This window comes from Canis aureus, chromosome 35, assembly GCF_053574225.1.
Source record: "Canis aureus isolate CA01 chromosome 35, VMU_Caureus_v.1.0, whole genome shotgun sequence".
NCBI lineage: Eukaryota > Metazoa > Chordata > Mammalia > Carnivora > Canidae > Canis > Canis aureus.
Genome location: NC_135645.1, coordinates 5,144,659 through 5,287,427, shown reverse-complemented (window position 1 = coordinate 5,287,427; position 142,769 = coordinate 5,144,659). Strand labels below are relative to the sequence as shown.

General features: G+C 48.0%; 1 protein-coding gene across 1 annotated transcript; it reads left to right on the top strand.

The window, feature by feature from the left end:
• Positions 1 to 28,860: 28,860 nt before the first annotated feature.
• PDIA5 (protein disulfide isomerase family A member 5) lies at positions 28,861 to 123,450 on the top strand. The gene is made up of 17 exons (XM_077884244.1): positions 28,861 to 28,990; positions 48,839 to 48,965; positions 51,901 to 51,988; positions 62,031 to 62,114; positions 62,381 to 62,426; positions 66,484 to 66,576; positions 71,043 to 71,103; positions 79,540 to 79,607; positions 87,857 to 87,948; positions 88,045 to 88,116; positions 94,616 to 94,752; positions 107,662 to 107,732; positions 108,268 to 108,428; positions 111,637 to 111,767; positions 116,191 to 116,261; positions 122,679 to 122,813; positions 123,218 to 123,450. The coding sequence occupies exons 1-17, from the start codon at positions 28,949 to 28,951 to the stop codon at positions 123,296 to 123,298; spliced, it is 1,560 nt and encodes a 519-aa protein (XP_077740370.1). The 5' UTR covers positions 28,861 to 28,948; the 3' UTR covers positions 123,299 to 123,450.
• Positions 123,451 to 142,769: the final 19,319 nt, after the last annotated feature.

Here is a 142,769-nt window from a genome sequence, read left to right as displayed (position 1 = left end):
AACGGGTTTGGCTTGAGTGAAGGGGCCATGGTAGGAAGTGAGGGGGGTTTATCTGGACACACAAGACTGGGTGAGGTTATCAAGAGCACCCAGATGGAGCTGAGGGGCTAAAATTAGTCCAAGAGCCACAGAATGTGGTAGCTCTTCTAGTCCATCCCTTTCCTTTATAGGATGAAAAGCGAGGAAGTCGCTCGCCTGGGGTCCCACAATGTGTTGACAGCAGAGCAGAGAGGAGAATCCTGAGGCCTTTCTACCTCACCGCGTGGTGCACTGGATCTGGGAAAGACTTTGGAGAAAGATCATTATGAAATCAATGACCTTTAGCAGGTGTCTTGTCTCCCCTGGGCCTCTGTGAAAGAACATAACCCTCGCCAGGCCTGGGGTGACAGCAGAAACTTGGCACAAGTCACAAAGCTGTATTTCTCGGACTCCTCGCCCATCCTCCTGCTGGAATGGTAGCTTTCCCCAAATGCCTCCCACTTGGTCCTCGCACCCTCCAGCCTAGATCTCAGCCAAGTTCTGGGCCCAGGGTGGCTTGGCGGCTCTTGCTATGTCCCTCCTCCTTGCTTTGGTTGTTTGGGTTAATGTCCCCACCTTCTACTGGTGTCCCATCTGAGTGCCCTCTTGGTGTCCGATAGCATCTACAAGTCCAATCCTGGTGTTTGTGTAGAGAACATTGTCACACAGGGTGCAGAAAGCATTGGGTTTCCTCTTGCTGTACCCCCCCTTCATTGTTTTTCAAAAATGGAAACAAAATAATTTTTGGTGTTTATTTACTTCCTACGCAGCTGTCATATCTTGAGATTGGGGTCTGGGCAACAGGACAATCTGAATGGCTCAGTCCCTGCTTGCTCTCAGAATCCACCCTCTCCTCCAAAACTGGCTCATTGCCCTTCAATTTCTCACAATCGTATCCCTGGTGCCCAGCACATTGTAGGGGCTCAACAAATATTTGTCAAATGAATTAGTGTGCAAATTTCTCTTCCAGTGGATTCTCTCTTTAAACTTAGAAAATTAATTTTTTTTTCCCAGGAGGTTCAAACCAGCCCATGCATACTTGTTCACCTCATTCTCTCTTCAGACCCCAGATGGGCTTGTCTGAACCTTAGGGTAAATGTGGCTTAGGCTTCTGCTAGGACCCTATGAATCCAAGATGCATGCAATGAGATAATGTAGATAAACGTGTTCAGCATAGAGCCTGGGATATTGTAGATAATTCAACATTGTTATTCCTTTTCTTTCTTTTGCCTAACTAGGATCACTGACTCAGAAGGGGGAAAAAACATCAAAGGCTTCACACAAAGAAATTGATTCAAAATGAAAGCAATTTGGAATCAGGAAAATTAGGGTGCATCCACATGTGACATAATGTGGGTAGTTCTACTCACTGAACCTTAAAAGGGCTACATGGATTTTATTTATTACAATTTTACTTTAGATGCTTATCTAGTTCCAAAGAGGATTGAAGGCAAGCAAAAAAAAGTTGGAAAACAAACACGTATCTAAGGAGGAAAAGAAGAATGAATATGTGGACTGGTTGGGTGGGATTATGTAATGAAAGGATGGAGATAGTGACGCTGGGGACAGAGTGACACGTCCCCGGGGCAGGGCCCGATGGCTGGGCCGAGATGGTTGTTGGTGGATGAACCCGTCATAGGAGAGTGTTTTAGGGGGTGACACTATAGAGATACATCTGTGGGAGTCCTGGGTGAGGGAAGTGCTCAGTGTTTCTTTGGTCAACCTAAGAATGAAGTAGAAATCTAGCTAAAATGTGACCAAATAAAGGATGTTGATCTATTTGAACTTGGAAATAAAAAAATAGGACTGCTTGGAAGATAGTATGTGTGGATGCAACAGAGCAATATTTGAGAGGTTAACCACTGTGCTCTTTTCTCCTCTTTTTCCTCTTCTCCATCTCATTCTGGCCTCAAGGCAAGAGAAGAGAAAGCCCCCTGAATTTTCTGGACCTTGGGAATGATGTGAGAGGGCATGTCTAGTTCTTGGGGGGTGGGGGGGCAGTGAGTTAATTGAGAGAGCACCAGAGAGAAAGCTGGAACCCTGGGAGGGATGTCTCAGGATGAAGAGACAGGCACCAGAGGGATGAGATCTGGACAGTCCCACAGCGAAGCTGCTGAGGATGTGACCACAAGTCAGGGAGCCCCAGTCCCGGGACAGAGGAGTCTCCATCCAAAAGAGGATCAAATTTTACCCCAGGAAAGCCCAACCATAAGGGCCTTGGAAGCTGCAGACAGAAGCCACCATCCACCTCACAACCCCACCAAAGGAGGAGCTTTTGCAGAACCCCATCTTCTTACAGGAACCCAATACCAACCCCAAGGAGAAAGGGGAAATCATCTTAAATTGACAAAATGTCAAATAAAAAATGGCCTGGAAATACTGAATTTTATTGAGTTTACTTGAAAGTGACTAGAATACATTTCTTGCCTCAAGCAGAATGAGAGCAGAAGTTAGCCTGAGTTCTAAGCAAATGAAGTTGCCTGTTTGCACACCCTAATCTGCGGATGTGAAATTTGTACCCGCTGTTTTGGTTTTTATTGTTACTGTTGCTACAGTAATACTTCAGGTAACCAGAGAGCAGCCTTATAGGCTTTAAACTTCAGGCAGAGCCCCAAAGTGGAGATTAAAGCTATTTCTTTTATTTTTAAAGATTTTTAATTTATTTATTCATGAGAGACACAGAGAGAGAGGCAGAGACACAGGCAGAGGGAGAAGCAGGCTCCATGCGGGGAGCCCGACGTGGAACTTGATCCCGGATCCTGGGATCATGCCCTGAGCTGAAGGCAGATGCTCAACTGCTGAGCCACCCAGGCATCCCAGTTAAAGATCTTTCTAATGACAAATGTCCCTGGATGCGGAGTGACAACTAAATGGTAAAAGTAGGAAAGGGCTGAAGAGCTCACTAAGAGATGGTTGATCTGTATGCCAGAAGCCTTCACTGTCTCTTCTCTTTTCCACCACTTCTTAGTTGTATGACCTTGGACAAGTCATCTAACCTCTCTAAGACCAAGAACTGCAGTGGGAGAAGTGTGAGCACACTGTAGTGTGTGCTTTCCCTGCCAGATCATGACTGCAGGTCCCACTGGGTTGCATTTGCCTCTCGGCCCCTGATCCAGTGCTCAGCACGGCTAAATGCTCGCTGTATGTGGGTTGAACTGAACTAAACAGGTTGACCCCAGCTAGTAAGGTCAGCATGCTCCTTGGGAAAATTAAGAAAACAAGAAGAGGAATAAGGAGAGGAAGGAGAAGAAAAAGAGCCAGAAGCAGAGCAGAATGAACAGAGCAAGAAACAGTGGAAAAGTCAAGCAGGAGCACTCCAGAGCCAGACCCACTAGCTGTGTGACCTTGGCCGAGGTCACTCATCATGCTGGACCTCATCTGCCAAATGGGAATGATAATATTATCTACTAAAATAAAAATAAAATAAAATAAAATAAAATAAAATAAAATAAAATAAAATATTTTTTAAGGGGGGGTTGGCACCTGGGTGGCTCAGTTGGTCAAGCATCTGACTCTTAGTTTTGGCTCAGGTCATGATCTCAAGGTCATGAGATTGAACCCCAGGTCAGTCTCCTTGTTCTCTCCTTGCTCCCCATTTTCTCTCCTTCTGACCCTTCCCCCTGCACATACACACACACACAAACTCTCTCTGTCTCTCTCTCTCTCTCAAAAAAAAAAAAAAAAAAAAAAGAATCTTTAAATAATAGTACTGGGACACCTGGGTGGCTCAGTGGTTGAGCATCTGCCTTTGGCTCAGGGTTTGATCCTGGGGTCCCTGGATTGAGTCCTGCATCTGGCTCCCTGCTTGGAGCCTGCTTCTCCCTCTGCCTGTGTCTCTGCCTCTCTCTCTGTGTCTCTCATGAAAATAAATAAAATCTTGGGATGCCTGGGTGGCTCAGTGGTTGGGCGTCAGCCTTTGGCTCGGGGTGGTGGGGGTGGGTGATCCTGGAGTCCCAGGATCGAGTTCCACATTGGGCTCCCTGCATGGAGCCTGCCTCTCCCTCCGCCTGTGCCTGTGCCTCTCTCTCTCTCTCTCGTGAATAAATAAATAAAATCTTCAAACAAATAAATAAAACCTTTAAAAAAATAATAGTACCTATTGCATAGGGTCCATGTGAGGATTGCATGAGTTAGCATAAGCAAAGTAACTGGTGCATGATAAGAGCTCTGTTAATTATTTTGATTATTAGACACACCCATGGGGCATATGAAAAATGGGTACTTGTTAATAATTAAAGAAATGCAAAAGAAAACAAAATACCGTTGTCACCTGTTGGCAAAGCTTATTTTAAAAAAGCCTAATTCTTGAACCCTTCACATTCTATGAAGATATAAATGAAGTCCGGGGGATGGTGATGGAGGAAGAAAGAATTATTTTAAGAGAATTTCCTAGAGAGTGTTGTGCAGAGAATCACACACACATACACACACACACACACACACACACGCACCCCGTCAGGGGTAGGAAGCCAGTGCCTAGCCATCAACTCAAGCCTGGTGAAGGGGATTTCAACAGGGCAGCTCCGAAAACTAGACATGTGGCTCCTACGGTTGGAGGATGGGAGTACAGGAGGCTGGTATGTGTTCCTATGAGCCTAGAGGGCAAGCCAGGTGGATGGACTGTTTGGGAGGCTGAGGGCAGGAGAGTCACAGTCAGAGACACAGCAGGGAAGCCTCCAGAAGACACATGAAAGTGCCCATAGGAGAGTCAGCTTTCGCCACTCCCCGTGCTGTGAGGCGCACCAGGCCATTTCATGACAGGACCAGTTAAAGAGAGACTTTTCCTCCTTCCCACTCCCTCGTCTTCTGCTGTGCCCATGGAGGGATGAGAAGCAGCAGGTAGTGAGAAGGAGAGAACACAGGCTGACCACTCTCATCGCCCCAGGCAGACAGCCTGCCTACCACTGGTCCCAGTTGGCCAATGGGGGAGAAGTCTTCTCTCTGAATGCAGATTAAAGTGCTAATAGCATTAACATTCTGTTACTGAATTTAAGACTGTGTTTGCACCTTCCAGTGATCACAGGCTGCTTGGCTATTTAAAAATGAGTAAAGTTTGTCCATTCAGGGACAGAAAGTCGATTTCCTCCGCAAAGCAAGGATTAAAGAGACATGGGAAGCAAGAAGAGTCGCTTTGTTATTACAACCTATGAATCCTTTTTACTGATTGTGTATTGTTTTCAGGCGGGGATGCCCTGTCCAAGTGGACAGCTATATAGCCTGGACTATCCTGCCTGATTTCCCTGGGGGGGAAGGACTTCCTCCAGGTGGTAGTTTGGGTAGACCTGTTAATAATCCAGGCGCCCCCTTGCTCTGGCTCAGAGAAGGGCACGGACCCAAACTAAGTCCATTGGACCTTCTCTCCAGACTCTTGGACCTTCGAAGGCAGGACTGGCATGTTAGAGTTACTTCCTCCCTGCCATTCTGACTATTGCCTCTACCCAGATCTCTGGAAATTTCCCTCACTCTATGGGCCACCCCATGTCTTTCATTTTTTGAAATTTAATGTAATTTTTAAAATATCTTTCATAGAAATTTCTTTTCCACATGAATTAGTCATTGCTAATTTGTACTGCTTGCAATGGAAAGATCCTAAGTGTCAAACCGGAGAGAAACCATGTGTGCCAGAACAGAGATGGTGACGTGATGAGCGTCCTCCTTTGAGGAGGATTCCCAGGTTCTTCCAATGAAAATGTCACAGAGCACATCTCTGCTTTTGTGGAACGTGGCAGGTAGGTAGGTAGGTAGGTAGGTAGGTAGCCAGACGTGTACATAGATATGGATAAAATTTGTATTTCATATATCATAGAGCCATCTCTCTAGGCCAGTGCTAATGGAAGTGACGTATGGATTTGAACGAGCAAGTGTGGTTGGCAGAGTCATGTATTTTCTGAAGAGCTGCTTTGGCATTTCAAAATGAGGCACATAATTAGAAGGTTATACCAAGTTAGTGAAAAGCAATCACTTCGTCATGAAGCTATAGACCAATTTTGTGGCTTTTTTCAAGAAACTGTTTTCTGAATACTGTCTCTCTTGAGCAGTTTTATAGTGTTTCTGAAACTGGTTTGTTATTACGTGAGGCTTAATGATTTCTATCCTAGTAGGTGTCAGTGAATCAAATGTCCTGAGGTTTAAGCAGATGAAATAGATTAAAATTAAGAAATGTATGTCGAGGCCTGTAGCAGACATTGCTGGTGCCCTGCTTAATAGCCATCCTCCTACCATCACCTCTTCCCTAACAGAATATGTGTACTGTTCAGATGTCAGGGAGTCATGTATTTCAGGGATATGCCACCCCAGTCCCAATCCAACAGGTCATCTTAGTCCTTCAAAATAATTCTCTTTATTTTGCTAGCGATGGGCTTTGAAAAGGACATGTGACTGAACTGTGTCCAGTGGGATATTAGCATCCATTTGCTGGATAGCACATTTCAAGAAAGACTGCTTAGTCTTAAACAAAGGCACCAGAAAGAGATTAGCTGCTCTTCGGCCTCTGGAGGGTGGTGTGTGAGGACGTGACGCCCAGAGATTGTGCAGCTACCCTGTGCCCATGAGGAAAGCTAACTAATATGCTTGGATAACAGGAAAGGTAGACAGGACGTGGATCACCAATAATGTTAAATCAATTAATTGACCGACTCTAAAATGGTCTTACCTTTAGACTTCTGAGAATTAATGGTAAATCTTTTTTTTCCCCCCCGGTCATTTGGAGTTGTTTTTCTGTATTTGGAAGTCTTGCTCCTCAAGGAGCGTTATCTCCTTTATAATGTCTCCTTTATAATGTCTTTTAAAATTTTTGCAATTTCTGTCAAAGATATTTTTCCTTACTGGTACTAACAGTCTTTGAACTTTATATGAAAGATTACTTGAGAACCACAGAATTCCCTAGGTAAGCAAAGCTATCCTATTACTAGATAATTATAAAATGCTCCCTGAGGTTATGGTCTGATAACATTTTTACCAGCTTCTTGCTCTCCCCTGTCACCCTTCCCGCTCCATGCAACTTCCCTGATCTGGCCCATGGACCAGGGGATATGCTGAATATGAAATATTATTACAAAACAAATGTCATGAGCAAGCTGCTTTATCATGTAGACACTATAGAGGATTTCTTCCGCCTTGTGACAATATTAAAGATATGGCTTTCATATTGCTTGTGCCTGAGAGTCTGTCAGAACTCAAACATTAAAAAGAACTTGAGGAAATCATGATCAGTGGCATATTTGGAGAAAAGTGTCACCTGACGAGAAAGAGGATGATAATATCAATGATATTTTGAATAAATTGGTGTCAAAGCACTCTTGCACAACTTCTCGGCAATGGCAAAATATAATCTTGCTTCACATCCAAACACAAACCTCCCACACATGAAGGCGTCCTGGGTCCCAGTGCAGTTCAGAAGGTAGAGATATGGGATGACTGATATGGTTTCCATGGCTGCCAGGAGGTTCAAAGACACATTGGCCACAGCGAAGAGGGGAAAGCTATTCTGGAGGACCAAGCAATCAGTGGGGAGGAGGCAGCTCTGGCCTTTGATTCGCTAATTAATTTTGCAGAAAGGCAACTTGCAGTACATTGCCCCCAAGAATAGGCAGGATGCAACCTTCACCTAGCTTTATGAGAGAGAAGCAAATAGCCAAGAAGCAAGCTGACTTTGGGATTTTCCAGGAGAGCAATTTGCAGGGTTTCCCGGGGTCAGTGATCATTTAGCCCCATGGCCATCCTGTCTGCCACGATTACCGCAGTGCAAAGTGATGGCCAGCATTTGAGAGGCTGAAGGGAGACTGCGTGGCGTGAGGGGGACACCCCAGGCTTTGATGCCACCTACCTCCTACCACTCCCTGCTCCAGCCCCCACCCATCTCCAGCTGTGTGACCTCTGGCAAACTCTTGATCTTTTTTTAACCTGATTTTTTTCCTCTGGTAAAGTACCCATCACAGCCTCCCCTGCCCCAAAATTTTACTATAAAGATTAAAGGAGATAATATGAATGTAGTGGATGCCTATTGTTTTGTAAATCCATAATCCTTTGGCTTGGGAAACTCCCCTCCACCTACCAGGTTTTCAGAGCGTTTGTCATATTGGTACCAGGACTCCTGTGTCATGGCCACGATTGACTGGCCCGAGACACACACGAACCCAACTGAAGTTGAGGAACTGAAACAACGCAGAAAGACTAATCTGCTTCTGAAACCGAGAATCAATAAACTGAAAAGGAGGTGACCCTATTCTGCGGAGCAGAAAAAACATGGTCAGCAATGAGAGAGAAGAAGGAAGGAGAAGTGTAAAGATAAGCAGACATGAGAAGGGTGAATTTCCCATGCTCCCTCCAACCTCCCCCCACTCCGCCACCCCCCCAGAGCCGGACTCCAGCCTGGTCCCCGTCAACTCCTGGTGCTCAGATTGCAATCAGAGACCCCATAAATGCCTCTGATCATCCTTATTTTTGCCTAGTTTAGCAACAGTCATTTTCTGCTAGTAGCAATGGAGCGTGTTATACAACAGTGGGTTCTCCCTCACTCAACAGATACGTCTCTGTGCCCACTCCACGCTGGGCACGTCTTTAGGGATGGGATATACAGTCCCAAACTTCACAGAACTCACGGTTCAGTGGGGAATATGGCCATCACAGATAATCACCCCAACAGATATATGATATACTTCTTGGTGTTTATCCCTTGTGTTGGGAGAAAAAGGCTAAATTATGCCCCATATGGGACACTCGTAAGATGGAGAAACATCATAATGGGGTTATGGGTCAAGTCCTGGCACTTCAACAGTTAAACATCAGTCATGTGGAAAATGTACTAATCCTAACAGCTTATCCCCTCCTGCCGGATGAGTGAGGCCTCCCGTTTCCCATCATCACCTTTATTGCTCTCTTTAAATCCTGGGGTTTCAATTTCCCTTCCCATCAGAATGATTCTGCTTTTAACAACCCCAGACCTCTCTCCCTGTTATTCTGTAGCCCCGGGCTGGTGCATCCACATCCTATAAGAGAGCCATCTCTCCCGAGCAGAGGGCTGCGCAGACCCAAGGAGCTGTGTTGTCACTGATTTATGACTCCCCGTCCTCTGCCTGTTGAGGGAAATCACTTTATCAAGATGAAAAGTCAGGGGTGGGGGTGGAGCACGATTTCCTTTTTGGCTCCATGCACTCCTGCATATTCCAGAAGTACTTATATTTACAAGTCGTCAGGACTATGTGTGAGTGATGTGGAGGGAAATCACCAAATATGGAAGAGAGGTGTGGGATTTGCCTTACATTTATTCAGTTATGCTTTTAAGGATTTCAACGGGGGTGGGGTGGGGGACAACGGACGGTTCTGAATGTAGCAATACGGAGCAAAGGCATTTGGTCTGCAGACATTTTAGGGGAGGGACTTTCCTGCCCCTTAGTCTCCAGTTCTGAATGCACCTGTGGCTCATTAGCATCATCAGCATGGTCACAATTCAGCACGAGACCAGGTTTTTGTGCATCCTCCTAGTTACACTCACTGTTTCACAGATGAGAAAACTGAGGTTCAGAATGGAGGAATGATTCGCTCAAGGTCATACTGTAAAATGCGGGCAGGGACTGAAAACCAGATCCTTTGACTTCTGACCCATTATTGTCAAGACTCTTGTGCTGCGTGAAGCTCTGGGTGTTGTTCAGTGGCCTCGGCACGGTGTGTAGTGACTGTTCCCAGTCCCAGACAGACAAGTGAAAATACACGTGAGGCAAAATTCTCTTACTGTTTGCCTTCATTGAAGTAGTAATGCAATCACATTATAAAATCTTGGGGAGTAGGGAAGAGAAAAAATTATCCTATCATCATCATCATCATGCTAACATAGTCTATGTTAGCATTTTGTTCTTTTGCTTTCTAATTTGTTTCCTTTACATTTAGTTTTCCCTGCATGCGTTTGTGAATATAACGTATCCGCACGGTCCTGGTCCTGCATTTTCATTTAACTTTACAGCACAAGCGTTTTCATGTTATTGCTTTGTCTTCATAGCTGTAATTTTAATGATTACTTTATATTTTACCAAATAGATGTGCCACTGTTTACTCACCCATTAGACATTTAGGTTTCTCCAGTTTTCCAATAATATAAATAATCCTGCAATGAGCATCTTACAGCATTCCACATCCCCACCCCACCCCCGTGCCATATTTATGTTATTTCTGTAGGATAGTTTCCAAAAGTGGAATAACTAGGCCAATGATTCTAAACAGTTTTAGGGCTCTTGATACATATTACCAAATTGCCCCCTAAAATCTTCTTACCAATTTACATGAACAATTATGAAGAGGAGTCCAAAAAAGTGACCAAATAAAAACGTAGCAAAGGATTAAAGGAGAACCACTTCATGTATGCATCATGTGTGCACGCTGGGTAAGTGCGTTCTGAGTTGTAGGCTGTGGGACAATCCTCTCCTTCATAGGGTTGAAGGAGAGGAAGAAAGCAAAGGCCCTGAGGCTTGTCATGCTGTTATCATCTCCAGGCTCCTGGCTGTAGTTCTTGTGGCCGTACCATAGAATCACCTAAAATACTTACCAAACTGCTAATGCCCTGGGCTGGTCCCCAGAGATTCTGGTTTAACTGACCTGGGGTGTGGTCCAGCTCTGAGATTGTGGAAGCTTCCTAGATGATTATAACGGGCCAGCAGGCTCCCCTGCATGGACTCAGAGGCAGGCAGGGAGGCAGAAGAGGTCAACAGAAGCAAAGACCCTGAGTGATGTCCCCAGACACTTCCTTCTCTGCTTCCTGTGCCCTGGGGAGGCCTCAACCATGGGTGCCAAGAAGTCTCCCACGGCTCCTCCCATCCTGAGGCCGGATGTGTCTGCCCCATCCAGCTCTCACGCCCTGACTTTAGAGGCCCAGAGATTCCAGTGATTAAGAAATACAGAAAAGCACAATGTCAGGGACAGTTTGGGGAGTCTCCCAACTGCCAGCCTTGGATGGGAATGTCCAACTTTGAGCAACTGGTGAACACAGCATAGTACATTCACATCGTGGAGTGTTAGTTAACCATGAAAAGCCTTTATTTGCGCTAAAACAAAATGTTCCTCAAAATACTCAATGAAAGGGACACCTGGGTGGCTCAGCAGTTGAGCATCTGCCTTTGGCTCAGAGCGTGATCCCGGGGTCCCGGGATAGGGTCCCATGTCAGCCTACCTGTATGGAGCCTGCTTCTCCCTCTGCTTATGTCTCTCTCTCTCTCTTTGTGCGTCTCTCTGGAATAAATAAATAAATTCTTTAAAAAAACAAAACAAAAAAACCCCCACCAAAAATATTGAATGAAAAAAGCCAGGTTTAGAAGGGATGTATGGAACATTCTGATTTGAAGATTAAAAAGAACCTACTGAATGCAAATTCACTTGTATGTGCACAGAAGGTGTCTGAAGAGCTACATAAGAAATGAGTAGGAGGGGTGCCTGGGTGGCTCAGTGGTCTGGGCCATCGACTCTTGATTTCAGCTCAGGTTGTGATCTTGGGATGGTGAGATCAAGCCCGGTGTCGGGCTCTGCGATGAGCTAAGAGTTTGCTTGAAATTCTCTTTCTCCCTCTCTCTGACCCTCCCCCTGTTCTCTCTCTCTCTCTCTCTCAAATAAATAAAATAAAATCTTTTTAAAAAAAGAAATGAAGTGCAGTGGTGGTCTTGGAGGGGAGCAGAGGCGTAGGATGACTGAAGGGGAGTTGAGTTATTCATGTTAGGTCCTTCTCTCCTGCTTACATTGTGTGTCTCAAGCATGTCTTAGTTTTTTCTTTTAAGCATGTGTTACTTTTAATTGTATATTTAAGAAAATATTAGGGACACCTGGTGGCTCAGCGTTTGAGCATCTGCCTTCGGCTCAGGGCGTGATCCTGGAGCCCCTGGATCGAGTCCCACATCGGGCTCCCGGCATGGAGCCTGCTTCTCCCTCTGCCTGTGTCTCTGCCTCTCTGTCTGTGTGTCTCATGAATGAATAAAAAAATAAAATAAAATAAAATAAAATAAAATAAAATAAAATAAAATAAAATAATATTATAAGGTTTTCCAATAACAAAGGGGCAGGAAAAAGTTGATAGTAATGATAATCTTGTATGTTCTTCAAAGCAGCACATTTCGGCTCTAGAAGCGCTACCAGTATCTCTTTTGCATGAGTTGGGTCAGTATTTTTCCTGTTTTAAAGTCAACGAAACTGAAGCTCAAAGAAGTAAAGAACTAGCAAGAGCATTGGGGCCACTAAGAGGTAGAGTTCAAGGCTCCAGACTTCCAGCTTCTGACCCCAACATCCTCTTTACAGTTCCATAGTTCAGAAATAAATTCCAGGGGAGCAGGATTCTGAGGTCCCAGAAAACACAAATCTGCATTTGCCATAGCTTCTCCTGCCCCGGCCCCATACACGGTGGAGCCCCAGGGAGCATCAGAGGGGGCCAAGGGCCGGGCCCCCAGAGGAGGCGGAGGATGAAGGAGAGCCTCCCACCAGGAGGTCGAGGGGAGACCTAGGGCAAGCAGGGCCCAGCCCCGGGGCTCTCCTGTGGTAGCTCCTTGCCTCCAGGTGCGGGGCTGCTCCAGGGGAGAGGCAGCCTGAGGCCCAGCTGGAGGGAGGTGCGTTGGGGGGAGAGGAGGAAACTCGAGCATTGACAAGGGAAAATGCAATACTGGGCCCGAAGCTCACCGGTAGCTCTTCAGGCAGCCAAGGCCTGGCTCCCAGCCCAACCCTGTCAAACCTGGCCGGAAACGGTTAACCATCAATCACCACTGAGTCATCAATCCCCCCAGGCCCGGGGCAGAGCCGCCCAGAGTAGGAGAGACAGAGAGAGACAGAGAGACAAGCAAGAGAAACGAAAATAGCTCAAGCTCTGTCAGGGCTCCATAAAACACTACACCTGCAGAATCTTTTTATTTTTATTTTATTTTTAAAGATTTTATTTATTTGTCCATGAGAGACCCAGAGAGAGAGGCAGAGGCACAGGCAGAGGGAGAAGCAGGCTCCACGTAGGGGGCCCGATGCGGGACTCGATCCCAGGACCTCGGGGTCATGCTCTGACCCAAAGGCAGCCGCTCAACCGCTGAGCTCCCCAGGCGTCCCACCCGCAGGATCTTTTAAGGGTGGTTTGTGCACCTGGCTTCCATGCCTGGTTCTCGCATCTCCCCACTACACCTGGAGTGCTGGGGGGGGCACGCGGCCTGAGGCCCCTGATGCTCCGAGGGAGCCTGAAACAGAGTCTCCTTCACAGCCCTCAGGTGAACCACCCTGCAGACACCTTCACTTCAGATTTCCACACTCAGGAGCTGAGACAACAAATTCCTGTTCAAGCCCCCCGTTGGTGGTAGCCCTGTTACAGCAGTCACAGAATACTCCCCTCCAAAGCCTGTGGTTCAGAGGGAAGTTTACGCTTCTCCTTTCAGCTCCTGCTCCCTCCTCAAGGCTGTGGCTGGAAGCCCTAAGTACTTTGTGGCAGGCACTGTTGGAAACACCCTAAATGTAATCTTAATAACAATCTGTGAGGTGGGCCTATGTTATTCCTGTTTTACAGACAAGGAAACTGAGGCATGGAGACCATAAGTGCCAAGGGTCACGCTGCTCCTTAACCGCAGAGTCAGGATCTGAAGTCAGGCAGTCTGGCTCCTGCCTCTGTGCTCTATCCTCTTCCCTTGTCTGGCACCCCTCCCACCCGGCCCGGGAGTGACAAGACATGCCCCCAACTAGATCAATTCGAGTACGCTCTAAGGATTTTCTCAAATTGGATTTTGTGGAGAAGAACCACCTTCTCAGGAGCCAAGATTTATCAGGTGCCATTCATTAGTGTCCTCTAGCATGTGGAAGGAGTGGGACCCGCATTAAGGAAAGGACCCGTGTTGGCAGAGATGAGAGGTGGAGAGATGCATGACATCCAGTCCCCGTTACCCTCTGTCCGGGAGGCCTAACCTCAGTCCTGGCCGTCCCGAAGCTTGTTTATCAGAGCCACACATTATGCTTTAGTCCAAGCCAGGTATGTTGGGTGTCCCTGCTTTGCAAGCAGAAGACCCCTGACTAGCACACCTGCAGATTGGAACCCCGGGACTGAGAGACTCCCCTCGCACTGGGGAGCAATTTCTTGAGCGGATAAAAATCAACCTTGGCTCCTGTGAGGCAGCGACCCTGTGCAAGGGGCTGAGTATACCAGAGAGAGCCCGGTCTGCAGGGGAGACAGAGAAACAGATGCAGAGAGAGGCAGAGAGGGGATGGGGAGAGAACCCCGTGGAGTCCCGAGAGTGTTCCAGGTGTGAGGTTTGGCTGCATTCCTGCCCTTGGGTTCCAGGAGGTCTCCCCTTCTCCGAGGAAGCAGCTCCTGCTCTCGGGATAAGCTGTCACACAGTGGTTTCAGGAGGCTGCATGCAAAGAATCATAAATAATACACATGCCGTAGGAACTCAATACTTGGACTATAATAGAAGGTCTTTACGTGAGGAGTGAGTAGGATGGGGCCTATTCCTTAGGAATCCCACTTGGAAGCGTGTGTGTGGGAGCGATTATTTGGGGGGAGCAAGGAGAAGCAGGGGCAGCAGTCGAGGGGTGTCTGCAGAGGCCGGCATGGGAGGTGAGCTGGGCCCAGGTGACCGGAGAGACGTGGCGGGGATGCCAAGGGAAAGGACACAGTGGCCCTCAGCAACCTAGGAGGAGTGAGGGTAAAGGAGAAGGAATGTCAAAGAGGACAGGGAATTGGAGCCTGGTTTCCAGGAGGAAGGATGGTGCCATCGATAGGAAGAGGGGGCCAGGCCAGAAGACCAGCAGGCTCTCGCACCCTGATGAGCTGAGCTTCCGGGGAGAGCTAACTGAGCCACTGAGCAAAAAGAGGTGTGTGTCCTGGCATTTGGGAGAGGGGTGGGCGGTAGAAGCAGAGACTCTCAGGGTCACCTTCAGCTGAGAACTGAAGGCGGTAGAGGGGCCAAGGCAGCTTAAAGGAGGGCCTCCTGAAGAAAGGACAGAGATGGCACCTGGCTCAGGAAGCCAGAGAACGAGGAGCAGGGCAGGCACACAGCAGAGGGCTCTCCGGTGCGTGGCACGGAAACCTGTGGACAGGCCATAAAAGGGCAGTTCTCAGGGGCGGGAAACCAGGTGCTCTAACTCACTGGAAAAGAGGGCATGGGAACCCCCAGGGAGCAGTGAGGCGATGATGAGGGTTGAAGACAGATGGCGGGGAGAGGCTGGCTGAGAGTAAGGTAGTGGCACAGCAGCCTGCAATGGCTTTTGCCCTCTCCGGAGTGCTGGGGATGATTTTACAACTGGGAAAGTATCTGGACAGTTTGCTTGAGTGAGAAAGGTGAAGCCTTCGGGTTATAACCTGGACGTGCCTCCGAGGTCATGAGAAACCTGAGCCTGGACTATCCTGCCTGATAAAGGGGGAGGCGAGAGCCAGGGGCTGGGATTGGGGTAGAGGAAGAAGATGTGAGGAAGTGGTACCGGCCAGTGCTCTTGCCTGCAAACAACCGAAATGGACCCTAGATAACTTAACCCAGAGAAAATAATTTATGGGAAGGTTTTTCGGTGGCTTACAGGATCCAGAAGCACATTAGCTAGGTATGCTACATGACAAAATGATCTCAAAAAAGTTGGAGGCTAAAACCAATGCACATTTATTATCTCATAATTACTGGAGTCAGGGATTCAGGGGCAGCTTAGTTGGGTGGTTCAGGTTTGGGGTCTTTCAGTAGGTCGTAGTCAAGATGTTGGGGGCGGGGGTCTTCTGTCATCTGAAATTTGACTGGAGCTGGAGAAGCTGCTTCCAAGTTGGCTCACTCACTTGAATGTTGGCAGGAAACTCCAGTACTTCATTGGCTATTGGCAGGAGGCTCTTTTCCCTTGCATATGAGTCTCTCCATAAGGCTGCCTGAGTGTCCCTATGACAGGGCAGCTGGCCTCTTCCAGAGTGAGTGATCTAAGGGAGGGCGTGAGGACGGAGCTGCAACGCCTTTGATGACCTACTCTTGCAGGTCGCACATTGTCACTTCCACCATATTCTATTCACGAGAAACGAGTCAGGAAATCTAGCCCATCCTCAACGGGAGGGGAGTTAAGCCCCAGCACTTGAAGAGAGGAGTATCAAGGAATCTGTCGACATATTTTTAAGTGAAACCTTTCCAGGAAAGCTGGAGAACCAGACTTGAAAAACAGGCTGGAAGGGGCGCCGCAAATGGAGTCCTCAGATGACCCAGACTTCTGCCTGGCTTACTACAAATTTGGGGGTTCCCACAATTCCTCTCAGGTTTTATAACTTGCTAGAATGACACACGGAACACAGGAAAACACTTTATTTATGTTTACTGGCTTATTAGATAGGATACCACTCAGAAACAGCCAAGTGCAGCCCGGGGGCTCAGTGGTTTAGCGCCGCCGTCAGGCCAGGGCCTGATCCTGGAGACCCAGGATCGAGTTCCACGTCGGGCTCCCTGCGTGGAGCCTGCTTCTCCCTCTACCTGGGTCTCTGCCTCTCTCTCTGTGTCTCTCATGAATAAATAAATAAAATCTTAAAAAAAAAAAAAAGAAACAGCCAAGTGAGCAAGGAATGTGGGGGGAGGGCACATAGAGCTTCCATGTCTTCTCCAGGTGCACCACCTTCCCAGAACATCAATGGGTTCACCCACCCAGAAGGCCTTCCAAATGTCATTGTTCGGGAGTGTTTATTATAGCTCAATCTCCAGCTCCCTACACCTCCCTGGAGGTTAGGGTGGTAGCTGTAAGTTCCCACCCTCTAGTCAGCTGTTGGGCCTTTTTGGTGACAGGTCCCATCCAGAAGCTATCTAGAGGACCCACCCTGAGTCACATCGAAGCATAAACTCAGGTATAGTCAAAGGAGGTTCTTATAAATAACAAAAGACACTCCTGTCACCACTTGAGAAATCTGAAGGGTTTCAGAAGCTCTGTTCCAGGAACCAGAAACAGAGATTTTCTTTTTCTTTCTTTCTTTTTTTTTTTTTTAAATTTATTTATTTATGATAGTCACAGAGAGAGAGAGAGAGAGAGGCAGAGACACAGGCAGAGGGAGAAGCAGGCTCCATGCACCAGGAGCCCGATGTGGGATTCGATCCCGGGTCTTCTCCAGGATCGCGCCCTGGGCCAAAGGCAGGCGCCAAACCGCTGCGCCACCCAGGGATCCCTCTTTCTTTCTCTTTCTTTCTTTCTTTCTTTCTTTCTTTCTTTCTTTCTTTCTTTCCTTCCTTCCTTCCTTCCTTCCTTCCTTCCTTCCTTCCTTCCTTCTTTCTTTCTTTCTTTCTTTCTTTCTTTCTTTCTTTCTTTCTTTCTCTCTCTCTCTCTCTCTCTCTCTCTCTCTCTCTCTCTTTCTTTCTTTCTTTCTTTCTTTCTTTCTTTCTTTCTTTCTTTCTTTCTCTCTTCCTTCTTTCTGGCTTGAACCCAGACCCTGAGATCAAGACCTGGGCTGAGATCAAGAGTCAGATGCTTAACCGACTGAGCCACTCAGGTGACCCAAAACATATTTTGATTATTCCATAGCTCCAGAGAGAGAGGATGCAGTGGCATGGTGATGGGGGAAGGGAGGGGGCCTGAGGAGAAACCCTAGCCAGTGAGGAGTTCCTTGGGACAGACGCCACAGGCTTTTATTATTTATTCCATAGAGGTCGTTTGCCATTTGCAACATTGCCTGTGAGTTGCATAATGCAACCCTCCTCCATAATCAGTAAAGCCTCCAATAAAACGCTGCTGTATCCTTGTGTTTACGCTTGCCTCAGAGAATGGGAGGAAAAAGGGCTACATCATGTTTGTGCCAAGACAGGGAGGAGAGAAACCAAAGCGTCAGTGAGATCCAAATGCTTCAGTGGAGACCAGATTTGAGTTCTCATCCCTGAGACTTCTCAGAATCCCATCATTGATTGTCCCCAAAACCTCCAGAGGTACCTGGTGGAGGAAGGACTTGGGTTTTCCACTGTATGTGGGATGAGGTTTTGAATCATTCACATCTAACTATTAACAGAAGGGGGACCCCCACAAGGTAGAGGATATGAGGACATCCTGGCTTTGGACACTGAGCTTTAAATGTAAACTTGAAGTCTTCAGTCATGTGAATACCGTTGTTAAGGAAGAAAATGATATCATCTAAGGTCAACTCTGGATTTAGTTTTAGTGAGCCAGAGATTTTTTTCTTAAATGGGCTAGAGCCTGAGGCCCTGTAGGTGAAGTCAGTTAGAGAGCTAAGTTCTAAGAAAGAAGCAAAAACCAAAGAGGTCAGGGACATCACTCTCTAGGACATCTTCTGACAAGGACAAAGGAGTCGGGGTGCCCAATTTCAGGTGCTATGATCTCACCCAGGGTCCAGGCTTCTAAAAAGGCCTAAAAGCACAGGCCAGAGGATAACTTGGGAAGAATGACTGTTCATACCAAAGGCCAAGAGGTCAGCTTGAGGGGCCGCAGGTTGAGGCAGCAGCCTGCTCCCATAGCCAAGAGAGGCAGGTGGAAAGGAGGGTGAGGCAAGCAGAGGAGAGGGATCAATCTCCGAGTGGGCAAGCAGAAAGTGTGCTCTCACTCACTTGAGAACTGGGCTTTTTAATGTGATGTTTTCTTAATGAAATGTCAGAGGGAGACCCTGCAAATGAGTCTACGATGAATGTTCAATCAATGTTCAATAATGAATTACTAATTATTATTCAATGAACAACCACACTCTTTTCAGGCCTGCCATGGAAACGAGGGGCTGACCGATACCCTGAAGCGGTCCCCGGTACACCCCTGTTTTTGGAAGGACATACTCGAACCCAGACCTGTGAGGATTCTTTTCCAGTCTTGAAATGACTTGATTGGCCTGGAACCCAGACCTGAGAGGATTCCTCTCCGGTCTTGAAATCACTTGATCGGCCTGTTCTGCTGTTTGTTCAAATTAATGTTGAGAAGGTTTCCTTTTCTGTGTTGTCAAGCCCTTTTGCTAAACTACACTACAAACATTTAATGAGCTCCTGCTAAGTGCCAGGGACTGGCCTGACCACTGGGGACAAAGGTAAACAAGGTAAACCAGATGTAGTCTTTGTGCTTAAGAGTTTACATCTAATATGCATGGATGTGTTGAGGTTTAGGCATCAGGGTGGTTGAGAAACGGGACACTGTAAGAAACTATAATACATTGTAAAAGGCCTATCAAATAAGAGATAAAGATTCATACAGTAGAAATGCTAGCTAGACATTTTGCATATGTAATCTCAAGTAATCCTCAATCCTCAATATGGCCCTGCCTCTACCTTTTGGCTGTTAGGCAACTTTTTCTTTTCTTTTCTTTTTTTTTTTTTTTTTTTTTAAGATTTTATTTATTCATTCATGAGAGGCAGAGTTCCTTCCTTTTTAAGGTGGGTCAGACTCCATTGTATATATTGTTGGGTCTTGAGCGGGGTTCAGGGCACTTACTCTTCTGCACCATTGGGTCTTGAGGCGGGTTTAGGGCACTTACTCTTCTGCACAGTCAAAAATCCACATATAGGGGCACCTGGATGGCCCAGTCAGTTAAGCATCTGGCTCTTGATTTTGGCTCAGGTCATGATCTCAGTGTCTTGGGATGGAGCCCTGCATCGAACTCTGTGCTCAGCATGGAGTCTACTTGTCCTTCTCCCTCTGTTACTCCCTGTGTGCTCTCTCTCTCTCTCTTCAAATAAATAAATGGAATCTTTATGAAGGAAAAAAAAAGAAAATCCACATATAACTTTCAACTCCAGAGAAACATAATTATTAATAGACTACTGTTGCCTGGAAGCCTTACCAATACATAAATGGTCAGTGAACACTTTACTTTGTACGTTATATGTACCATATTCTGAATTCTTACAATAAAGTAAGCTAGAGAAAAGAAAATGTTATTAAGAAAATCATGAGAAAGCACATTTATAGTATTTTCCTGTAAAAAATCTGCATGTGAATGGACCCTCGCAGTTCAAACTGGTGCTGTTCAAGGATCGACTCTATATCCCACATTTCATTTATCCGTTCATCTGTTGATGGAGACTTGGGTTGCCTCCACCTTTTGGCTCTTGTGCTGCTATGAACACCTGTGTACAAATATCCCTGAGACCCTACTTCAATTTTTTTGGGTATATACCCAGAAGTAGAATTGCTAGATCATATGGTAATTCTATTTTTAATTTTTGAGGAATCACCATACTATTTTATATAGCTGCTGCAACATTTTACATTCCTACCAACAGAGTACAAGGATTCCAAAACCTCCACATCCTTGCCAACACCTGTTATTTTTGTTGTGTGTGTGTGTGTGTGTGTGTTTTAATAGAGTAGCATCCAAATGGGTGAGATAGTATAGTAGCTCACTGTAGTTTTGATTTACATTAGTGATGTTGAGCACATTTTCATGAGCTTGTTGGCCATTTGTATACCTTCTTTGGAGAAATGTCTCTTCAAGTTCTTTGCCTATTTTTTTTTTAATTGTTTGTTTTGCTGTAATCAAGTTGTAGGAATTCTTTATACGTTCTGGATATTTACTTCTCTCAAAAGAAATATTCAGAAGGCTTTATTTGGTATGTATATTTTATTGAGCAAGAAACAAACTTCAAAAACAAGGGCTTCAAACCCAAAGTGGTTAGGAGCTAGCTGTTAGCAGTTACAGTTCAATTTATAAAGCCTGAATGAGGGAGCACTTTCTTTTCTATTGTGATTGATTACTAGAATCTTATATTCCTGCTCATGGCATCAGCTTGCTTATTTGTGTAGCTGGTTGGCCAGGAAGCTAGATCACGGTGATCTGAAGAAAGCTTAAGTTTTTTTTTTTTGAAAGCTTAAGTTTTAAGGTCAGAGTCAGCATTTGGGGAAAATCAGGCCAGTTTTAAGTTTTGGCTATGTGACTATGAGTGATGGGTCTAGGGGTACATTTAAGCCGTGGCCTCTATTTTAGTTTTTAATTAATGCCTTCTTGCATATAAGATTTGCAAATATTTTCTCCCGTTTTGCGGGTTGCCTTTACCCTCTGTTAATTGCGTCCTTTGATGCAAAATTAAAGCTTTAAATTTTAATGTTGTCCAATTTATTTATTTTTCCTTTTGTTACTTGTGCTTTTGGTTTCACATTTAAGAAATCGTTACCAAATCCAAAGTCAGGAAGCTTTCCCCATATATTTTCTTCTGAGAGTTTTATGGTTTTAGTTCTTACATGTAGGTCTCTGATCCGTTTTGAGTTAATTTTTGTATATGGTATAAGGCTCCAACTTCATACTTTTGTGTACATATATCTGGTTTTCCCAACACCATTTGTTGAAGTGACTATCCTCCATTTTTAACCATTTTTAAGTATACAGTTCAGCCGTAGTAAGCACATTCACATCATAGGGTAAATAAACATCATTGTTATCCATCTCCAGAACTTTTTCATCATCTGACTGAAATTCCATACCCATTACACAAAACTCCTCATTTCCCTCTCCCCTCAGCCCCTGGAAATTACTGTTCTACTTTTTCTGTCCATGAATTTGTCATAGTCCATGCTCTTAAGGACCATATTCCAACAGGAAATTGTGGGAGAACAGAGAAGGGACACTTAGGCCCAGACTGGTGGGGGTATTGGTGGAGGGCTGGGTAGTGTCCCAAGAGGTGTTTGGAGGAGGGGATGCCCAACGTGGGTACCAGTCGAGCAGGGGAGCATGGGTGGAGCCGCACACCAGCAGATATGATGAGCAGAGGTGAGGGCTGGTAAACAGCACCAGATGCTCTGGGCACTAGGAGACGTCATGTTCAATCTCTTTTTGGTGGGACTAGCTGCTCACCCAGATGTGGGGATTACTGAATGATTTCCCAGCTAACTCTTCTTTAGAAGTCCCCTTCTTTTCACCTTTCCTTTTCAGAGCTGACTTTTCCCCCCTCCATCTCATTCCTCCTCTTTTTTTGTTTTTAATTGTAAACTTATCGAAATATAATAACATATGCATAGCATCATCCATGAATGCACCTGCTAAATTTTCACCAAGTTAGCATACTCAGGTACCCCGTACTCAGACAAAGTCACAGAACCCAGCACTCCAAGAGACCCCTTCTGGGGATTCCCCACACCCTTCCCTCAGTGGTAACCACTGCCTTGACTTCTCACAAAATAGGATAACTTTTGCCCTTTCTACACCTTATATAAGTGGTATTATATAGAATATACTTCTGTGTCTGGCTTTTTGGGCTCAACATTCCTCCTATTTTGTTCTGGCCAATTCTCATCCATTCTCAAGTGTCAGAAAACGGTCACTGTGCTAGTCTTCATCCCAACCGAGGTGATGGAGAAGAACTGGCTACACACATAGAAGGTGGCATCACAATTCACAATAAGCCACAGAATAAGAAGTTTCTCTGGCCTGGCCCCATGGGGCTGCTGCTGGGAAATGGATGACGCCCACTGAGGGCTGTAATGGAGGAGGGACAGCACTTGCCCTGTGCTAGTCTCCTAATATTTCAAGGAGAGCAGAGCTTAGAATTGTTAAACATTCCCAGAAGGGCCATAAATCTCATTTTAGTTAGTTTCAATTGCAGAATGAAATGGCCTGTTTTCTTGGCAATTTTTATTTTCCCCTCTCAGTCCTTTGGCCTCTGGTTCTCTGGCTCACAGGCTCATGACTTCCTTCCTTCCTTCCTTCCTTCCTTCCTTCCTTCCTTCCTTCCTTCCTTCCTTCCTTCCTTCCTTCCTTCCTTCCTCTCCTGGATGCTTTCCTCTTTTGGCAGTTACATTTCTATAGAGTTCAGCCATCCTCTCGACCCAGGAGCTTCTAGACAGCCCTGGCCTCTGGAGATACAAGACTTACAGGGGATAATGAAGATTAGCAGATTCACCCTACCCCTCCTTTTTTTTTTTTTTTAATTTTAAAAAATTGAGCATGATTTACACAAAGCCTATAAATCTTAGCATAGAGCTCAAATAATTCAGCTCAATTAATAAATTAATTTTTACATATGCAGGCTGTTATATGACTATAATTTAATCACAATACAGAACATTTCTGGCACGCAGAGGTTTGCTCATATTTTTTTTCCCCCAGTTGATCGTTTTCTTCTCCTCCTTCCTCTCCAACCCTACCCTACATTGGTGATTCCTGTTTTCCTTCTACCACCATAGATCACAGTTGCCTGTTCTTGAACTTTTTTTTTTTAATTAAAAAAAGACTTTATTTACTTAACAGAGAGGGTGCAAGTGAGCATAAGCAGGGGGAGAGGCAGAAACAGGCTCCCCACTGAGCAGGGAGCCCAACACGGGGCTCGATCCCAGCACCCTGGGATCATGACCTGAGCCAAAGGCAGATGCTTAACCAACTGAGCCACCCAGGCGCTCCTGAATTTCTGATAAATGGAATCATACAGTATGTGCTTTTTGTGTGGCTACTTTCACTCAAGATTATGGTTTTGAGATTCAGTCATGTTGTATATCTGTAGGTTGTTCTTTTTTATTGCGGAATATGTTATTATTTATCTATATTTCAAGGACATTTGGACTATTTCCAGTTTTACCTACATATTAGTTTGTCAGAGTTGCCATAACAGAGTACCACAGACCAGGTGCTTAAACAACAGAAATTTGCTTTCTCAAGATTCTGGAGGCTAGAAGTCCAAGATTAAGGTATCAGTTGGGCTGGCTTCCTTTTTGAGTCGGAGAAGAACTTAAAAAATAATTTTTATTGAAGTATAGACGTACAAGGCTATATTAATTTCAGGTGATTCCACAATTCTATCCATTACATAATGCTCATCATGATAAGGGTAGTTACCATCTGTCACCATACAAAGTTATCACAATATTATTGACTATATTTCCAATGCTGTACTGTTCATTTTCATGCCTTACTTATTTTATAGTTGGAAGTTTGGACCTTTTAATCCCTTTCATCTGTTTCTCCTATATTCTCTATGCTATACTTTTTATCCCTGTTACTTACTTGTTTTATAATTGGAAGTTTGTACCTCTTAATCCCTTTCACCTATATTGCTCCACCGCTTTGGCAACCACTGGATTATTCCTGTATTTATGTTCTATGTATTTATGGTTTTATTCATTTGTTTTATTGTTTTGTTTTTTTTATGTTCCACATGTAAGTGAAATCATATGGTATTTGTCTCTTTTTGTCTGGCTTATTTCACTTAACATAATACTCTCAAGGTCCAGTTATGTCACAGATGGCAAGATCTCATCCTTTTGTATGGCTGAGTAATATTCCATTGTATATTTTGTATATATGTATAGATATAGCACATCTTTATCCATTCATCTATCAGTGGGCATTTAGACTGCTTCTATATCTTGGCTATTATAAATAATGCTGCCCTAGACTTAGGGGGACATATATCTTCTCGAATTAGTGTTTTCATTTTCTTTGGGTAAATACCCACCAACAGAATTACTGGATTGTGTGGTAGCTCCGTTTTAATTTTTGGAAGACCCTTCAAACTGTTTTCCATAGTACACAATTTACATTCTCACCAACAGTGCACGAGGGTTCCCTTTTCTTTTAATTATTTTTAAAGATTTTGTTTATTTATTCATGAGAGACACGAGAGAGAGAGGCAGAGACACAGGCAGAAGGGGATATAGGCAGAAGTCGGCTCCCTGCAAGGAGCCCCATGCGGGACTCGATCCCAGGACCCCAGGATCACGACCCAAGGGAAAGGCAGACGCTAACCACTGAGCAACCCAGGTGCCCCATAAGGGTTCCTTTTCTTTTCTTTTTTTTCTTTTCTTTTCTTTTCTTTTCTTTTTTCTCTTCTTTTCTTTTTTCTTTTCTTTTCTTTCTTTTCTTTTCTTTTCTTTTCTTTCTTTTCTTTTCTTTTCTTTCTTTTCCTTTCTTTTCTTTCTCTCTTTCTTTCTTTCTTTCTTCTTTCTTTCTTTCTTTCTTTTCCTTTTCTTCACAGAGTTGGTTTCTCCTGAGGACTTCTCTTACTGGCTTGTAGATGGCTGTCTGTCTTCACATAGTCTTCCCTTCTGTATGTCCTACTGTCTTTTTTTAAAAAAAGATTTTTTTTCTTTATTCACGAGAGACACAGAAAGAGAGGTAGAGACACAGGCAGAGGGAGAAGCAGACTCCCCACAGGGAGCCCGATGTGGGAAGCGATCCCAGGACCCCGGGATGACGACCTGAGCCGAAAGCAGACACTCAACCACTGAGCCACCCAGGTGCCCTTGTCCCTCTTTTTTATAAGAACATCAGCCATAGTGGGTAAGGGTCCACCCAACGAACTCATTTAACCTTAATTACTTCTTTAAAGGCCTTCTTTCCAAATAGTCACATTCAATATATGAACTTTGGGGGACACAATTTAGCCCACAATAGCTGCTTTAACTGCTATGACCATTTTGGTGCACATTTTGTACTGTTGCCCAAAATGATTGAACCAGTTTTTTTTCACTCCTGTTAGCAACGTAGGAGAGTACAGTTGTTCTAATATCCTAACCAGCCCCTTCATCGTGTAGATGAGAAACAGAGACCCATAGAGTTGAAAGGCCCACTTCCCCCACATACAGATCATGGGTTTGAGGTTGCAGAGCAGAGCACTCAGAGGAAGCCCTGTCCCCAATCTGCTTCAGGATTTTTTGAAATTCCCCAACATATCACCTCATTTAATCATTCACTCATCAAGAACTCTGAGAAACACCAGAAGCTCAGGTTCTGTGCTAGGCTCTGAAGGCTGCCTTGAGCCTCAGTGGCAAACAAGAGAGATATGAAACTTATATTTCAGTTGTAGCAATAGACAATGTGACTAAGTACCTGATTGTGGTGAGTGCTGGGCAAGGGATGACCAGAACCGGAGCTAGAGTGTAGGGGCTTGGGAGTGGGGAGGGTAAAATCTCCTATAGATGGATGATTCCAAGGGCCTCTCTGAAGGGAGAGCCTTCAGGATTTGAAGGAGCCAATCAGACCGAAGATCAGGGAAAGTGTTGAAGCAAAGTGAATAGGAAGATTATCAGCCCTGAAGTGGGAACAGCTCTTGGAGGTGGGAGATGGGCAGGAAAATGGTGGTCTGTGTAACTGGAGTCCAGTGCAAAAGGGCAGAGGAGAGGCAGGAGTGAGGTCTAGAGGGCTGAGCCCAGACCATGCAGGGCTGACAGGTCTTGAGGAGGAGCATGAATTTCATTCTCAGGGCACTGGGAAGCCACTGGAGGGTTTCAGGCCAGTGACAGGCAAACTCCACCTGACATTAACCCGTGCATTATAAAGGGGGAACAAGGAGGAAGAAGCAGGAAAGGCATCAGGAGCTTCTAACCTTGCTTAGGTGAGACATGTCGGTGACTCAGACTCAGGAGATTGCAGAAGAGATAGATTGTGGCGGTAGAGACGATGGGACGTGGTGATGGGTTGGATAGGCCCGTTCAGAAGCGACGGTCAGTCAAGGATGACTTCTAAGTTTTGAGCTTTGAATCTCCAGACAGTGAGCAAACATCTTTCACCTATAACCCACTAAGCCCCGTCTGTGCACGTCCTTGTCCATCTCACTACTGTATATCTTGAGCCTCAGGATGTAATAGGTGTTCAATAAACATTTTTGAATGAGTAACTGCATGCAAGAATGTTTTAGCACACGGAATGAGTTCAATTTGAAGTTTTTATTGCCATAAAATTCACATAACATAAAAGTAACCATTTTAGAATGGACAATGGCATTTTAGTACATTCCCAATGTTGTCCAACCATTACCTCTTTCTAAGATATTTTTATCCTCCCCACAGGAGATCCTGTACCCACTGAGCATTCACCCCACAAATCCTCCTCCCCACCAGCCCCAGCCAACTACTAATCTGCTCGCTGTTCCTATGGGTTTACCTATTTCTGGATATTTTGTATAAATGTAATCATACATTATGCAATCTTTTGTGTCTGGCTTTTTTTTTTTTTTTTAAGATTTTATTTACTTATTCGTGAGAGACACAGAGAAAGAGGCAAAGACAGAGGCAGAGGGAGAAGCAGGCTTCTCGCAGGGAGGCAGATGCAGGACTCAATCCCAGGACCCCAGGATCACATCCTGAGCCACAGGCAGACGCTCAACCGCTGAGCCACCCGGATGCCCCGATGTCTGGCTTCTTTCTTAGCGTGATATTTCAATAGGTAATATTTTCTAGGTTTATCCATATTATAGCACATTTCAGTACTTCCTTTTTATGCCTGAATAATATTCACTACACAGATGTGTCATATTTTGTTAACTATCAATCCCTCAATGGATACTTGTGTTCTTTCCAAGTCTTGGCTATTGTGAAAAACTGGGCTAGGAACATTTGTGTACAAACATTTGCTTGAATAACTACCTCCAGTTCTTTCAGGCATATGCTTGGGAGTTATAAGCATTGCTATATCATATGAGAATCGCTAGGTCATATGGTAATCCGTGTTTAACTTTTTGAGGAACTGCCGAACTATTTTCCAATAAATAGCTCAGTAAACTTTTTCTGAATGAACCGAAGGCAAGGTTTCCCTACCCTCCACGAGCAGCACTGGACTCTGCCTTTTGCACACTGTGTGATCCTGGGGACCCAGGATCGAGTCCCACGTCCGGCTCCCTGCATGGAGCCTGCTTCTCCCTCTGCCTCTCTCTCTCTCTCATGAGTAAATAAATAAAATCTTAAAAAAAAAAATCGCTAGGTCATATAGTAATCCATGTTTAACTTTTTGAGGAACTGCCAAACTGTTTTCCAATAAAGAGCTCAGTAAACTCTTTCTGAATGAACCGGAGACAAGGTTTCCCTACCCTCCATGAGCAGCACTGGACTCTGCCTTTTGCACGCTGTGTGATTTGGTTCAAATTACTTAAATTCTCTGGGCCACCTCTTCATCCTCAACGAGGGGGGAAAATAAAACTTAACTTCTGTGAGTTGAATGAGGTCTTGTTTCTGAAACTTCAGGCATAGACTAAGCTCTGTAAAAAAAGTTTTTTTTAAAGATTTTATTTATTTACTCATGAGAAACACACACAGAGAGAGAGAGAGAGAAGCAGACACAGGCAGAGGGAGAAGCAGGCTCCACGCAGGGAGCCCGACGTGGGACTCGACCCTGGGTTCCCAGGATCACGTCCTGGGCTGCAGGCGGCGCTAACCGCTGAGCCCCCGGGCTGCAGGCGGCGCTAACCGGTGGGCCACCCGGGCTGCAGGCGGCCCTAACCGCTGAGCCCCCGGGCTGCAGGCGGCGCTAACCGCTGAACCCCCCAGGCTGCCCTGGCCGCCGAGCTCCCTGGGCTACAGGTGACGCTAACCGCTGGGCTACCCAGGCTGCAGGCTGCCCTAACTGCTGAGCCCCCCGGGCTGGAGGTGGCGCTAACCGCTGAGCCCCCCAGGCTGCCCTGGCTGCTGAGCCCCCCGGGCTACAGGCGACGCTAACCACTGGGCTACCCGGGCTGTAGGCGGCGCTAACCGTTGGGCCCCCCGGGCTGCAGGCTGCCCTAACCGTTGGGCCACCCGGGCTGCAGGCGGCCCTAACCGCTGAGCCCCCCGGGCTGCAGGCGGCGCTAACCGCTGGGCTCCCCGGGCTGCAGGCTGCAGGCTGCCCTAACCGCTGAGCCCCCCGGGCTGCAGGCTGCAGGCGGCGCTAAGCGCTGGGGCACCCGGTGTGCAGGCGGCGCTGATAGCTGAGCCCCCTGGGCTGCCCTAACCTCTGGGCCCCCCGGGCTGCAGGCGGCGCTAACCGCTGGGCCACCCGGTGTGCAGGCGGCCCTAACCGCCGAGCCCCCCGGGCTGCAGGCTGCCCTGACCGCCGAGCCCCCCGGGCGGCCCGAGCTCTGCGGATCGCTCGGCCTCCCGCTCTGTGGCCCTGGCCCCTGCGCCCCGGGCACGCCCCCCGCCCCCCCCCCGCCCGGCCCGGCTCTCCGGGACTACGACTCCCAGCAGCCCCGAGCCGGCCGCCTCCGCAGCCCGGTGCGCATGCCCTGGCAGACGTGGCACCGGGACCGGGAGGCGGGGAGCGGCGGTGGCACCGACCGAGGCGCGGGCGCGGGAGCCCGGGCGCAGCGCGGAGCCGGGGGCGGCGGCGGGGATGGCGCGGCTCGGGCCGGCGGGGCTGCTGCTGGCCGTCTGGGTGAGGCTGCGGCCCGGGGCGCCCCGCGGTGGGGTCCGCGCTGCGGGGGAGCCTCGGGGTCCCGGGCGGGGGCGGCCCCCGTGCCCTCCCCTGTGCCCTCCGGGCGGAGCGCCCCGGGCGCCGGGTGCTTGCAAGCGGGGGCGGGCGCGGGGTGGGGCGGCGGCACCTGTGTGAGTGCGGGTGGGAAGGGGGTGATACCTGCGCGGCCGGAAACCCAGGAAACCGAGCTTCGGACCCACCTGGCGCCCGGGACGCGGGCTCCCACGCTGGGCAGCCGGGGACCTGCGGGTCAGCGCCTGGGGTCCCCCCGCCCCGGGTGCAGGCCAGGCTGGGCGCGCCGGCTGGGGTCCTGCTGCTACACCGACCGCCCCTGGCTCGAGCCTGAGCCTCGGCCACTGTCTAGCTGAGGTTCGAAGGGAATCCTTTACCGTACCCGACTTAGTCTTCCCATCCATGAAATGGGGCCGGTCAAGGCGCCCCCTCCCCAAGGACATGAGGGGGGTCCGATGGAGGAAGTTCTGGGAATTGCAGCTCCAACTCGAGCTGGGATGTGCAAGGGGTGGGCCAGCGTGCTGGGAGGGGTGACTCTCTGAGAGGGGTTTGCTACACTTGGGGTTGGGGGGGGTGCAGGGTGGTGGCTCCAGGGCATCCCTAGAAGAGGCCAGAGTGTGTGTGTCCCCAGTGCCCAGGGCTCCCCGGGCCTGGCCTAGGTGTTACTGTGGGCGTGCAATGGGATAATGTGGCTTCTTTGCACATGTCTCCATAACTTCTGGTCTCTTGTTTTAGCACAGTTGGCTCCTTTTTTTTTTTCCCTTGAAGTTCCAGGGAAAAACTTTCTGCTGCTAGCAGCACCCTCTCCAGCCTAGCTTTTTCAGTTTTTTTTTTTTTTTCTTTTGGGTGTGGCAAGGATGCTGGGCAACATGAGACAAACTGGAGTGTGGATTTAGTTACTTTTAAACATTTCTGTTTCCGGGTACTCTGCCTTTTGGGGATCCCCAGTGAAGAGTGGCCCTGCATTTTTCTGGTTGTCTGGAAGTGGGTGGGAAAGCAAGTCACCTGTCCTCTAGATCTGACCTTTCTCCCTCTGGAAGAGAACCAGTCTGGAGTGGGACAGTGCCCTTTCACCTGCATCCATGTGTGGATGATCTGTTTGCATTGTTTTCTGGAGCCAGCTGGCCTGGGCTGGTCTCTAGGCCGGGGGTCCTGCAGGGCGGTGCAGAGGGGGCCAGCTCTAGCAGGGGCCCCATCACGTCTTTGCGCTTGGGCTGTGTTAGGATATCCTGCTCTTCTCTTTTCTTCTTTTCCACCTTCCCTGCTGTAAAAATAGAGGGCTTGGGAATCTGACTGGAAAGAAGTTTCATTCAGCAAACATTTATTTATCAACCACCTTGTTTGGCACTGGATTGGATTTGGGGTGGAGAGCAAAGCACAGTGTGTCCCTGCCCTCCGGTGCTGCCCTGCTTTGCGCCGGGGAGTCAGTCCCATGAGCAAATAAAGACAGGACAGCGAGCCCTGATACCCCAAGTGCTGGGAGCCTCCATCGAGGGGAGCCATACATTAATTTGGTGGGCAGGTCAGCCCTGGCCTTCTTGAGGCAGTGGGTTGTACGGTGTGGAGGGGGTGTGGGGGGAGTTGGTAAGGCTGTTGAGGCCTGCTGGGCCCTCCCCCTGGAAGCACGGGGGGCGGGGGTAGGTTTGCTGAGAGCGCTAGAACTGGGAATCTGCAGCATGGAGTTGACGTTCTCCTTTCCCCACACCCTACCTTGGCTCAGCAGGTGTCAGCAAGGCCGTGTCACTGCCGAGTGGCTGGTAGACACCAGGGTGGGCCTCGGTAAAGTTAAACTCCGTGTCCATCTGATAAGGGCTTCCCAGGTCCTGGGAGTGTATTGGATTTCCTTGTTCACTCAATATTTACTGAGAGCTGATATGTGCGGAGCCCTAGGCTGTGACCCAGGGGACATAAAGCAGTATAAAGGGGTCTACAGAGATTCATGGACAGTGGCAAATACCTACCACATTTTTTACAATAGCAAAAATTTGGAAATGGCATAGATGCCCAACAGTAATGGCATGGTTTAAATGACTTTTGGTCCTGTCCATGCCGTGGAAAGTGATGTTTATATTTACTAGAATGCCGTGATTATCAAAATATTTTATGATGCGTGTGAAGACTATTTAGGGACATGGCAAAGTGCTTCCGTGCGGTAATTAGGGGGAAAGCAGGGTATAAAATGAATTCCAGGGTGACTGAAGATAGCTACATAAGCGGTGGAGGAATTAGCGGTGCCTCAGAATGTCAACGGCGATTGTTCAGGAAGGCACAGCTGTGGTTGACTTTTGTTTACTTCTTTGCTTATCCTGTTTTTTCTGTTTCCCCAAGTTTTCTGTATGAATATTATTAGTTTTTTTAAATAGATTTATTTATTCATGAGAGACACACACGAGAGAGAGAGAGAGAGGCAGAGACAGAGGTAGAGGGAGAAGCAGGCTCCATGCAGGGAGCCCGACGTGGGACTCGATCCCAGGACTCCAGGCTGAAGGCAGCGCTAAACCGCTGAGCCACTGGGGCTGCCCTATTATTAGTTTTTTTGATCAGAAAAAGTTAATAAAGGAAAAAAGATTCCTTTGGGGCCTCTCAGCCTTCCATAAAGCATCCAGGGATGAAAAGAGTCACAGTCAACACTTGGGACGAGTCAGTTCCAGCACTTCCCTCCTGGCTGGGTGTCTGTGCCCTCTGCCCGGGGAGGCTGAGCTGTCCTGTCCCTACCCCTGCCGCGGACTGCCTCTTCCTGCTGCCCAGCCCAGCTCCTCTCTGCGGTGGCCCCGTCCCCAAACCATCCACGCTGATTGTGGTGTAGCCTACCTCCAGCCCTCAGAACAGAGCCCTGTTGGAGCCGGCAAGGATGCAAAGTCACCCAGCTCACGTGGTTCCAACGTCAGGCCGAGGAGCGAAGCTGGGCTGTGACAATTTTCACAGGTCCATAGACACATTGGAAAAGTACCAACAGTGAATGGTTTTTCCACGAATCCAGATATTTTCCGTTTAAAGACTTGTCCATTTTTTGGATGTGATGTCGTACTGGAGGAGGGTGGGGTTCAGTGTCTTTTTGAAAAATTAAAGTCATGATTGTATATCATGGTTTTTTTTTTAGAAGGTATTGACAAAATTGATTTTCAAGTATACATTATATATTTAAAACGTATGTTATATATATTTTTTTCATATGTTATATATTTTAAAATTATTTATTTATTTATTTTTTTAAGGGTTTTATTTATTTATTCATGAGAGACCCAGAGAGAGAGAGAGAGAGAGAGAGAGGCAGAGACACAGGCAGAGGGAGAAGCAGGCTCCATGCAGGGAGCCCGATGTGGGACTCGATCCCGGGTCTCCAAGATCAGGCCTTGGGCCAAAGGCAGATGCTCAACCGCTGAGCCACCCAGGTGTCCCTATTTTAAAATATTTTTAAAAAAATATGAAATATATTTGAAAAATATATCCCTGCTAGTCTGAGATTCAGAAGTCTGAGAACTACTGATGTAACTCAGCTCTTTCATTTTAGAAAAGTGAGGCTTTGAGAGGGAAGGGTCTCGAGGCCACCGTGTTTGTAAAGGCAGAGCTGGGATTGGTGCCAGGTTCCTGAATTATAAATCAGGTTTCTTCCTGCTTCATCTCTGCCATACCCCCCCCCCCCCACGTCTTCCACCTGCTTCCCTCCTCCCACGTCCCTGCTCTGGCCTCTGCCCTTGATGGTGGCTTGACACTCAGCACCTGGTGGGACAGTGGGCGGAGGTGCAGGAAGCAAGAGATGCTTGTCCCTGGTGTCTCCTGCAGAGTTTTTAATGTACACGTATTTTAGGTTCTACACCATTATATATTTAATGGACTTTTGTGGGCTGGCCTGGGGATCTAATTGCCATTTATAATGCTGCTTGGAACCTGGAGTGCACTTCTCCCACAGAAATAAACACGTTATAGAGGAAGTTTTAAAACAGAGCTGGCACATAAGTTGGAGGAATAGCTGAGTGCCATATGGGTGGCAGACACGGAGTGCTGTGGATTTGGGCAGGGATCAGGCCGCGGGGCACCTAGACACCAGAGAAGGGTCTTAGCTCACACCTCATAACGAGAGCTGACTCTGGGCTCTTTGACCGTGGGCATCCTTTCTGTTCTGCTCATTGTGTCCCCAGCACCTAGCCCGGGACCTGGCATATAGTCATCCCCAGTCCATAGTTGGCTGAAGGAACTAGTGTTGCAGGCAGAGAAAGGAACCTGTCTGAGACAAAAATACAGGCGATGAGGAGTTATGGGCCAGGCTGAATGGAAGGAGAGATTTGAGTCTGGGGAGGGGGAATAAGATCAGAAAAGTGGATTGTAAAGAACCTTAAATGACTGGCAGAGCTTTTGGGACTTGATTCTCTAGGTAATGGAGAGACATGATGAAAGCTGCCCTTTTAATAACAAGAGCAGTCAGTCCACAGTGTAGGCTTGGATTGGAATGGAAGAGACTGGGATTAATTTTCTCAGAACAACACTTTCTTCCTCTCACTTTCTTCTCCGTTGTCTACAAGATGAAGTGTGGTGCAGTGGATAGAACATGGGTTTTTAGCCAGCCTGACGTTCAGGAGCTGTGTGACCTTGGGCCCTGCCTCAGTTTTCTTGCTTGTTAGTGGTCGCAATGATAACCATTTGCAGAGTTGAAAGCATCCGAAGTAACACAGGAAACACCCAGCATGGTGCCGGCACCCGCGAGGGCCCCATAAATGGGAGCCATGGCATTTATCTCAAGTTGGGAAGGAGAGGTGCTAGGGAGGCCAGTTAGGAGGAGGTGGCAGTGGAGGGCCAGAGCGGGTGTGAGCAGAGACTTCAGGCTGGGAGTTGGGGGCTCCTGGTTCCTCTGAGCTGGGCTCTCGACTCTCCTTGCCTCTCCCAGTGGGCCCCTGTAGAGCCTACGGATGAGGAGGAGGGGGCTACAGAGGGGCTCTCAGTTTCTCTCCCCTTTCTTCTGACAGGGGATCTTCTTTTGAGAGTGATGATACTAACCACAGTGCCTCCCTGGAGGATTTGCCCCAGCTTTGCGAGTTTGTTTTGTGGGGCTCTTGTGTCTCATTCAGCAGGTTTTGGAGGCTAAGTGACAGTGGGTCAGAGAGCGATGCCTGCGGTATAACGAGCCTAAGTTCTCTTATGTTACTAGGACTTCCATGGTTTCTTTGCCTCCCATCCTCCCCTTTTTCCTTCCCTTCTTTCTTACCCAGCATCTTAGATCCCAGTGGAAGAAGGGAGGAACAGTGATGCCCACCCCATGCTGGACTGCCTGGCCCATCCTCCAGCACTGACTGGAGCCTCTGGCCACCCTGTTGACGAGAATTATAAAGCCCTGGACACACTTGTAGAGGGCTTTGGAGTTTGCAGAGCATTTCCATGTATTTTATGTTGATGAAACCACTTCTAATTAGCTTTGCAATCATGTGGTGGAGGGTTAAACACACTTAGATGGACTGTGGGGTCAGAATTGGTTTCTTATTCTCCAAGGTCATCCTGATCCCCCAGTTTGATGTACTCTGCTCCCAGATGGCCTGACAGTGAGTCTGTGCCTGACTTCATTGAAGCTATCTGGAGTTGGGGTAGAGCATCCCCTCACCCCAAGAAGCCTACCATTCCCCCTGCCCTTTAGCATGAGCATATGTCTTTAACTCACAAGCGGATGCTTCTAATCCTTACTGTGGAAGGTATTGATGGAGATCTAGGTTGAGGGCCCTATGCTGGGGCTGAAACATAGAGGTGATCTTGCATTTCAGCTGAGAAGTGGGGTTGGCTGGAAAGTTCTGTTGTTGTGCCAAGTAGGGCTGGCTTGCAATTGACAAGTGGGTTTGCTTTTGTCAAGGGGTCTGACTTTGCTAGGTCCTGGGCAGAGTATGGCACGTGCTCTGTATCTCTGAGGAATGTGGACAAGCATCTGCATGCTACGCGTGTCATAGATGTTCATTTATCCCACAGGCCTTTCTTTTTCTTTCTTTTTTTTTTTTTTTTTAAACAGATATTTCTCAACAGGCTTCTATGAGTTAGATATACCACGCTAAGGCATTAGGGACATAATGATAAATAAGATGGACACCGTCCCTTCCTCCCATAGCCCAGTGGGAAAGCCACTAATTTATTACTCCGGGTAGTAAAGTGCTAGAAAGAGGAAATATAAGGTGATAAGAGAATGTGCAATACGGGTCCCTAACCTAATGCAGGGAGCCAGGAAAGGCTTCTCTGAGGGCTTATAAACCCTTTCTTAGAATAATATTTCTAAATGTTTAAAACAATGCATAGGATGACAAAGCAAATCAATGATATTAAAATACAGTTATCAAGATATAACAAATATGTGACAAAAATATTTATATTCATAAATGCATCATTTGAGTAGATCTCATGGCAGGTTTGGTGCTTTCTGTAAAATTTAGTAATGAGCAGAAACAGTGTTTCAAGATATCTGCACCTATTGCCTGTTGTTGTATGAGAAAAATGTGGTTTCTGGGGGCAAAAAAATACGTATGATTTCTGTTAGTGGCAAAGTCAGAGATGCTGCTAGTGCTACTATAATTTGTTACCTACATTCGTAATAATAAAGGTAAGGCTCTAATTTCATTTAGAGGTTAGTGAAAATAAAGATACAATTCTTTCCCCATCCAAGTTCATAGACCTCAGTGTAAAGAATTATTCGAAAACTTGGACAGAAAAGGTGATTTAGTGTCTTTTTAATGTCATATTAGAGCGTTGTCTAAGAAGGCCACCTGAGGGCCATCCGGTGCACTAGGGAATATAACTTTGCTTTTTATTCTTTAGGACCCGTACTCTGCTGGTAGGTAAGATGCAAATGATTTCTGTTTGGTAGAGAAGAGAGACTGGGAGGGGATTGCCCTGTAAGACATGAACCAGTTTGATAGCTCATTTAGCAGTCTTATAACAGGATTCTTTACTCCCCCACCCCCCCATGAACCATATGCATATTGATTTCTTATGACTTTTTTTTTAAGATAGATTTATTTATTTATTTATTTATTTATTTATTTATTTATTTATTTATGATAGACATAGAGAGAGGCAGAGACACAGGAGGAGGGAGAAGCAGGCTCCATGCCTGGAGCCCGACCTGGGACTTGATCCCCGGGACTCCAGGATCGCCCTGGGCCAAAGGCAGGTGCTAAACCGCTGAGCCACCCAGGGATCCCCTTAAAACTTCTTTTTTTGAAAGATTTTTAAAGTCTTTTTGTTATATCCTTTTTTTTTTTTTTTTTTTTTTTTTGATGTAACTATCTTAGTGGGCCCCTTACTAAGAGTTCAGTAATACTTTGAAAGGTGCTCAAGGGCAGCCTTGGTGGCGCAGCGGTTTGGCGCCGCCTGCAGCCCGGGGCGTGATCCTGGAGACCCGGGATTGGGATCGAGTCCCACGTCAGGCTCTCTGTGTGGTGCCTGCTTCTCCCTCTGCCTGTGTCTCTGCCTCACTCTCTCTCTCTCTGTCTCTATGAATAAATAAAATAAAATCTTTAAAAAAAAAAAAAAGAAAGGTGCTCAATATCTATTTGTATGAGATTTCAGTTTTTAACACTTGAGAATTGTGTGTGACCCCAGTTTAAGAACCACTGAGTGAGCAGGATGTGAGGATGTCTGGGCTGCATATGCTAATATAGGGGTGCTGCTCCGGAAGGAGGTGGGCCAGACCCTCACAGAGAGGAAAGAGAGGTGGAGCAAGTGAGCTCTGGGGAACTTCAACATTTAAAGGTTGGGGGGACCAGGGATTGCAAAGAGGTTAGGAAGCCTGGCTGAAGAGGTGGAAGGGAGGCCAAGAGTGTCCTGCTGGAGACAGAGGAGAACTGGAGGTGTGTGTAGGGTGTCTGTGTGGAAGTCATTGTGATTCATCCTCATTGAGAGCCTTCCCGGTGGTGGTGGTAGGCAAAGATCTGAGGGGGCTGAGGAATGGATGGAGGCAAGCGGAGATGGAAAATTCTGGCTGTGAAGGAGAGGGGAATGAGGTGGAGTCCAGAGATGGATGGGTGGTGGAGGTTTCTCAGCCTGGCTGTGGATCTGCATCACCCCAAGGGAATATGTGTACAGTGGGATTCCTGGCCTCCCCAGATCTGCGGGATGATGTCCTTCAAGGACAAATCCCCAGGAATCCATTTCCCTGTACTTAGAGCTGTTGTGCCTACAAACCAGGCAGGTTTACAAGTTACCGACATTAGTTTTGCCCGGTGCATGGTATCTGGCCAGCCAGGGCTGTTGCTTCTGGTTGAGTGGTGTGGACCCCGGTTTTGCCCCTGTCATGATTCATGATTCACGGGCGCTGGGAAGGGATGTGGTGTGGTTGCACTTGGCTTCAGGTGCCCTGCCGAGCTCTTCTCTGGGGGCGGGTGGGGAGCTGCAGCGAGTGGGCAGCAGGTAAGGATGCATCAGGCTGCTGCGGCTCTGACCCTTTGGGGGTGCTTAGTGTCTGCACAGGGAAGGGAAGGCAGACCTGCTGGCCCTCCAGTCTCGTTTGGTGGAGCTGTAGTGAGTGGAGAGGGCTTGACGGAGCCGGCGCCGAGTGTGCACGCTGACTCACTGTGCTCAGAGGTCAAGCAGGTCTCGGGCTTCACCTGAGGGCTGTCCCTTCACTTCTGTGAGACTCAGTTTTCACATCTCCAAAGTGGGGACAGCACCACCTCCCACACAGGTTGTTTATGACAGCTTCTCAGGTGTTTTTCCTGCGTGGGATTCCCGCAAGCACGATTGTGCATTTTACATTATAGCCAGGTGTATATGTGCACGAATACAACACGTATGAATGTTTTACCGGATGTCTTGCTATCTGCGGTATGTACTGATGTTGTCTATTTAATGTCGTTTAAAAAATGCTGGTGGCAATCCACTGAATTGATTTTGTGACTTGGCTCTCAGGCCGAAGCCCAAAGGGTCGAAAACACGGTTTTAAACCCTCAACTCCAGAGGACTGAGTGAAATAATGTGTATTAAAGCCTGGATGTATACCATGGATCTTGAGCACTTGAATTGTTATTTTCTTATCAATTAACTGAGCTTTGAGGCAGAGTCGGATTTCCGGAGTGGGAATTTACCTGCTCCTCCCCCTCCCTGCTGCCTGATTCACTGTTCCCTCTACCGCACTCTTCCTTGTTAGCAGGCCTGGCACACCAGGCTGGCAGCGGCCCAAAGCCCTCTTGGCGCTAGGAGAGGTTTTTCAAAAACATTAAAAGCTTGAGGGACTTAAGTCCTGGTTAAATGCACTGCAGTTGCAATTTCAGGATAAGAAAACCTGTTTTTATAAGCTCTCGGATCAGTTGTCCGGCCCTGAATTGTCCCTTGTTGACAGCCACACGCTGTGGGGAATGTAGGGGAGGAGAACCGTACTGCTGCGTCGCCCCCATGTAAGGTGTGGCTTTTAAAGGAAGCAAAATAGAAGAAATGCGGCTGGCTTTGTATTTAGAAGAGCAAGCAGTAAGGTGTGTGTGGCTCCAGGAATCTGTGGTCTCTTCCTGCAGCCAGGGCACCCGAGCCTGGGAGACGGAGCTCTGAGTCACAGCACTGTCACCTACCTGCTGTGTGACGCTGAGCAAGTTTCTTAGCTCCTCTTCGTCTCAGTTTCCTTGCATATAAAATAGATCTACTAAAAGTACCTACTGACTTCCCTTGCCAAGATGATTAAATTAGGCAGGCACGCGGATTGCTTAGCAGCCCCTGGTCACAGGGTAAGCTCCCTGTACTCGGAGCTGTTGTCCTTACCATGGGCTCATCCCTAGACCCTGGATTTGGAGACTGAAGAATTCTCTCTTGGGTTCTGTTCCTTGCCAAGTGCTTGCCCATGTCTGTCTGCCCTGCCTGCCTTTCTTCTTCGTCTCCTCCTCCTCCTCCTCCTCCTTCTCCCCTTCCTCCTCCTCCTCCTCCTCCTTCTTAAAAAAAGATTTTATTTATTTGAGAGAGCATAGCAGGGGGAGAGGAAGAAGCTGACTGCCCACTCAGCAGGGAGCCCAATGCGGTCTTGATCCCAGGATTTCGGATCATGACCTGAGCTCCTGAGCCGAAGGCAGACGTTTGACCAACTGAGCCACCCAGGCGCCTCCTCTCTCTTCTTTTTTTTTTTTTTTTGTTTTCCCTCTCTCTTTCTTAATAAGCACCTTTAACTTCTTAGCTGCAGCTACTCAGAGGTGTGCAACTCAGGGCCAGGCCCTCTCTGTCTGTCTGTCTGATGCACACACACCATTCAGGGACTCACAGTGCTTGTGTTTGTTTCCAAGGCTGCTGGGTAGTAGACATTTGCACGTTGGCAAGTATCAGCGGTGAAATTCCCAAACTTGGTTTGTGGTGAGGCCTTCATTCTGGTGAAGAGTGTTATTTAGCCTTGGTGGATGGTGACAGATGCTTAAAATTTGCCTTATTAAGGGGCACAAATTACCCATATTTAAAAATGAATGTTCTTTTGTATTTCTCTTTCTCTCTCTCATCAAAGCCATTCTAGGTATGTGTTGCATGCAGAGTGCTTTGCAGATTTCATATAATAGATCCTATAAAAAAATTCCACAGCATCAGGTGAACAGAGGAGCAGAGTCAGCTGGAAGGGAAGAAGGGCAGAGAAGCATCCTTCTAACATGGGAAAGTACCACCAGCGCGCTGGCTGGCCAGCCAAGGGTGTCAGGAAGAGGTGGGGACAGTATTTGGTTGTGTTCTGGGTCTTTTTTTTTTTCTTTTTTTAAGTAAGGTTTTTTTTTTTTTTTTTTTTTTCTAATTTCAGACTTACAGAGGAGTTGCAAGAAGATTACAAAGGATTCCCATCTGCTCTTTATCCAGATTCCATACATATTAACATTTATCACATTTGTTTTATCACATTCTCCCATAACATTTGTAAAGTTCACAGACGTAATGATGCTCCTTTGCCCCCTAAATCTTCAATATTTCCTAAAAGGCAAGGATGTTCTCTTACATAACTACAGTGCAATGATCACAATCAGGAATGTGGCATTTGGCCCAGAACCCAGTTCAGAATCACACATTGAATTTCATTGTTGTTGTATCTCTTTAGTCTCCCTTAATCTGGACCGTTTCTCAGTCTTTGTCTTTCATGACCTTGATAATTTTGAAGAATGTCCTTCAACTGGGTTTTTGATGATGTTTCCATTCAGTGCATCATATCCCGAGGCGTATGGTGTCAATTTTACCCATTACCGGTGTCGCTATGGCTGCTTCCTTAGTTAAGGAGGTTTCCATCAGGCTTCTCCGCTGTGAAGTTATGTTTGCTTGTGGGGTGATACTTTGAGATTGTTAATTATTTCCATAATGGTGGCCAAATGGAGAGAATTTTTTTTTTTTTTAAGATTTAAATTGGACATGCCTATTACGGTGAATGAGAAAAACAGACAAAGAGGAAGAGGAATAAAATCTATCCAAGGACAAAGTTTCACTTTGGTGCATTTTTTTCTTCCAGTCTTTTCCTGAGCATAATTTTGCATATAGTTGTAATCATACCGTGTACATTTGAATTCTATTTTTTATTTTATTTTTTAAGATTTTATGTATTGAGAGAGAGAGTACACATGAGCGGTGGGGAGAGGGAGAGGAAGAAGCAGACTCCCCACTGAACAGGAAGCCCGATGCGGGGCTGGATCCCAGGACCCCGAGATCATGACCCGAGCCAAAGGCAGATGCTTAACTGCCTGAGCCACCAAGTCCACCCTGAATTCTATTTTTCAAAACTTAATGTTAAAACAAATACTTTTCCTTTGTACAGTCTTCAAAAACATCATCTAAATGGCTGTGTTATTCTCTTGAGTGGTTTCCTCTAAATAACCATTACCCTGCTCTTGAGTATTTAGGTTGTTTACAGTTTTTGACTCTTATGAGTAGGATCGTGTGAGTCATCTGTCAGAACCTCTGCTAATTTCCTCAGGACAGATTCCCAAAAGTGGAATTACCAAGTCAAGGAGCATAAATACTTTTAAGATACTTGATAAATTGTGCCAAATAGCTTTCCAAAAGAATTGTACTTTGGCCAGAACTGTATGACATCTGGGCGCCATAATTTAAGAGATTTGTTAATGATGCTTTTCAACTTTTTTTTTCTTTTCAACTGTGCCCTACCAGTCAAGGTTTGTGTTGAGATTAATTTCCTGTATTTTGAATTATGAAAGCATAGGTATTTATTTCCCAAAATAAATTCTAGTAAAATAGCACATTATTCTTTCCAAGCTCTAAAACTCCGCTGCCGGCATGGGATAGCTCTGAGAGTCATGAGCGTAGCTGTGTCTAAGGTAGGGCATTCAGGATGGTGAGGGACTTGAGGGCACATGTGAGGAACTGGGGAATTTCACCTACAGAATCCTAAGAAGGGGGACGCCTGGGTGGCTCAGAGGTTGAGCATCTGCCTCGGCTCAGGGTGTGATCCTGGGGTCCCGGGATCAAGTCCCGCATCGGGCTCCCTGCATGGAGCCTGCTTCTCCCTCTGCCTGTGTCTCTGCCCCTCTCTTTGTCTGTGTCTCTCATGAATAAATAAATGAAATCTTAAAAAAAAAAAAAAAAAAAAAGGAATCTTAAGGAATGTATTTGCCACCCTCAGAGTGTGATAGAGTGGTATGGGAGAGGGCTGATGCTGTCCAGGGTGAAATGGTAGCCTAGAGGACATGGACTTAGAAATATTTAGTTCTCACAGCCTTGTGAGCCCACTGTGTTGGACAGCCTCTGGAGTTTTGAGTCCTTGGCTCCGGAGGGCTTCCTGGAGGCTGGAGAGGGCATGTGAGGAATGTTGAAAGGGGTCACAAATCAGGGAAACCAACCAGCCCAACTGCAAGGCCTTTGGTCTCCTGCCATGAGCCCCTGAGTAGTAAAGGGCTGAGGTTGCAGGGAGAGCTGCTCGCTAGTTTTTCTTTCATTTCTGGGTAGTTGTCACCAAGTGACCACCTGATGAGAACAGGCATAATGAAGCTTGGGTAATTGGGAAGAACACGGGAGATCAAGCTGTTCATAGTCCTTTGTCTCTTTCCGTACAGCAATTTATCTGAAGTATAATACATGATTTAATGCCTTAGACACTTTGAACTATCCCAACTGGAGCAGGTGTTAATATTTCTTTCTAGTTGAAGCTTTTGTTCCAGTAGGTACTCAAGACCTATTTGTATGTGTGCCAGGACAACCAGAATGATAGTACCTCACAGAGATCATATATTTCACTCATGTTGAAGCCTAGAAAGGGGTATTCTAGGGCCAGTGTATACTCCTGTGGGTCAGGGGCCCAGGTACCTTCTATCTTACTACTACACATCTTTAACAAGTCCATTCTCCTCATTGTCTCAACATGGCAGCTTGAGTTCCAGCCATCTTGTCCAGATTCCATCTGGCATGGGGAGGAGGAGACTAAGAAGACCCAGATGTCTATTAGGAACGATTGCACATAACATTTCTGCTTATATTTCAGGGGGTGGAATTTAGTTACGTAGCCACACTTCCTGCAAGGGAGACTGAGAGGAGTGGCTTTTAATGTGGGTGGCCACATACCCAGAGAAACTCAACAGTTTTTTTCACAAGGTATAATTACCTTGTGGTACTTCACTGGTTGTGGTCATGAGGATGGAGTTAACAAAATGTCACCATTGCAAAGGGCTTTGGAAAAATCACTCTCAGCCCCTTCATTTTACAGAGACTTAGAGAAGAGAGAGGACTTGTCCAAGGTCACACAACCAGTAAATCCAGTGCAAAACTTAGGTTTCTAGTTGTTTCCACCAAACCTCCAGCTCTACATTCTCAGCCAGTTCGAGTTCTCTGACCTTGGGTTCAGGTCATCTGTTTTTAACATTTTTCCTGTATCCCTTTACCACCAGCTTCTTGAGAGTCTAGACTTTTAGATTCTGACATTTGAAAACTATTTTGAGCAAAATGTGGGTTACACTAAATTAAACCGGTTTCTTCACAGCTCCCAACATAAGAAGGGTATCTTTTTTCAGGTGACGGAGCAAGAAAGGGTCAAGTCCCACCTCCACCCTTTTCCCTAAATGCTAGACTCTGTGTCTTCAAATCCTTCTCCTTTAGCAAGCTGCTTTTACATAATTGAATACCTCTGGTTTCATGATCCGCATTGAGTAGTGAATCTGTAACGCCAGCCTCCCCTGCTACAGAGAACGTGAGGGTGCTGGCACGCACCCCAGAGATCTGGAGCTTTTTAAAGCCAAGGGTATAATGTGGCAAGGAGCGTTCTCGCTATTAGTTTCTAGAATTGTACCACTCTTTATCTCGTTAGTCTGGTGGGGGTGGTGGGTGAGGGTAAGTGAAGAGAGAGGAGCTCATGTGTGCTGTGTGTTAGGGCGGGAGGGGCACAGGCTCCTGGACACGACCTCTGATTAACAGCACATCTGGGCCGGTTGCCCCAGCATCCTGAGAACTGGGGCATACAACGGGACACTCTGGGCTTGCAGGAAGCAGAGGGTTATAAATCCCTTCTCGCCATGGGATTCTGGAAGTTTGAGGCTTTTGCAGCCTCTCTGAAGAGCCCTGTGTAGGAAGGAGGTGCTCCTTTTCTGCTTGGGTCCAGGGAGCTTGTGGGGTTGAGAGAAATAGACCGCCTCTGGCCAGGAGCCGGGAGACCCGAGGTCTAGTCCCAGCTCTGCTGCTTACCTACTGTGTGACCCTGGTAAGTGATATAACCTCTCTGAGCCTCAGTTTCCTCATCTGTGGGATGAGGCTGGTGCCCACTTGTTGGGTTTTGTGAGGGGCAGATGGGCGCGGAATCTGTAAGGAGCGTTCGGCACGTGCTGTGTGGCCTCTTGGTCTGTGCGGCCACGCAGATGGGTGATTATTTCAGGGTTTATTATGGTGAATGTGTGTACGTGCACACTCCTTCCTGCCTGGACGTGCTGCTTTGCCTGATTGCAGCCAGGACCCTGGAGAGGAAGAGGTGGTGCCTGTTTCACTGTTGTTCTTGCTCTATCTGTGATTTGTCTCACTAATAGTGCTAATAAAGATAATTATGATTATTATGTACTTCTGTATGCCAAGCATTATGTTAGGTTCTCTGTGTACTTTATCCCCTCGTTTAATCCTCAGCCAGCCCCACAAGGGAGGTATCCGTATTATCCTCCCAACTTTGTAAGTGGGGAGCTGGCACCCCGAGGGGGCTGCTAGCACCTCAGGTCATGTTGCTATATGTGATGGCGCCTGGGTTTGACCCCAGATCTGCTTGGCTCCAGAAACAATGCTCTTTCTGTGGTGTCTGAGGGGTGGGAATCCCTCAAAGGGGGAAGATGAGAGTGGGCTTCTAGGCTGGGCCTGATTTGGGGCAGGAGAGCCCTCAGGGCATCTGGAAGATGAGAAGACCTGTTGCCTCCAGCAGGCCGTGGTGGAGGCAGGGTGAGGGCTTCTGGGCTCTGGGGAGGGGCTGCGTGCTCTGAGTGGGGATGGGGCGGAGGGTGGAGGCACCCGCTACTCTGCTGGAGGGGCCTGGTGGTCGGATGGGGTTTGCGCTGGGACAGGGTTGCAGGTTGCGTTGGGGGCCTGGATTCCCCTGCAGCAGCAACAGGGGCAGCTGTCCTTCCCAGCAGGGTTTTGCTCTGCACTGGGTGTGTGGGGGGTAGTTTCATGGGCCTCAGCCCAGCCCCTGGGGGCAGCTCAGCCCTGATGTAAACACTGTTAAAGCTGAGGGTTGGTGAACAGAAAGAAAGCAATCATTGGGAAAGGCCAGAAGGAGTTTGCCAGTGGTGGACACAGGGGATTTTTTTCCCCTCTTCTCTACCACCCAAGCTTGTGACTTAGGATGTAAAGAGCCTGCCACACCCAAGGACAGTTCCATGGCTGGCTGGGCAGGTGACTGGCTTCTGAAGCACTTTCTCAATGCTGCCCTCTCCCCCCTGAGGGCTTGACGAAGCAGAGAGTTTGTGCATCATTAACATTGTTATTGTTGTTATCAGGGTTTGTGGGTTGTGACTTATGAAGTCTGCAGGAAGGTGCTTGGCAAGGCGATCCGAGGCTCCCTGCAGCTGCATCTTAGGAAAGGAAGGAGCGTGCACACTGCAAAGGTTAAGATAGAAGTGGAGGAGAAGGAGGAATGTTAAGTGGCTGGAGGAGAGGCTTAGGGGAGGGAGGACAGGGCCGTCCTCCAGGGCTGCCCTGTGGTTGTGAGCTAAGGTGATGGTCTGTCCCCCAGCCAGGCAGTAGTGGTGGGGTAAGGATTGGGGGGTAAGGGGAGAGACACCTCCATAAGGGGTTCTAAACCAGGCTGGCCGTGGCAGTGCCCAGTTTAAACCCTAGGATCATATTGGGTGATAGTGTTCAAGCAGTTAGTTCAGTGCCTTTCTCACTGGGAGCTTAAGTTCTCTGCTACGTGAGGGTAAACGTTGGGTCAGAGGCTCTGGTGGCTGGCTGGAAAGCGGTTTGTTTACTGTGAAGGTGGCTGTTGGTTAGATGATTGGAGGGATTTACTGGGTTTTACAGAAAGGAAGCTGTGAGTATGTCATAAGACTTGACTCTTGAGGTTTCTGCTGTAGACGCTTTGCCGTCCCTGTGGGCCAGCAGCATTCCACTGTCCTGCCCGGGCAGGTAGGGACTGTGCCTGTCCTCTATCCTATCTCCTCTCCTTCTCCCCAGTTCCAGAAGTGTAGGTGCCTGCCAGTCTCAGGAGGGCTGGTCTACAGGTCAAAGTACCAAGGCACTGGGCAAGGGCAGTTGTTTTTCCTGACTGACCATATTATCTGAGGATTAAAAACAGAGAGGAAAAAATAAAACAGGACCAAATCAGAGAGGGAGACAAACCATAAGAGACTCTTATTAATCATAGGAAACAAACTGAGGGTCACTGGAGGTGAGGGGGTGGGGGGTTTGGGTAACTGGGCGATGGACAGTAAGGAGGGCATGTGATGTAATGAGCACTGGCTATTATATAAGACTGATGAGTCACTGACCTCTACCACTGAAACCAATAATACATTATCTGTGAATTAATTGAATTTAAATAAAGTTAAAAAAAAACAGAATGGCATGAGTGTGTTTTTCCAACAGGTTCTTTTCTTTTTTTCCTTTAATCATGTGCATTCAGCTATGGACTTTTTAGTCTGAAGTCCATTAGCTCCCGGGGAGCAGTAGAATAACATGTACTAATATAATGGAATGAACTTTTTGGTGAGCTCTCCAGGTGGGTTGCATAAGGGCAGTGGATCCTCAGGGATTGTACCCAGCTCTGGCAGGGCAGAATGAAGAAGTAATTCCTCAATTCCTCCTCCTGGATAGTTTTACCCTGGGGAGAAGGAACCTCTGAATTCCAATGGCAGATTATATTTAGAAACACTAGAAGAGGGCCACGTTTCTGTCTTCCACTCTGCTGAGATGGAAAATCACATTATATATTACGGTAACTGATATCTATTGCAGTGCTTTATGATTTATAAAGCATGTTCGATAAGTCACCCCATTTCATCCTCACAGCAGTACCACTAGGGAGGTATCATTATTTCCACGTCAGATGCAAGGTACTAAGCCGTGGAAGGTTGAGTGATGTTGGCTGGGCATCTGAACGGTAGAGCTAAGATGCAGCTCCAGACTTCTAGCTGCCAAGAGGCAATGGACTGAGATGGCATCAGGTCAAATAAAGAGACTAGGATTCGGGTTCTGGCCCTGTTATTTAATTAGCTGTGTAACTTTGGTCAGATTATTTAACTGATTACTACACTCAAGCATATCAAATAATCCACAGTTACCTCCTTTTATTGACCACATTCATCCATAACTCTTTACCCTTGCTGCATTATGGGCTGGTTGCTCTATAGACTACAGGATATTTGTAGGACTCCTCTTTACCATTAATATGGTAATTCTCCTTTGCCTCTCTCTGTGGGATCCTTTGTTTCCTATGTTCCATTGACTTTCTCATTTTTTACTGGTCTTGATAGAGCATAACTTCCAGTATTTTTCTGAGAAAGGGTTTATTGGTGGTAAGCTCTTAAGCCTAAGTAAATCTGTACTCACAGTGGACAGATAGTTTGGCTGGATATAGAATTCCAGTTGGAGATCATGTTGCATGAGAGTCCTGAGGGCAACGCTTCATTGTCCTCTGCTGTGCCAATGAGCAGTCTTAGGCCAGTTTTGACACCTGGTCTTTTTGTATGTGGTGGGTTTTTTTTTTTTTTTTTTTTCTCTGAAATTTTCAGAATCTCCTCTTTGTCAGCAGTGTACTTTGGTGAGAGTCTTTTTTTTAGTCATCATGCAGGACCCTCTCAACTGGAGATTTATATTCTTCAATTCTGAGGTATTTTCTTGAAGTATATTTTTGATTATCTCTTCTCCTCTGTTTACTTCTTTTTCTGGTTACTTTAATTTGGTTCTTGCGCTTAATGGATCCATCTTTTTTATTTTTCTTCTATTTTTTATTTCTTGCTTTTATGTTTTATTTTTTAGGAGTTTTATTTTTTTTTTATTTTTTATTTTTTAGGAGTTTTAAAAAATTCTTTCAACCTATTGAAATTTTTTATTTCTGTGACGGTTTTACTTCCCAAAAGTTTTTCCTGATTCTCTTTGACAATTCTTTTTTCATTGCGTTGTATTCTTGTTTTATGGATGCAACATTTCATTTCTCTGAGAATAATAATTATAGTTTAGCTGTTTTCTGTTCTTTTTCTTTTCTTCTAAGTATCATCTTTCTTTTAGATTGTTTTCATCACTGCTTTTATGTTGAGGGCTTTCCTTAAATATCTGGTAAACTTGGGTTATCTGTATTGAATAGCAAGACACTGGCACATGCATTGGAGACTCTCTGAGTGTGAGGAGGAGATAGAGGGCATTTGTTTACTGAGAGGGCTTCACTGTGGACATTTCAGGGGGAACTCAGTTGTTTCATTGGAAGATCTCAAAATCACCATCCTTAGGTTGTTTTTCTTGTGCTTCTCAGAGAAAAATTCTCTAATCTCCTGCTTAGGAGGATAAGGCTGGCAGCATTCTGGAAAAGGGAAGGGAGATGTTGGGGGGATGGGGGCTGATGGAGATGGGTAATCTCAAGGTTCAGTTTGTAGACTTTCCCTTAATCCCCTTGTTTTTTTTTTTTTTTTTCTCAGGGCCATACTTCCGCTGCCTGTCTGGTGTATCCCAGCAGAGCTTTTCTTAATCACCCTCTCCATATAGTAGTTCTGTGTTTACTGCCAGCTAGGCTGGCCAGCAATGTGGGCTGGGTAAGGGCATCTGCTGTGTGACTGTTTCTTATTCAGACTTTTAACACATCTCCCCTAGACTGCTTCCAGCCCACCCCTCTTTGTGCCTGCAGAGGTGCTTGGGCCTTCCAGTGTCCGATGTTGTTCTCAAGATTCTCTGGGAAGAATTACTTGTGTCATTCTTCTTGTTGACTGACCTCCTGAGATCATCAGTTGAGTGGGAAAAGCCGAAAACCTTTTCACCCTAAATATGAGAAGTGATCTTACTTCTCTGTGGGTTTGTGCTTCAGTGCGTCTAGGTGGGATGGAGTTTTCACATTGCTCTGGTATATGGTGTTGGGGTCAGTGTGGAGTACAGATATTGACTTCCCAGAGTGTTCTGGATTGAGTGGGTGGCAGGTATGTCCATGCAGCATCCTTGTGTAGTATGCAGCCCATACAGCTTTATAAAAGTGCCTGAAGAGGAGTGGTGAGTTGGAGACTGGGAATGGGCTAGGCAGTGTCCAGGAGGAGAGTTGTTGGTGATTTGGAGAGGGGATAAGGTAGAAAGGTTGATACAGTGTCCCAAGAAGAGTTGGTGTGCCTCATACCTCTGAAGTAAAGTGTGTTCTAGGCAGTATGTCTGTAGGCACCCATTCTTCCTAGGGCCTGGCAGGAAGCTGGGGCTCACGGTCCTTGGCTTCTTGATCCCCAGGTGGTCCTGCCAGTGTGGCTGTCCTCCACAAAGGTCTCCTCACTCATCGAGAGAATTTCTGACCCCAAGGACTTGAAAAAACTTCTCAGGACCCGGAATAACGTGCTGGTGCTTTACTCCAAATCTGGTGAGTCCCCATCCTGGCCTTGAGGGGTCATCCCTCGGGGATGGGATGGTTTGGGTTCGGGGCACAGGTGGGAGGCAGAGACCTGAGGACCAGAAACCACTCAGGGAGGGCCTGAAGATCATCAGGCTTGTCAGCTTTCCCCAGAAGATGAGGCAGAGGCACCAGGAGGGTGTTCGCTCTGTCTGTTTTGGATCCCTGAGAGGCTGTTTCAGTTCCCTATAATCATTGTCTCTTAGGATGAGCCTCTGGGGCCCTTACTACCTCATGAGGGAGAGGGTGTGTGTGAAGGGGGATGGAGGATGGTGGTCACTGGGGTTGGATGTTGTGGTTTCCTGGCCAGGTATGGGCCGGCCAGCATGGGGCATGCATCGCCAGAGTTGTTGATGAACTGACTGGGTTGGCCTGTCGCCAGCTGAATTGGTCCCAGGCTTGGGAGCATGCACCCAGGCTGGCAGCCCTGGCCCTGCCTGGTCCCCGTCTGTCTCCCTTTGGGGTCAGAACGTGGGAGTGAGTTTGCAGTGGGCTCCAGGAACAGACAGAGCAGTTTGAGCGTGGGTAGGAGCAGTGGCTGGCCTCTGCTGACCTTGAGGCTGGCAGGGGCATAGTGGATGGAGAGTGGTTTGCTCAGCTCTTGGCTGCGACTTTGAACATCTGACTGTTGATGTTGTTCCAGCAGAGCTAAGTGTTTTCACTGCTCCTAAGGATGCCAAGTTTTCTGTGCCCTGGAGAAGCAACAGCCAGTGGCTGGGCCAGTTCCGGGCACAGTTCTCCCTGGCAGCTCATCCTCGACACTCATTGGCACTGGGGGCTGATGGATGTTTTGGACGTGTGTCTTCCCTGAAGCCTGCATCCTCTGAGCGCCCTGGCACTTGCTACTTCTTGCCCTTTTGAGGGCTTGGCACATACTTCCTGAGGTGGTTGTTGGGAGGCTAGCATGTTTCTAGCATTTCTCTGCTGTCAGGAATAGGGGGAAATTGAGGCAAGGGAAAAGCAGAGTTGCTCCTAAGGCCTGGGGTGCAGGGCCCTGAATAAGCATGGCTACCCCCTTTGGTTCCTCGGGGAGCTGGGTGGATGCCAGTGCAGAAACACCCTCGGTTCCTTCTCTGGGAAGGTCCCATCCGAGAAGCTCATCATCCTACAGACTCTGCAGGGAATTCCTGGGACATGCTCCCGTTTGGAGCGTTTGGTGTGGGAGGCACCACAGGTTGTCAGATAGCGTCCAGTTTACCAGTGGGGAAACTGAGGCAGAGGGCAACTAGCTGACTCGTCTGAGATGTAGCAGCCCGTAGATGATAGAGCTGGTCCTCTGTGCTGGCCCTACCTTGTTTCCTCTGCTGGAGGGTAGGAAGAAATGTATTAATCCTGCAGTGACGGGAGGGCTCTCAGATCAGGAAATGATTATGGTAGTTGTGGGGCAGGACGCAGGGCCTGGATCACTCATACTTTCTCCGCTGCCCCTCACCCAGCCACTGGCTGGTTTGTTGGCAGTGGGGCTTCTGGGGCTTCTGGAGCTTCCTGGGCTCCTCTCTGCCTTGGACTGCTGGGTGGCCGGACCTTCCCGCCTCCTTGCCCCGGCCTGCAGCCAGACACGTGACCCTCAGTGGGCTTTTGGAGCAGTGGGGTGACTAGATTTTCTCCCACTCCCATCCTCCCAAGCAGGGCCTCCCTTTCCCCTAGGAGGGGGTACTTCATGCAGCTCTACTTCAGCCTCCCTCCCTGCCCCGCCGAGCCAGGTCTGAGCCCGGATGAGCGCTGGAGCGATGGCTTCTCGCACCTCTGCTGTGCTCCCTCCTCCAGCTGTGCTGGTGGGGGTTCCTGGGAGCGCCCCCTTTGACTGGCTCCGTGCAGGTCTCTAGAAAGATGCTTTTTGTTCACTTCCATGAAAGGCTCAGCATGCTGTGTATTCACAAACAGCTGCCATTATCCACACTAGAAAAGGAGATCTGTGGAGGCAAATAATTCAGACATCATTTCAGCTCGGCTTTGGAATGTACCTTATGGTTTTTGATGGGGGAGGCAGCCAACCTGCTCTCCCCACCAGGGTCTGCATGGTCGGCCCTTCAGGTGAGCGCACAGGTATGATGGGATAAGGTACCACACTGGCCACAGCCGCTCTGCAGCAGCACCCTCGCAAGCTGGCAGTGTTGAGATCCTGGCCACGAGGCTCCATCCCCAAGGATCTGTCCTCCTCCTGTAGCTTCCAGGGTTTTGCCCAAATGCCTGGACCAATGAAAAACTTCCTTTTTGTGTGTTCACTCCACCCAGCCCCAAGGCATAGTGCGTGTTTTTGCTGCTGACCCTCCAGGTACTGGGCTGGCCCTTCTGTCGCTTCTGGGGAAATGGGCTGTGAAATGTGACTGGGTACGCTTGACATTGGTCCACCTGAGACTAGTGTCACATATAAACCTCATTTAACCACCAGGTTGTACTGAGCCCCGGTGGAGATGAGGAGGTGATGCACAGGTAAAGGGAAGGATCTGGTCCCTCCTCTTGCTCCCAGGTTGGGCTCCAGGACAGAGGAGTGTGGAATTGGCAAACTTGTTCCCTACATTATAGAATTATAATCGTTTGGTTATAGAACTCTCCCAATTTGTCCCAGTAATGGGACAGAGTAAAGTAATGAGTCAGAGATTCTACTGAGAGTTGAGGATCTGGCTGAGAGATTCTCAGAAGAGCAGGGTGTGAGGTGTGTCGTAAAGGAGGGGTGAGTTGGGCGCTCCGTGTCTGTGAGGAGGGGTCCGGAGGCTGGCAGGAACAGGGGGTTTCTGAAGAGTTCTCACGGACTGTTGATCCCAGGGTTGGTATTTTAACTGGTGCTCGGGACCTCCCTTCTGGGACGGTGTCTCCATCCTTCCTTGCCCCTAAGGGAGGATGGCAGGGGTGGCCCTGGTATGCTTGGGCACAGATGTTTATTTTTTTATTTTTTTTTTTACAGAGGCCGCAGCTGAAAGTCATCTCAGGTTATTATCCACTGTGGCCCAGGCAGTGAAAGGACAAGGCACCATCTGCTGGGTAGACTGTGGGTATGTCCTGGGGCCATGGGGCGTGGTGGCTGGGGGGCAGGGCGTCCTTGGGGGATTTGGAGGGTGGGGTAGGGAGGACGGGGTGTGACCGAGAGATTGCTATGAGAAAGCCTCTCTCACCTTCCTGCCGGATCACCCGTGGACTGGAGAGGGGGCGGTGCTGGCTCTCCCACCTGTTCCTTCCAGCCCCACCCTCTTCCCTTTTTCCACATTGCTTTTACTTGTTACTCTGTTGTCATGTGTCACTTGATTTTTTTCTTCCCAGAGGGCCTTGTTTTATAGAGGGGGCCTTGATGCCCAGAGAGGCAAGGTTATTTTCAGGGTCACCCCGTGGGCTTGTGTGGGAGGGGTCCGCCGCAAGAACCATGGGCTTTACACCCAGCCCGGGTCATGAATAGAGGTCACCAGTGCCCACAGCACAAACCTGGTGCAATCAGCTAGTCGGAGGGGCTGCTGCCTGCCTGCCGAGGTGGCTCCACTGGATCAGTGCTGGACAGGTGGCTTTGCCCTCCCAGCGCTCTCCTCTGACCTGTGTCCCCCTGCCCGCCCTGCCTGTCCCATCCCCGTGCCAGCACAGTCTGCTCCTTCTCCTCCTCTTTCTCCTCCCTCCTCCCGGAGAATTTCTCGTCAGCGTTAAGGTGTTAGGATCAAACAGCAGCCCTGGGAAGGTGTCCGTAGGAAGGGGCGGGGGCTCCTTCTCCGTGTGGGGAAGGGGGCTCTTGATGGAATTCCTCTGATTCTTCTGAGTGTGGGAGTTGGAGTCCAGGGTGTGCTCAGCTTCCCTTTCCGTTCAGTCATTAGGAATGATTTCCACGTCTCTCTGTGATTAGTGCACCGTGTGTGCGCGTGCACATACCCACACCGCCTTGTTATATAATTAGCTCCCAGTTTGGTATCGGTTGGCCCAAGTACAGAAGGCACGTAGATAGTGAATGAGTGTAGGAAAAGTAGCAACTGAGAGCAGGTTTGACCCTTGTATGTTTGAGCACCTACTGGATACAAGGCGCTGTGGACTTGGTGGATATCAGCATTTACATCCGCTTCTGACTGAGGCCTGGAAGTGTCTCCAGGGTCACTGTGTCCAGCTCCAGTTCTCACCTGGACTTAGGGTTTATCAGGGATATGGGCCTGGGAAAAGGAGGGGGGAAGGAAAATACCGCATTCTTGTTAGTACAGGGAAGAGGTGGTTTCTGCGGGGGAAAAGTTCTTTTCCTGGATGGCCTATAAAGGGCTTCTTAACCTTTCCTGAAGCTCTTCTTGCCTGAGCCACAGCCCGGCCACCAGCCTGTGGGTTAACTGAGCTTTAGGGGCCCCCTCCAGTGCCGCCTTCCTCCCCTTCAGTCTGAATTCTAAATGGCCGTTTTGTGAGTGAACTTCTGGGATGCACAGATTTAGAAGTTGATGCCCTCAAAGTTGTCCTGCCCATGATTGGAGAGAATCGAAGGGAGAGTGATATTTTGACAAAGCGCTGAATGAGACCAGGAGAAGTCTCAGCTGAGTGGTGTTTGCTGTAGGGGTGTGTGTGTGTGTGCTCGTGTGCACCCCTCTCTCTGGCCTCGCACCTCCTAGTTTATTCAAACACCAGTTTAGTGGAGGAGATTTCTCACCAGACCCTTGGTGAGGTCCTGGCCAGTGGTCAGTTCTAGTTCACAGCTGGTCTAAAAGTGTCCTTGTTTCCTAGGTTTGTCTTCAGTCTCCCACATTTTACCAGCAGTGCACTGTGTGATGGGCAAAGTGACAGAGCCTTCTAGAGGGGCCAGGGCACTTCGGAAGCTCCATATCTGGAGATGCCACTACTCCTGCCTGTCTGATAGAGCCTCATCACAGGAAGTTCTTAGGTGTGTAGGTGGCAGAAATGGGAAGAAGAGCTTCGGTGTGGTTGCTGCCTTCACCTGCAACATTCCTTTTTTTTTTTTTAATTTTTATTTATTTATGATAGTCACAGAGAGAGAGAGAGAGAGGCAGAGACACAGGCAGAGGGAGAAGGCTCCATGCACCGGGAGCCCGACGTGGGATTCGATCCCGGGTCTCCAGGATTGTGCCCTGGGCCAAAGGCAGGCGCCAAACCGCTGCGCCACCCAGGGATCCCCACCTGCAACATTCCTACGTGCTTAGTATCCTCAGGAGCTCAGTGTGCAAGGAGGAAGCCGACTCCAAACCCAGTGATTACAGTCCACGTGAGAAGTGCAGTCAATGGAGGCTACGGGTGTGAGGGCTGTCACTTTTTTCTGCCTGGAAAGGTTGAGAAAAGCATCACAGTGAAAGTAGAGTTATAATTTGGGGCAAAGACCTTTGAGTACCTGGTCTTTGAAGTGCTCTGGCTTTCCCTGCAGGCAGCCCCCTGTGGTGTGGGCCCTGCGCACAGCCCGGGGTCCCCTCTTGATGGGTATGGATGGAGGCAGCAGTGCTGCTCTGCTCTCAGCAGGGGCAGGGCTGAATGGGCCGCAGTTAGAACATTAGAATTCAGGGCTTGCTTGGAGACGTGATGTCTGGAGTCCATGAAAGTGCCAACGGGAGAAATAATCCTGAAAATCTAGGGGGGCCCCGTGGAGCTTAAAGAGTTAACCTGAAGACAAAAGGATAGACCGTTACATGTAGTCACCCCTCAGTTCATCCCTCTAAGAGGAAGTATAAACCGAAATGTTACCTGGCTTTTAGAATAGTTTAGATAAGGGCGGCTCCGGGTGGCTCAGCGGTTTAGCGCCGCCTTCAGCCCAGGGCCTGATCCTGGAGTCCCCGGATCGAGTCCCGAGTCAGGCTCCCTGCATGGAGCCTGCTTCTCCCTCTGCCTGTCTGTCTCTCTGTCTCTCTCTCTCTGTCTCTAATAAATAAATAAAATCTTAAAAAAAAAAAAAGAATTGTTAAGTAAATGGATCATGGAGCTCTAATGGATTGTGTCGGGAGCAGGAGTATCTGTGTCCAGGTTTGAAGTCAGAGGCAGGGTGCAGTGAGATCTTCCCAGAGCAGCCCAAGGGACTGAACTCAGGGCTCCTGTCCCGCAGGGCGTGGGCTGCTTCTGCCCTCCTGCTCAGCCACTCCTGCTCCTGGACTTCTGAACGTGCCCTGTGAACCATTAGGGGAACCCGCCGCATTACCCTGGGCCCCAGCGGTGACAGCTCTCACTCCATCCTTAATGTGTTCAGTCTGTGTTTATGCGTCTGAACGAGATGCCCTGGGGATGGGCGGAAGCGCTCTTGGGAACACGTTCTCTTGCCGTCTGCAGTGGAGTGAGGAGGTGGGATGGAGCCAGCGTCTGCTGTGCAATAGCAGGCGCTCAGCCTCCCCTCGCATGGGCCCTCCTGAGGTTCCCCATCTCTCAGCCTTTCCAGCTGAGCCTCCTGCCTTGCCAGCAGGGTGTTGGAGGCTAGGATGAGGATGCCAGGGCTTGGGAGGGGGTGACCAGGAGGTCTCGAGGGAAGAGCCCACTCTGCTTTTCTCCCTTAAAGGACAGGTGAAGGGAACAGGGGGCATTCCGGGGCAAGGAGACAGTGCACTGGTGTAAAGTGTCTTTGAAGATACGCAGAATAATGGCAGAGGCCTGGATTGAAGGGTCAGCTCTGCTTCTTACTAGCCCGGTGTCCTTGGACGTTCCCTCATCTGTAGATGGGACAATAGTACACATTCTGCTGCCTTTCCAGGTCTGTGGTGAGGAGCCAGTAAGTGCAAGTTCTTTCTAAACATGGCTTAAACATGAGACCCCATTTTTACTGTTACTTTTCATCTGGGCAGGATCGTTCAGGGCGTTCCCAGAAGCAGCCGAGGGGGAGAAATGGTGCGTGCCTTCTTCAGTGGCTCTTTCTTGGATGAGGATCCCTTGGTTGTTGAGAGGATGCCCCTGAAGAAAGTTCTGAGCATGAGAGTCAGCCCCCATGCGCAGGGTGTTTTGTTCTGACCCTTGAGGAGTTTGAGATGCAGTGGGACCTGGAGAACTGTCAGTCATGGGGCCTGGCTTTGAGTCTAGACTGACAGCTGGTAGCTGTGGGACCTATGGCAAGTCACTGGGCCTCAGTTTAAACTTGCGTGCACCGTGGAGTTGAATCTTCCAGTTTGCTCTCCATCTCTGAATAGCCTGGTTCAGAAAACCCTGGAAGCTGCCAGGTTTGGTGTGTAGTGTGTATCCGTGTAAGTATGTGGCAGTCTTTGGGGGCGGGGGTGTCTTTCTCTGTGTCACCCCCCCCTCCCCATTCTGAGTGTCTTCCTTATGTCTCTCCTGTCCTTCCTCTGAGCTGCTGTCCTCTCTCCTGCTTTGTTCCCTCCCCTCTTCCCTAATAGTGTCTGCTGCCTCTTACCCATCTCTGGGTCCCTGCCTCTCCCAGTTTTTTTTTTGGTCTTTCCCCTCTCTTCTGTATCCGAGTATTTCTTTTCCTCTTTTCCTTGATTTTCTGGCTCTTCCCTCCGTCCCCGTGCGCATGTGACTGCAGACACACGCACCCCCCTGTGTGGGTTTTCTCCCAGGGCCCAGGCCCTGTAGCTTGTTGCTGTGAGGTGTCTGTAGGGTGTCTGGCTTCTGTCCACAGATTTGTCAGCTCTCCCTTCCCCTCACTCCACCTCCTGGCTCAGACTTCAGCAGCCACGCTCGAGTTGGCTGGTGGTGGTTGTCCGGCTGTGAAGTGCGCTGTGTGCGAGGGAGTTGGTATTCCCCTCGTGCCCTGCAGCCTGGCATCGGGCTTGGCCTTGGCGCGGAGCGCTGCTGTCGGGGCAGCGGAGCTGGAGCCAGCAGGCAGGAGCTGTGCCTGGTATGCTAATTCCCGAGGCTGATTCTCACTGGGCCGAGACTGCTTGCTTTTCCTGAGGGTTTAAGGTCATCACCGAGCCACATTTTCCTTTTTCCCAGCCGTCTTCTTCCCATCTGCTTAGTACCCCCGGAGCAGTGCTGGCTTCCCAGATCTAAGACTTGAGGCCTTCCAGGGCGGACATAACATATTTTGAAGTCTTCTGTTTTCTCCTAAAAATTATTTGAATGTAGCATTTGCTTCTTCTTGAAGGTAGCATGTTTAACATTACTTACCAGGGGACAAAGCAGATTTCCAGGAGAAGTGCCACGTTTACGCTGTGGCTTCACATGCCTCCCGGACACGTTGTCCTGTGCTCGATGGGGGGCCATCTCCCTGCTGAGGAGCCCAGCCTGAGAACCACTGGGCTGTGGGGGGCATGAGGGCGAGGAAAGGACATGCCCCACTCTCTTATTCCCGTCCCTTTTATTAACTGTGCTGCGTTCCTTCATTCTATGTCTTCTGGAGGTAGGTTCCATACAGACCAGCCAAGCCCAGGAGGATCCCTGTTGTCCCAAGTGTCTCATCCGAGGGTGCTGTGTGACCACTAAGGTTGGTCCAGCTTTAAGGCCCTGCTGTTCCAGGCTGTTCTCTGTCTCCTGCCTCATGCCCTCCAGCTGTGTTCTTTAAGGTTGTCCTGGGTATGTGGCACCTAGCGGTCACTCTGACAGCATTTCCTACTCACTCTCTCCTAGTCCTCTCCCATTTCTTCACGTCTCAGGAGTGAGGCCCTTCCTACATTTCCTGACCTGTCCACCCTCAGGGGCCACGGGTCCATGTGCTCAGAATCCCACCATGTTAGACCTGGAAGATGGGAGAAAGAGATTTTTTTTTTTAAGATTTTATTTATTTATTCATGAGAGAGAGAGAGAGAGAGAGAGAGAGAGAGAGAGGCAGGCAGAGACACAAGCAGAGAGAGAAGCAGGCTCCATGCAGGGAGCCTGACGTGGGACTCGATTCCGGGTCTCCAGGATCATGCCCTGGGCTGAAGGCGATGCTAAACCACTGAGCCACCCAGGCTGCCTGAGAAAGAGATTTTACTACTGCTTTGATGGGGCAATGGAACCCAGAAAGTCCAGGTTAGCCAGGGGCATGTCGTGGCCAGAAGTCTGCTCTGCCTTGTGCCCTGCTGTGTGTGGCTGCCCACCAGTTGAGCGAGGACCCTGTATGGGGGCTGGAGGGTGATGCCTGAGGTTCAGTTCTTTCTGAGTCTCCATCCTCGGTCCTGTGGTCTGGCTCCTGATTGGCCTGTTACACGATATAGGCAGCCTGCTTTATGTTTTCGTAGTACTGAACGCTGTAGGGGAATTGGAAGTGCCGTTCACCTCATGTGGACAGCTCCTGCATTTTGCACCTCGGGAAACCAAGGGCCTCACCAGAGGTCACAGGCTGGCTGATGGCAGAGCCAGATCTAGAAGCCACCAGTCCCTCTGGCTGGCAGCTGGCCCTTCCTTTAGGGAGTGTCTGGTCCCATATGCTGTGACTTGGGAAAGGCAGGGTTCCCCTCCCTGAGCCTCTAGCACCTTGCTTTCACCCGTGGATCTAATTCCCAGGAGTGGGAGTGGCCAGCCTCTTGGATGACCATGACTGTACACAAAGATCTCGAAAGCACAGCCCCATGCACCTGCAGCAGCCATGCCGTGCTCGTACAAATACATGTGTGTGAGTCTTTGTCTCCCTGGGCTGGGGGTGGGGAGGGAAGTGTGTATAGGCCTCTGGAATCTTCCCTCCACATTCTGTGTAGAGAAGGGCCCAGGTGGGTGGGGCAGGATAGGATGTAGCAGGTCAGGGTGAGTAAACAGGCCGATGGAGGCAGGGTTCCAGCCTCCCTAGCAGACAGTCCAGCTGGTTCTTGCTGGACAGTCAGGGGACTGGCAGCAAGGGCCTTTGCATGGCAGTCCACTCTCTGGGATCCATGGTGGTTTCCTCCCTCCTTCTGCCTTCCAACAAAGCCTCTCATTTCCCTGATCGCTGCCTTTGTCTCCCTGCCTTTTTCCCCCAGAGCCTCACTCCCTGGCTGTGGAAGGGAGGTAGAGAGGGAAGTAGCCAATAAATCAATTAATCGTGCTTAATCTACCAACCCAGATTCTTTTAAGGTCCTGAGCTTGGGTAGTTTCACTTCCCTTCTTGAACTCTAAAACTTTTATTGTCTGTACCGAACAATTAGCACCTGCGTGTGTGCACATGCACAAGCATACGCGCACATACTCAGAGAAACAGGAGGAAGGGGAGCCAGTCAGAGAAAGTACTATTAGGAATTGTCACCTGGCAGGACTCCTGGTGTTCAGGAGACAGAGCCCAGAAAGCCAGAGGTGTAGAGCCTTAAGACATCATCGTTGACTCACTCACTCGCTCAGGCTACGTAGAGAGCACCTGCTATGTGCCAGCTGCCTCTAACCCTGCAGAATCAGCTCTGAACCAAACAAAGCCCTCACCTTCCCGGAGCAGACATTTCTGATGGGGGTGACAGTGGACACGGTCAGATGTGGAGACACACTGCTGCGGACAGAAAGACAGCGGGAGAAGGGAGTGCGGGCCTGTGGGAGGTCTGGGCCAGCGGTGCTTAGATGGGCCAGAAAGCCACCTCCTCACAGACCTATCCAGGATTATAGGCATTGACGTCTGTGTATTTGTGTGTGTGTCTGGAGCAGGAGAGAAGAGGGAATCCTTGGAAAATGTCCTAACCCCAAGAGGGAAGTGGGTTGTGCTGAGTCTGCAACAAGGAATCCTGTGGCAGAGACAGCTGTGACTCACTTAACTGGAGTGGGGGCTACAGGCTGAGCCAGACCTGCAGCTGGAGGTCCATGCTGAGGAACAGGCGGGAGAACCTCTGTGCCCTCCCAGCTCCATTCAGCTGAGGCGCTTGCTTTGGAGTCTTAGCCCCAGGCCTGTCCTGAGCTCACCAGGGACCTACAGCTGTAGCAGTGAGACTTTTCCTTGTAGCAGGTTCTGGCAGATGAAGGCAGGGATTGGAGTTGGAATGATTCTGAACCCGGTCCCTCCTCCCTCTGCTTCGTAAAAGTCACAGGAAGAGGCTGGCAGCCAGGTGGGATGGAAGAGAGCCAGCATGGGGTGGCGCTTCTCCCCTCGGTTGGCTGCCTTGCAAAGTCTGAGCGGCCCGCTCGGGTGTGGCAGTGTGAGCAGGCTGGTTGGGTGCCCCTTCTGGGTGCTAGGATGAGGCTGAAGGAGGCCTGGGATGCTCAAGATCGATTCCTGCCCCAGCCACTATTTCTTGTTGCAGCTGGATGAACAGCAGGTGCTCACCCAGAAACAGTTGAGCGCAGCAGAACAAAGCTGGACAAGGCAAGCGCCAAGTGAGCAGTTGTAAACATCCCGAGTGGAGTCCTCTCTCCTGGGGAATTAGCTCAGGCAGGGAAAGGGCACCTTAGATGCAGTCATTTGCAAACATACCTACTGCCTGTCAGCCTGGCTTCACCGCAGAGCCTCTGCGGGCAGGGCAAATAATAGCTCTTGTCAGTGGAGGCGGGTATGGCTTCCCCGCTGGGCTTTAGGGTATGAGTTTCCAGCAATTGGATTCCGTGGGCTGCCCTTCCCGGGGCTTTCTGATGTGTCCTCCTGGCCCATCTGGATCTCCTCCCCATCCCCGCTGATCCCTTCTCTCTAGATTCCCTTTCTCTAAGTGCCCTCGCCATCTTGGGGGAGCAAACATTTCCTTGTTATTAGCCTGTCCTTTTGGAATTCATCATGCATTTCTTTTGAGTCCCTGCTGTTTGCCAGGCTCTGGGGCCAGAAGCTGCAGTGGCTGCAGTGGTGGCTACTCCAAGTAGGACTAAACAGGGAGGGAAAAGCCTGGGCCTGGGTTGGGGTGGGGCAGGAGGGTGGGCCCCTCTCTGACCCACACATATCTCTCCAGTAAGACAGGCTTCTTGAATTTGCAAAGTGCATTGTTACACTTAAAATGCTGTTCCACGACTTTCCTGGTCCATTGATGAGTGTTGCTTTTAGAATTGAGCTGAATGGTTTAAGTTGTCTGTACTGGGGCTGGTGAAGCCGATGGCTGTAGAAGGTGGTGAAGCCAATGGCTGTAGAAGGTGGCAAGGTATGTGAACAGGTGGGAGATGAAGGGACTTCCTTAAGCGGCTGTCATACCTGGCAGGAAAAGTTTCTCATGTGGTTTAGTCAGAGGGGACCAGTGGAGACCAGTGGCTGAGATACCCTCACCGAGCCCATGCTCAGTGATATGGAGAGAGGGCCCTGCACGGGCAGGGTAGCTGGCTGCCCCTGGCTGGCCATTGGGCAGACTTGGCCGAGTATGGTGAGGTTATGAGGAAAGCCATGAGACAGATGAGGTCACTGAGGGGCTGATGGAGGCCACAGGGGAAGCCAAAGCTTGTTGAGGTTGAGGCGAGGAGCAAGAGCCAGAGCCAGGACAGTGGCAAGCAGCAGGATCGCTGGGAGGGCTCCGCGAAACGTGGTTGCTCAGGTACCCGCAGAGTCGTGATTCAGTAGGTTTGGGAATGGGGCTGAGAATTTGCATTTCTAACTTGGGTGGTGCTGATGCTGCTGGTCCCGGGACCATGTTTTGAGATCCATTGATCTAACAGGAAGGAAACCAAGTTAGATGAGATTAGGCACGAGCACTCTGTAAACAGTCGATGGCACCAGACAGACATTTCTTATTAGGAGAATTGCAAGAGTGTACATATTGCAGACGCGGCACTTCACTGAAGCTTTCTCCTTTCTCCCTTTGGCTTTTGTCAATACCTGGTCAGATTTCGTATCCCCGTCAGCATTGTAGAATGTTTTCTTCTTATCCTGGTCAGACGGGATATAGCAGGTGGCCTATGGCACACATTTGAGCTTTAAAAAACCCAAACTTGCTTGGGCCTTAGGCAGAGTCTGAAGTAATGATCAGGGAAGGGCCAGGTTAATCAGTATTTTTTTTAAACACCCCCAGGTGATTCTGATGAGCTGTGAGGATGGGGAGCCACAGATCTGTACTGTAGTTTGTTTTTCTTCTTAGAATGGGCTGTCTACCCACTAGGCTTCTGGAGACTTGCTATGTCCAGAGCTGTCCCTGTTGCCCCTCGCGTGTAGTGATACATCCTTGTCTGCGTGTCTCTTGACCCGTGTCCTTTTGGCTACTCCCCTTCCTCCGGGTCTCTGAATGCCCGTCTATAGTCAGGGCCTTACCACTATTGAGAATTCCAAGATACCAGGCTTTCATTGGGCACCAGCAGGTTTTACTCTGTCAACACCTTCCTGAGGACCTCAGGTAACAACCAGTTCCCGACATTCGTGTCTTTCAGTGATGCCGAGAGTAGAAAATTGTGCAAGAAGATGAAAGTTGACCTGAGCCCAAAGGACAAAAAGGTTGAATTATTCCATTACCAGTGAGTACACGTGGGCATTTCCAATTTTCAAGTAAGTGCTGAAAGCTTTCATTGGTATTCCTGTGAAGGGTGGTTTTTAGTTAGGTTAATTTTATTTCGGAATGATTTTTTTTTTCCCTGTGTTTACAGTTTCCTTTTTTTTTTTTTTCTTTTAAATCCTGAACTGTGTTCAATAGCTGAATGTTATTGAGATGCTGCAGGAAACCAAAGGTATGTATCTTCACAACCATTCTTAAAGTTAACACCTTTTTCTCCTCATTTGACAGGGATGGTGCATTTCATACTGAATATAACCGAGCTGTGACATTTAAGGTAAATTTACCTCCCTCATTCTCAGCAGAGGTAGAGTCTGAACGGATGCCAAAAGCCTGGCAGGTTCTCTCTGAGAGAAGGAAGGGCAGATTGTGCAGATAGCTCTTCCAAATGACCTGAGGGATTCTTATCTCCAGAGCACGTGTCAGCAGAATAGCTGGAAAAGTTTGTAACTGCTAACACAATGAGGATGACCGGCCTTGTAGATAAGTGGGTGAATCGATCAGCAGTCATCCGGCGAGGCACCTGACGTTGGGTCTCTCCCCTTCCAGAGGCCTGGGTCTCCCTCTGCTCTGGCCTGAAGCCCCCCCTCAACTCTGAGGTAGCGTCTATACTGGCTGTCCGAGGCGGCGGGGTGGGGGTGGGGGTTGCTGTGCCCAGGTTAGCCCAGAGTGGGACACAGGCAGGTTGGCACCTGTCAGCTGATGCAGCTTGTTTCAGGTGACACGCTGATGTCCCCGAGCTACAGATCCAATTTAGAAGTAGATGGAGAAAAGCATCAACGAAGAAGGTGTGGGGGACCTGTGACCTGCAAGTGCTGTTACCACAAAGCAGCGGCCCCACCCCGCATCCTTCTCTGGCCCTTGGAATCCCCCCTTTGGCATACCCACTCGGCCTGTCAGACCAGGCTTCTCCTGTGTCTGGTCAAGGCGGCGTTCCCCTGCCCCAGCTGGGGGCCGCGTGTTTCTTCTGTTCCCAGCATAGGCGGAACCTACTTTTTCATACTCTCCTGCTCTGCCGCAGGCTGGGTTGGACCCCACGCTCCTCTGTCTCCCCGGCTCCATTCTTTCCTGTCTGTCCATCTGTCTGCACAGCCGTCAGCGCCCCGCTTCTCTGCCCTTCTTCCTCAGCTCCCTGGTCGTTTCCTGTTTATCCACCAGCACTCGTTCTTTTTTTAAGTCGCTACAGCTTTTACCTTATACAGACTCAGCCTGATTACTCATCCTAACACCCACTTAGACACTTAGAGAAAATTCTGCCGACTAGAGCTGCTTAAGCCTCTTATTCTGTGTTAAGACGTCAGCTGAGTCCTTCCTGGGAGGGCCTGAGTGCTCCCCAGGAACAAGGTGTGGCTGGGCAGGGTGGGGGAAGTGCTGCGTGGTGATGGAAGGTGGGATTGGGGCCTTTTTGCTTGGTTTTGGAGCTTGTGCTCAGTGTACATTTAGTGGCTCCCTCTGAATAGTCTGTCCTGGAATCGTGGAGCAAGAAATAGCGGTTGCTCAGAACTGTAGGAGCTGGGAAGGAGCAGGGAGCCCGGGTAGGCTGAGCTTGCCTATGTGGGGAAGGCCGGGTCCTGGCCTCTGTCTACCCCCTTACAAAGACCAGGTGTGTGGCATCTGCTCACTCTGCATCCTTCCTGTGGTTTCCACGTCAACAGGCTAGAGAGGAGGGGTAAGGGTTGGACAGGCTCACAGTCTTTAGTGGAAAGAGAACATCCTTAGGCCCAGGGTCCCCAAAGCCCACAGGGCCATTAGGGACTGGGGTAGAGTCCCTGGAGTTCTCCAGGGCAAGAGTAAGTGGCATAGTGTTTCCCATGACTGCCTGGTGGCTTCTGCTCTTCATTCAGCCAAGACAAAGCCATTTTTGGTCACAGGTTGGTTTTCTACTCAGAGATCCTCCTGGGCCTTGATGTCCAGAGAGACAGAGGAGTCCCTTGTAGGACTGGGCGCGTGGTCGCAGACTCATGCTCTGGCTGTTGTTGCTGTCATGCTGGAAGATTTGACAGGGACCCGGTCACAGTCACTGCACTGTGGCCCCTAAAGAAGCCAGAGGCCAGACAAATGAGAGTAAAGAGGGTGAACTTCCTGTGTAAGTGCCCTTTTGCTGGTCAGCAGTCTGTGTAGCAAAATCCTTATTACATGTAAGTGGTGAGGACCAGAGGTGCCTGGAAACCAAAATTCAGATGACCCTCTGATGACTGTCTCCCAAGGCCGTGTAGCTGTGAGTGTGGCTTCCCAAGCCACCAAGATGTCCCAAGAACCAAGATGTGAGTGTGGGGCCATTTCCCTGGGATTCCGAGCACCCAGAACAGGATGACTGAGGGAGGGAGTGAGGCATTCCAGATGCTGCTCCCTGGAGACTTTTCCATCTAAGATCTTATTGGTCAGGCTAATTTGTAGAGAACCTGTGGATGGGACTATTCAACTTCAGTTAAACGTGAATAATCTCCACCTGAAAAGCAAGTATGATTATTTCAGTTATTACATTAGAAGAGGTGTCTTTTTTCCCTGATGCTGAGGAGGGGCTGGTGGTGGGGGAATGGGAGACGGTGCTCAGCCTTTAACTCAGCTCGTGCTGGTATGTGGACGGGAGCCCCCTGAGAACAGTAGTTCCTAACCTATTTCGGGTTCCTAATCCCACTGAGAATTTACTGAAAGGCATGGATCTTCTCCCTAGAAACAATCTGTTTGCATAAAGTAAGTGTAAAATGTTGTCATGTGAGTAAATGTAAATGCTAAGTAAAGTAACCTATAAAGTACGGCTTTCGTACGAGTCTGGGGTCTCACAGACTCCTGAAGGCTGCTGTGGGCCCTGCATTGAGAACCCCTGCACCAGGTGTTTCTGAAACAGGTGGACACCTGGAAGCATCTTTTTCACATGGCCTAGGCGGGCAGGTGCCTCTGCAGCTGTGGTGAGCATAGGTTTCAGGAGGCCCTGACAGCTCCGTTTTGGCTTATATTGTTGCAGTGAAGCTTTGACAGGGACAGAGGAGAGGCACGTCTGCCTTTGCTATGGTGGAAATGGCCCTTTTTCTCTTGCCAGGAGGCATTTCCTGGCTCCATTTGGACAAACAGGGACCATTACATGAATGAAATTCTACAAAATCTTACCTGTCTCCCATTCTTCCATGGCAGCATTTTCCAAACAGAAGTTTCCAGAACTTAATAGGCCTCACTGAGGTCCTGTGTGTGTGTGACCAGGGGATGGGCTGAGTGGACAGCCTTGCTGAGAGGGTGTTTCCTTGTCTCACCTCAGCCTACCTCCCTCCCATCACACTCTGTCATCTGCTCATTGGAGCTTGATTAAGTGGACAAGAGGTCACAGAATCTTGTATCAAATTGGGGGACACTGAGGGGCTCTGTGTGTTGACATGGAGGTCAAGGTTGGAGGGATGGAGGTTGACTGGTTTCTGGTACTCTTTCCTGGCTCTCACAAACTAGGAGCACTGTTTCCCAGAGTGGTTATCTGAGGGAAGGGAATGCCATTTCTGTCCTAGACCAGTGAAGTGTGGCAGGGGCCGAGGGCAGTGAAGGGACATGGGCCCTGTTTCCCGCCCCACATGCATCTTCCCCAGAGGGAGTGAGATTTATGTCGGCTGTCCACATGACAAAGGCTAGTTAAGCCCTTTAACCTGAAGGTCTTTATCAGATCTTCATCCTGAGCCTCTAGAAGGAGAGTCTTCAGGGAGAGAAGTACAACAACCGGGCAGCCACAGAGATGAGCACCCTGCCCGGGGGCTCTCCGGCCTGAGCCCCACAGAACATGCAGGATTTGACACGCTACCAAACCAGTTTACATCACAAAATACCGAGCAGGCGACAAGTAGGTGTGCTTACCTGCTTGTGCGATTGGCAGGTTTGGTGCATGAAGGTGGAGCCCGTGGACAGGACTGGAGGCCTTTATTCAAATTGATCAGAGAGCTTCCTGGAGATGAGACCTAGTCGAAGCAATTCACTGAATAAGCCGGTGAATTGTCTCAAATCTCTTTTCTGTCCATGAAGAAGCAGAGGTGTGGATCAGCTGACCAGAGTAAGGTGTCATGTGGCTGAAAATTTTGGTGGCGGTGGTGGGGGTGCATTTTTAGGGCCCTCGCCAGTGATGGCAGCACCCCCCTACCATTTAGGTTCCTGGTTTCCCCACTTTCCTCTTTGCCTGGCTAAAATGAGTTTTCCTGGGGTGTCTGGGGGGCTCAGTCGGTTAAGCGTCTGCCTTCGGCTCAGGTCGTGATCCTGGGATCCTGGGGTCTACCCTGCTTGTGCTCTCTGTCAAATAACTAAATAAAATCTTTAAAATATATATATAAACCGAGTTTTCCTTTCTCTGTTTCTTTCCTCAGTCCATAGTGGCCTTTCTGAAGGATCCAAAAGGGCCCCCACTGTGGGAGGAAGATCCTGGAGCCAAAGATGTTGTCCACATTGACAGTGAAAAGGTAATTTGTTCCCCATAAATTCTGGCAGACCCTGGAAGCCTCCCCCAACCTGGTTCTCCCTAGGAGAGATGCCCAAGGAAATGAGAAATGGGAGTTTTTGGGGATGAGTTGTGCTTTCTTCCAAGGGAGCTGGGCTGCCAGGCCCCTCATATTTGTTCTTCCCGGCTCCATGAAGGAACCCACAGGAGATCACAGGCTGGCTGCCTGAGAGCTTCCTCCATTCTTCACTGCCTTATTTAACGTATTTTAACGTGTTTAGATTTTCCTCAGGAATAGCCATTTAAATGTCCTTTCCTTTTTACGTAACCCAGTCATTGCTGGGATTGGCTGCGTGTGTGTTTGTGTTTTTAAAAGTGGGTTTTGTTTTTTTGTTTTGTTTTCTTTAAGAATAATCTCAGAGGTTGGGTGGGATTTCTGGAGACTTGGGTCAGGTCTCTATAATTCTAAGTAATGTAAATTTGAACAAGTCATTTATCCTCTTAAGCTTTCATTTCTGGATTTAGCTAGGATGCGGGGGGGTGCGGGGTCAGGGTCGAATGGTAGTTCTGATTTATAGTCTCCATACAACCCTGATCCACCTTCTTTCTAAGCCTACTCCCCCTACCTCAGTGTGCATCTTTTTCATGTATGTGTACCTTGCCTGGCTGTGCCTTCATATAGGATGGGCAAGACCTTCTTTGTTATTTACCCAGTGGTCTGTGAGGCGAGCAGTGCTGTTTGTAAAAGGAAGGAGACTGTCCTTTTTTTTTTTCCTAAGTGAAATACTGTTGACATACAGTAGCATGTATATTAGTTTCAGATATATAACTGTGATTCCACAATTCTATGTATCATGCAGTGCTCACCATGGTAAGTGTGGTTACTCTCTGTCGCCATACAAAGTTGTTGCGGTATTACTGACTATATTGCCTATGCTGTACTTTTCATCCCTGTGACTTACCTATTTTATAACTGGAAGTTTATACCTCTTAATCCCCTTCACCTATTACATGTATCTCCCCACCCTCCTTCCCTCTGGCAACCACCAGTTCTCTAAATTCATCAGTCTGTCTCTGGTTGGTTGGTTTTGTACATTTGTTTTGGTTTTTTTTAGACATATATGTGGAATCAGATGATATTTGTCTTTCTCTATCTTGACTTATTTCACTTAGCATTATACCCTCTAGATCCATCCACGTTGCTGCAAGTGGTAAGATCTTTTTTTTATGGCTGAATAATACTCCATTATTATTCAGCCATAAAAAAAAGATTGTTGTATGGAGACTATATATATATATATATATATATATATATGCACACACATGTCACATTTTTATCCATTTAACTATTGATAGATGCTTGAGTTGCTTCCATATCTTGGCTATTGTAAATAATGCTGCAATAAACGTAGGGATGCATATATTTTTTCTTTTTTCTTTTTAAATAATTTTATTATTTTTTTAAAGATTTTATTCATTCATGAGAGACACAGAGAGAAAGAGAGAGAGAGAGAGGGGCAGAGACACAGGCAGAGGGAGAAGCAGGCTCCATGCAGGGAGCCCGACGTGGGACTCGATCCTGGGACTCCAGGATTATGCCCCAGGCCGAAGGCAGGCGCTAAACCCGCTGAGCCACTCAGGGATCCCATATATTTTTTCAAGTTAGTGTTTTCATATTCTTTGGGTAAATACCCAGCAGTGGAATTACTGGATCATATGGAATTTCTATTTTTAATCTTTGGATGAATGTCCGTACTGTTTCCATAGTGGCTGCACCAATTTATATTCCCACCAACAGTTCACAAGTGTTCCTTTTTATCTACATCCTCGCCAATGCTTGTCATTTGTTTTTGTGATACTAGCTGGAGAACGTTTGTTCTTATCTTGATAACATAAAATGTACTTTTTATCTTCCTCTACCTTTCTTCCCTTTTCACTTAAAATTATTGACCCCTGATGCTTGTTAGCCCCAAAGAAAAGGATGTCATTCATACTTCCTGGGGAGGGATCATGTGTGATCATTGTGGCCTAACCCAGTAGGTCTGTGGCGATTTGAATTAAGGGGCTGGGCATCAACATTTCTCTGGACTAGAAAGTGCCAGTATCATCAGGAGGTGAAAAGCAGGGGGGCAGCCCGGGTGGCTCGGTGGTTTAGCGCTGCCTTCGGCCCAGGGTGTGATTCTGGAGACCTGGGATCGAGTCCCACATCGGGCTCCCTTCATGGAGCCTGCTTCTCCCTCTGCCTGTGTCTCTGCCTCTCTCTATCTCTGTGTCTCTCATGAATAAATAAATGAAATCTTAAAAAAGAAAAGAAAAGAAAAGCAGGAGTGCCTGGGTGGCTCAGTTGATTAAACATATGACCCTTGATCTCAAGGGTCTTGAGATCAAGTCTTGATCCGAGGGCTGTGAGTTCAAGCCCCACATTGAGTTCAAGCCCAGCTGGAGCCTACTTAAAAAATTTTTTTTAAAAAGGATGTTGGGGACAAAGGAAGAGGGGCAAATGTCAGGAGGTGGTGGCATCTGTGCTTATGAATAAACAAGCAGCCTAGACTCACTTTTGCTCCTCACTAGATTCTGTGATAATGCACATTTCTGAACTTTTGGGAAAGTGATTGCCTGCCGCCTCCCTCCCCTAAGATTTACTTCTTAAACTCCAAAGATCCTTCTTCTATAACTAGAAATATTAAAAAGAAGGAAAATTGTTTTCACATCTGTAGGCAGTACTCTTGTTACATGTGGTGCTGCTCTCTCTCCTGTAGAAGTCTAAGGTATACCTGCTTTTCTCCTGATAGAATCCCCACATAAAATACCTAAAAGTTCCAAATTCAAGTTGGAATTGCCGATTTGTACTTGTAAGCTTAGAACTCCACACTGTTTGAAGGCAATTAAGCATCTTTGAATGTAATGTAATATTTGTTACTACCCAGGGTATGAAACCAAATTGCTACAGGCTCAGAAAAACCTTTTCTTTTCAGATCTTTACCAGATTTTTATCTCCAGGGATTTCAGCAGATCATTTTCAGAGCATTTGCATTTTCTCCCCGTAGTCAGGGTCAAAGCTATTAGTCAGTAATTCTGTCTTACAGTGAGTAGAATTATGTAATTCTAGTTATGTAAACAAGAGTGAACCTTTTCAGAATTTATTATGAAATGTTTTGAATGCCTGCAAAATATTTGTAATACTTTATCTAACTGAAAAATTATAAGTAATACATATGCATTGTTGAAAATTTAGAAAACACGGCTTAAGCATAAAAGAAAAAAAAAAAGTTACGCTATCCCTTCCCATTGAGAGGTACCACTGCTGGTATTTTCTCTAGCCTTCCAGGCTTTCAACATAGTGCATATACATAAATATTTTTACTCACAAAAGTGTCATTGCATTTTATATGCTGCTTTGTAACTTGCTTCCCCCCCCCCACTTAATGTAACATGCATATCTTATTGTGACGTTAAATATTCCTCTTCATTGTTTTTAATGATGCACTAGTATTCCAGGGTGCGGGATGTACCCTCATCTATTTACCTAATGCCTTGTTGCTGCCAGAAAACTGCTTTTTGTAATCTCCTTTTATTTTCCTTATTATTCAAAAGAGGAAAAACCTCTAATTTTCTTCTATGGAAATTGGTTAGAGAAGCAGATTATTTTAATCAAAACATGCTCCGTCATTGCGCTTCTCTGCAGTCCTTGATAGATTTGCTTTTTCCCGAACATCGTTGACTCTTGTTGGAAGAAAGGTCTCCAGCCTTGCTTTACACTGAAGTCTCTCCATTAGCACTGTTGTGACCATTTGTCTGTTTACATTTATTGTATTTATTTAAGAAATAATTGTGTATGGCCTAATAATGCGCCAGGCACTGTTCTAAGGTTTTAGAAATACAAATGATCTATTTAGCTTATAATCCCCGGGGGCTCGGGGGCTTGGGGGCTCGGGGGCATGCCTCATCTGTATACTCCTGGGCACATGGACCGTGGTGGCAGGGCTGGGGAGAGAGATTAGTGGGTGTGGGTGAACCCTCTGTTACCGTAGGGAGCAGATCCCCATCTGGCCAAGTTGGGCTACAGGATAAGAACCAGCCTCCCACAACCAAACTGCTCCATAGATCACATGGAGGGGCAGCCTGGTGGAGCCGCATGGGGCACAAGCAGCTCCTTACAGTCTTTGAATTATTCAGGCAGAGCTGAAAGTAAAGCTGGTAGCCTGGTCCTGACTACTTCATCACACTAAGGGACCTTGGGAAAGCCACGTGCCCCGCTGGGGCCTCAGTTTCCCCTTCTGTAATGTGCGGCAACGGTACAGATTGTCTGGATCGTCCAGCACCTGACCGGCCGTAACTCTGACCGCAAGCCCCAAATCTCAGGTCAGACCAAGGCATTTCTTCTCTCGCCAAGAGCCCCTGTGGGGATGTTGCCTCCTTGCCCTATTATTGGTTATTGTGACCTATTATTGGTTATGTGACCTGCTGTGTTCTTTGTTTGTGCCTTAGGACTTCAGACGGCTCCTGAAAAAGGAAGAGAAGCCGCTCCTGATGATGTTCTATGCCCCCTGTGAGTGACCGGAGTTAGCTGCTCAGACTCTTGGAAGGGCAGCTGGGGGTTGGGAGGAGGGGGACTGGGAACTAGCCCCAGCTCTCTTAAAATGCAAATTGTGTCCTTCACCCACTCTCTGTGCCTCTTTGCCTCTTCTTCGTGCTCCTCCATTTCTGCTGTGCACATCAGTTCTTCTCTCACTAGAATCAGCATCCTTCTGCCTTCACCCTGAGCTCCCCCAGGCAGGTACTCCCGCTGTCTCCTGTTCCCCCGCCCCTCTGCTTCCTGGCGGCCCGAAGCCCTTTCCTGCCAGCTGTGTGCCTGGGGGAGCCATGTGCTTGGTGGAGCCATGAGCTGGGGGGAGCCGTGTGCCTGGGGAGCCGTGTGCCTGGAGCAGCCGTGTGCCTGGGGAGTCGTGTGCCTGGGGAGTCGTGTGCTTGGTGGAGCCGTGTACCTGGGGGGAGCCGTGTGCCTAGGGGGAGCCGTGTGCCTGGAGCAGCCGTGTGCCTGGGGAGCCGTGTGCCTGGAGCAGCCGTGTGCCTGGGGAGCCGTGTGCCTGGAGCAGCCGTGTGCCTGGGGAGCCGTGTGCCTGGGGAGCTGTGTGCCTGGAGCAGCCGTGTGCCTGGGGAGCCGTGTGCCTGGAGCAGCCATGTGCCTGGGGCAGCCGTGTGCCTGAGGGAGCCGTGTGCTTGGGGGAGCCATGTGCTTGGGGGAGCCGTGTGCTTGGTGGAGCTGTGTGCCTGGAGCAGTCATGTGCCTGGAGCAGCCATGTGCCTGGGGGAGCCATGCCTCTGTCTCAATGAACTCTCAGAGGTGCTCCTGCTGCTCCTCACCGCCCAGAGCCTGGCTGGCCTCCCGGGGCAGCTTTTTGCCCAGCTCTGGCTCCTGCACATCTCTGCTCGTGCCACCTGGGTGGTGTGGGGGGATCAGGGCCAGGGAGAAAAAAGCCTCATGTTTTGGTTCAGTCTCTAGATAAGGCAAGAGGGCATAGGAAGAGCAGAAAGATCATTGAGATGACAACCAGAAGACCCTTAGGTTCTAATTCCAGCTGTGCCACCCATCAGCTGGGTGACCTTGGTCAGATCCTTCACCTCTCCGCCCCTCAGGTTCGGTTTCTATAAGAGAGAGGCTTGGATCAGAGCAGTGGCTTTCAGAATTTTTGCCTGTATTTCATTGTATTCATGTAACAATATTTTTCCTTGCAGCCTAGCACTATAAGTATACACATGACTTATAAATACTTATAGTAAATAAGTTGAGTAAGTCAAACTGAACAAGTTTTACAAAATCATATCTACCTTTACTACTTGCCATCCACTCTGCCAGATGCAGGACACACTATTTTCTTTTTCTCTTTTGTTTTATTTAGAAGATACTGGTTTTTCCTACTATTTCATAACCCTCTAATAAAGGGTCCGCAAACTCTGGCCCATGGACTGTCCACCTTTTTTGTTAAGTTAATTTTTGTTGCATCATAGACATGTTCATTTGCTTACACATTGTGTGTGGCTGGTTTCAAGCTAAGCAGAGTTGAGGAGTTGACGGTGTGTTCTACAAAGCCTCTACTCTGCCTGGAGCACCCCTGTAGTCTAATGGGTCCCAACCCACAGATTGAAAAACCTTGGATTATTGCCTCTATAAAGCCCCTAGAACTGTGACTCTCTGTATTGCGTATGTGCTTCAGGAGACCGAAGACCCAAAGGCTGGAGAGAGAGGGCCATGTGTGATGGGAGCCCTGGCCTGCCCATGGCTTAGATGAGTGTCAGAGGCTATGGCATCAGGGTTCTACTTAGTTTTTTGGGTTTTTTTTTTTTTTTTTTTCATTTTGGAATTGGTATGTTTATTGCAATCTCAAACACAAGGCACAGTATAGGTATCCAAATCAATTATATATCACACTACCTGGAAGACATAAGGCATATAGCATATGGCATATTTTCTTTTTCCTTTTTTGTTTTTTTTAGTTATATAAGTTTCAGGTATATCACATTAAAATTTGATATCTGTGTATACAGCAAAGTGATCACCCCCCAAAAGGCTGTTTACCATCCATCACCCCACAATGGGCCCCCTTTACTTACCCCCAAGCCCCTTTCCCCTCTGGTAAGCCACTGAACTGTTCTCTGTGTCTGTGAGTTTGTTTTTGTTTTGTTTTGTTTTGTTTTAGATTCCACATGGAAGTAAAATTATGTTTTTTTTTTCTTTCTCCTTCTGACTTATTTCACTTAGCATAATGCCTTCAAGGTCCATCCGTGTTGTTGCAGGTGGCAGGCGTTCATTCTTTTTTTATCGCTGAGTAGTATACTGTTGTATATATATCCCACATTTCTTTATCCGCTCATCCATTGTTGGATATGTACATTGTTTTCATAAATTGGCTATTGTAAATAGTGCTGCAATAAACATAGGGGTACACGTGTCTTTTCAAATTAACGTTTTTGTATTCTTCGGAAAAATACTCAGTAGTGGGACAGCTGGATCCTATGATAGTTCTGTTCTTAATTTTTTTGGGAATCTCCATACCGTTTTCATAGTGGCTATACCAGTTTACATGCCTACCAACAGTGTACTATTGGGTTCCTATTTCTCCACATCTTTGCCAACATTTGTTATTTCTTATCTTTTGGATAAAGGCCATTCTGACAGGTGTGAGGTGATATATCATTGTGGTTTTGATCCTCATTTCCCAGGTGATTGGTGATGTTGAACGTCTTTTGTCTGTTGGCCATTTGTATGTCTTTTTTTGAGAAATGTCTGTACAGATCCTCTGCCCATTTTTTAACTAGGTTTTTTGTTGTTGTTGTTGCTGAGTTGTATGGATTCTTTATGTACTTTAGATATTAACCCCTTGTCAGATATATGATTTGCAGATACATTCTCCCATTCAGCTGGTTGCCTTTTCATTTTGATGATGGTTTCCTTCACTGTACGGAAGGAATCAGGGTTTTAGTTCGAAGCAGTCCCATTTGTCTGTTTTTGCTTTTGTTTTCCTTGTCTTTGGAGTCTGAGCCACAAAAACATAGCTAAGGAGCTATGTTCATGTCAGAGAGCTTACTGCCTGCATTTTCTCCTAAGAATTTTATGGTTTCCGGTCTTACATTCAAATCTCTAATCCATTTTGAGTTCATTTTTTGTATGGTACAAGATAGTGGTCTAGTTTCATTCTTTTGCATATGGCTGACCAGTTTTCTCAACACCATTTTTGAGGGGACTATTCTTTCTTTGCTATATGTTCTGGGCTCCTTTCTTATAAGTTAATTATCCGTGTATATGTGGGTTTATTTCTGAGCTCTCAATTCTTTTCCATTGATCTATGTGTCTGTTTTCGTGCCACTACTGTACTGTTTTGATTATTATAGCTTTGTAATATAGTTTGAAATCAGGGAGCATGATACTTCCAGCTTTGTTCTTCTTTCTTATAATTACTTTGACTATTTGGGATCTGTTGCAGCTCATAAAAATTTGAGAATTATTTGTTCTAGTTCTGTGAAATATGTCATTGGAATTCTGATAGGGATTACCTTGAATCTGTAGTTTGCTGTGGGTAGTGTGGACATTTTAACATTAATTCTTCCAATACATGAGTGTGGAATATCTTTTCATTTATTTGTGTCATCCTCTATTTTATCAGCATCTTACAGTTTTCAGTATACATACAAGCCTTTTACCTCCTTGGTTAAATATACTCCTAGATTATTCTTTTTGATACAATCTTAAATGGGATTGTTTTCTTTATTTCTCCATCTGATTGTTATTAGTATACAGAAATGCCACAGGTTTCTGTATATTGATTTTTTATCCTGTGACTTTACTAAATTTACTTTTTAGTTCTAGTAGTTTTGGGGTGGAGTTTTTAGGGTTTTCCATATATAGTATCACGTTATCTGCAAGTAGTGACAGTTTTACTTCTTCCTTTATGATTTGGATGCCTTTCACTTCTTTTTCTTGATTAATTATTAAACTAGGATTTCCTTTTTTTTTTTTTTTAATTTTTTTTTAATTTATTTATGATAAGCACACAGTGAGAGAGAGAGAGAGGCAGAGACACAGGCAGAGGGAGAAGCAGGCTCCATGCACCGGGAGCCTGACGTGGGATCTGATCCTGGGTCTCCAGGATCGCGCCCTGGGCCAAAGGCAGGCGCTAAACTGCTGCGCCACCCAGGGATCCCTAAACTAGAATTTCCAATAATATGTCAAATAAAAGCGGCAAGAGTGGACATACTTGTCTTGTTCTTGATTGTAGAGGAAAATCTTTTAGCTTTTTCCTATTGAGTATGATGTTAGCTGTGGGTTTGTCATATATGACCTTTATTATGTTAAGGTATGTTTTCTCAATACCCACTTTGTTGAGGGTTTTTATCATAAATAGATTTTAACTGAGTGCTTTTTCTATATCTATTTTGATGATCTTATGACTTTTATCCTTTGTTGACATGGTGTATCATGTTGATTAATTTATAGATATTAAACTATCCTTGCATCCCTAGAATAAATCTCACTTGTGTTATATGATCTTTTTAATGTATTGTTGAATTAGTTTTGCTAATATTTTGCTGAGGATTTTTACATCTATGTTCATCAAGGATATTGGCCTATAGTTTTCTCTCTTTCTATCTTTGTAGTGTCCTTGTCTGGTTTTGGTATCAGGGTGATTTTGGCCTCATAAGATATGTTTGGAAGTATTCCCCTCCTCTTCATTTTTTTGGAAGAGTTTGAGAAGGATAGGTATCAAATCTCTGAATGTTTGGAAGAATTCATCAGGGAAGCCATCTGGTCCTGGACTTTTGTTTATTGGCAGATTTTTGATTACTGATTCAATCTCCTTACTAGTAATTGGTCTATTCAGGTTTTCTATTTCTTACTGATTTAGTCTTAGAAGATTGTATGTTTCTAGGAATTTATATATTTCTTCTAAATTGTCCAATTTATTGGTGACATATTGTCCATTCTAGTCTCTAGTCTCTCTAGATCCTTTGCATTTCTGTGATGTGAGTTGTAACTTCTCATTTCAGTTCTGTTTCCTCGTGAAAGCCTGCATTAATCCCCCTTCTTGAGAAATTCTTTGAGCAAAGACCCCTCCCATTTACACCCAAGTGATCATGCCTCCTTGGGTGGCTGCCCTTCTCTGTTCTGGTGGTTCCGCCTGACTTGGGCCTATGGTTTATTCACCATGACAATAGCCTCTCCCCTGCCTCTGTTGACTGCTGGGTGTCCGCCTAACCCAGCCTTTTCTTAGACTCCTTGCTTGCCAACAGAAAGGAGTCCCTAGTGTCCCACTTCTTGTTAGATCTGGCTCTGCTCAGAATGGTTTGCACTTTAACCCTGGGTCATTCTCTTCATTACGGCTCCCTGGTTGGCTTCACCCCCTTTTTTTTTTCCCTTTGGAGGGATCTTAACTACCCAGCTGTGAGTTGCTTCAGGAATTGCCCTGCCTACCCAGACCCTGGAGGACAGGGCCTCCTGTGTTTATCTCAGAACCCTTCAGAACTCAATGCATTGGTTAAATGAGACTAAGAGTGTGTATCAGTGTACAGTTTGTGTCACGAGGCAGGATCATGGTATAGCCGTGTGGCTTTCAGTATATGACACTGGTTGATCACTTGCAAAGAGTGGTTCCCCAGCAGTTTGCACTAGAATGTGCGTGCCATCTCTCCCCAGCCCCTCGCCAGGCTGCCTGGCAGCGTGCCCTCCTCAGCACAGCAGGCAGGGAGAGAGGCGAGTATAGTTACTGTCTTTATATAATGGAAAGCTGGGGTAGGAAAGGTTAGATCCCTTGTCACTGTTACAGAGAAATTAGTAGTTGAGGAAGGAGGGAGAAAACTCTGTTAAGCTCAAATTTGTGGAGGGGTCAGATTGGATGGCCTGCTGGGTCCCAGGTAACCCCAGGACTCTTTTATTGTTGTTTTTATTGACACAAACTTGTACCTTTGTTATATTAGTCCACTCAGCCTTCATGGCTTCATAATTCAGCTTATTCCTGGAAACACACCAATTCCCTAAGAGGGAAGTCTTTTAGGACTCTGATCCTTTGATCATGTTTGGGGTGAGTGAACCCACAGGCAGTGGGATGCTTTACTTGTGACAAGGAATCCAGGACCTACTGCTTATTCCGTAAATGTTTGTTGACTGAATTAGTGAGAAAAATAAAAGGGTGACTGCTCTAACTCTGAGGGTTGGACAGTGACAATTAGTCTTATTTCTTCCTCTGCCTCTCAATCGAATCCGTTGAAAGATAAATGCAGATAGAGATCACAGTACCAGCTCTGTTTTTGGTGAAGTTAAATTGGAAACTGGCTCAGCCGGGAGCTTCCTATTACTCTTCCATCACCTCTTCACCTCACTAACTTCTTCTCCCAGAACTGCTGGGCTTTGCCCATGGGGAGTTTGGAGGGGGTGGGGGGATCTTGCTGCTGCTGGCTGGGGACAGCAGAGCCTGAAGAGAGACACAGTTTGTAAATTCAGTTCCTTGACTGATGAACATGGCCTAGTGGGCATCAGAGTCAGACTCCCACCACCTCATCAAGTCTAAGTAAAGAGTGGGTGGATGCAAGTGCCCCTGTCCTGCCCCAGTGATCTCCCCCTGCGAGTACCATCCTGTCCACTGTGGAGGGGTTTCCTCACCGCTGCAGACCCACCGGGGGCAAGCACTCCAGTCTCCCCTGCTTAGTGTGAACCTGCAGGGTGCTCCATTCCACTCCACAGTGGGTGAGCTGGGGCTCAGACCACATGCCAGGCATGCACAGGCAGCGGACCGTCAGGGGGAGATGCAGACCTGGGTCTCCTACTCCTCAGTTGAGCTGCTTCCTCTGCTGTGTGGCATCCAGTCCGGAACATGGGCACCTGGCTGTGTTGGCCTTGTTGTCCCCGTTTCTATCCTCTGTGGATTCCCACAGCGGGGACGATGTCCCCTGACAGATATCATGCTCCTGTCTTCATGACACTTGTGGGGATGGTGCCGTGTGGGCTGCTGGAGAGAAGTACATCTTGTCTTCGGAGGCCAGGTGCTGTGGGCTTGTGCCGCGTGCTGACCTTGCAACAGCTCCCAGCCCCCTGAGTCTCCCTGAGCCCAGGCTTAATGTGCTGGTGTGTGAACAGCGTGTGTCCATCTGTCTGCCCAGGGGGTATGTCAGGGAGAGACCATGTCAGAGTAGCCTGCGTCACATTTGGTCCAGTAGACTTGGTGCCGAGGAGGTTCCAGTGGTCCCACTCATGGTCTCCAGCGTCTGTATCTGACCCGGTGGGTGAGAGCACCTCTCGGATCTCTATTACTCTGCCCACAGTCTGTCAGGGATTAGCTAAACACAGATTAGAGCCTGTCAGCCCACCGCTGCATGGCCCTCTCCCCACCGTGTCACGTTGAGATGAGATCCAGTCTGACATGGGCTTCCTAGGCAGCTTTGGTGTCCACGGCCTTCAGGTGCATCTTAAAGCCTTTTTGCAGCAGAGCAGCTGTCAGAAAGAGTAACAGCCTGTCACGTCAGAATTTCTTATGTCTGAAGAAACTGGTGCACGTGCCCTGTGGGATCAGTGCTGAAGTATGGCCTGCTCGGATTGATGCGGGGGCGGGGGTGGTTTTGGATCAGGGTCACTCTGAAGTGGTAGTGGATCTTTGGGACCTGCCTGGCTGTCTTGGCCCTGTGTTCCCCAAGGCTTGGGGGGGCCTTCACCATCCCAGAAGAAGAGTGCGACCGTGGGAGACCAAAGAACCCCACACTGGGTGGAGCCAGAGACATCACAGGATCCTCTGGTGTCAGAGCTGGAGGGGGCCTGAGGTTGTCTGCTCCAACCTTTCTCATTTGCCAGAGGAGCCATCGCCCAGAGAACAGTGGTGACCTGTCCAGGGCTGTGCAGTGCATGAAGGGAAGACAGGCACTCAGGTGTGCTGACCCTGGCCTGGCGCTCCGCCCTCAAGGCCAGGGCCAGTGCTTTCAGACCCAACCCATCTCCACTCACTGCCTCATTATTCATGTTGGTGTAAGAAACAGGGCATGGAAATCCCAAAGCTCATTGTATCTGTGGTTGTCCGGTTTTCTTCTTAATGGCATTTGATTCAATTTCATTTGTAGCCTCTGACTGGGCAGGAGGAGAGGCTGTTAGCCGTGCTTTCCTGTCACCTATTCTGGTTCCCTGAATTCCTCTTGAACTCATTATCAGCCCTAAATTACTCTGTGCTTTGTGCTTCTCCAGCCTGGTCATGTTTGCTTAGTCCCACATTTATTGAGGGACTGACTGCTGGGCTGTGTCCTGTTTTATACCATCAAGATTGTAAGCTCTTCGGAGGGCAGGGCCTCTGCCTCCTTTTGCTTCTGTGTTCCCAGGCCCTAGGGCATCCTGCCCTCCTGCAGGCTGGATCATCGTTTGCTGGCAGAGGTCAGCCTGAAGGGAGGGAAGGCTGGGCATAGGGGCCTGACCCCCAGTGTAACCGAGTCTGCTTTCTCTCCTGCCTGTGATTAGGGTGCAGCATGTGCAAGAGGATAATGCCACATTTCCAGAAGGCCGCAACCCAGCTGCGAGGCCACTTCGTAAGTAAGGCCCATGGGCCTGGCAGGGCTGGCCAGCTCCTGGGCTGCTCCCCCTCACCTGGAGAGTCGGTGGTGGGAGGAGGGCAGGCTTGAGAATTTCGAGGACTTACTCTCCTGCTGCTACTCCTGCTCCTTGGGCACATGATCCAGCCTTATCCTTGGTGGATGGTGAGAACTCTGCAGGGTTGCTGGGACCAGGAGAATTTGGAGCTTGTCCAACTAAGGCCAATGACGAAATAGCCAGGAAACCAGCAAGAAGCACCTGGTTTCTTGGTGGTGGTGTTGGGTGGCCAGGGGCCATCAGCAAACCATCAGGGCTCCAAAATGATTGGGGCTGGACTCCAAAGTGGGCCGAGGCTGCTGGTGCCGGGAAGCCCAGTGGCAAAGAAAGGGGCATGGTGACCAGTGGTAGGCCCAAAGCGCAGGTGGCTTCATGGGCAGTTTCCTGCCAGGCTTGCCAGGGAGCTGGTGCCTGTGGGATGGGAAGACAGTGGAAACAACAGCAGAAAAGAGGTCGTCCAGGTGGGGAGCTGGAGACCTGAGCTTGCAGGTGCTCTCTGAAGGAGGGTGTGCAGAGTATGTGGGGATGGGAAGCAGACAGGAGGCAGGGTTGTCTCGGGGATGCCCACCTTTCAGAGATAGGAGTGGGAGAGGAGCCACTGAGAAAGCAGGGCTCGGGGAAGGAAGAGCAACCAAGATGTGCAGCAAGGGGAGGGGAAGCTGGGCAGTCCAACCTCACCAAGCTGAGGACCACTGACTGATGGTTCTGGTCAGCTCTGTGTGGCCCCCACCTGCCAGCCTTGTCTCTTCCCTGTCATATGTCTGTCCAGCTTTGCACTTAACCCTGAGCCCCAGAGATTTGGGAGGGAAGGCTGTTTTTGTTGGCGGCAACACAAAAAGAATTGCTGGCTCCTCCAGGGAGCATGGGAAAATCCATACCCTTTATGAAAGGTTGTGGGGAGGAGAGCCATCATGGTGGGGCTGGCCAGAGTCCCACGAAGGGAGTTCTGAGGTCTTAAGACTGAATCATGATATTTACGGATCAAATTAAGTTGGTGATTAGTTCAAAGTCAATTTAAAAAGTTTACATGGCAGCACCTGGGCATGGTGACAGCCCCACTAGCCTCGCTGGCTGCAGCATCGGGTTGCAGAGAACAGGTGCTTTCTCTTTTGACCTCATTCTGAGGTGACACCAAGGTCCTGCTTGTTTCTCACTAATGAATTTTTAGCAACTTGCCTAGAGATGTTTGGCCTTGGGGCACACGTACATCATTTGGGGGAAGAAGTTTCACTTTGCATTTTGGGGCCTCAACAGATAGCATATTTCATGATTATTTCGCCTGGAGAAAAGACTTAATTACCCAGTGTTCTCCCTCTCCACACTTGCATACCCTTGGAAAACTCCTCCCTCAACCTCCTGTGTGGTGTGCTAGTAAGTAGTTAAACAGCTCCAGGCCCAGATCACAAGTACCTGGCCACCCCCGTCGAAGCAGCTGAGGTCTTGGTGCCAGGCTTGTGCAACTTCTGGAAGATTCTCAGCCAGTGCTTCATCTACCTGCTGAACTCCGTGTTCCTCCCGGCCCCTCCTGTGCTCCCACAGAGCTTGTCCCTGCCATGCATGGCCGGGTATGCTCATCTTTGCTTTTATTCCAGATCATTTTGTTCACCAGTTGATACTAATTGTAAGATGATTTTCGCACTGTAGTGTGAGCTTCTTGAGCACCGGGGCTCTGTTTGGTTCCTGTCTATTTCTTCAACACAAGCACAGGGCCAAACTCATAGTGGTACCACATATGTGCTGATAAATGGGTGGATGAGTATGTGGCTTATCACTCCTGGGCACGTTTTATTTTAAGCTCTGCATTTAAATAAAAAATGATGTTCCTCTCTCTCTTTTTTAAGATTTACTTATTTTTGAGAGAAAGAGCATGCATGAGCAGGAGGAGGGGGCAGAGGGAGAGAGAATCTCAAGCAGATTCTTCTCTGAGTGCCGAACCTGACACAGGGCTGGATCCCACCACCCTGAGATCATGACCTGAGCCGAAACCAAGAGTCAGACTCTCAACCAACTGAGCCACCCTGGTACCCCTGATGTTTCTCTTTTTAAAGGAATTCGGGGGGATCCCTGGGTGGTGCAGTGGTTTGGCGCCTGCCTTTGGCCCAGGGCGCGATCCTGGAGACCTGGGATCGAATCCCACGTTGGGGTCCCAGTGCATGGAGCCTGCTTCTCCCTCTGCCTGTCTCTGCCTCTCTCTCTCTGTGTGTGTGACTATCATTAAAAAAAAAAAAAATTAAAGGAATTCGGAGTATCAGTTATTAAGGACAGAAATAAAATGGGAAGGTTGTTAGTGGGATGAGGGCTTTCCCTTTGACCTTGGGCTCATAGAGCTCTATGAAGCTCTTTCTCAAGATTAGCCCTGAGGATTACTTGTTCTAAGGGTACCTGCTGCCAAAAAAGTAAAAAACAAACAAAAAAACCCACGCCTGCTTCTCCTGCTTGGGCTCAAGTCCAGAGACATAAAGAGTGATCCTCCCAGTTCCCTAGACAACATTACAGAAAACTCAGTGGGATCGTCTGGGTGCCTGGAGAGCCTGGCTGGTCAAGCCCAGCTTTGGCCAGGTGTTAGTTCCATGGCCTAAGGCATCTGTGTTGTGGGAATTCATTCATTTCCTTGCCTCTGTGTTTTCTTGCTTGGGATACATTTTGTTCTGTCTCCTAGGAAAGCACCTTTTCAAAGTTCTCAGCGTTTCCCAGCTCCATAAATGGGGAAGGGTCTGGCCGCACTCAGCCCACCTGCTGCAGGGCCCCCCCACTGGAGGCCAGGGCCCATGGTGCAGCCACAGCTCCCCAGGAAGAGGGTGGCCAGGAGCATGATTCCTTTCTTCTTCTTTTTTTTTAAAGATTTATTTATTTATTTATTCATTCATTCATTCATTCATTCATTCATTCATTCATTCGAAACACACACAGAGAGAGAGGCAGAGACACAGGCAGAGGGAGAAGCAGGCTCCATGCAAGAAGCCTGATGTGGGACTCGATCCCGGGTCTCCAGGATCACACCCTGGGCTGTAGGCGGCGCTAAACCGCTGCGCCACCGGGGCTGCCCCCCATGATTCCTTTCTGTCCTCACACACAGGGCAGAGATGGGCCACTAGTTCCCTGAAGTCAGAAGCTTGCCCCCTCAGCACTGCTGAAACCCAGCTGGACTAGCCGCTCCTGTCTCCTCTTCATCTCTGGCATCCCTTTTTGGCTAGCCACGTCTGTGGCAAGGATCAGAAACCTTCCTCCCCTATAGATTTCTTGGGAGGTATCCAACTTGATGATGTCTTTAAGATGGAACCCAGGCCAGGTCAGGGATGCTCAGCCTTTGCCATTTTCCAAGCTCAGATCTGCCTCTCTTTTGTTGTCATTAATGTCTGGTGACTCATCGGTGTCTGTCCCATGCACTGCTGCTAATTGGCAACCTCGTCAGCAGCCGTTGCTGCTTCCTGTCTCGGAGCTGCCGTCAGAGTGCCTTCTCTTCCCAGCCTTGCTAGCTGCTGAGGTCCACACGGAGTCTTTTGTTAACCTTGGCCATGATGGGCCATCTAGATGTGAACACCATGACATGAGGCAGTCATGGTCACAGACTTGGGCAGATCAGACTCTGGTGCTGGCTCTTACTAACCAGCTGGGAGATCTTGGGCAAATAGCCTTGGAGTCTCTATTTCCCTAGCTCTAAAATGGGGATGATGGTACAAACCCTGTCTACCTCACTGAGTTGTTGGGAAGAGCAAGCGGCTGGTGTGTGGAAACAGCTGTAACCTACGGACACACGTGATTGACCCCCTCCACTGCTCTGTACTCACTGTTCCTCCCACTCGTTAAATGAAGGTGCTCCCGAGGCTCCTCTTTTCAGCCTCTTTTCTTATCAGCACAGTGGAGCAAGGGCTTGGCTCTGTGCTTTCCTTGTTGTGGCGATCTCTCCATCCGTGACTTTATCTACCTCCACGGTGTCAACAAAATGTAGTTCCATGGAGCCTGAGTCCCTAAGTTCCAATACCATGTATCACACTCCCTGCTTGACATCTTGGTCCGGGTTTTTCTCCCCACGTCCCAAATGCAAGATGTCTAAAATAAAATTCAGTGTCTTTCCATCCAGCAGACTGCCAGCTGACTTTCGTGACTCTTCCCAAGTACCCCAGGCTCCTCTGCCTACATGCCTGTTTTGCCAGGGCCCTCATCATATATCTCTCTCCCTCATAGCTTTCATCCTCTCTCTGCCCATCATTCTGGGTCAGGCCCTGGTTAGCCCACGGGGAGATTGCTAGAGACTGCTGACTTCTCTCCCTGACCCATGACTTGCCCCTGATAGCCTGATGTGTGTATATTTTTTTAAAAAGGGGCGCCTGGGTGGCTTAGTTGGTTGAGTGTCTGGATTTTGACTCTTGGTTTCGACTCAGGTCATGATCCCAGGGTCCTGGGACTGAGACCCGCTTCGGGCTCCCTGCTCAGCAGGACGTCTGCTTCTCCCTCTGCCCCTCCCCTCACGTATGCTCTCTCTGTCTCTCTCTCTCTCTCAAATAAAATAAATAAAATCTTTAAAACTACTGCAGCTGGAAAACCCTCCAGGATCTCCTGAATAAAGTCCTGGTTTCTTAGGGATTAAAGCCTTTTCCAGAGTGATCCTTCATGAACCTGTCCAGCCTTCTCTTCCTGCCCAATTTTGTGTTGGACAGTCCTGTAAACCAGCATATTCCCTGCTTCTTGGGCTGCGTCTTGTTTGGTCTCACTTCCATGTCTGTGGAAATCTTACCCTCCCTTGAGCATTAGCTCTGTGAAGCTTCCATACTTATTCCTATTAGAACGTGAGGCAGAGCATGTCGTGCCAACTGAACAGCACCAGCACATATGGCTCCAGGTTAGGCCTTGTGGCCTTAACTTTTAGGGTAAGACCAGTTTTGCCTCATTTGGCTTTACAGACACCAAAAAGTGTTTGTATATAGTTGTTCAAAAACAATATTTATCTCAAGGCACCTGGGTGGCTCAGTCAGTTAAGCATCTGCCTTCATCTCAGGTCATGATTTCATGGTCCTGGGATTGAGCCCCCATATCCAGCTCTCTGCTCAGCAGGGAGTCTGCTTCTCCCTCTCCCTTTGCCCCTCCCCCTGCTCATGCTCTCTCTCTCTCTCAAATTAATAAATAAAATATTTTTAAATTTTTTTATTTATTTATGATAGTTACAGAGAGAGAGAGAGGCAGAGACACAGGCAGAGGGAGAAGCAGGCTCCATGCACCGGGAGCCCGATGTGGGATTCGATCCCGGGTCTCCAGGATCGCGCCCTGGGCCAAAGGCAGGCGCCAAACCGCTGCGCCACCCAGGGATCCCAAATAAAATATTTTTAAAAGAGTTAAAAAAATATTTATCTTATTAACAAATGCCCCCAGGAGGCACAAGAGTACTACAGAAACTCAGAGAATTAAAAGTTCATCATACGCAAAGGCGTTTTCGAAAGGCTGTGCAGGAAGGTGGGATTTGATTTTGCCATAAAGGATGAATAAACCTTTGGTAGAAATTGAGACATGGGGAGTGGGTATCCTAAGCAAAAGGACTAGAAGATACAAAGTAAGGGTCAGGGGAACATAGCATTATATTCTGGAAATTTGGGCAGAGCTTCATAGTAGTATTAATGAAAATAGCTAACATATTTTGTTTATTAATATGTTTTTAAATTTAAACTCAATACATAATGTATTATTGGTTTCAGAGGTAGAGGTCAGTGACTCATCAGTCTTATGGAACACCCAGTGCTCATTATATCATGTGCCCTCCTTAAAGTCCATCACCCAGTTACCCTATCCCTGTTCCCACCCCAGGAACCCTCAGTTTGTTTCCTATGATTAAGAGTCTCTTATGGTTTGTCTCCCTCTCTGATTTGGTCTTGTTTTATTTTTGCCTCCCTTCCCCTATGCTCCTCCGTTTTGTTCCTTAAATCCCACGTATGAGTATGAGTGAGACCATATGATAACTGTCTTTCTCTGATTGACTTATTTTGCTTAGCATGATACCCTCCAGTTCCATCCATGTCATTGCAGATGGCAAGACTTCATTTATTTTGATGGCTGAGTAACATTCTGTTGTGTATGTATACCACTCTTCTTCATCCCTTCGTTGCTGATGGACGTCTGGGCTCTTTCCATAGTTTGCCTATTGTGCACGTTAACAACTAACATATATTGAGTGCTGTAGATACTTTACCTGTACTACCTCACGGCAATCACAAGAAGTGGCTCCCGATGAGGAAACTGAGGCACACAGGCAACTGACTTGTTGAAGGAAATGCATCTACTGAGTAGGGAGTTAGGACTCAAACCCAGCATCCTGACACCCGGGTCTGGGATCCTAGCTGCCGTGGTATATTGCCCGCCTGCGAGGGGTCTTAGACACAAGCAGTCCAACTCCCACCCTGTGCAGGGGTCTCAGACTGTCCCATTCCCAGGAGAATAAAAAACCTAGACCCTCGCAGGTACACTATTAAGGATTCTGTAAGAAAGAAGAATTCAAAAATAAGATAGGGACCATATTGTCTTTGAATGTGGAATTAGATGCTAGCTGGTATTCAGTGGAATTGAAAGGTTTTGTGCAGGGAAGTGATGTAAGGAAAGAGGAGGACGTGGAAGATTAATCTCATGGTAGATGTACACCGACACTAGGGAGATCAATTAGAATAAAAAAAAAGAACTTTAAAGTAGACAGTTATTACTGGAACAGGCTGCTGAATCAGTCTGGGGAAATGAACAGAATGGTTTTTAGAGGGTCCCAGGGCTTCTGGTAAGTTCTATTTCAGGCTTATTCTCCCCGTGTTCTTTGCAGCATCCCACAGATGTGGGGGATGGGGGGAGTCAGTGATTTAGGAAGCATTTATTGTGTGCCTACTGTATGCCAGGCATTGTGCTAGATACCTAAAATTGGAAAGACAGGTTTAGGTGCCTCTAGGGAAGGCGCTGCCAGAGGCACAGGTGGCGTCCATCACCAGGAGAATTGGTAGGAAATCAAGAACTTAATGGTTATTGAACACCAGTTTTGTGCTGAATCCTCTGACGTGGGTCCACCTCATTCAGTTCTTTTAAGAGGCCGATGATAATTTTCATCACCCACGTCTCCCACACAAGGAGCCTCCGTAGAGTGAGTGACTCGCCCAAGGCCACACGATTGCTGAGTGGACATGGTCTCCTGAATCAAGTCTGTTGTCCACTTGAAAGGATGGTTCTCCTTTTTCCTCTCCCTATGTTTCCTTGTATATTGTTCAGCAAAATAGCTTCCCGGATTTCTTCTCTCTGCTTCTGTAACTGCTCTTGGCTCTTTGAACCTCTTTCCCCTCTCCTCCATGCTGCCCTGCTTTGTGGAGCACTCTTTCTGTATCTGGCCACTCTGTCTTCATTCTCTGGTAAGAAGAGATTCAAAAGGTCCTCTTTCCAAGCACCTGATCCTGCGCTAGAAAAGAGGATTCCTGCTTCAGGGAAGGAGTTTTGGTAACTCTGGGTTGTTCTTAGTATTTAGTAAGACAGCTACTAAAATTCTCCTTTCCCAGTTAGGGGTGTCAGGTATAGGGACCCTTACAACTAGAACAAGTTCAGACTTTGGAGATGGTCCAGTCAGACTGAAGGTGATGGTTACAAACAGGAGGGGAGAGGTAGGGGACCTAGCCATCTGGAGGGAGGAGAGTCAGGCAGGTGGATTGCCATGAGAGCCACACTTTCTACTTGGCCACATATGAGCTGTGAGTTCTGAGAATGTTGCACAGAAAGCCGAGGTGGACAGATTGAAGACAGGCCATGAGGACGCTGTGGAGGGGCCGAGTGGTGATCCCGTCACTTAAGAGAGGAATAGTACAACCCTAGTTGATATGGGCAGGGAGAAGGCATCATGTGTACTTGGGAGGCAGTAGCCCCACTCTGGGACCTGTTGGAACTTGGTAGCAAGGCCAGGTGTCTTGCTCAGCCCTCAGAACTCTGGTTTCCCTCTGGGATGACTCCCCCTACAGGGCAAGTGAAAGGAACTTCTGATACAGAGGGCAACCCCTGGCCCAGACCCAGCATCTTCCAGAGCTCTCAGTCATTCCCAAGCTGGGTTAGCTTGCCTTGCTGCCCAAGGCTGCCTGTCACCCTTCATCTGTTTCTGGGGGGACAGATGGATGGGCTGTGCATGGACCTGTGGGGTTGTCTGCGGGGCAGGGCGTGCATAGACCAGTTCTCCCTTTGCTCCCAGGTGCTGGCTGGGATGAATATCTACCCCTCGGAATTTGAAAACGTCAAAGAGGAGTATAATGTGCGAGGCTACCCCACCATCTGCTATTTCGAGTAAGTCCCCTGCTTCCCTTCCGATGCTCTCACTCCCCTCCGTGACGGCGTTTGCATGCCTGGCTGAGCCCACGTTTGTCTGTCCACGTTTCACAGGAAAGGACGGTTTCTGTTCCAGTATGACAACTATGGATCCACGGCCGAGGACATTGTGGAATGGCTGAAGAAGTAAGTGGGACGGTCGCCTCAGGGCTGTGTGCCTGGAGGGGAGGGGGGTGCTCAGCTAGACCCCAGGGCGGCTCCTGGTCCCGGGGCTGAGGCTGGGGAAGAGAACCGGGAAGGGAAAGATCTCATCGTGCTTTCTGGGTTGCTTCCAGGTGAGGTTGGGTCTTCGTGGGTTTAGGATATAGGAATCGGGAGGATTTGGTGTGACTCTGACCATAGTTGACTGCATTTCAAATCATTTTATCCCCTTTACTATCCGATGGATAGGGACATTTCTCATCTGGGATGTCAGTTTGGAGAGAGGCTCACGGCAGGTGTTTCTGAAAATCGGATTGTCAATTGAACACTTATTTCAAACACAACACTATATTAGGTGCTATGAAGCTCCTAAGAAATATTCTGATACCTCAGATTTGCAGAGTGCTTTGCCATTCACGTGCACTCCCCACAGACGCTGCTTCATGGCAACCCGTGATGCTTGGTTCTAATGTGGTTAGATTCTCATGACCCAGAGCACCCCTTACCTGGACCCCTACCGTGCTAGGTATGTGACTCTGGCATGACCCTGACTGGTGTGTTGGATGGGGAGTCTGGCTCCCCATCTCGTCTCCCACCTTGGGAGCTGGGGAGGGGCCACCTCTCCTGGCAGCCTCCTGGGGCCATCCCAGCTGAGCTCTTACCCTGCTTGCTTTGAGTTCTGCGTGTCATCAGTGTGGCACTTACCAGTCACTGCCCGTGTGTGGCTATGTGTGTGTATTTCTTGGAATAATACCAGCTAGCATTTTTTTGAGCTCCACGTCGTGGCTGACCCTGTTCTAAAGCCTTTATTATGTGGATCTCACGTAATCCTCAGCACGGCCCTGTAAGGAAGACATCATTATTAGCCTTATTTAATGAATAAGGTAGCAGAGCACAGGGAGAAGGGGCTTGTCCAGGCTCCTGCAGTGGACAAGTAGCAGGGCCAGGCTTGCTCCTGCCCTGGACAGCAGCTCCCCTGAGTTCCGGTTGGAGCCCCCTTCCCCTTCCCCAGTTGCCAGCATGGTGGATCTTCATTGACGTCATTACCCGAGGGGGACAAGGTTAAGGAATTAGTCATCCGAAGATAAGGAGGATGAAAATGTGTGTTTTCAGAACGGGAAGGAGGATGAATTTTTGTACCCCTCCCCCACACAAACGAACAAAGGAACAAACTGTCAGATTCTAAGGGTTGAAGCTCTCAGTCTTCTGTTCCGTGGGTCCCCAGGAGATAAGATACAACAGTAGCATCCCGTTTGCACAGCGCCTTTTGTTTCTTGGAAGCATTTTCTTATCTCTGTCCCCATCTATTCCCTCATTTCCAGCTCCTGCCCAGGAAGGGGGGTGAGGGTGCCATTCTCCTGTGTTCATTGTTTTAACCTGAGCCTTCACTCCCCTGTCTTCCTTTTACATTTGATAATAAGCATGTCCTCTCCTCCAGCCAGACCTCTTACTCTGCTTTGGGAGAAGGTTTCAACAAATAGCAATCTCATTTGTCACCAGAGCATAAAATCTGTCTGCCTCCCTCCCCCTTCTCTAACCTTTTCTGGTTTCAAAATGCACTCGTATCTTTTTGGAAGCATAAGGTTTAGGGGTTTTTTTTGTTTGTTTGTTTCTGTTTTTTGTTTTTTGTTTTAAGTGTTGAGAATTGCTTGCTAACCCTACACAGGGGAGCACATCAGTGGAGTTTCTGAGACAGGTGATTATCTCCCCACTGGAGCCTGGCACTGCCCCCCCCCATCCCCACCCCAGCTCCTCCACCAGGCTACTCTGGGCGGAGAGCTGGAGGCAGCCCCAGTCTGGTGCCTCCCCACTTGTACTTTCTCTTTTATCCCTCTCCTCACCCCACGTGAGGAGGAAACCTTGTTGGCAGTTCCTGGTTCATCCCTGGTCTCCAGGCTGAGAAGGTTGGTGGGGTGACTCCAGGGAGGGGGGTGTGGCGCAGCCTCTGGGTCTCCCTGGGCAGCTCTGCCCAGCTGTCTGACCCCCAGTGATCACTGGCTCCTCTGAGGGCAAAACTGTGGCCCCCTGCCCCCCGCCCCAGGACAGCAAGAGTAGTGAGCACCTCTTGAAGGACTCCCAGTGAACCCCCTCATCTCACGCCCCAGCAAGAGCTAGTAATGTCACTGTGCTGCCAGCTGGCTTCATTTAAAAAATATATATATATTTTCTGATTCCAAGGCTCTTCAAGGGAGATATGCTATTATACAAAAACTTAAAAATATATTTAAACAAAAGGAAAAGCTCTTCTCCCTCCCCACCCAAAGATGATGTGTCGTAATATTTTGGTGAATTTCTTTCCAGTCCCGCACCCCCCCCCCCCCCCGCCCCGACGTGTACTCAGCTCTGTGTGTGGCTTTCCCCTATATCAGGTGTTTTAAATCTTCACTGACTTTGTCCCACATCCTGGTGGTTAGCAGTGTACCCATATTTCCTGCTTCCCGGCACCTCTTCCCCAGACCTTCCCATTGGCTGCTCAGGGCTTAGGTATGGCCGAGCGTAGAAGAATGAGAGTGGATCCAGCCTTGCTATAAGGATTCTGGATGACTTTCAGAAGCCCAGGAGAGAAGAACCCAGATCTCACCCCACCTCCACCCCCTGCCATGAGTGGCTGGCCACTGGGCACTGAATGAGGCCAGGTAGAGACGTCGGGGTCCCAGTTGCAAGGACTTTGGGGTGGGTGCGTTGATCATGGCAGATGTGCAGGCTCCATGCTGCTGTTTCATGCTGCTGAGCTGGGCTTGGCACCTAGAGGAGATATACACAGTAGTCCATTTTGACCTAGCCACCCGTTTCTGCTTATATATTTTTATTCCAACCAGAAGTGAACTGAAAGCGATCACAAAGTTTTCTTGACTTGTAATGCTTATTACATCTTCTTCTCTGTGGCACGGGCACGTACGTCAGATAAGGGTCTGATTTGTGGGAACTTCCCAGGAAATCAGAGTCACAGGATTGGAAGGGAATAGAAACATCACTAAATCTGTCCCTAGCCGTGAGCCTTGTCACGTTTGCATTACCTCTAAGACAGATGGTGATTCTCTCAGTCCTGCTGAAACACCTCAGAGAGCAGGGCCTTGACTCATGTTGGGGTCACCTACTCCTGCTTGAACGATTCTTTGACTTCAGTTTTATTTTTATTATTTTTATTTTTATTTTTATTTTTTAAGATTTTAGTTATTTATTCCTGAGAGACACAGGAAGAGAGGCAGAGACATAGACAGAGGGAGAAGCAGGCTCCTCGCAGGGATCCTGATGCGGGACTCAATCCCGGGACTCCAGGATCACGCCCTGAGCCAAAGGCAGACGCTCAACCACTGAGCCACCCAGGCGTCCCTGATTTCAGTTTTAAATGATATCTAGGAACATTCAGGTAGTACTTTATAAATTTATCAAATATCTTACTCCAGAGCATCACCTGTCTCGATGTACCTGAGAGGTGAAGAAGGGCCTCCAAATACAGTCCTGTAGATGTTTGAAGTCTAGTTGGTTGTCTAGCACTAGAGCTGGTTAAGTGGAGGAAATAGGGCTCAAATTCAGCTCTTCTGAGTCCCAGCATGACTCTCTCTCCCTCTTATCTGTTGTAGATAGAAGGTTCTTAACTTCCAGTGACTGAAGTTTCTCTGGAACTTCCACTGGTCAGCATTGCTTTTCTTCCTCAGAGCCGTAGAAAATAAATGTTTATTTCTCTTCCTGATGCAGTCTGAAATATTTGAAGATAGCTGTTGTGTCCCCCCTCTCTTCCCTTCTCCACCTCTACTTCCTTTAGGCATTCTCCTCTCATTCCATCATTTATTCAGAAAGCACTTACCGGGTGTGTGCTGCCCATTAGATGCAGGAGGTCCAGCGGTCGGGGGGCCCCTGTCTTCAAGGAGACAGATGGTAAAAGGCAGAAGTCAGCAAGAGTGGCTTCAGATTCCTACTCCGTCCTTCCCTTTGCAGTGGCCCTCTTACCACTATGCCCAGCTTTGCAGTCCCTTCCAGAAAATAAACCATGTCTACGGGGTGGGAGAGGCCTGTTCACCGGGCTGATAGCACGAGGGCCAGGATCTGAGGGCCTAGCTGCTCAGGCTTTCGGTATATGCCCTGTCTCCAGCCCTGCTCCGAGGAGTGGTACCCTGGGGTCCTTCCGAGCCTTCGCCTTTGCTATGTGTTCATCGGGTCCCTGCACCTCAGGTCTCTGCCCTGTTTTGCTAGATCAGTTTCCTGGCTTCTCAGATTGCACTGACCTCTTTTTCTCTCTTCACTGTCATCTTCTTTCCTGTTCTTTTTGCCTCTGTGGGTTCTTACTTTTTTTTTTTTTAAGTCTTGTCCTATTATTTTAGTGGTTTTAGAGTTGTGTTCTCTGTCTTTATCTAGAAGTTTCTCAGGCACTTTCATATTCCTGTACTGCATCTAAGCCACCGCTCTCCCATTCTGTGCTCTCACAGGATGTTTAACAGTTATTTTAATTTTTTAAAACGATTTTATTTATTTATTCATGAGGGACACAGAGAGAGAGAGAGGCAGAGACACAGGCAGAGGGAGAAGCAGGCTCCATGCAGGGAGCCCGATGCAGGACTCGATCCCAGGACCCCAGGATCAGGCCTTGGGCTGAAGGCGGCGCTAAACCGCAGAGCCACCCGGGCCGCCCCTAGTTATTTTAATTTTTGAACAGATTCCATTCACATATTAAATAACTCTGTAAAAGATACTTAAAAATGATGCATTAGAAAGTCTCGCTTCCACCTGTGTCCTTCATCCTGTTCTACCTCCTATCCCCTAGAGGCAACTCCTTTGATTAGTTTCTATATGCAGATATAAGCAAATAGGGATGACTATTTTTTAGCTCTCCCTACTTTATGCAAAAATTAGTACATTGTGGCCTGTTCCGTAAGTCCCAGTGGTCTGTCCACGTCAGCACCTGGAGCGCTCTCTTGTTATTCCTTACCTTGCCCGGCCTCCATCGTGTGGACGGCCTGCGGCTTATGTAACCATTTCCGACCAACGAGCACTAGGTTGCTTCTAGGCCTTGCCATGACAGATCATCTGCAACGAATACTTCAAACATACAGTTTTGCATGTGTGCATTTGTATCGGAAAGGAAAATTCCCTGAAGTGTAATTGGTGGTATTTGGAGGCCAAGTATGGGAGCCTAGGTCTCCTGGTGTTGGTCTGGGACTATCGTCTGGCTCGTGACTCATTCCAAAGCACCATTTTGCCACCAGCCCCATCTGATGTGGGATGTACACTGGCTGGAAATGGTTTGCCCTCTTCCTGCTGCTTCCCTCTGCTTGGGCCCAGGGTGGCTGACATTGAACCTGGGCTCTCCATGGGGTGGGGGCAGGTTCCCCTTTCTGCTAGCCACTCGGCAGGGGGACAGCAGATCCCAATGTGTAGGCCATACTCTCTCTCCTGATTTCTAGCCCTGGCTGCTGGAACTGTACACTTTGTTTCTACTGTAGGTTCTCCAAGGCAGGAAACAATGGTTGTCTTTCCCATTTGTCATCCTAAAGGGTTTTTTCAAAGTGGCAATTAAGGTGCTCTGGCAAAGATGCTTGTGGCAGCAAAGCAGCTGGAGCTTGTGTCACCAGCAGTCCTGTCCTCCACTCTGGAGCAACAGAGGGCCCCTGCGCGCCTCTCCCTGGAACAGCTGGTGACGCATTTACCAGCATGCGGTCGTCCCAGGTGGAAGCTGACTCCCAGGAGCTAAGACAGCTTCCTGAGGTTTTCAGCTCGCAGATGGGGAGGGGGTATTTGGACCGCCTCCAAGCCCGACCCTGCAGCATGCTGCCTCTGGGAGAGCCAGATAACTTTGTTCCTGGTTTCTAGAAAGGATAAGTGACGTAGTGTAGACGCTGTTGAGGTGACGGCATCCCCGATCTTGTACCCCCTGACCCCAGTCTTCCTCATCATGACTGTCCTCCCACGCTGGCCAGTGAACACGTTGCACCACCCATGTGACAGCCTCCCCTTCCCAGCCCCGGCCCCTTCCCTCACCCAGATTTGCTCTTTCTCAGACCCTCGGCCTCTCCTTTCTCCTTCCCTCTTGCTGTGCGTACCCCTGCCGCCCCCACCCGGTTCTTTCCTCTCCCGACTCTCTGCCCTTGCCTGTGGGGAGCTACTAAACACAACGGCCAGCTTTGCCAAAGGTCGCTCTTTGTTGTTGCTATGTGTTCTTGCCAGGTTGCTGAAAGTTTGAAAGAGCTTGAGATGCCATCAAACCCCCAGATTCCTGGGAGGAAGAGGGTTTTCGTGAGCTGCTTAGGGAGCTCGAGCTAAGAGCCACTATTTGTAAGACACTCAGCTAAGCCCCTCTGGGGCTCCGTGGGGACGACGAGGCAGGCAGGGCCAGATCACCCAGCCTCTGCTCCTCCACTGAGGGGTTTCTGGTGAGCCCCTGCGGCAGCCACGCGAGCCAGTGGGGGCTACTGCCAGGGGGCTGGATGTCATAGGGCTGCTCAGGCCCCGGGCTTGCTCTGAGCTCTGCCTGTTTTTGGTCTTCCAGTCCGCAGCCGCCACAGCCCCAGGTCCCCGAGACTCCCTGGGCAGATGAGGGCGGCTCCGTTTATCACCTGACCGACGAAGACTTTGACCAGTTTGTGAAGGAACACTCCTCTGTTCTCGTCATGTTCCACGCCCCATGTGAGTGGAACCTTGCTCCTCCCGCCACATCCTCTCCTCCCTGAGCGTAGGACGGGCCCTGCTCTGGGACGCGAGTCCAGGGAGCACTTGCCTGGTGGATGCCTCCTCTGTGCCAGGACGCCCTGGGGCCGGGCGAGGTCGCGGCCCTCACGGCACACCCAGCCCACCCTGCGTCACCGTCGGAGCAGCACCAAAGTCCTGATCAAGTTGCAGTGTTCCTCAGCTCAACCTGGTGGGCCTGAGCGGCTTCCTCTAAGTCCACACGAGTCAGGAAATGCAAATGAATTTCCCAGAATTGGAGGAATTAGGACTGGAAGGGCCCTTAGATAACCACGTAGGACAGTAATCACCCCTAATCTAGGTGGGGAAATTGAGCCCTATATCTTGCCCAGCAGCTGAGAGGGCACGGTGAGGCCAGGGCCAGAGATCTCCCAGCATCTAGAATGCCTTCCTTCTGCTTCACCGGGAAGTTTCATAGCCTGAAGCGGCCACAGTGGATCAAGGAAGGGACATGTGTGAATGCTGTAAAAGGTGTTTGCAATAAGGGCTGAAGAGCCTGTAGCTCAAGAATTTTCTAGGTCACTATCCTCCCCATTCCCATGGAGAATGGAAAATTGATTACAATTTGTTTCCAAGAGAGAGAAGGTTGTTCCTAGGGAGGTGAGCAAGGGGGTGACAGCCCCAAGGACATAGAAGTCCTAGGAAAAGTGGGCCCACCCCCATTGGTGGACAAGATGGGTCCTCAGCACCCTGGAACAGGTGCGTGTGTTGGGGAGAGCGTGCTCTTCTCAGAGCCTCGTGCCAGCTCTCTGGCCCAGTGAGGGCAGGGAAGAGATTGTGAAGAAGAAAAACAAGCAAGAAGTAACTACTTGGTGGATCAGCGCCATAACCATCCAGTCCAAGGAGGCACATTCAGTGAGGACAATGCAGTATTAATTTATGCCAACAGTTGGGTATCACCCTCTGGTGAGAAAGTGGCTCCCCACAGGGTCACCTCCTTTCATCTTACCCACAGTGCTGAAAGGCAAGGATGATTAGTCCCATTTTACAGATAAGGGGACTGTCACACAGAAATGGCACAAATTGTTCGCTGCTCCCTAAATGCTATACTGCTCACCCCTGGTCTGCCCTCATCCCCCGACCCCCTGCTTTTTATTATCCCATGGGTCTGGTTAGTCGGGAGATCCTCATAAGCCGATCACTACCACAGATTTCCCCAGCAACTCCTTTCTCATGAGTGCCAGGTTCTTAAGAGAATCCAAAGGAAAAGTATTCCTACGACCCTTCTTCTGAATTTCCAGAAAACTGACAAAACACGCAAAAAAACTAAGTTTCAGAGAATCTCCCAATGAAGGGCCGTGATGGGGTCCAGGGAGCACTTCACCCCCATCCCTGCCAGGGCCTCATGTCCCTAGGGTTGGTGGGACCTGAGAATCTGCAGTGTCTGCCTGGCTGAAATGTGCCCTCCCAGCCCATCCGGGAGCTGCTGATGGAAGCAAATGTGGCAGGAAGTTACACAGCAGGTAGAGTTGGGATCACCCTGGGAAGATCCTGGGTCTACACCCCCGTCGCAGGAGTACAGGCAGAGAGTGGAGGCTGTTTTCAGTCTCCCTGGGGAGCTTCACCCCCATCTCTCCGTCCTTGCAGCCCGACACAGTACAGAGCGGTTTGAGCAGTGGTTTGTGGTTTGGGCCTCGCAGCGTGAAGAGCATGTGTCCCCTTTGATGAATCCTGTATGTTATCCAGAGACAGTGTACACCAGACAGATGGGGATGTTTTGATTGTGTTCTTTCTTGTCGTCATAGGTTGTGAGCAATCCACTGTAGTAGCCGATGCTTGCGGGGTCCGGGGCTAGTGTCCCTCCTTTTCTCTTCCCCTCCTACCCCTACCACATGCTCTTCCCTCCCTGACCAGAAGATCTTGTTCATCACTTCCCCCCTTCCCCCACCCAAGGTCGTCTGTGGGCACGGAGTAGGGGCTTAATGGATGAGAAAACAAGCCAATGATGAAGGTGTTTAGAGCTAAGTGAGAGAAAGAACTGGAAACCAGATGGCAGCTTTTGTCTTCCCCCATTAGTCATTATTAATAAATATTTTGAAAGCCACCCTGCTCCATGTAGAACCCTGTGGGGGAGGGGCTCTGGCTGCAGATTTAGCACACGGAGACCTCTGAGGGTGTCTGCCTGTGAGGGAGTCTGTATTCTCTGGTGAGGTGCCCACCAGCCACCCCCCCCCCCCCCCCAGCTATGCATGTGTGTGCATGTGTGGCTTTGTTTCTGCCAGGTTGGCGGGCAAAAGCATGAGGTAGAGCTTCCTGTTAGGCTCCCATTGAATAATCTCTCTACGCAAGCCCTCCGTATCTGGGAGCATGCATGGCCTGTCACCTGGAAGGGGATGGAACGTGTGTGGTTTTTGAGAGAATTCAGAACCGAGGAGGGGATGGCTGGGAGCAGAGAGCTCCTGGCTGCCTAGCTGTGCACCGCTTGCTGGAGGGCTCCAGAGGACCCACGGTGCTTGTGAAACCGCTTTGGTGGCATTTGAATGACCGGGAAAAAGGACAAACATCCGGAGGCCAGGGACTGGCCGGGCTATCCCAGGTTTTCAAAGTGCAGAAAAGGTGAATTCTGGAAATCACAGTAGTATTAAGGTTTCCATCCCAGATCAAACAGGGAGTGGTTTAGAAACAGCCCATATTGGAGACTTAGAAAAAAGCAAGTCGGCATCTGTCAACACAGAAGACCATAGTTTCTGCTAAGGATTGCTGCATATACTTAGTTTGTCTCTTGTGACAAGATTACTAGGTTGATGAATTAGCATGTCTTTCTTTTATCAAAAGCAAGTGTCTGTTTTCCTGACTGTGATGGGGAAAAGGGACGGGATGGGGCCACCCAGACTGCAGCACCTCCTTGGTGCTGAATGACTATGAGCCCAGCTTGCTTCTGTCGAGAGGGTAGTACTTGTTTTTTATTCAGCAGTTTTGTTAAAACTATAAAAAAAAAACAAGGCATACTTCTAAATCTGCAAAGGTTAGAGCTGGAAAAAGGATAGCTGGCTAAAATATCGAACAATTGCATTTAAGATTTTTTAAAGACGCCAACAGACTGAAATAGGGCTCAAAGTGAAAAGCTGACTTTATTTTTATGACTTTCTGGCAATTAAAGAGGAATGCATGTACATTTTGTAAAGGGATAATATGGGAAAATACACAGAAGAAAGTTGACATTCCTGATACTCCCAGGAAGAGCCGCAGCCCCTCTTGACAGTGTTTCTTCTGTGCATAGAGTATATGCTCCATGTCTGTTGCTCAAGGTTCTGCTCTGAAAGGCCAGGGAGTAAAAGGGTCTTCAGCTTTCCACCGGACTGGTGCCTGCCCCAGGTGGGGTTCCCTGGCACCTCTAGGTTCCAGAGGCAGAGTACTTGGTTCCGTGCCCAGAACTTTGACGGGGTGCATGGGGTGCTACGCTCCCGGGTTCTCGGCAGGAAAGGCACACAGGCCCCTCATTGTTGCCAGTCATCAGACCTCCAACGGTCTGCTTCTTTACCCTCTTTTCCAGCTTTCCTGCCACTTAACGTCCACCCTCAGCCTCCTCATCTTCCCTCCCTTCCCCTTCGCTTCTGGCTGGAATGGGTCTAGAAACCTCACACAGACCCTTCTGCATCCTCTGCCTCCGAGGCCTGAATCATCACTGAACAAACAAGCACAGGCCCAGCACGGCGGGGACCCCTCCACGCACATGAGCTCCAGTTGTGGCCCCGGTCACACCGAGGGAGTGATGGCAGCTGAGGTTTACAGGCAGGCTTGCCCCGTGGACTTTGCTTTCCATCACAGGCTAAGCCTTCTGGGGAGTAGGGGTTAGGAGGGGATGGTCTCAATGGGAGCAGCGGGCTCTGAGAGGAGGGCGTGCAGGGCACAGTGCAAGGGTAGAGCCTGGGGGCAGCCCTCCACCGCTCAGCGCTCCCCGTTTGTCGTCCATCTGGCTCTGATTGGGGGGCCTGGTGTGGATGGGGGAGGCTGCAGCCCCAGGCCCTGTCCTCGGCCCCCCAGTGGACAAAAATGGTGTCCAGAAGGGGTGTGGCAGTGGGACGCTGACCGTTGCTGCTCCGTGGAGCCTCTTGTCTCGTTCTGCAGCATCTGAAGGAGGAAAGTCAGACCATACATTGTCACTCGTCTTTTTGTCACTGCGTGTTTTGCTGCAGCCACAGCCACTGCTCCTCCTTTTCCGTGTACCTCCAGGCCCGCAGTAGGCCAGGGGAGGACACGGTGCTGTAATAACACAGCCTGAGTGAGCGTCACTCACATGGGGATGGTAGAAGGAACAAAGAGGGGCTCCAGGGAGGGCACCCCTTCCCCATCCACCCCCTTTCCTTGGCAGCAGGCCCAGATGTGTTCTTAGAAGCGTGTGCTGGAGGCTTCTGGGCCTGGCCTGCCTTCCAGGAGCTGGGCTGCCTCTCTGGATTCCGTGGCAGATCCCTGTCAGACTCCAGATTTGCTGCTTCTTACTTTCTGTCTTATTCTCAAGTAATACGGTCTTTGTAGAAAATCTAGAAAGTGCAGGGAAGTATAAATGACTATGGGGAAAAAAAACTACCTATAATCTCATTATCCAGAAGCAACTACTTTTCACTTTTTTGGTGTCATTCTTTCTAGTTTCTTTTTTCCACCCTTGTTTTTAATTGTTGTTGTTGTTTTTTATTTTATTTGAGACAGAGAGAGAAAGAGAGCACATGTGCATGAGCAGGGGGAGAGGCTAAAAGAGAGGGAGAAGCAGACTCCCTGCTGAGCAGGGAGCCCTAAGAGGGGGAACCCAGGATCCTGGGATCATGACTCAAGCTGAAGGCAGCCACTTAAGCCACTGAGCTACCCAGGTGCCCCTAATTTTTTTTTAGTTATAAATAGGTAATTGACTTATTTTTCTGATATATGTACATTTGTGTAACCATCATGCCATAAAATTCCTTTGTACTATCACTTGTATTTTTTAATTGCACAAATAATGTGAGGATAATATTTTTCCTTAAATATTTTATTTATCTACGAGAGACACAGAGAAAGGCAGAGGCACAGGCAGAGGGAGAAGTAGGCTCCCCATGGTGAGCCCGATGTGGGACTCGATCCCAGGACCGCGGGATCACAACCTGAGCCGAAGCCAGATGCTCAAGCCCTGAGCCACCCAGGTGCCCCTGTGAGGATAATATTAACGACATTTTTGTTCTTGGCAGTTCAAGGTTCAAGGGATACATTTAAGACTATAGTGCAAGCAGTGAAACCCCGGCTCCCCACCCTGTCTCCTGACCCGACTGACCCCGTTGCTCCAGTGGGCACATCCTTCTTCTTCTGTACTTCTATGTAAACAATAGTGTGTTGGTTTGAGTTTTTTTAATGCAAATAGGATCATTTCTTGTCTCTTTTTCCGTGGCTTGCTTTCTTTCACTTACCATTGGGTCTTGAAGATGTTCTTATGTACATGTAGATGTTGGTGTGTAAATCTACCTCCATCTTTTAACCGTTAAATAGTATTTAATAATTGAGATGTAGATTTTCAAATCATTCCCCATTGCTAGACATTTGCTGCCAGTCTTTGATTGTTCAAACAATGCAATGAACATTTGTAAACATATGTATTTGGGAACATATCTAAATATTTATGACTACCTCCTGAAACCGAAGCTCTGGGCCATAGGATAAGCATGCTTGCACTTCCATGAAACTGCCAACTGCCCTCCAGAAGGGTTTCAGCACTCCTGGCCGTGTGCGTCAGAGCCTGCATCCTCGCCAGCCACGGACACCGTCAACCTCTTATGTGTCTGCCAAGGTGGGCAAAAGAGCAACTTGTCCACAGCTCCCTGGCCTCCAGAGAAATTGAGCATCCTTTCATGTGCTAGTCAGCCTTCTATATTTCTTCTGCAAACTACCTATTGTATGCTTTGCCCATTTTTCCGCTGGGGCTTTTTCTTCTTGAGCTGGAGCTCTCTACTTACGAACGGTAATCTTTATCTGTTTTCTGGGTTCCAGATACTCTCTTTGTAGTCTCTTGCCAACGTTAACTTTCTTTATGGTGCCTTTCATTGCACAAAAGCTTTACATTTTGTGTAGTCAAATAGTGAATACAATATTTATGGAGCACTTACTATGGATCAGGCATTCCTTCTAAGCACTCCCTGTACTAATTTAATATTCGCAACAAATCCTATGAGGTAGAGATCATGCTTATCCTCAGTTTACAGGTTAGGAAAGAGAGGCACTAAAAGATTGAGAAACTGGCCAAAGGTCACTTAGCCAAAAGGGGAGAGCCAACATTAAAACCTATACCTCTGAGGCCTGCATTTCTTCATCCTGACCTCTGGGATTCATGGCTTGCTTGGGAAATCCAAAACACTAGTGCCCTGCATTTTGTTCTAATATTTTTGTTTTTTTCATCTCATTCTCTAATTTATCTGGATTCTTTTTTTTTTTTTAATTTTTTTATTTATTTATGATAGTCACACAGAGAGAGAGAGAGAGAGAGGCAGAGACACAGGCAGAGGGAGAAGCAGGCTCCATGCACCTGGAGCCCGACGTGGGATTCGATCCCAGGTCTCCAGGATCGCGCCCTGGGCCAAAGGCAGGCACTAAACCGCTGCGCCACCCAGGGATCCCTGGATTCTTTATTCTATTATGCCAGATGGGAGGAAAGGATTTAATTTTATTTATTTATTTTTTAATGTTTTTAAGATTTTATTTATTCATTCATTAGAGACACAGAGAGAGAGGCAGAGACACAGGGAGAGGGAGAAGCAGGCTCCATGCAGGGAGCCCGATGTGGGACTCGATCCCGCGATCTGGGATCACGACCTGAGCTGAAGGCAGATGCTCAACCGCTGAGCCACCCAGGCATCCCAATTTTATTTCTTTAAATCCTTTTCTTCATGCATGTTTTTCCTTTACATTTTTTTAAAGATTAGCTTGTATTTTCTCATGTTACTAAAAATGCTTTTCTGTGCATGCTTTTTGTGGTCACATAATATTCCATTGTATAATAGCACCATAAATTACTTAACCGGCACCATAATGTTGAAGGTTTGAGTTGTTTACCGTATTTCTGCATTATAAATCACACTGCAAAGAACAGTTTCATGCATAAATATTTGTCCACATGTCAGATTATTTCCTTAAGATAGAAGCCTGGAAGAAAAAATTTAAAAGCTTGTTATCTACATTTTCCACTAATATAAAGGAATAAAAAAAAAACACCTCTTTTTGCACAAAAAGAGGGCTATGTGGTAGATGGAGGCATCCATCAGTGTGTGACTGCCCCAGAGTATCTGTGAGTGTCTACGAATCAGCTTTGTTGTGTAGACAGCTGGAAGCCTTGAAAGAGCCCTGAGGTCTCCAGGGGGTTGGGGTGGGGGCTCATCACAATGTTAAAACTTGAGTGTTTCTGCTAGCCTCTGTAGGAGCCCCACTTCCCTGAAAAGCCTCAACCAAGATCCAGCAAGGCAGCAGAAATGTGGATAGGAAAATCCAGGCTCCTATAGAGCCTCAGCTACAAGGGAGCTGAGATTAACCTGGCCCCCTGGAAAATTCTGGTTCCAGGATCCAGGAAAGGCTCTGTAGCTGGCCTGTAATAAAACCATACATGTAATTAATGTAATCCAAAGGCATTGGAAAGCTCGGGGTTGACGGGAGGCTCCCATTCCCATAGCCAGGAAAGAGTGCTTGAGAAGTTGACATGCAGCCTCTGTGCCAGGTCATGAAAATCAGCGTAAGCGCACTTACACAGATGATAAAAACCCAACAAGGAAGTTTGGCAGTAAAACTTAATGGCCTATCAAATCACAATCAGGACACTAAAACGCAGTGGGCTGGAGTCCTGCTCCTGCTTTATAACTCCTCCTCTGGCTGTCCCGCAGCCCACACAGCCAGGACATCCTGAAGGCCAGGCCCAGGAGTCCACCCATGACCCCGGTCTCTAGAGGAAGTGGGTGCCAGCAAGGGAGATGTTTGCTTGGCCAGACCTTTCTCCTCTTTGGGGCCCTGGCCAGTCTCTTTGTCATAAACTCTCTTAATAGAAGTTTATTGCTTAGCCTTCGTATCTTGTTCAGGGAGCAGAGGGAATTGATGCTGTAAGCAAAAGCCAAGACTGCTCTAGGGTATGAATGAGAAGCTGTAGAACAATATCCACAGATGTTGGGGATTTCCAGAGATGTTTTTCAGACCTTGTGAGGAGCAGCAGAAATGTGTACGTGGTGGTGGGGAGGGGAGGGTACGTGCACAGTAACTGGCTTGGCTGCCAGTTATACTGAATAGGGCGATTTGGTCAAACTGGCAACTATTCAGGTACAGGCATGACCGTTGCCCCAAAAGAATTTAGTCCGGTTAAAGCTGATGTGCACAGGTGCAAACCTGAACAATGTAGCCGTGAGGTTAATTGATCCAAAAAGTGTGTGGAGTATCATCCTCAGTACCAGGGATGTGATGGTGAGCTGCACAGCCCGCCGAGCCTATGAGGAAGTCACATTCCAGACGCGATGGACAGGTTCAAATCAGCAGATCCGTCCAACTGTGTTGAGTACAGTTGAGACAATAAACAGGATAGCGGAAGAGAGCATGACGTGTGAGGCTCCTGCGGGTTCGATGGTGAGAGAATTTCTCCATGGAAGCGAAATTGGAGCTCAGGCCTGCTGACGTGAAGTGGTCAGCCGTCCCCAGTCCTGGGGGAAAGATCGTGTTCCAGGTAGCCGTACGTGAAGAGCCCTGAGGTGGATGCGAGCTTGGTCTGATAGAGGAGAGCGAAGGCCGCAGGCTGCAGCATGGAGGACGGGAGGGAGGTGACCGGAGCTGAGGTTGAGGGTCGGAGAGTCAGGTGGTGTGGCCATCTGAGAATTGGGATTCCGATCTACCTGTGACGGGAGGCCATTGCGAGGTTTTAGCCAAGGGAGTTTGATCAGATTTACGTCTTGAAAAGATGTCCTGGGTGCTCCTAAATATCAGAAGACAGCAATAGAACAGTCACAAGGCAGTCCAAAATTAAATGCCTCAGAAATGCATGAATAAGAAGTACTTTGTGAGTGAAGAGGAGTGGGTGTTTTGGTGGGGTGGAGTGAACGGAAGACTCAGAGCAGGGGCCGGAGCTTGATAGGGACTCTGTGGAGAGGCCTGGTCCTTCAGGGCAGCGGCAGTGATGGTGAGGAGCGGGTGCTGCTGGACAGAAGGACTTTGGAGAAAGGGTGGGGGGAGGGGGCTCGTGTGGACACAGCAATGGGAACTCCAGCCCAGAAGGTCCACCTTAATCCCATATTGGGGCCCCAGGTTTATCACTTCATCTCTCAGAGCTACCATTTCTGGCTCTAACGAGCTTTGTCTTACCGGTCTCGTTGGGCTGCTAAATAAAGGGTGTGGAGACGCAGTAAGGAGAGACACAGGAGCCTGGGCTGGAAGTTCAGGAGAGAGGCATGAGCACAAGCTAAAGAGTCTGGACTTCTGTGGCATATCCTCTGTCTCTCCTTCCTCTGTCCATGACAGACCTTTCCTCCCAGTGAACGAGCTCTCAAGCTCAGAGTCCATCTCTGGCCCACCACTGGCAGAAGCTGGCCTGTGATCCGGAGTCTATTTGCCACCTCAGCAGGGCAGGGCCTCAAAGGGCCAAAACCTGATAAAGGTATGAAGGTGAATTTTCTCATCTTCAGGGGTCCTGCCATATTGACTGGGATATTTTGGAAAGAAATCGTGGTTTTGTGTCAGAGGCAATGGCTGGCTTTTCTTTGTCTCTCCTCCCCCATCCCCACTCCTTCCCACAGCCCACCTTGTCCGCGGGCCCTGCTGGCACTGGCCTGAGCGCAGCATTCATATGGTGTTTAGGGGAGAGGCCAGGGCTGCATCTCTCTGCCTCCCCTGCCTTCTCTGGAGGCCACTTGGAGCCTTGAGGCCAGGTCTTTTTAGGCCTGCCCTGGTGTTCTCCCTGCGGCCTCCTGGGCTGAGTGGGTCTGACTCAGGCCACTCACTTGCTCCTCTCCAGGGCACGCTGAATCTTGGGTGACAGTTCAGCCTCAGGACTGTCTCTGAGCTTCCTTTTCTTGACTTGCCTTCGTGTAAGGTGAGCCTCTACTCCGTCAGTCAGGGAAGGCCAGCCTAGCAGCAGGAGAATGGGGGTAAGTCTCCTGGGGCAGGTTGCAGGGAGCTGTCAGCCTGGACATAGACCCAGGGGGAGTCCCCTCCTAGAGTTCTAGAACCCCTTCATCCCAACCATAAGCTCCCACAGAATGACTTATTCCTTTGATTTTAGTGAAAACCAAAAAAAAAAAAAAAAAGTTCATTTTAGTATATTCTATGTTATGTCAGTAGAATCTTCCCTAAAATATCTCATTACTCCTGACACATGGGTCAGCGTGAAAGGGACACCCGTGGGGACAACTCTGTGTGCCTCTGTCCTACCTCCAATGGGAAAGTGAATGCCCCAGAGTCGGTCCTCGTCTGCCTTGGCTTTTTTTTTTTTTTTTTTTTTTTTATTTATGATAGTCACACACACAGAGAGAGAGGCAGAGACACAGGCAGAGGGAGGAGCAGGCTCCATGCACCAGGAGCCTGACGTGGGATTCGATCCCGGGTCTCCAGGATCGCGCCCTGGGCCAAAGGGAGGCGCTAAACCGCTGCGCCACCCAGGGATCCCTGCCTTGGCTTTTAACCGGGGAGCCAGTCAGGGGGTTGGGTCCCCATGAAGTTATACCTAAATTTGGACTATTTATGCATTAGTGTGGGAGAAGGGGAGAAGCAGCTTTATTAAATTCTCCAGTGTCAGTGATCCAAGAAGGCCCGGAGACCCAGCCTGAGCCAAGGAAGACATTCCTCCCTTGTGCTGCGGTGGGTCGCCGCCACCTGCAGGGAGTGTGGGACAGGCCTGCATGGTGTCCCGAGCGGGGCCGCAGGCCACGTGCTTTCCGTCTGGGGGAGGCACTGCACGCTCCCTCTGCTTCAGGCCCATCCTGTGAAATGGGCGTCTGTGGTCGTTCCTGAGAATCTGCCTAGAATCTGTGGATGAAATTGTCTCTTTGGGGAGAACACATTTTCAGTTCCAACCAACCAACCAACCTACCACAACGAAACAAAACACCCTTTGTAACCCGATGGCTCAGAAAGTAACAAATGGTTTGTGATAGCACTACATGTTTACTTCTGGAAAACGACATTCTTGCGTTTCAAAGTCATGATGACCTTGATACCCCTACGGTTCACGGGGTCCTCAGTGGGCTCCAGTCAGACCAGGAGCTCAAAGCTGTCGCTCATCCTTGGGCCCATTTGAGAAGGACCGTCAGGCTGGTGCAGCCGAGAATCGTAGCTGCTCCCTGGGCCGGCCTCCATCAGGGACGGTTCCACCCATGATCATCTCATGCCACCCGAGTGCTCCGTCCAGAGGCGGGGCGGACAGCTCTCTGGCCTGGGACCTGGATGATGACGTACAGTTTCTGCTGTCACTGTGGGGTGCGGGGTGCAGCATAGCCACTGTTCAACCTATTGTCCCTAGAAGGGATGGGTCAGCAGACTGAGGACGCTGGGAGTGGGCAGGAGTGGAAGGGACATGGTCCCTGGTGGCACCAGGACTGAGCTCTGGGGAATGACCTGGAGGAGATAGGAGCTCTTGCCTCGGCCGGGTGCTCACATAGGAGCCAGAAGCCATTTCCGTAGCTTCCAGTGGCTTCTGGAGGCTGTGGGAAGTCCCCTCGGCTAATCCTGGAGAGTCTGTCTGCCTCCCTTTGCCCCAAGTCAGTCGTGAGCATTGCGGTGCTGACGGCTTCCACACAGCAGCACCCACCATGAGAAGGCAGAGCTTGGCCCCTGCCTTCTGCTTGGCCTGCTTCCTGCCTGGCCTCCACACCGCCAAGGTCCCTTTCAAGCCATCTCGAGCCTCACCCAGTCTGCACCTCCTCGCTTCACGGCCCTGCAGCATTAGAAGCCAGAACGTACTGTCCACGTACAGGGGCACCTGGGGGGCTCAGCGGTTGAGCATCTGCCTTCGGCTCGGGTCATGATCCTGGGGTCCTGGGGTCCTGGGATCGAGTCCCGCATCGGGCTCCCCGCAGGAGAGAGGGCTCCCCTCTGCCTGTGTCTCTGCCTCTCTCTCTCTCTCTCTCTCTCTGTGTCTCTCATGAATAAAAATAAATAAAATCTTTTAAACAAAGAAAGCAAGCAAGCCATGTACAAATGTCCTGACATCACTTATCAAAGTGCTTGTTTGCTTTTCAGTGTATCAGGTCTTATTATTCATGACATTACTGCATTTGTGTGGTGGTGAGGAGAGGACAGAGTGGTCTTTATACCAAGAGAAAGGCATTTGGAAATGACCGGTCACATCCCTGTGCCTACCCTATCATGCGCCCTCCCGTGCGGGGATAACCGGAATGTATTCTTGCTTCTGTGAAGGCTTATTCCCAGGTCAAGGCACAGATCCCCTTCCGCCCTGCGGTGGGGTGATGACAGCCATAGTGGCACGAAGCACACGCTGCCTATGGCCACGGCCTGCAGCCACATGGCTCTGGTTCTCCGCCTAGGTCTGCAACCTCTGGCTGTGTATGTGGCCTCAGCCAGTCGCCCACTGTCTTGTGTCTTAGTTTTCTCATCTGTAAAATGGAGATCATGTGGTTTATACCTTGTAGGGCTGTCGTGAGGCTTAGAGCAGTGCCTGGCACACAGGACCTATCTATATATGTTCCCAGGATTTTTTATGTGGTTACTTCATTTTTGCCTCTTGCGGTCTTTCCCCTTCCCCCACCGAGTGGATTAGGGAAAAGATTTCTTTCCCCTGAGCTGGTGCTTCTTTTCTCTCAGGTACCCCTGGTGTCTGGGAACAGGGCCCAGCTGTCTTCCAGAGGCGGGGGACCTCACTGGAGCCTCCGTGCCATGGGGATGGTTTCTCTTGATTTTTTTTTCCCCCCACAGGGTGTGGACACTGTAAGAAAATGAAGCCAGAGTTTGAGAATGCAGCGGAAGTCCTCCATGGAGAAGCAGACGTAAGCTTCCTCTCCTTGACCTCCCCCTGCCATTTTCCTTTAAAGAATCAGTGACAGCGACCATCCCGGTGACTTTGCCCTGCAAGCTCCACAGCCACTGTCCTGGTCCCTGGAGGTCTGCAGTACTAAATTGTCCCCAAGTACACGTCTTTGATAGGTTGGGCCCCTACCAGGGATGAAGGGGTGCAGAGAGACTATAGGGTCGTGTTCCCACTGCCAGCTATGGCTCTGGGGTGAAGCCCCCAAGTTCACCTTCTTGTCTCTGGGACCGTAGCTGTGGGGAACAGCCGTAGTTTGCGCAGCCTGATTGCTGGGGCAGATTTAAAAGTCCCATTTCAGCCCACAAATGAGAAATAATAGACATTCCAGCAGACATATCCTGGGATATATGAGCCCAGGGGGCCAGCTGCCCCCACCACCACCCCAGTGAAGTGCTGGCGGGTCCTGGGTGGGTTGGGGGCTGGCATCAGGGCTCCTCTTCTGCCAACACCACATCTGAGGCTGTCATGCATGGTTGGCCTCTCCCCCATCCCAGAGCTCTGGTGTCCTTGCAGCTGTCGATGCCACTGTCAACAAGGCCCTGGCAGAGAGATTCCACATCTCCGAGTTTCCTACACTGAAGTATTTTAAGAACGGAGAGAAATACGCAGTGCCTGCGCTCAGAACAAAGAAGAACTTTATTGAGTGGATGCGAAAGTAAGTTTGGTGGTCTCAGTAGCACATCCGGACTTGTGGCCGCTGGAGCTGGCCTAGAGGACACAGAGTAACCCTTTGGGGCCGCTGGCCTTGGCTCCAGGCCACGGGAGCCGAGGCAGACTTGACTTCCCAGTCCTAAGGCCACCTCTGGTGTGCAGGCCACACGTCCTCATCCAGCATGTCACTGGTAGCCCTCCCGGGTGCAGTTTCACTGGTACCTGTGCCAGCGGGTGGCGTGTCTCTCTTCTCGGAGGACCCCCGTTCCCTGCGTCCCAGCCCCAGGCTTCATCGTGGTGTTTTATTCCCTCTGCTTTGAATGGCCAAGGGTCGCACACAGCTCTTGACACGCAGAGCTGGACTCCTTCAGGCCCAGGCGTGCTGGGGGTTGACTAGGCCACCGGTAGTGTCCGTGAGGCAGCCTGCAGTGGTTCGGGCTTGCGAACACGGAGAGCTCCCTCAGTCTGGGTAGTAGTTTGCCGACTTCCCACAACAGGTGATGCAGAATTAGGGCCTTAACAGCAGAAGTTTATTTCCTCACAGTTGCACAGACCAGAAGTCCAAGATGAGATGTCAGCAGAGGGGGTTTCTCTCCTTGGCTGTCTTCTTCCTCTCCGTGTCTTCACATGGTCTTCCCTCTGCATCTGTGTCCTAACCTCCTCTTCTTGGAAGGACACCAGTAAGATTAGGGTAGGGCCCACCCCAGGGACCTCTTTTTTTTTTTTTAATTTTTATTTATTTTTGATAGTCACAGAGAGAGAGAGAGAGAGAGAGAGGCAGAGACACAGGCAGAGGGAGAAGCAGGCTCCATGCACCGGGAGCCCGACGTGGGATTCGATCCCGGGTCTCCAGGATCGCGCCCTGGGCCAAAGGCAGGCGCCAAACCGCTGCGCCACCCAGGGATCCCCCCAGGGACCTCTTTTTAACTTAATTATCTTTCTAAAGACACCCATCTCCGAATACAGTCACATTCCAAGGAACGTGGGGGCTGGGACTTCAACATGTGGATGGGGCGGGGGAGAGGGTCACCCTGCAACTCAGCCCGGAACAGCCTACAAGTCCAGAGGACCTGCGTAGCCTCTTAATTACTGGCCCAAGGACTTCCTACTCACCCAGGGTCTTTGGAACCTGCAGTTCTTAGCATCTCCCTGTCCTGTGAGAGAGGGGGACCATCATACAGGTGCCCGGGGAAGTGGAGGAAGCCCCAGGCCTTGCTTGAGAGGCAGAAATTGTTAAGATGTAGTTAAGGAGACGTTGTCCTGTCCACACTCTTCCCCTGAGTGCTAGCCCGAGACACACACACACACGCACGCACATATTGCTTGAATATTTGAGAATATTTCCTCATTTCAGCAGAGGGGCGGGGAAGATAAAGCAAAAGAAGACCTATTCCAGCCTTTGCAGAGGTCCCTGCTACGTGGCATAATGATGCCCATGTGAGAACCCGCGCTTGAGTCACAATGTGACCTGAGAGTCATGCAAAATAGCAGCGTCTAGATTGAGTTATTTAATAGGACATTTGTGCTTACACTTGGGTGTGCATATGTGTCACCTTGTCTGCAGGTGCTTGTTTAAAGTGCAGATTCTGGGGCTGCTGTCCCTGAGGCTTTGATTCAGGAGGTGGGAATGGAACCCTCAGCCATGGTGTTTTGAGAAATAACTCGCTTATAGAAAGGGAGCAAAGTTACCACTGGGTTTAGGAGAGACTCCTGGGCAGAGGTGAGGACACTGGCAGGGTCCTGGTCTCCGCGCCTCCCACTTGGTCCTGTTCATCCCTGGGGGTGGCTTCAGTGGTTCACTCCCAGAAGAGTCAAGGTACTCACCCTTTTGGACCTCTTGGCATGAGAAGCAGGTTGCTATCCACACCTGCCTCTCTAGCCTCCTTCTGGAGGCTTCTGGTGCCAGGACTGGTACACTGTGGGGATTAGCAGGGTGGGGGTTCAGGCAAGTCCCTGGTGCTTGCACTTGTGGTTAGAGAGCCAAGGGAATCAGGGGAATCAGAGCCTGGATGCAGGTAGTGAGCACCGAGGACCTGTGTGCCTTCCGTGCGCCGTCCCTGCTGCTGAGTGCCTGAAAAGCTCTTAGGGAGAAAAGCATGGACTTTGGAGTCTGAGAGCCCTGAGCTTAGATCATGACCTCGGGCCATTTACTTGACCCCACTACACCCCAGTTTCCCATCTGCAAATGGAGACAACACTTTCCCAAAGACTTGTCTAGAGAATTAAAGTAGACTACTGCTTGGCATGGTGGTAGTGTGGCCATATTCAGAGAAAGGAAGCTGTTTCTATTATCGATGCCAGCTGTTCTGTGACGCTCTAGCAGACAGTGTCGCCACATAAGTGGGAATACCTTCCCAGGCTTTGCCAATTGATTTTTTTTTTATCTGTTGCCCATTTCATCCTCAGATCCTCTGAGGTCAGAGGGGTTTTTTTTGTTTTGTTTTGTTAAGATTTATTTAGTTGAGAGTGAGAGAGAGTGCACGTGTGTGTATGGATGGGGGAGAGGCAGAGGGAGAGACTCCTCAAGCAGACTCCCTGCCGAGCGGAGAGCCCGACGTGGGGCTCAGTCTCACTACCGGTGAGTAAATGATCTGAGCCAAGACCAAGAGTCAGAATCTCAACCTACTGAGCCACCCAGGCACCCCGAGGTCAGCGTTTTCATTCCTGTTTCCTTGATGAAGGAACTTAAGTTCAAGAGGTTATGGGTCTTGCCTAGAGACAAATAGTCATTCTTTTAGGAGCTCGGAAAGAATCCTTAAGCAGAGCACGAACAGCAGATAGCTACACGCTGACTGAGGCTGGTCACCCCGGAGCAGGGTGAGCAGTGTTGGGCGAGGCCGGTGGTGTTCCCAGCCTCATAGACAAGTGGCGTGCTGCGGGTGACTGCAGGCCTGCCTGGGGGGGCAGGAGCCCAGGCACAGGAGCTTCTGTACACGTGGCAAGATGACCACCTGGAGAGGCTGTCCCGCCCTACAAGGGGCTCAGGACTTCTGTACCTTTACACAGTGGCCTCCTGATAGACTCCTCATAGGGACCCAGAGTCTCTGCTGATGGTACAGATTTGTTCATGCCTACGCTCAGCTTTTAAATTACATTTTAGAAAGGATGCAAAGTGATTTCTTCTCGTGCTCCTCTGGGTCCGGGTGGAAGTGCTTGCCCAGACGCAAGGCTCTCCTTATGACTGTCTCCTCTCCCCCCTCCCACACCTGCAGCCCTGAGGCCCCTCCACCCCCAGAGCCCACCTGGGAAGAGCAGCAGACCAGCGTGCTGCACCTGGCAGGGGACAGCTTCCGGGAGACGCTGAAGAAGAAGAAGCACACCTTGGTCATGTTCTATGCCCCTTGTAAGTAGCTGGGGGGGGGGGGTGCTCACCATGGCGTGAGGTGAAGGGGTGGGCCCGCCCAAACCAAGAAGATCCTCCCCAGGGACCAGGGCAGCCCCATGGACTCTGGCCCATCTCTGCTGTGAACAAGGCTCCCCGGTGTCATTCAAGGCCGAGGTCCTTGAAAATCCAGGGCCTCCTTCTATCAGGTCTGTCAAGGTGTCTCCCTCTTTCTGGGGAGCTGTTCTCACATCAGTCCTAAAGCCCTCTGCTTCTATATGTGGCAAGAACCTGCCATAAAATTATTCAGTCTCCTCATGTCCCTGGAATCTTCTAGGCTACCTGCCTCCCACTTGCCACTTCCTTCCACCCCGGGGCTCCCTCCATCCCACCGGGCACTGACTTTGCCTTCAAACCTTGGAGTTTAGAGATGCCTGGGTGGCTCAGCAGTTGAGCGCCTGCCTTCGGCCCAGGGCGTGATCCTGGAGACCCGGGATCGAGTCCCACATCGGGCTCCCTGCATGGAGCCTGCTTCTCCCTCTGTCTGTGTCTCTGCCTCTCTCTCTCTGCGTCTCTCATGAATAAATAAATAAAATCTTAAAAAAAAAAAAAAAAAAAAAAACCCTTGGAGTTTAGCTAGCCCATTTTGGCCCCCGTTCTCATCTTCCTGAGCATCCCCAGCCCAGCCCCATCCCCGACCTCCCCATGTGGCTTTGAGGCCATGGGGTTTGAAGCTGTGGGAAAAGCACATCACATTCTTCTGAGCTAGCTTCCCCTCCTCGATCCTCGTTTTAATCAGTTTAAGTTGAGGAAGTGACATGTATGTTCGTGACCTTTGGGTTTTTTGTGCTCCGTTTTGAAGTTAATTGATACTTAAAAGGGAAGGCTCCTGAATTCCCCACTCTTCTGGTGGCCTTGTCTCCCTCCCCTAGGTTATAGCTCAGCTTAATGGAGTGGGGATAATAAAGCTCTCTGCGGAGAAGCCAGGCAACTCCATCTAGTCATAAACCCGCTTGCTTGTAGCCAGGCCTCCTGTTGGCTCCTCTCCTGCCCCACTTTTCAAGTGTCAATAATCCATAATGTCTCTCCTCCCCCTTGCTTTCCGGGAGGGGCTGCCTCCTGCTGGCCGTTCCCAGCCTCAGACCTCTGCCCCCCTGGCAGCCAATGTGTCCCTCTGATTTTTGCCTTTTCTTTTCCACTGGGAGTGGGACTTGGGCTCTTTCTTGTGGAGCTTCTCGCCGTCTCATCTGTACTTAGAACATGCCTAGAAGGCTGAGTGGGTTCTAAGGAGCTGTCTTCCATCTGGGCAGAGTGGGGTGTGTAGGACCGAGAGCAGAGGATGCGTGACCTACACGAGGCCTTAGAGCAGTGTATGGACAGAGGCCTCCCTGCAGCCTGGGCTGGTGCTCTTTCTGTCGCAGACGTAATTTAGAGAAGAGGCGCTTTCTCAGTAGCAGGGAAAGCCTGGCCACAGAAGTTGAGGTCCTTGACCAGCTACTGAGTGGATTTTAGAACATCCAGACTGGGATGTCTGGGTGGCTCAGCAGCTTGGCACCTGCCTTCGGCCCAGGCTGTGATCCTGGAGACCCTGGATCGAGTCTCTCATTGGCCTCCCTGCAGGGAGCCTGCTTCTCCCTCTCTCTGCCTCTCTCTCTCTCTCTCATGAATAAATAAATAAAATCTTTTAAAAATAAATACATACATACAAACATACTTTGCCCTAGAAATGCTCTGCTCTTTCCCCCAGGCCTCTGGGGTCAGGACTCCTACCCCCTGGGTAAAGAACTCCCCCTCACAGAACCACTATGTGCTGGGTGGTATCTGGGGCCCAGGATACAAGGGAAAGAGGCCTGGTCCCTGCTTAGCCTCAAGGGCCTCGCAGTCTACTCTGGCAGGAAACAATACATCTTCATGCTTATTTGCATATAAAGAACCTAATACTACAGGAAGGTCACACACCTGATGAGGTCGGTATACAGTAGAAGCAAAAGCCAACCCCCATAGCCTTCCCCAGTCTCGCTTCTCTCCCCCCTCCGGCCTCCCTGCCCCACTTCCCACCTCCCCACATGTCCTCTCCCCCGCCCCCTCCCACCTCCTGCTTCCCCAGTTTCTACACAAATCTTCCTCTGCCTGTTTCACTGTTCTCTCCGGTTCCAAGCCCTCCCTGCTGCCGCCCCCAGCCTTGCTTTCAGTGGCCCAGTCCTGGTGACCCCTTCTTAGGCCAGCTTGCCAGAGTCTCTAGCATTTTCTCTCTTGTCCTCGGTCTTTGTTTCGGACTCCCCACTCTGGGAAGCTTCTCTGGTTTCCTGCTACACAAAGGTGGTGCCTTTGTAAAGAGCCCAAATTTAAAAAGCGTGCCTCTTCTGGCCTACCAGACACCTCTTGGAAACATCTTCATGCCCTTTTTTTTTTTTTTTTTAAGATTTTATTTATTTATTCATGAGAGACACAGAGAGAGGCAGAGACACAGGCAGAGGGAGAAGCAGGCTCCATGCAGGGAGCCCGATGTGGGACTTGATCCCGTGTCACCAGGATCACGCCCCGGGCCCAAGGCGGCGCTAAACCACTGAGCCCCCCGGGCTGCCCCCATGCCCTTTCTTAAAACAACCTCCCTCCAGTTATTCACCTCCCTTGCTCTTTCTTTTGGATAATGATAGAATTAGATGCACCAGAAGGTGATTAATCTGAGACCTAGATACTTTAAACTGATGGTAATGGGAATTTGCACTAGGCTAACAATTACCTTTATACTTTCAGTAAGCAAAGAGCTTAAAAAGGGAAAATTAATAGTGATCCCAGATTGGGGGGGAGGTGATAACGTATTTTCCAGCCAGCCTCATGCTTTAGGGGGCATCCATGTCGCACTCCCGAGGGACTTGTAGGTGCAACAGGGATGGTGCTCTGACAAGCCTTGTCAACCAACACTCTGTGACCTCTAAATGTTTGGGAATGTATGAACCATCATTCCTTCATAGTGTGAAATTTTCATGAATTTGAGCTATTTTTCCCTCTGCTGGGTCAGATGAGTAAAGTGTTCATATAATTACCATTGAGGCAATTAAATCATCCATTAGCATCTATCACAAGTGAGGCTATGCTAGGCGCTCTGTTGCATTCGGCTGTGATAGAGCCCATAACCAGCCCGGCTCTCTTCTCTACACCTGCAGTGGATGCTGGGAAAATCCCTTTACTGCGCCTCCCCGTCACCGTCCAGCTCCCAGGCAGGCCGGATGGGTGGTCGCGCTCACCTCAGGAACTGGCTCAAGTGCTAAATTCATATTTAAGTTGCAGCTTAGCCTTGATTTGGCTTCACAAAACTCTTTGAAACGCCAGTCATTATTATCTTATTTTGAAGAGAGAGGAAGCAGGAAAAGAGGAAAACCATTTCCGTTCCACGCCTTGGCTGGCCCGACTCTTCTCCAGCTCTCCCATGGGGGCATTTGGCCTCGCCCACCTGTGTTTTAATCAGAATTAATTACCACAGTCAGGGAGCTCCTCCCTCAAAGCAGTTCTGTTCTCCTGGCAGTTGCGCTCAGTGTCTGGGGGATGGCGGGTTGGCATCAGCTAATGCTGAAAGGGGGCCTGTGATGCCAGGTGACAACAGCACCACTGTCACTCTCAGGGCCTCTGGAGTTGATGGGCCTCTTCCCTCGGTCAGGAACCCAGGCTCTGAGAAGCGTCGGGGACTCCCTGTAGCTTGTCCTCCTCTTAGCCTGACCTCAGCTCTCCCGCCCCTGGATCCAAGGTTCAGGTTGCTTGTAGAGCAGAGGGTAGAAGGGCAGCATGAGGACCGGGGGCTTGGTTTGGCTGCTTGGTCTGGGCTGGAGATTTGCTGGGAATGGAGAAGCTAGCGGGAGAACGTGAGCAGTGGAGGTTTGGCGGTGGATGGAGGAGGGGGGCTGGTTGCCCCTGCTTCCGCTTGCCCCAGTCCTGTTTTCTCAGTCATGACATAGACAGATTCACCATTGTCCCTAGGAGACAAGAAGGGGACTTTGTAACAGGCTCCGAGAATCCTGAGCACACAGCCTCCTTTGCCACGCCCAGAGCTCCCCTCTATACCCCAGCTCCCAGGGTAGCCGCCCGGGGAAGGAACTGGGAGGGCAAGACTACAGGAATGTCTCCTCCACCCCTATCCCCTCGGCCCGGTGTGTGATGGGAGGATGCGGGGTGGGAGGTCCTGGGCAAGAGCAGGCCCGATGTCTGCTCAGGAACTCCCAGGAAGCCCTTGTGCTGACAGCAGACACACAGGGCAGTGTTTGAGCGGCAGGGTTGACGCGTGGACCCTGACAGTGTGGTGTGCAAGCAGTGGGGGTCAGATGAACCCCCGTGGTCTGTTGGGTGGAGGGAAGCTCCTGGAAAGGCTTCTCTGTCAGCTCCAGGAAGGACCCCTGGCTCTGCAACCTCCCCTGGACGTGCAGCCTCCCATCCTTCCCCTCTCCCGCAGGGTGCCCGCACTGTAAGAAGGTCATCCCGCACTTTACCGCCACCGCCGACGTCTTCAAGGACGACCGAAAGGTAAGGTACCCGTGTCCGTCTCTTGTCCTGCCTCTGACCTTGCTCTGCCACAAGCTCCTATACCATCCTCCCTTCCACGCGGGTCCCTTCCTGAATGGACTCTGCTGAGATCAGGGAATCCCTGGGAACCAGGACATTGTTTTCATAAGGCAGGATAGAGCAGGCTGGAATTAGGCTGTAGAATCTAAAAGGGGTACGCTGAACTGTCACAGCCCTTCCTTGGGAGAGGGAATTGGTAAAAGGGGTCATCTATTTATTTTTATTTATTTTATTATTATTATTTTTTTAGTGCTTGAATCTTTTTTACAGTAGGGTTTGTGGTCATGCATTACTTATATAATTGAAGATACAAATAAAAAAATACCCAACAGAAGTCAACAGGAGGCAGCCAAGGTGGAGGAGAGCAAGGCTCTGTCTGCAGAGCCTCTTCCCTCCTAAAGGCTCCTGCAGCTGCCGACTGATGAAGCATAAAATTAACAAGCTAGAGCTGCAGATTGGATTAAAGGGTGGGGAGGGGGACCCCAGGCACGTTCCCCAGGCAGCTGCAGCAGCCAGGACAGCACAGGCTGCTACCAGGTGAGGGCAATGTGTGACTCCAGGGCCGAAGAGTTGTGTGGTGGGGACACTGGACTCAGGCCCAGGGCAGCTTGACTGTTGCTGAACTGTGTGGCTTGGAGAAGTCATCTTGACTCTCCAGGCCTTGAGCTCTCTTCTCTCTAGTTCGGGCTGCTGCTCTAGATGATCATGAAGACTTGCCCAGCCTGGGACTCTGCTGTAGGAACCTGTCCCCCGACAGGCCTCAGATGGGTGCTCACATACACCCAGACCCAAAGTTGCACACATATCTGCTGTGGTGCCTTGTTTTTCTGGGTGAGATTCTTAGGTGCAGCCAGGGCAGGCTGGTCGCACCCACTATGACACCCTGGCATTGGCCCTGTGGGTGTGACAGTGATGGCAGGTGAGCGCTGTACAGGGATAGCGGGTCAGAGGGCGCCAGGCTGGGCACAGGCATAGGGAGTGGGACAAACTCAGGACTGAGACCCCAGGACTCTTCCCTGGAGTCGCGATGCCCTGTCATCACCCACGAACTCTGGCTGTGCCCTTAAGGCTCCCCTCACCCACCAGGAAGGAGCATAAGCACCAGAAACCTCTTCTCCTCTGTCTGCCACTTGGCCTTAATCGAGAGGGACATGGCAAGAAGGGCCTTCCTGTCTTCCATCTCTCTCCCCACCCACCCTTTCTGCCACCAGGGCCAGTCTGGGGAGGTTCAGCATGGCCCACGTGGCCGGTCCCAGCAGGGCTCCCTCATAGTCCGAGTGGTGGTTGGTGTGGGGAAGTCTTTCCTCCCTGCAGCCAGCACAGGCCTGGCATCGTTCCGCACTCACTCCCACGACCTCTCACCTGGAAAACTCTGGACAGACAGGACAGTGGCTGACGAGTGGGGTTTCCCTGTCCCTCGGCCTCTCAGGTCTCTGTGGCTCCAGGGTCTGTGAAGGGATCGCCTCAGTCCAAGTGGGGCCAGGCTGGCTGTGCCCCCAGTGGGCAGCCACGGGCCGGTCCTCCTCCTCCTCCTCTCTCCCCTCTGCTGATGCACAGGGACTTCCGTTTCCACAGGGGACCCCTCCTTCTTTGAGACACTGACATGCCTTTGCTTAATTGTCCCAGCGTGGGCCACTCCTGTTGCTGGCCTTTTCCTGCGGTCATTCCCTCTGTCTGTTATTTCCCCTCTTCCCTCCTTCCAGCTCCCTTGATTCCAAGCCAGAGGTCACCCGCACTTGTTGCCAGGAACGCATTCTCTGTCCCTCTCTGCCAGGCAGTTGGCAGGCCTGGGGTTCCTGGAGGTGACTCTCAGTATCCACAGGGAAGCATCTGCTCTCGGCCTGGGGCAATAAAGTGACCGGTGCCACAGTTGCTGGGTGCCATCCTAGAACTGTCACATCAGAGGTCTAGGGATGGTTCCAGGAATTTATAATTTTTTTCTTTTCCTTTTTTTTTTTTTTCTTAGAGAGATCAGGGTAGGGAGAGAGGGAGAGGGAGAGAGAGAGAATGAGAATCCTAAGTCAACTCCATGCTCAGTGCAGAGCCTGACGCAGTGCTCCATCTCACGACCCTGAGCTCATGACCAGAGCCAAAATCAAAACCAGGGAGCCACCCAGGCACCCCAGGAATTTGTAATTCTTAGGAGCTGCCTCTCGTACTGGCCACGGGCTGGTGTCCGGGGACTGGTGGCCCATCCAGCCCTCTCCTCGTGAGGGATCAAGGCCCGGAGAGGAGCTGTGTGTCCCTTGCCCAGAGACCCCCCAGCAGTGGTCATTGACAGCCACAACAGAGGCTTGACTCCCAGTTCTCTGGACACCCTATGCTGTCCCCTCTTAGCCAGAATTATATATTTTTTTCCACCCAGAAGCCAGTCTCTGCTCCTTCCCCAATCAATATGCAGTTGGTTGTTCACTTCCATTTTCATAGCCAAAGTCAATATTAGCTCCTGCAGAGATTTATTTTACTGAATCAATAAAGCCGCATGAGGCAGCTCATATTTTAGCTGGGGGAGCCTCCACCCCCTCCCCGGGGCTTACTGGGGAGCTTTAGCAGTTGACACACAGGGTGGAGAGAGAGCTGCATGCTGCTAGTGTTGGAATAGATGACAGTAGGGAAGGGGCCACGGAGGACAGGGCCTGGGGTGCAAGGCTGGTGGGGGCAGGCAGGAGTCAGGGCAGCACCTACCGGGCCGGCAGGGTGGGGCTCCTCTCTCACTGCACATCCAGGTGTCCCCAGGTGTGAAGGTCATCCAGGTGTGAAGGTCCTCGCAGGACAGGTGCCCTGAGGCAGAGGGAGCTGCTGGGACTTCGGCCACGGTGCATGTACTTCCTTGTGTGGACAAGGAAAGCCGTCCATCAGAAAGGAAAGCTAGCTGAGGGTAGGGGCCTCATTTGTCCTTGAATTCCCTCCAGTCTACACACCTGCACCCTCTGTAAATGTTGACTGAATGCAGAAACAGTAGCATTTGGTATTTTCTGGAAACTCCTCTTCCACTGATGCTTGAGAGCATTAGGTCATGTTGTCCTCACAGTAGCGCAACCAACTAGGTGGTATTAATCTCCCGTCTTACAGAAGAAGAGACTGAATCTTGGAGAGATGAAAAGATGCTCGCACAGTCGTCCAGCTGGGAAGGAGCAGCTCAGAACCAGATAAACAGGCATTGTCAGGGGTCTCCCAGAAGCGAACTCAGGTTCTGGGACTCATGTGTAAAGGGTTTATTTGGGACATGGTCTCAGGCTAGAGCCTCAGGGGGTGGAGGAAAGAGCCAGAACAGGTGTATGAATGAGCAGATGAGTGCAGGGGTAATTAGGTTCAGGCCATGGAGACCTCACCAGGGATAGAATTGTCCCACCCAGAAGTCAAGGAGGCCAGAGGACATGTCCTCAAGCCGCGTCCGTCACTGGCCTTACTTGTGGCTCTCTGCAGATGAGACTTGTGGGTGCCAGTGGCGAGCGTGTGGCTGAGGGGCCATGACTGGACACCAGCTACCGTGGAGCAAGTCTAGAAGCAATGGTGTACACTCAGTGCTGTAGTTCAGTCGGTGTAAATCCGGAGTGGGTAGGGTGGTGGGGGCAGGCGTTTACACAGGAGACGTTGGGATAGGTGAGGAGAGGCTTACTTGCTCTCTCCTTTCCAGAATCTAAGCTGCTTCCTGTAGAAAGAGCTGCGCTTGACTCCTCTCCACCCGTGGAAATGGGAGCGTAGAGGAGCCTTTGCAGCCAGAGGTAGCGCTCCGTGTGTACGTGGCTGGCAGCTAGTTTAGGGGACTCAAAATAAGTACACATTTTTAATTTAGTCGATTTATAAAACTATACGCTGTATTTCCCACAGCTCCGGGGCATGTATACAAATTAAATTCATAATTTAAAGCAGATGCAAAAATAAAAATTAAAATCAATCAATCAATCAATCAATCAATCAGATGCAGGGAGAGCAGCCTGGGCAACCCGCATCGAGCGCTCGCTCAGCGTGGCAGAGGCGCACGGGCCCCTCGCTGAGGGCCGGACGCAGGAAACAGGCCGCTGAGGACAGCCAGGGAGGCCTCTGCCTCGTGTTTCTACGTAATTCAGGAAGCGTTTTAGAGGGTGAGCTGGGGTTCTCGGCAGCCGCGGGGCCCGGCACAGCAGGCTCTGGGTGGCCGCGGCGGAGGGCTGGTGGCCCCCGCCCGAAGGAGACAGCTGCCCTTCTGCTCCTGCCACGCGTCGCCTGTGGGATGCAGGGCAAATGCCATCAAATCTGGCTTTTAAAGAGAAGCTGGAGAGCCAAACTTTTCTATAAAATCTTCTGGCTCTTTTTCTAGGTTGGCAGCTAATTCAGGTTTATTTTTTTTTTTTCTTTTGAAACTCTGTGTGGGCCAAATAGAACAGGACTGAGAGCCAGATATGGATTGTGCGCAGCGAGTTTGCAAACTCTGCTCTAAGAAGTCTCCCCGTGTACAGACGTTGTGTGGCTCGGTGGGAGGGAAGCGTGAGGGCGGGGAGGGGGCAGGCGTGGCCTGCTGGCGACCAGAGGGCGGTCACCCCCGCTCTTCACTCTGTCCTGCCACCTGCAGAGCAGCGGCCCCGCTCACCTGGGCACGGGGTCAGTGACCAGCAAACGTGACCGTGGGTGGCCTGCGGCGCTCTTCTACTGGAAAGGGAGCCTCCGTCCACGTGTGAATAACCCATAGCCATAGAACCATGTGAATCGTAGCTATTTCATAATTTTCCATTTCAAGCATGGCCCTGGTCCCTCTAGGTGAGTGCTCTCTGCACGGGCCTTCGTGCTCCTGCTGCCTCCTCCTGGCTCAGGCTGCAGATCAGATACTGTCTCTTGGGAAAGGCCTCCTTGGCCATAAAGCAGCCCCTCTGGCTATCGTCCTCCTGAATCACCCTCTTTTAATTTCTTCAGAGCATTCACTGGGCTCTAAAATGATCTCACTTGTTACGTGTCTATTAACTGTCTTCCTGCAGTAAGAATGGCAGTCACTTAAATGGCTGGACTTTGTCAAGGTCACCACGGTACCCCTGGCACAGAGCCGCACTCGGGGAAATGCCGCCTCTCACCAGTCTGCCCTCCCCTCCGTAATGCTTGTGTGTGGTGTATTGTCACTAAGCCACCCGCCCCCTCCCCTCCTTCCCTGCTGCTTTGTGACCCTCAATAGAAAGAAGGTTCCCCATGTCTGCTTTCTACCCTCCTACTTGGAAAGAACAATACATAATAAGGAGAAACTGCCAGCATATGGAATTCGTTAGATGGGCGGGAAGAGGCCAGTGGCCAATTTGGGAAGCTCCTTCTGCTCGAAAACTCTGTTTGCTTTCGTCATGCTAAACTTGCCCAGTTTCCGGGATGCACTCCCCTTCAGGCCGCGGCTCCGGTGGGAAACCGTGCAGAGCACCTTTGTGCCACTCCCCTTGGCACCCTGGACCAACTCCAGCACCTCACACCTCCTATCCTGCCTGGGAATCGTCTCTTTATCTGACTCTCTGACCAGACGCTGAGCTCCTACTGCGAGGGACAGAGCTCATGTCTGGGGCCCATAGGAGTGATAATGAGAGCAGCTGACATTCCCGGACTGCTAACCAGGTGCCAGGTCCCGTGCCCAGTCACCTCCCCTGGATTCTCTTGCTCAGTCTCTGTAATATCCTGCTCACCTAGGTATCGTTATTACCCCCATTTTACAGACGAGGACATTGAGGCACCAAGAAACTAGGTAATCTTCTGTAAGTCTTAATGTGCTGCCAAGCCAAGATTTGCAACTTGGGGAAACTTGACTTCAAAGCTCCTGTTCTTGGGGATCCCTGGATGGCTCAGCGGTTTAGCACCTGCCTTCAGCCCAGGATGTGGTCCTGGGGACCGGGGATCGAGTCCCACATCGGGCTCCCTGCATAGGGCCTGCTTCTCCCTCTGCCTATGTCTCTCTCTGCCTGTCTCTCTGCATCTCTCATGGATAAATAAATAAAACCTTAAAAAAAAAAAAAAAAAAAGCTCCTGTTCTTAACCTTGATCCCATCTGCCCCCCTAGACAGATGCTCAGGAAGTGTTAGTCGATGAACGAACGAGTCCGGCCATGCTTCCAGGAAAGCATCACAAGACCTGCGGTGTTTACAGATGCTTTCAAGTCATGATTCCCTTTGTGGCCACCACGCTCTTGATTATCAAGGGTGGTCTGAGGGCACCGCATCCGAGTCCCCTAGCCTTGGCCATCTGCCTTGAGAATTGGAAACCAGCACCACCAGTCTCAGTGGAGCTCTGAACTGGGGAGGCTCAGGTTCAGCTCACCCTTGGTATTGAGAAAAATCAGAGAAAGCCCACAACACTGAAGTGCAGAGGATCCGGGCCTCGAGTCCCTCATGGGAGGGCCCCCTGTGCTGACCCACCCTTTCTTGGGGCCCGCAGATTGCCTGTGCTGCTGTTGACTGCGTCAAAGAGAAGAACCAGGACCTGTGTCAGCAGGAGGCTGTCAAGGCCTACCCCACGTTCCACTACTACCATTATGGGAAGTTTGCAGAGAAGTATGACAGCGATCGGACGGTAAGCTGGGGACAGGCGTCCGCCCTGAGCTTTCTGTGGGGGCCGGGAGACGGCTGCTGAGAAGGGCAGCCAAGGGACGCTTCCCAGACACTGCACGAGTCCATGTGGCACTCCCCGGGGAAGGCAGGGGCTACAGGCCTGGCTGGAAATATGTGCCACCCCAGAGGTGGTCCCAGGGCCCAGCTTGGAGCCTGGGTGGATTCCAGGGTGTCGGCCAGGGCTTCTCTGGCCAGGGCGACTCTCCCCACATGGCCAGCTGCCCCCCAGGCCACTTCTCTGCGACCTTCTGAAGGCGTGAACACATGGAGGGGTAGGGAAGGAGGTGGGGGGGGCAGGGGAGGGTGCAAATCCACTTAAGGGCTGAAGTTGTTTTCTCCTCCTCTTCCCCTTCCCCTTCCCTACAGGAATCGGGGTTTACCAGTTTCATTCGAGCGCTCCGGGAAGGAGACCACGAGAGACTGGGGAAGAAGAAGGAAGAGTTGTGATTCCTGCCTCAGAGAGAGCTTTTCCATTACACTGTGAAATGATAACCTGCTTTGTTGTTCTTTCTGAATTTCCACGTGTTCCGAAAACGAAATTTTTTATAGCCGCTTATGGCCATTTTGTACAATTTTGAAATAAAACTAAACCAATTGTTTGGTGTTGTGGGCTGTTTCCGCAGAGCTTGCACTGACGGAGATGGACACTCGTGTGGTCCCGCATCTTCTGGGAGGCGGACAGACTCGTGAGGGCGGCAGTCGGCGTGAGGAGGGTGGCAGGGCCACTGCCCCCTTGGCCAGGGGAGAGCAGACCACAGGATATCCTGTTGGCAGTGACCGCTTTGGGGAGGAAATATGTGTCGATAATGAGGGAAAATGGGATGCTGAAGCTAAGGGTGGCGACCAAGTACTAGCTCTTTCTGGATTGGTTCAGTTTGGGGTGTTTTCCTGGAACTCATTTACATGTTTCTCTTCAACTATTTCTGTCTTCTCTCTTCCTTTTTTTTTTTTTTTAAGATCTTCTTTATTTATTTATTCATAAGAGACGCAAAGAGGCAGAGACACAGGCAGAGGGAGAAGCAGGCTTCCTGCTGGGAGCCTGACGTGGGACTCAATCCCAGGACCCTGGGATCAATCACTGAGTTACCCAGGCACCCCTGTCTTCTCTTTTCCTCTCTCCAGTCCTGCCTGCTGTCCTGTCACAGGAAAGCTGAGTCTCCAATTTGGGGATGAGCCCCATGGTCAAGCCCAGGCTCAAGGAGGCATCTAGAACAGGGTGGGGGAGGGAGCTTTGGGCTGCTGCTTGCTCTGCACACTGTCTGGAAGGGACAGACGTGGGTGGCATATTGTCCGTAGTCATGCAGGTGCTGGGTCAGCCCCCCGTCCCCCCCACCACAGTAACCTCCGAATGTCACCTCCATGTCCTCCATGGATGGGTCCCACCCAGGTTCCTGCTCTGCCTCCTCCCTGCGTGACATCTCCTGACCTGCTTTCGCACCTGTCGTGCTTTCTGCATCGCTGGGTGACTTAGCACCAGCCCTGTGCCCGGCAGCGCCCGCGGAGCCGGAGAACCCTGGGATGGGTCTTGTCCTTCCACTCACTGGTACTTCTCCCCAGGGAGGACAGCCCCGCTCCCTCTGCCTCAACTTTAGTTATAAGCAGGGATTAGTTATAATCCTGGCCTTGGATTTGGACGGTCCAGAGGGGGTTGCCTTAGCTGGCTGCAGTGCTTAGCTGCTCACTTGGGTGGTTTTGTTGGCAACTCGACCTTCAGGAACAGCTTTGTTTCCAAGACCAGCCCCCTCTCTGTGGCCTCCATCCTTCCTGCTGTTGGGTCCACTGAGGGGAGGACCAACAGTCAGGAACCGCAGAGCCCCTCATGCCTGTGCTGACAGGTGCCACTGCTCCGTTAGGCCACATCGGAGGGTCCTAGCTCCCCAGTCCACCCCCTGCCACTTCAGCCTTGCTTTTTTTTTTTCTAAGCACGCATTTCCTCAGCAGTAGCCCTGGTCTTGCCCCAGGTGAGTGGACCTGAAAGAAGCAAGCGTGCATTTAAACACATGTACTGAGCTCCTGCTGGGTACTGCATGCTGTTGCACAAAGACCCACGTCATCCTGACATTGTGTAGTGCGCCCATTTGAACAAGGGGCTCCTGGGAGCATGAGTGTGCACAGACATGCTTTTCCTTAATGGTGATCTGGAGGTTTTGTGGGAGGAACGTATTTTCTTGTGTCTTCAAAAAAATTTTTTTACTGCATCTTTAGAACACTACCTGACAAAAGCCACTTCCTGACTGAGGACCACTGTCCTCATGGTCAAGGTGTGCGGTTTTGTCTTTGTCCATCCCATAGCTCCAAGGTCAGATGTGCCTGGCCTGGCTTCTTGGGAAGGGCTCAAAAGCACCAGGAAATGGTAACCTCTTCATTTCTCTGTTTGCAGGATTTGATAATTATAAGGCTTTGTCTGAATGTCTAGTGTTGGGGCGCCTGGGTGGCTCAGTCAGTTAAGGGTCTGCCTTTGGCTCATGTCATGATCCTCGAGTCTGGGATCGAGCCCCACATTGGGCTCCCTGCTCAATGAGGAGTCTGCTTCTCCCTCTGCTCCTCACCCCACTCATGCACTCTCCCTTTCTCTCAAATAAATAAAATCTTAAAAAAAAGAAAGTCTAGTGTTTGCCATGACTTTGGGCATGAGCTGAGCAAGTTCACCCCAGCTCTGGGCGGTGGCCTCTATGGACAGAGCTGCACTCCATACCCCTACCCTTGTCTGCACACTCTCTCTCCCACCCTTCACCCTATTCTCCAATTCTGGAGCTCCGTGTAGATGAAGCCAGTATCATGGCATCTAGTGAGTTCCATTTCTTGTGGCCACACTGTTTCATTTGGAGTTTATTGATCTTCAGGGAAGGCCTCTCTCTACCCCTGCCAACTCATGCTCCCTCTTCCCCTGGATCCTGCATTCACAGGCTGATTTCTCTGCAGGAAGTATGTGGGTTAGGAGAGAGTTGGTTCCTAATCTTCTTTCTGGGCTTTGGCATGAGCTTCACCTCACTATCTCTCCTTTGGGCTACTGCTTCTGTTTCCCCTCCCCACTGGTTTGCCTTAGTTTCCCGCCTTACTCTGTCTGCATCCCCCATACCTCTCGCCCACCAGTGATTCCCCAATTGCTGCCTAACTGAAGCTTTCAGAGCTGACCCCCCAACCCCTCTCATCGTCCCCATGCTACTGCCTCCCTTTCAAGAGGTGTTTGGCTTCCAGAAACTTCTATGCCGGCCACAGGAAGGTGATGCTCTGAGTTTAAGAAGTAGTGTGTTGGGAGTGTGGAGGGTATCTCATTGTTATTTTGATTTGCATTTCCTTAATGATTAGTGCTATTGAGCATCTTTTCAGTGCTTTTTGGCCATTTATGTCTTTTGCCCATTTGCCAAATGGGTTGTTTGTTTTTTGTCTTTGGTGTCTTACGGGAGTTCTGTATATCTTCTAGGTATGAATCCCTTATCTGATCTGTGATATGCAAATATTTTCTGGCATTCTGTGGGTTATCTTTCCACTTTCTTAATAATGTCCCTTGATGCACACAAGTTTTTAATTTTGATAAAGTCCAGTTTACTTTTTTTTCTTTTGTTGCCTGTGCTTTTTGTGTGATATCCAACAAGTCATTACCAAATCCAATGTCCAAAGTTTTTCTCCTATATTTCCCTCTAAGAGTTTTATAGTTTTAGGTCTTATGTTTAGAACTTTGATCCATTTTGAGTTCAGTGTAAAGTAAGGGTCCAGCTTCATTGTTTGGCTAGAAACTACATATGGCTATTCAGCTTCCCCACCACCATTCTTCCCTCATTGAATAGCCTTGGTACCCTAGTCAAAAATCATTTCACCATATATGTAAGGGTTTATTTCTGGGCTCTCTAGTCTATTGCATTGGTCTCTATGTCTGTCTTTATGCCAGAGCCACAGTTTGGATTACTGTAGATTTGTAATACGTTTTGAAATTAGTAAGGAAGATTCTTCTAACTCATTCTTTTATTTTAAAAAAAAATTTTTTTAATTTTTATAATAAATTTATTTTTTATTGGTGTTCAAATTACCAACATACAGAATAACACCCAGTGCTCATTCTTTTTCAAGATTATTTTGGCTGTTCAAGATCCCTTGAAATTCTACATGTTGACGCCATTAATCATGTGTATAACTTTCAAAACCAACACTGTAGTCAAAATGCAGAACTATTCCATCACTACAGAGATTTCTTCTGTGTTCCTTTATCTTCAAACCTGTTCTCTCTTCTTTCTCTTCACCAACTCTGGCAGCCAGCAACTTGTTTTCCATCTCTATATACTTTGCTCATTTGGAGAATGTTAGATAAAGGGAATCATACAATAAGTAATCTCTTAAGATGGACTTTTCCATTCTGTGTAACGTCCTTGAGATCCATCCATATTGTAGGTATCAATATTTTGTCCCTTTTTCTTGCTGAGCAGTAGTATTCCATGGTATGGTCGAATGTACCACAGTTTAACTAATTAGGGGACATTTTGGTTGTTTCCAGTTTGAGACCATTACAAATAAAGCTGCCTTCTGTCTAGATGTAAATTTTTATTTCTCTGGAGTAAATACCCAGGAATATGACAGTTGGGTCATATCTTAAGAATGTGTTTAGTGGGCAGCCCGGGTGGCTCAGCGATTTAGCACCTGCCTTCAGTCCAGGGCATGATCCTGGGGACCCAGGATCAAGTCCTACATCGGGCTCCCTGCATGGAGCCTGCTTCTCCCTCTGCCTGTGTCTCTGCCTTTCTCTCTCTCTGTCTCTCAGGAGTAAATAAATAAAAATCTTAAAAAAAAAAAAAAAAAAAAGAATGTGTTTAGCCTTTAAGGAAATTGCCAAACTTTTCCAGAGTGGTTGTACCATTTGCTTTCTTACCAACAATGTATGAGAGATCCGGTTTCTCCATATCCTGCCCAATATTTGGTATTATCATTATTTTTTAAATTTTAGCTGTTCTAATAGGTGTATAGTAATAATATCATCATGGTCTTACTGTACATTTCCCCAATAATTAGTAATGTTGAATATTTTTTCATGTGTTTATTTGCCATCTGTATAGCCTCTTCTGTGAGATGCCTGTTCATTTTCTAACTGGATTATTTTTTTACTGTTGAATTTTGAAAGTTCTTTATATATTCTAGATACTAATCCTTTGCCAGATATGTGACTTATAAATATTTTCTCTCATCTGTAGCATGTTTTTTAATCTTAACAGGATCTTTCAGAGAACAAAAGTTTTTAATTTTGACAGAATTAATTTTTTTCGTGGATCATGCTTTTGGTGTCATATTTAAGAACTCATCACCAAGCCCCAGGTCCTACAGTTTTAATTCTATGTTTTTTTCTTAAGTTTTACATTTAAATATATGATCTATTTTGAGTTAATTTCTGTACAAGGGATGAGACTTAGATTATGTCTGTGGATGTCCAGTTGTTCAGCACTATTTGCTATAGACTATCTTTCCTCTGCTGCATTGCTTTTGCACCTTTGTCAAAAACCAATTGGCTGTATTTACAGAGGTCTATTTCTGGATTCTCTGTCCTATTGATTATATACAATATATATGATATATATAATTATATAAGATTATGCTTACATAATGTACTTGTTATACAGTAAGTCTTGAAATCAAGTAGAATGATTTCTCGCATTACCTTTTTTTTCTGAAAATTGTTTTAGCTGTTGCAGTTCCTCTTCCATGTACATTTTACTTATTTTTTTAAGATTTATTTATCACTTTTAGAGAGAGCAAGTGTGCATGGGGAGAGGGGCAGAGGGAAAGAATCTTCAAGCAGAGTCCCCACTGAACATAGAGCCCGAGTCGGGGCTCCATTGCACAACCTCATGACCTGACCCAAAACCTAGAGTCAAACACCTAACTGACTGAGATACCCAAGCACCCCTTCCATATAAACTTTAGAATATCTTGCCTATATCAAAATTTTTTCTGGGATTGTATCCTTTCAGATGATTCAGGGAAAAAAAATACATAGATCTATTTATTGATATGTACATATATATACACACAGAGAGAGAAAGATAAAGCCAAAGACCCAAAATTTAAGTAACTGGGTGAATCTTAGGCAAAGGGTATATGTGACCTTTTTAGAAGTTTGAAATTTCATCAAAATATAAAGTGCTCCCCATCCCGGCCCCTGAAAAAAAAAAAAAAAAAAAAAGATTATACATGGAAAAAAAAGGCCTGACCTCATTATATAAACTCAACGACCCAGTTTAGCAGGGAGGGCCTGAGTTTAACTCTCTCTAGGCAGTCATACTTTCTGTGTAGCCAGGACCCAGAGTTGCCCCTGTGCTCTCACAGACTACAGAACTTGGCTGAATCTGGCTAAGTTTGCTAGAGGGAGTCACCTCAGTGAGATCACAGGCCAGCCTCAAGGGGTCACAGCACCAGCAGGAAGGAGGAGGTACCCAGCCAGGACTGGAGAAGGAAGGAGAGTGCATGCAGCCCAGGTTTCAGAGGCAAACAGCCACGGAATACCCCAAAGCAGGCCCAGCTGCCCTCAGAAGTGTTGACCAGCAGGGGATGCAAGGATCTGCAGGACCTGCTGTGGATCTAGGTCCCTCCTTGGCTGTCTTGAGGGCAAAGTGAAGGTTTGTCTGCACCCTTGTAGAGGAAGGAGACTCTGGAAGTTTGCCTAGGGAGTCATCCTACAGTTACCCAAAGAGAATTTTCAGTTTATTGGATCAGACTGAGATCACTACTTCTACTAGATCAAGTAATAGGAAAACACACCCACATACATTTTTCTCTGCATGAGTAGGCACTCTGCAAACACACAACACCTCCATTTCTGACAAATTGTAGTGTCCAGTACTGAACAAAAAAGTCCAGGTGAGAAATGGCCAGCAAAGGGGAAAGCACCATGAATCCCACATTCCAGATCTTGTAAGATATATCTTGGCTAATCTAGTACAAGATTACAGGCTCACTGTCAACAAATCCATCAAAACTTTTTCATACTGTTCACAGAGAAGACCAATCCCTGATAGTTCATTTTCACTGAATTTTTTCCTTCATTGATCTTCAAGGTAATACATGTACATGTGTTATAAGAAACTTTGAAAAATGCAGAAAAGCATGCAGGAAAAAATTTAAATCACTCAGATTGCTACTCATCTGTTATTCAATATGTTAGTATGCTGTCTTCCAATTTTTTAAAAGATTTTTATCTATCTATCTATCTATCTATCTATCTATCTATCTATCATCTATCTATGAGATAGAGAGGGCTTGCAGAGGGAGCGGGACAAGCAGACTGCCCTGAGCACAGAGTCCTATCCAGGGTTCAATCCTACTACCCCAAGATCACAGCTTGAGCCAAAATCAAGAGTAGGATGCTCAATCAACTGAGCCACTCAGGCACCCCCATTTTCCAACTTTTTTTTAAATCACACATAAATGAAATTTTTAAGACCTGTGATAGGTACTGTCAACTTTCCTTCCATGGTGTGCCTATTTGTACTCTTACCAAGAGTATATAAAATTAACTGTTTTTTTTAAAAAAAAAACAAAAACAAAAACAAAAATCTGGCTAATGCTGGAAATTATAATTTTTAAAGATCTTTGCAAATTATATTTTTGATACAATTATAAGACAAAATTATTCTGGTTACATTTATCTCGAAAATCCATCTTTGTTTTAGCCTACCAGGATGTTTTAGATTCTGTTTTTGTCCCTGACAAGCTTTCTATCCTTAACTTCATGTCACTTGCAAATTTGATAGGAATTAAAATGTGAAAGATAGAGTAGAGCCTAGGATGTTGTAACAGGCCAGTAGAAATTTCCTGTCAATCCGTTAGTTCAGCATCCATACGCAGCATCCTCCCCATTTAACAAGTTCCTAACCCACCCAGTTGTCCCAGCCTCCAACTCTGATTTTCCAGCCTTTCCTGAAAAATACAATGAAAAATGTCATCAAATGTTTTGTTGAGGTCTGGATAATACTGTGTCTACCACACTCCTCTGCTCAATCAATCTAATAACCCTATGAAAGAACAATAAGCCTTCATCTGTGCACAACGCCTTACAGTTTGGAAACATCTTTAGCTTCCCCATTTCATCCAGCGCTCACACCTTTCCATGGTGTTGTGATGAAGAGGCCAAGGCTCCAGGAGGCCAGATGAGGTGAGGCAACTTGTCCAAGTTCACAGCGGTGGTGAGTAGTTGAGCTCAGAAGCAATGCAGGGGCCCTTTCTCTCCCCCATAACCAACAGGACTTTCAGTTGGTGATGCTTCTTTCTAGTGGCTATTGCCTCCTTTCCAACAGCCACTAGTCTTTACTGAACTTATCAGCGTAATGCTGCTTAGTACGGCTTCCCTTTCCTGGACTATGACATCGCCACGTCTCACATATTTTCAGGACCCGATGGGGAGATTTGTCTGGGCCAAAATATTTGAAATTATTTAGAGCAAGCAAGTGCTCTTCTTCAAACTCTCAACTAGCGTTGACCTTTTACAAATTTGTCTTTATTTTCTATATCTTCTCTGCAAAACTAAATCAACTAATACCTAATACTTAAAAATACATTAAATGTATATTATATATTTATATTATACATAAAATATGTATTTAGTTATTAACTTAGTGTGCCTATATTTTTGTATATGTATTTATATATTTTATATATGTATGTGTATATGTATATGTGTATGTTTATATAGAGAAATATATATTTTGAAATCTATATATTTTTATATATGCACACTAAGTTAATAACCAAATTATATGGCTCAGTGGTTGAGCGTCTGCCTTCGACTCAGGGCATGATCCCAGGGTTACGGGATCGAGTCCAACATCAGGCTCCCTGCATGGAACCTGCTTCTCCCTCTGCCTGTGTCTCTGCCTCTCTCTGTGTGTCTTTCATGAATAAATAAATAAAAATATTTTTAAAAAATAACCAAATTATATATACACATATGTGTAATTGTGTATATATATATGTATATATATATAATATATATAGGGAGAGAGAGAGAAAGAGAGACTGAGAGAAAGAGGGAGAGAGAGAGAAACTGTCTTTATTGTCTTCCAGTTTCATGCTCCAAAAATGATTGCTGTCAAGTTTGATGTGTATCCTGCCAAAAATTTGTTTTCTTTTTTTGGCTCATAAATGAACATATAGTATGCTTTTTATGTGTGTGTGTATGTATGTGTGTACACATATATGTGTACATATATGCATGAATATGTACGTGTATGTAGAAACACAGATTCAGAAAATTCATTTCCACCAAGATCACATACAGTTGGCCCTTGAACAATGTAAGGATTAGGGACACCAACCCCCATGCAATCAAAACTCTGCATGTAAATTGTAACTTCCCAAAAACTTAGTTGCCAATAGCCTACTATTGACCAGAAGCCTTACTGAAGACATATTAAGTCAATTAACAAATATTTGATATGTTATATACATTATATACTGTACTCTAATAATAAAGCTAGAGAAAAATATTTAAAAATCATAAGGAAGATAAAACATTTCACAGTACTATATTTATCAACAAAGTCCATGTTTAAGTGGATTTGCACAGTTCAAGTCCATGTTGCTCAGGGGTCAACTGTATACATTCATTTGTATTTTTCCTGGTATTTTAAAGGACATCTCAAATTTATTTCATTTTAAAGAATCAAAACCCAGCCTTTTTTCCCCAAAATGTCTAGCCACTTGGCCCAACGCCGTTTTGAACAAATCTTTTCCCCACCGAAATAATATTTTATCAATAGTAAATTTCAAAATCTATTTGAGTGCCCCGTCCCACTACCTTATCCATTTTCATTTCATTTTATTTTTTTAAATCCCATTCTAATTACTTTTTTAGTTTTAGAATTCCCCTGGCTATTTTGCAAGTTTTTTTTCAGGTAAACTTTCTGTCTTAGATCCCAGTTCCTTATCATCAGAGATCATCCTATCCCTTTCAGAACAGTGATGGTTCTTTTTGACAGAGTAAGCAGACATAACAGTTGTGGCATTTCACTTTTCTTCCTCATCCATCGACATGATGCAGTTGGATCCAAGCAGTGAGCCCAGGTTTCCTTCCTCAAACCTCTCACCCTTGACTTCATTACAGCAACCCCTTGTCTTGTCCATAGCTCTTTGTTGCAAACGTCGGCTGGCTGGGCTTCCCAGGAACCCCTTCCAGATCTCCTTATATGCCCTCTTTGTTCCCTGTTGCTTTCTGATTGAGCTGCCTCCTAGCACAACCCCTGCTGGGTTCTTCCCCGTGTGTCCTCCTTTTCTTTTCGCTGAGATCATTGCCAATTGTAAAGTCAACATGCATTTTCAGGAACGTTTTCATCCTTCCAGCCTCATCTCCTCCTCCAAGTATATCAGCTTAGAGGAAAGGCATTCTTTCAATGACAGCACCTCATGACCTGAGCTGAGGGTTATGCCCCTGGACCTCAGACGCCCCCTCCTCTCTGGAGCTCTCAGTCCCTCACAATGAAGAAAAGGAAGGAAGAGATCCCACCAGCATTTCATCTTTGGAAATCAGTAACCCCAAGGGTTGAATTCCCTGAGATCTCCAGAATTTTCTGCTACTTCACTCCCTGGGAAAAGGATAGATTGACGTTCTTGCCCATTTCTTTCCAGGTACAGTGGTTCTCAATCCTGGCCTCATGATTAACCATGTGGAGACCTTGCAACACTCTCAGGGCCAGGGTCCCACCCCAAAACCATTGAATCAGAATCTCCAGAAATGGGTCCCTGGCATTGGTGTGTGTTAATGGATCTCTAGGTTGTTCTAATGTACAGTTGAAGTTCAGTACCGGTGTGTTGAGTCCTGCAGGCTTCACTCATGTGCATGACCAAGCTTACACATACGGGAAGCAAGGCTAGGGGAATTTGGGAAAATCAAGGGAAAGACATTTTTTCTGAGATTATTCTGCAAAGATGGAGATTTTTCATTATGATTAAGTAATTAAGTTGCTTGTGGTCTATTGCTACCTTTAAGTGTCCTGAAAATTGATTCTAAAGCAACATTCACTGGGAAGCTGTATATGTAAATCTGTCCCCATTATCAATGCAGTGCAGATCCATGCAGCTAAAATACCTTGGCTCTAGGACTCCAGGGCAGCCAAGTTAGTGATGGTAACACCACCACTGTATTTGCGCAGACCGTAGAGTGAGCAGGACATGCAGAACCTGACATTTCAAACGTTGCCACATCACTGGGCGATCAGCCTGGCAAGTAAGCTGGGAGACTGCCAAGCAAATGTCTCCTCTAACAGGATGTTGAAGTCTCCGCAGACGAAGACTTTAATTCCTGTCATCATCCGACTGCTTGCAAACCTTCCACTTTCTGCACCGAGGAAAGAAATTGGTCTGGGCTTCAAAATTCTATCAAGAAGTAAACTAACCTGTGAAAGCATAGAGGGGCTTATCTGAATGCAAGCAGACACTGGGGTTCAGAAGTCTCTGACACGTTGGGAAATAAGAGGGGTCTGAAGAAGGTAAATTGCTGATAGCCGTAACTCTGCAAACGAATTGGAGTAAACCAAGCTCCATCAGCCAGGGTGGGAGGGAAGGCCGGGCAGCTGCATGAGGGGGCAGCAGAATCTGGGGGCGTCCCTTTGGCGCTGTGTGTATTACACCCACCCTCTTGTTTGCAGCCTCACTTTTGGGTGTACTTGGGGCCCCCAAATCCTAAACCTGCCCAGAGTTCTGTACTGTGAATCTGCTTCTGGGCTTTTCCCCTGCAGGGCTGGGCTTCGGATCAGCCGAGCCAGTGACCACCCACCACTGGCGGAGATGATGGGTCAGTGCCCAAAACCATTGTAAAGAGGTACATCTCCCAGACTCCCTTACAGAGGGTGCTGCTGGCTCTGGATTCACCATGTGTGAGGGTTAGGATTAGGGTTAGGGTTAGGGGTTAGGGTTAGGGTTAGGGGTTAGGGTAGGGGGTTAGGGTTAGTGTTAGGGGTAACGGTTAGAGGTTAGGGGTAACAGAGGTTAGGGTTAGGGTTAGGGTTAGGAGTTAGGGTTAAGGTTAGGGTTAGGCTTAGGGTTTATACAATTTAGGGGGCCGCTTTAAGGAAAAGAATACAAAACCAGGGACAAATATGAATGTTTATTCAGAATGAAAAGGAGAAATCACAAATAAAATACCTAAAAAGCTGAAATATACCAGAAATAACATCAAATCTAGGAAAAAATACTGCATTTTCATTAATTAATTAACTAATTAATTAATTATGGAATCTGCTCAACTATCATCTCTTCAGGGAGCCCTCCTCTCTCACCACCTCATGCAAAGGAGCCAGCTCCTCTCCCATTAGTCTCCATCACTTACCTTGCTTTCTTATGTTCAACAGCACATGTCTCTTGAGATGTCATGTCTATTATTATTTGTTTGCTTGTTGTCTCTCTTCTGCACTGGAATGTAAGGTCTGGGAGGGCAAAGACATTTTATGTCTACTTTTCCATATTGCTCCGACACTCAGAATGTGGTCAGTGCTCAATAGGTATCCATTGAGTAGTTTGGAAATTTTCGCATGAATTCAATATTTTACAAAATATATGTAGAGTATGATCCAGTTTTTGTAATAATATGCATAAGAATATGCTAGGAAAGGAGAATAGAAATAAATAAGTCAAAATATTAAAAGTGATTATATCTAGATGATAAAATTATGGGTGATTTTCATTTCCTTTATCCTGCTTTCGTAGATATTCCGATTTATTTTCAATGAGGTGTTACAAATTTTAGGTAAATTAGATGTAAGTTACTCATGATGAAATGTTAAGTGAAAAAGCTAGATATAAGATGTATCTAATAAAGGGGCACCTCAGTGGCTTAGTTGATTAAGCATTTGCCTTCAGCTCAGATCCAGATCCTGGGGTTCTGGGATCAAGGCCACTTTGGGTTTTCTGCTCAGTGGGGAGCCTGCTTCTTCCTCTCCCTCTGCCCCTCTTTGATCCTGATTTGTTCAGGTTGTGGGTTTGTTTTGTGTTAAAAAAAAAAAAGACTCAAAGGAAATACAACAATAAATTAATAGTAGTTAACTTTGGAAGTTGGAATAACAGGAAGTTTTCATTTCTCCTTACTTTTTGGTGTTTTTGCAGTTTTTATAATGAGCATTAATTACTTTGAAAACCTACAAAAATTAAGACAAATAGTAAGAAAATGTCTTAAGTAATATTAAGAAAAAACCCCAGAAGTTATTAAAAAAATGAGGTCCCCTTAACTAGAGATGCAGCTACATATTTGGTGGTGGTCAAAGAAAGGGCAGGGGAAGACAAAAAGAAGGGCACCCAAAAGGAGGGAATAATGTGGGAATTTAGAGCTTGATGAGATTAAGGTAAAATAGTAATAAGAAAAGAAAGAAGAAACCAACTAGAGGGAGGGATGAACATGATGATGGAAAAGGAGAAATGGAACAAAGGCCTTCACATTAAGTAAATTGTGCTTTCCTTCATTTGATTCAAATATATGCCTGCCATTAGAGCTTCCTAAATTTTGGGAAAATCCAAAGTTAAGTGGTAAGTAAATGGACATTATTTTGTAAAATTCTGATGGACTTTTTAAAAGAGCAGTGAAGAAAAAATACATTTTGAAATTGCCCCAAAGCCTTAACTCCAGTTTTTCAAAAGAAGCATCTGAGTCAGGATATTCATGACTCGACCCAATTGTGCATTAATTCCAATGGTGATGATTGACCATAACTGCAAATAACAGGACACATTCTTGTGGTCTCCTAAGACTACCAGGGTGAGAGAATAATAATGATAATTAGGACATGGTGAATCCACCTTCTCACTGTGAAATAAAATCCCAAATATAAGTAGTTAGTATTCATGAAAGCAGCATGTGAATAATCAGATAAAAGAAAAGTACTTACTGAAGGCACAAAAACATTTAGTGAAAAGTCCTTTAACATTATTTTTGTAGCATAATAAAATAAAAATGTGTTAGTTTTAAAATTCATAGCTTTTCTAAAGGAACTCCCTGGGACTTACTGCCTACATATAAAATTACTTTAAAGAGAGAAATAGGGGACTGTATTATAAAATGGAAAGAAATTCAGAGTTCCTTTTTATTAGAATACACATTGATATGTGAAAGTGCTTTTAATTAGAGATAATTAAAATAATCAGCTATATTTAAAATAATTACATACTAAAAGAGGTCTATAAAATGATGGGAACTTGGCTATAAAATTTTAACATGAGCAATATCAAGGCATAATAATACCTTACCTAAATGAATATGTTTTTTTACTAGTCTATCTGTTCACCTCACTTGCCCTTCTGCCTAGGGGGAAAAAAACCCCAAAACCTCACTTATATACAGACCCTGGTTCAGCAGGTATAGAAGAAATTTACTGGAGTTGTATCTCTATGACAAAGTTATAAACATAAATTTACTATCGAAATAAAATTTGAAAGATCCCCTGAGCTATATATTCAAATTCATATATCTATAGCTATAGATAGGTACATATTTAATATATGACAGATCTGACCATGTTTCTCACAATAATAATTAAAGGAAATAAAACTAGGATGTTGCACCTACAAAAGATGTTGAATTTAAGCACTAATAAAATGAAATGCAAATTAAAACAAGGAGCTTTTTTTCTTCACTTAAATTAACGAAGTATTTTTTTAAATGATGGTACCCAAAACACCATCATCAATCATCACTGACGGCATTTTAAAGTGAATCAAACCTTTTGGAAAGTAATCTGGCAATATGTATTGAGAAAATTATAACTTTCAACTTAGCAATTCTAGTTCTAGGAATGTATCCCAAGGAAATAACCCCAAGCATGGAAACAGCTATAAGCAAAGAAAATATTCACCTATGCATTACTCATGATACGGAAAAAGAAACAAAAGGAGAGAGAATTTCCTGGAAAAATGCCAAATATTTAATAAAAGAATAGTTAATGTGAACTGTGGTACATTCATTTGATATATTCTGCAGCTGACAAAATGCTAGTTATGAAAACTAGGGAGAAACATGGTAAGAATCTTATGGTACGCTAAATTTAACAGCAGAATGCAAATTTATATATACTGTATGACCGCAATTCTTCAAAGATATGCTAAAAAAAAAAAAAAAAGAACCAGAAGTAAGTACATGAAGATGATAATGATGGGGCTACTAGGGTGATCAGAGTGTAGGCACTTTTATTCTTTTCCTCTACTTTCTGCATTTTTGTGATGTGATTATATTATTTTAAAAATGAACATGTTATTAAAATTTTGGACTGGGGATTTGCTGGTGTGTGGGTTTTTTGTTTTTTGGTTTTTTTGCAATGTTTTTCTAGCATATTCTCCAATTCCATTATTTCTCTGAAGGCTTAATGAAACTAGATAGTATAGCCTTAAAGTAAATTTCTGGGGAAAATTCTTAGGTAAATTACAGATGAAATGCTCGTAATGAAATATGTGAAAAAAATGTATGGAGACAAATGTTTAATCTAGTATGATTCCTATTTTTTTATTTTTTATTTTATTAAAAATAAGCATTGGCTGAGGTGTCTGGTTGGCTCATTTGGTTTAAGTGCCACATTCTTGGTTTTGGCTCAGGTCGTGATCTCAGGGTCCTAGGATGATGCCCTGAGTGGGGTTCCACGCTTGGCTCAGATTCTGCTTGAGATTCTCTCTCTCCTTCTCCTTTAGCCCCTCCCCTCTCTTTCTCTCTCTCTCGTGAATAAATAAATAAATCTTTTTTCAGAAAAAAAGCCTTGACCTTATATATGACATGAAAATCACAAGCAACAAAGGGAAAATAGATAAATTGGATTTCATCTAATTTAAAAACTTGTTCTTCAAAGGACACTACTGAGAAAGTGAAAAGATGGGGCGGCTGGGTGGCTCAGTTGGTTGAGCGACCGACTCTTGGTTTCAGTTCAGGTCATGATCTCAGGGTTGTGGGATTGAGCCCTGTGTCAGGCCCCGCTTTGAGCTGCATGTCCACTTGTCCTTCTCCCTCTGCTAACCCCACTCGTGCTCACTCTCTGTCATAAATAAATTAATCAAATCTTTTTTTTAAGTGAAAAGACAACCTGCAGAGTGGAAGAAAATATTTGTAAATCAGATATCTTATAAGGGATTTGTATCAAAAATATGCAATGAATTTATAACTCAACAATAAAAAGACAAGTAATCCGATCTTTCAAATAGACAAAAGATTTACATAGACATTCTCCAAAGATATACAGATGGCCAAGAAACACATGGAAGATGCTCAATATTACTAGTCATTAGGGAAATGCAAATTGAAAGCACAGTGAGGTACAACTTCACACCCACTAGGTTGGCTATAATCGAAAAGACAGACAACTAGTTTTGGCGAGGATGTGGAGCAAGAGAAACTCATTCATCGTGGTGGGAATGTGACATGATGCACCTGCTTTGGAAAACAATTTGGAAGTTCCTCAAAAACATTAAACAGGGTTGTCATGTGAGCCAATAATTCCACTCCTAGGAGAAATGAAAATGTCTATCCACACAAAACCTTATATGTGAATCTTTAAAACAGCCGTATTTAATAGCCAAGAAGAGCAAAGAGCCCAAATGTCCATCAAGAGTTGAATAAAGAAAAGGTACTATATACATACCATGGAATATTATTCCATGGAATGAGGTTCTGGTAAGTGCTGCAGCATGGATCAACTCAGAAAGCTCCATCCCAAGTGATACAAGCCAGTCATCATAAAAGACCACATATTGTATGATTCTATTTATATGAAGTGTCCAGAGTAGGCAAATCCATAGGGATAGAAAGTGCATTAGTGATTGCCCAGAGCTGGGAGGTAAGAGCGTGGGGGGAGTGGATATGGAGCTGCTTTTTGGAGTGATGAAAATAATCTAAAATTAGGTGGTGGTGGTGATGGCACACCTCCTTGCAGCTACTAAGAACCATGAATCCGTATGCATTAAATGGGCCACTTATGTGGTATGTGAAGTATATTTCAACAAAGCAGTTGAAAAAGAAATAATGTCACCTCTATTTTGACCCAAGGGTGTGCAAAGAAAGGATGAAAGGAAATACAACAATAAATTAATAACAGTTACCTCTTGATGTAACCTCTAGAATGACAGGTGATTTTCATTTGTCTCCTGTTTTTGGTGTTAACCAGTATTCCTATCAATAACTAGGTATTATCAGAGGGCCAGTGAGGCAGAGCTGCTAAACGCTTCTCTTAGGGACCAGGCCACAATCCTTGCTCAAGGCTGCTATTACCTAGTCGTGCAATGTTGGACAAGTCACCCGACTGCTTCTGCGCGCAAGACATGATGATTATTTCTCCGTCCTGGGCTGTTTTAAGCAACAACATAGAAAGTTTGTGTAAGTGCGCAGCACGGTGCATGGCCTGTGGCAAACTCAGTAACTGCAGGTTAGTGAGAGGAGTCACAGGAGGAGAACCTTGGTGGCTGTAATGCTAGTGGCAGTACTGATAAGAGGCCCACACTGCCAAGAGAAAATTAAGAACGTCCACGCTCAGTTGCAAGGCCCTCTCCCTGCAGGTCGGTCAGCTATTGTAAGTGAGGAGGGCAAGGAGGGCATCTCCCCAACTCCCAGGGCTTTTGCAGAAAATGTTGAGAGAAGCCTCCTTTTGGATTTTTGGGCATTTTGAATTACTAATACTGGTTTTTGTGTTTTTTTGTTTTTTTGGTTTTTTTTCTCTGAGCTTGTGGAGCCCAGAGGGAAGCCAGTTCAGAGGCAGAGTGCTTTTTTTTTTTTTTTTTTAAGTTTTGCTGCTTTTTGTTTGTTTGTTTTTGTATTTTTAAAGATTTTATTTATTTGTTCATGAGAGACACAGAGAGAGGTGCAGAGACAGGGGCAGAGGGAGAAGCAGGCTCTCTGCAGGGAACCTGATGCAGAACTCGATCCCAGGACCCCAGGATCATGCCCCGAGCCGAAGGCGGACGCTCAACCACTGAGCCCTCTGAGCACCCCTAGTTTTGCTGCTCTGTACAATTAATTGTTCCCTTTCTTCTTTTCAAAACTCACATCCAAATGATTGAATTCGAATTTCTCCTTCAATGAAATGAAATTACCTCCTCAGATTCAAAAAACAATACTTTGGGAGATATAAAGTAATAGACCTTAATGGGATGGAATATTTATTTAACACTATCAGATCTCTTCTGTCAGCATAAATTCTACAATTGTACTGAGCTTTTACCCAACTAGGGAGAAATTAGGCTGGATTTTTGCTCTTTTTATACTTAGATTTGCTGTTGAGATGAATGCGCAAAGTCGGGATTAGTTGTTTCTCTAAATAAGTGGCCACATACTATGGTCACGTGCATCAAAAGCTAGCAATTTTTTACTTCGTCAAGAATTTTCCTGATACCGGTGTCTGGTAGAGGCAGCACAATGCATTTCTCATCCTGTTTGCTCTTCTTGGGCCCTCAGGAAGACCCTCTCCCAGGTATGGATGTCTGCGGCCTTTATCACGTGAAATGTAGGGAAGCGAAGTAAGCCTCCTTCAGTTTGGCTCTTAAAACCTGTGTGATCCTCTGGCTCTCTCTTCCCCACTTGCCATGTGTTCGAGATGAAAGAGCCAAGATTCCTGAGTCCCTCTTTGGAGAGGAGCTGCCAAGGGAGCAGCCCGCCAACACCAGATTGTGACATGAGTGATAAATAAAGACCTTTATTTAGTATCTTAAGCCTATCCTGTCTCATCTAAAACAAACTGCATTTTAACACGGAACCCCTCAAATTCTCCCATAACAGGGTTGGTGCCACATGATATTAATTTGGGTTTAGTAACATACTAAGTAGGATCAGACGTTCATGAGGCCCGTGTCCTTACATGTGACACATGGCATCTGGATATTTATGTTCTTTTTGTTCTTTATGTCCTTTATGTTCTTTTCCCTCCCACATGAAAGAGGGCTTGTGCTTGCCCATGCCAGGGATGCGACACCCTTCACCGGAGCTCTCTTTTCTCTCTCTATGGGCTTCTCTCTGCAACCGGCACTCATTGGTCCTTCACTGTAGCCAAGTGCAACAGTTCAAAAGGGTTGAGTGCATGAAAAAGGGTGTACTCTACGAAATACCTTCCCCTGAACACAGGATGATAGTCTTTTTCCCCTTTTGGAAAAAAAAAAAAAGTTTGGTAACCAAACTACTAATTAGAGAGATTAGCATACCGCCTCTCTTCCTAAGAATCCAGAAGTTCTTCGTATTTTATAAGCCATCACGTTTATATTGCAAAAATCTCCCCCACTAATTCATAAGCACCTCAAGGTTAAGGAACCAGGCTGGGGGGTGTTTTCTTTTGTTTTTATTTTATTTTATTTTTTTTAAAGATTTTATTTATTTATTCATGAAAGATACAGAGACAGAGAGAGGCAGAGACACAGGCAGAGGGAGAAGCAGGCTCCATGCAGGGAGCCCGACATGGGACTTGATCCCGGGACCCCAGGATCACACCCTGGGCCAAAGGTAGGCGCTAAACCACTGAGCCACCCAGGAATCTCCATTTTGTTTTGTTTTTAATCTTAAGTCCTGAGAGTTGGGTTAATCTTACTCCTGATTCATAGCAAATTATCATTATCACTCCACATAAGGCCCCTTTCTAGTTTTATATGATTTTATTTTATTTCTACCCATTCACCCTGATAGTCACCCACCAATGTATCTGATATATGTTGTTAAATATGTATGTACCCTTTTCAGATATGGTGTGTGTGTGTGTGTGTGTGTGTGTGTGTGTGTGTGTGTGTAAAATCTTTGTTTCATTTCCATGGATATTAAAATCTGGTGCAAACTCTGGGCTGGCTTCTAGAATGTAAGTAAGTAAACCACTTCCTCCACAGACTTTCAGGTAACAAGCTGATGATTAGACTATGCACCTTTATTATATTTATAGGGTTTTCAATGCCCTTTGAAATGTGATTAGGTCTTTTAAGGATCATGGACCCTTACGATACTTAGCTTATA

Excerpts from the sequence above, each read along its gene's own strand:
- PDIA5 (XM_077884244.1), top strand. The coding sequence starts at position 28,949 with ATGGCGCGGCTCGGGCCGGCGGGGCTGCTGCTGGCCGTCTGG. Across the intron at positions 87,949-88,044 it reads CCCACCATCTGCTATTTCGA|GAAAGGACGGTTTCTGTTCC; the intron begins GTAAGTCCCCTG and ends CACGTTTCACAG. Across the intron at positions 116,262-122,678 it reads TCTTCAAGGACGACCGAAAG|ATTGCCTGTGCTGCTGTTGA; the intron begins GTAAGGTACCCG and ends TGGGGCCCGCAG.